The 144,179-nt window shown below is 45.2% G+C and overlaps 1 protein-coding gene and 1 pseudogene across 3 annotated transcripts; one reads left to right on the top strand and one right to left on the bottom strand.

The window, feature by feature from the left end:
- Positions 1-38,487: 38,487 nt before the first annotated feature.
- Positions 38,488-98,565, bottom strand: ERCC4 (ERCC excision repair 4, endonuclease catalytic subunit). Of its 3 annotated transcripts, none has more exons than XM_088474232.1 (13): positions 98,435-98,565; positions 95,556-95,663; positions 80,922-81,100; positions 75,082-75,262; positions 58,575-58,770; positions 54,871-55,078; positions 52,361-52,541; positions 51,724-51,843; positions 50,453-50,563; positions 42,357-42,945; positions 42,080-42,172; positions 40,440-40,552; positions 38,488-39,270 (listed from the first exon to the last, which is right to left on the bottom strand). In XM_088474232.1, exons 3-13 carry the CDS (start codon positions 81,093-81,095, stop codon positions 38,537-38,539), a joined length of 2,700 nt encoding a protein of 899 aa, XP_088330358.1. In that variant the 5' UTR covers positions 81,096-81,100; positions 95,556-95,663; positions 98,435-98,565; the 3' UTR covers positions 38,488-38,536. The 3 variants fall into 3 exon arrangements, with proteins under 3 accessions (XP_088330358.1, XP_088330357.1, XP_088330359.1); XM_088474231.1 differs by lacking the exon at positions 98,435-98,565 and adding an exon at positions 98,246-98,417; XM_088474233.1 differs by lacking the exon at positions 98,435-98,565 and adding an exon at positions 98,023-98,121.
- Positions 98,566-118,382: 19,817 nt separating this feature from the next.
- Positions 118,383-119,652, top strand: LOC148522251 (uncharacterized; annotated as a pseudogene).
- The last annotated feature ends 24,527 nt before the right edge of the window (positions 119,653-144,179 follow it).

The following is a 144,179-nucleotide window of genomic DNA, read 5'->3' as shown; positions in this document are numbered from 1 at the left end:
AGGGTTTGTCGTCAGACTTAGGAACTGGACGTCTGGACGCCCAAGGCTGCTTAGATCTAGACTTGTTGGTCTTGCCTAAAGCAGGCTGCCTTGGAAAGGACTGTCCTTTTGCCTTGGGGACAAAAGGCCCAAAAGGAAGACCTATTAGGCTTAGGAGTAGCTGCTGACAGAAAAAAAAACAGATTCTTGAGGCTGCCAGAGTATCCACTATCTTGTCCAACTCTGCGCCAAACAGTACGTTGCCAGAGAAAGGCAAGGATTCATGGGCTTTTTTAGATTCCGAGCCCGCTATCCAGGATTGTAGCCTAGGACTCTGCGAGTGACTACTGAGGTCGCAGATGCTTTAGAAGCAAGGAGTCCAGTATCCAACACAGCTTCTTCCAAATAAGAGGCTGCCTCCCGAATATGGGAGATGAAGGCCAGTTGCTCCCTGGTAGTGTCTGATAACATGCTGTCTTACAGTGCATTCGTCCATCCTTGGACAGCCTTAGCAACCCAGGCTGCGGCTCTAGCCAGCCTAGTAATAGCGCCCGAAAACGAGTAAACAGACTTAAGGCAAGTGTCTAGTTTTCTATCTGTAGCATCCTTAAGGGAGGATGCAGATGGTATGGGCAACGTAGAACTCTTAACTAAACGTGTCACATGAGAATCCATCATAGGAGGGACTTCCCATTTTGTACACTCATCAGGTGGGAGAGGGTAAAAAGACGCCAGTCTTCTTGGAATCTGGAACCATTTGTTAGGAATATTCCATGCTTCCCCCATAAGCTCAGTGAGCTGTTCTGATTGAGGGAACTCAGCCTTATCCACCTTTTTGTCGTTTAAATGTCGAGGCTTTAGGCTTAGGAGCGGGTTCCTCATCCTCTATATTCAACATTGATTTAACTGCCCTTACTAGAGAAGGAACATCCACTATCGAATGACGGTTCTCCTTACCCGAGGGGGACCCTGGAGGAGAACCCTGTGCATCATCTGCCTCCTCAGATGATGTGTCAGAATTTGAAAGCTGAAATAACACAGGCCGCCTATGTGCTTAGGTGGCTAATGGTCTGTCCGCCTGTAACATATCTTACTGAAAGGCGGCAGGTGCATGCGCCATATCCTGAGCTGTGTAGGTATAAGCATCCATCCAGGAAGGATGCATAGAGGGTACCAATCTAGCAGGCTGTAACTGCTGTGAGTACCCCACAGTGGGAGGAAGCATAGGAGCTGATAAGCGATTTATTAACTTTGTCATAATCTGTGCAAAGGAGGACACCCAAGGTGACTCCTGCACCGGTACTGGTAAATTAAGCTGGAGAGGAGGTACATGACAATTAGCACACTGACCATCCTGAGAGGACAAGCCTGCGTGAACAGGTTATGCATGTAACCCATACTTGCCAACTCTCCCTCATTATCAGGGAGACTCCCTGAAATGGCAGCAATCTCTCTGTCTCCCTGAAGAGTCTAGTAATCTCTCTGATTGCACCTTACCCCATTATGACACTGTTATAGAAAAGAAAAAAAACAGAGATATATACATTCAAATGGGATCATTAGTATAATTTCCGTGCATTGGTTATAAGGCACAATGATTCCTATGGTTACATGTATTTTCTGAGAAGTATCAGTGTGTTTTCATCAACAAGTAGATCTTACTAACTGCTTTGGGGCACATTTACATGTGGTTGTATATCAATTTTTATGACACACCGCTCAGATGTAGCAGTACACGCCCACTTTACCGCCATGCTCATAGGTGCTGCTTTCACAATCTCCCTGAAATGCTTTTTCAAAAGTAGGCAAGTATGATGTAACCAGCACAAGGGCCGCCGCCTCCTGTATACCCTTGCCTTTGTAAGACATAGGGGTCTATTCATTAAACCTAAAAATTCTCTAGAGATAATTAGGTTTAGAACTCGCATGGAGTTCTACCTAATTATAGGTGGAATTCATCATTCCACCTCTCCATAAGTATCTATTCCGAAAAGCGGTGTGACACAGTCAGGTTAGGGGGTCCCTCTCCTGGGTAGAGGACTCCTTCCTTTCACACACAGCAGCTGGGAAACAGTACGCCAGACTGGATTCAAGTACAAGCTGGTCGGCGCCAGTCTTTATTGTACAATGTCAGAAATAATATAAAGAAAACATAAACATAAATCCTAGCCCTGTCGGGGCACTAACTTCACAGGTGGTTCCCTCACTACCAGAACCTGGCAGGGCCTAATGCCCTCACCAGCAACAAAGGCACAGCACAACACTCACAGTTAGGTTTTCAAGTGTCTCTGAGCAAACTCCCTGCCTGCTCTCCCAGGTGAGACCCTCAGCCCTAAACAAACTAGGCTTATATTGGCCACTCTCAGGTGGAAACCCTAACAAGCCTGTTACCAGGCTAGAAGGCCCAAAACATGGAGTGGCCGTGGGTGGAGCCCTCCCTCTCCTCTCACCCACAACCCCCAGGTCCCAAACCGGCTTTTCAAAAAGCCGAGACTCAAGCCTGCTACACTGCAGACTTTCTCCTGGGGGTTTTAAACACATAATATAGGAATCTGGGACAAATGTACCTGCCACAGACCACTTTACCAGTGATCCTATCACAGCGGTCATTTTTGAGATGACAGCTTTTCGGGAAATAGATACTTTTCCCTGCCTACACTACCTTATCGCATCTGGAAACAGTGCTGCGCATGCGCTGTTACATCTGTAAAACCAGCGCATGCGCAGCACTGCCAGTACAGAGGCGTTAAGTTTGTGTAACCCCCCTCACCTCACCCCCCCGACTTACCTGTCCGCGCAGCAGCCTCCGGCTCCGTCCTGCTGGTCTGTCATGTGGTTTCCCAGCAGACCACATGACAGATTAGAAAGAAAAAAAAAATGTTTTTTTTTTTTTTAAAAACTTTCTTGTGCTCTGCTGGGGAGCACACATGTCCGACCAGCCTCCGGAGCCTGAGGACGGAGCAGAGCGCCGGAGGGACTCGTCAGGGGACCTGCACACGCAGATACAGGTAAGTCGATTCTGCTATTTGCCACCTCACAGTGGCGAATAGTAACTGCATCAAATTCCGAAAATTCATAATTTTCGGAATTTGATGAATACCACAATTTCCACATCCCCATACTAATGTATGGGGAGCGTGGAAATTAACGCAGGGGAACTTAGCAAGGAGATATCTGTGATATCTCCTGTGCTAAGTCGGTTCATGAATACCAAAATAACGTTATTTAAGGAAAATGTCCTTAAAAACTTTATTTTAGTGTTGATGAATAGGCCCCATAGCAATATCAGTAAGCAGCACACAATACAGTGTATAGCTAATAATGCAATGTGACAGCCTTCACAAATACAAGTAATACCCCTTTTACACCAGAGCAAAAACCTGGGTTTTTGCTGGGTCTACCCAGGTCGCAGCTCAGTGTAAAAGGGTCCCTGAAAAATAACCTGGGTCAAGTGACCCAGCAATTCAACCCAGGTATCTACCAGGGTTGGACCCAGGATGGACCCAGGTAATGATGCAGTGTAAATGGTGCAACCCGGGTTATCTGACCTGGATCATGCCTAAAATGAGCGGATTGATGGTTGTCGAGCATTCACCTCCCACTTTTTATGACCTCACAGGTTTAGCAGGGCAGACCTGAGTTCAGTGTGAACAGGGCTGACCTGGGAGTAACCCAGATCAAAGGTGCAGTGTAAATGGGTTTGACCTGGGTCTGACCAGGGTTAGAACCATGTCCAAAAACCCAGGTCAGACCTGGGTTTTTAGTGGAAAAGAGGTATTAATGTGAAGTACAAATGATCCCCCACACACCTGGTAGTGATGGGTTAAGAAAGAGCAGCAGGGATAGATATAACTGACAGTCAGAAAGTTAAAGGCAGTATATCACCACAGCAGGGCTAGCACAAGTCAAATACATTGCATATAAATACAAATATACAGTAAATATACTTGCAATGGGCACTGTATCAACTGCTCAAGCAATACTAGGCTGGTAGGATTTGAGTGCTGTATAACCTGGCTCCGGGGAGAGGTATACAGGGAGACAGGACCCGATCTCCTGAGAGCTACAGCTTCACAAAAGCCCTGGTTAAAGGCACCTGAGTGTCTCATTAGAGAGGAGGAGCAGCTCAGATGTGGGAAGACTCGGCTGAGCAATCACACTCTGAGCTTGGGGATGGGATGTCAGGCGAGAGCTTACTTCCCCACTGCTGTATTAACCCCCAGGTCTACTGGCTTAACAAAGGCCCCAGATGCCAGATTGTACTGCCCTTGCGGTGTAGTGGGGGAGCGGATGCACCAGTCACCCCACAACAGCGGCCTCTGGCCAGGGCCGGATTAATATTGGGGCTGATGAAGCTACAGCTCTAGGCCCACTATCAGTCTAGGCCCACAGCCATCTGTTGTGTGTGTGCTGCTGTAGAGAGGATTTCTTTCCTTCTAAAGCAGCCTGAGGGCCCACTTCCCCTCCCAGCCGTGCACCCTCCCACCGGTGCATAAACATGATGGCAGCGCAATGGAGGGCTGGGCTTCACTAGCCCACCCAGTGCCGCTAGCACTCAGATTCGGCAGCGGCGCTGCCTCCGCGTCACGTGATGTCACTGCGTGTGACATCACATATGTGCTATGTACAAAAATAAAAGTGAAACACCTGTGCTACATGTGAATAGCGGCTGGTAAACTTGTAAGTGGGCACACCCAAAGAAACCACAATAATAACTGCAAAAAATAAAGGTAAGTAAACCAGCGCTGAATGGTGAAAAAGGGTGGCCGCTGTATCTCACAGTGGAATCTTGCACACGGATCAGACACCTTAACCCGATCTTTGTTGGTGGAGTGAACAAACTAAAGGCCTCCATACATCAGCAATTGATTACAGCAATCGTGCAATTTGCAATCGATTGAAAAACAGAAAGATTTTTATACACAATCGATTGCAAATTGCACGATTGCTGCAATCAATTGCTGATGTATGGGGGGCCTTTACTTACATGCTCGTTCACACTCGTGTGCACATCTAGGTATCTTTATCCTTTGGTATAGCAATAATAGAGATGACCAGTGTAAAAGGAGAAAAACACTTAGATTAGTATTCTTCCCCGCATTCACATAAAGGTATCTTTGTGTTGAAATTCCGTGAAGCTGTAAGAACTGGAGATCCTCCCATATATGGAAAATCACACATTTAATGAGTGCATGTACAGCACAGCATCACACGAACAAACAAAGAAGGTAAGTAAAATAAAAGATTCTGGAACAATCAGTGTACAGTAAGTCCCTCCGTGCTCCGGCTGCAGTCCTTAGGAGCAGGGGTAAACAGTCTCAAACACCGGTGTTGCTCTGTCTGGATCCACTCTTAAAAATCATCAGTCTGAAGCCATCAGACTGCTGATTTTTAAGAGGAAGCTATCAGACTGCTGATTTGTAAGAGAAGCCATCAGACTGCTGATTTTTAAGAAGAAGCATCAGACTGCTGATTTGTAAGAGAAGCCATCAGACTGCTGATTTTTAAGAAGAAGCATCAGACTGCTGATTTTCAAGAGTGAAGCCATCACACTACTGATTTTTAAGAGTGGATCCAGACAGAGGAACACCGTTGTTTGAGACTGCTTACTCCCGCTCTTATGGACTGCAGCCTGGAGCACGGAGGGACTTACACTGATTATTTGCACACAGAGCCACCGGGGGAGGGACACCAGCGAGTCGCCGGGGAGAGACAGCAGCGAGCCGCCGGGGGAGAGACAGCAGCGGACAGTGGGCACCGGGGACACACCGGCCGCTGCCCGCACTTCGGCGCCGCCGGACCCGGTAAGTGACAGCCGTTGTCCGGTGCGCTGTGACATTACCCTCTCCTCTAGGGGTGGGCACCGAACGCCTCACAAATGGTTTGTTGGGAAAACTTTGGTGAAACTTCTGAAGAAGACGGGGCGCATGGATATCTGAGGCCTTGACCCAGCAGCGCTCCTCAGGTCCATACCCCTTCCAGTCCACCAAGAACTGGACAGCACCTCTAGAAACCATGGAATCCAGGATCTGTTTCACTTCATACGCCTGCTGGTCCACTGCAATCGCAGGAGGAGGACTGCCAGGTACCGAGAAACGATTAAGAACCAGGGGTTTTAGAAGGGACACATGAAATACATTGGGAATCCTAGATGTATTAGGAAGTTTCAGACGGAATGCCACTGGATTAATCACCTGAAGAATCTGGAAGGGACCGATGTATCTGGGAGCAAATTTCATCGTAGGAACTCTCAATCTCAGATGTTTGGTTCCTTCCTCCTTTTCCTATCTGCAAACATTTTATACCTTGAAGAGGCCTTGCACAGATTCTTCTTTACCTCCTTCAAGACTTTAAGTAAGCGGCTTACTGTACCCTGCACAGCTGGACACGATGCTGATAGAAGACCTGGTAGCTCTGATTACGTAGGATGCAAGCCGTATATAACAAAAAATGGAGAGTGCCCCGATGCTTCATGATACAAATTATTGTGGGCAAATTCAGCCCATGGTAACAGAAAAACCCGGTCATCTTGATTGGCTGAAACATACATCTGAATGAACTTCTCCAAATCCTGGTTTATTCGCTCTGTCTGGCCATTACTCTGGGGATGGCAGGCCGAGGAGAAGCTCAACTTATTGCCAATGCATCTGCATAATGCCCTCCAGAATCTAGAAGTAAATTGTACCCCTCGGTAGGAAACAATGTCTTTTGGAAATCCGTGCAATCTAAAAATTTCTCTAATAAACACCTCTGCCAACTTCGGTGCTGAAGGTAGACCCTTTGGAGGAATAAAGTGCGCGGTCTTGGAGAATCTATCCACCACCACCAGGATAGTACCCTTGGCACAAAGGGAGATCTGTCACAAAATCCATAGAGATGTGAGTCCAGGGATACCACCATGTACTTGTATAACAGGTCCCGAAATATATGATTCGTATATTTTTGAAAGACTGCGGCAGCGTTGCTCAAACCAAATGGCATAACTAGGTACTTGTAGTGGCCATCCAGAGTATTAAAGGCCGTCTTCCATTCGTCCCCTGACCGAATCCTGATTAGATTATAAGCCCCACGAATGTCCAGCTTGGTGAAAATCTTTGCTCCTTTTCGATCAAAAAGCTCAGAGATCAGAAGTAAAGGAAACCGGTCTTTGATAGCAATCGCTTTGAGACTCCCCCAGCGGGGGATTTGGATTCCCTGATGAAACCACATTCCAAATTCTCCTTAAAATATTCTGTCACTGCCTGGGACTCGGGAAGCGAGAGAGGAAAAATTCTTCCACGAGGAGGCACTTTCCCAGGTAACAAATCTATGGCGCAATCCCATTCTCTGTGGGTAGGAAGTGTCTCAGCGGCCTTTTTACTAAATACATCACTGAAGGATAGATATGGGGCTGGTAGCTGTTCCCTGGGAGAGACGTCTGAACTCCGCATATCTCGGTGTGGAGGTCTGACAGACGACAGACAGGGCCGGTGGCATTGAGAACCCCATGACAATATTTGAGGTTCCTTCCAGTCCAGTACAGGGGCATGCTTGCGGAGCCAAGGTAGACCCAGTATGACCAGATTCTCAGCTGACGGGAGTATATAGAACGCAATCTGTTCCCGATGGAGCGCCCCTACTTGCATAGAAATCTCTGTCATCCGAGAGTGGATGGTAGCTGTGGGAAGTTTATTCCCATCCAATGATACAAAGGGGTGTTTGTAGAGGCAGACTAGGAATTCCTAGTTCCTTGACCTTTTTTGCCGATTTAAAATTACTGTTGGCACCTGAATCTGAAAAAGCTTTAGTGACTGAGGAACAGTACAGTCTTTTGGGGGGTGTTCAAACGTACCTAATCTGACCGCTCCTTGATCAATTAGGCCTTCTCGTTTCCCAGATGTTTTGAGCAGCCAGAAAGAAGGTGTCCCGGCTCACCACAGTACAGACAGAGTTTGTTTTTGAACCTCCTCTCCCTCTCTGCGGCAGGAAGGCGAGACTTACCAACCTGCATGGGCTCCTCAGGAGAATTCACTGGTGCCGTGAAACGTGGAGCGAGTTTGAAGGTGAAGCGATGGGACTGTTCCTTCTCTCTTGCTCTCTCCCTGTGGTGAAGATCTACATGGATGCATAAGGATATTAAGTCATCCAATGTGGATGGTAATTCCCTGGATGCAAGTACATCTTTGATCTGTTCAGACAGCCCTTGCATAAATGCAGCAATCAATTCTTAATTATTCCACCCTAATTCTGAAGCAAGGGTGCGGAAGTGCACAGCATACTGTCCTGCAGATTGGCTGCCTTGTTTCAGCTGTAAGATAGCTACAGAGGATACTCGTCCAGGCTCATCGAAGACCCTCCGAAAGACTTTCAAAAACTCAGCACTGTTATTGACCAAGGGATCATTTCTTTCCCACAACAGTGAAACCAGGCTAACACCTGACCAGTCAGTAGTGAGATCGCATAAGCCACCTTCGTTCTCTCTGAAGAGAAACTTGCTGCCTGGACCTCAAATTGAATTGAGCATTGGTTCAGAAAACCTTGACAGCCTTTGGGGTCCCCATCATACTTCGTAGGATTCGGTATGCGTAATGGGCCGGTAGCGCCCACAGCTTGTACAGTCACTGTAGGAGGGGTGGTTAACTGCATCGGAGGCGGCTGAGCAGTTCCGACTTGCTGCATTAGGGTCTGCAGGCACTGCATAATCTGATCCTGGTCTTGTTCTTGTTTCTCAACCATAACAAGAAGGTTCTCGAGCATGTCTCGTGATGATGGACTTCCAGCAGCATCCAGGTTTTTGGCCACAGTATTGGATGCAACCCGTATTTAGGGAATTGACGTGACCTATACCTGAGGCGCGGAGTCTAATGTGCCGGTGGTTTTCACCAGGAACCCTTGCAATAAAAAGTATGGACTTGGCTGCGTCTGACACACAGGTCGCGGCCCCCAGGATAGGTTGCCCTGTACAGGTGCTGGGAAACTCTGGATGGAGCGTAGAGTATATTCAGCATAGTCAACAAGCCAAGTCAGGACCAAACAGATAATACGGTACCAGGGAGCAGACGAAAAGCAGGTCACAGGGAATAGCCGAGGTCAAAATCAGATATAAATGCAGTACCAGTCAACCGCAGTGACGAAACCGGTGTCACAGGTAAGCCAAAGGTCGGGAACGTATAGAGCAGGGTGGGGAACCTTTTTTCTGCTGAGGGCCATTTTGATTTAGAAAATATTATTCGCAGGGCCAGTGCAGGCCACGACCCCTCTGTGTGATGTCACACGGGAGCGGGGCCACAATCGCCAGTGATTACAGCAATGCCCGGAGCATCCTGAGGATGCTCCGGGGAGCTGTAAGGGCAGTGGTGTGACTGTCTGAAGCTTCCTAAGGATGCTCCAGGTGAGATTGCTGCATAGATTCTGGCTGCAGGGTGCCATTCTAGGCACCCTGCTAGCGAGATGAGGCTAGCCGAATAAAGCTCTGAGGGCCTGACCAAATGTTTCCTGGGGCCTTATATGGCCCCCAGGCCTGAGGTTCCCCATTCCTGATATAGAAGATATACACTGGAACGCTGGAGTAAGGTAATGGAGCCTTTACTCTGGCACTGGAGTAACCCCAGGAACTTCATTAAATAAGTCAGGATCCAACCAGCCTCAATCAGCACCACCTACTTCCTGCGCCTGTCCCTTTAAATCTACAGCAGAGCAGCGCACGCGTCCCTATGGGAGCCAGGTCTGCCTGCACACAGAGCCACCAGGGGAGGGACAGCAGCGAGCCGCGAGAGGAGAGACAGCAGCGAGCCGCCGGGGGAGAGACAGCAGCGGACAGCGGGAGCCGGGGACACACCGCCCGCTGCCCGCACTCCAGTGCTACCGGATCCTGTAAGTGCAGCCGGTGTCCGACACGCTGTGACACACCTCTTTTGTCCTATGTCAAGGTCTAAGGTGACCTACATTATCTCTCCTGACGGGAAAAGCATTGGATTGGATCTCCCCATTATGGGAATGGGTAGATCCTCTGGTGTCCAACTACGAATATTTTATATCTACTTTCCAGAGAATCTTTGACGAGCCGGGTCGCACTGCCTCGGCCTCCTCTGATCTCCTTTGAGTCCAACAAGGGACCTGTACTGTAGGTCAGTATGTGGTCCAATTCCAAACGATTTCCTCTGAACTAAAATGGAATGAAGAGGCCCTCAAGGCTGCCTTTCCTCATGGTCTTTTGGAAAAAAATGAAAGACGAATTAGCCTCTCGGGATCTTCCTGATTCCTTGTGTATTAAGATTGATTTATGCCATAGAGAATGGTTGGCAAGTAGATGGCAAGAGGACTGTTTCCGGTATTGGGTTTTTCCAGAGGCACGTACGCCTTCCCCTGCTACAAGTAAAGGTGAACCCATGCAAGTCAACAAGTCTTGGTTAACGGTGGCTGAGCGTACCCGTCGGTTTCAGAACAAACTCTGTCTCTACTGTGCAGCCCCGGACCATATTCTCAAAACTTGTCATCTTCTTGCAGTAAAAGCGAGACCCTAACTGGTCCTGGGGGCGTCCAGTTGGGGGTGATAGTCAATCCATCCAATTTGATGGATAGTCCATCAGTCATCATTTCCCACAAGTCAAGGACATTTTATACCTTTTGGTACAGAGTTTGCACAATGGTGATTGCTTCCAGAAGTAGTACAAGAACGACAAGAGGGAAGGTCCACTGAAGAGTAGGATACTCTGCTGGCACTGGGGGAGGGTGGTGGTTGTATTGACTGGGAGGGTGCTGACACCATGGAGTGTGGATACTGGTGCACCGTTGTTACAGAAGGTGATCCAGTGTTTGTACTTGGTAGGTGTGTAGAGAGTACACAACGTGCGAATCCAGATGCACCAGAGGATGGTTCGGTAATTGTACTCAGTTATGTGTACTGACTACACAACGTGCGAATCCAGATGCACCGGTGGATGGTATCGAGATGAAATCTGGAAATAACTTGAGAGTGAGGAACAGGAACCTGGATGGAATGACAACAAGCATACACCAGAAATGATGACGTTGCACAGGCAACTTCCTGTTGTCCAGAGTCCAGTTATATACCCTAAGGTTGCAGTTCATTGGAGATCAGCGTCAGCCGACCAAGACTACGCTACCATTGGTTAAAGGAACAGTCAGGTGAGAAAGACTAACATGGCGGTGCCCATGATGGCAACCTTGGAAACCAAGACACTGAAGCCCAAGAGCACCTAAGGCAAAATCCTCAGCGTATCACTCGCCGCCGCACTTGATGTCTGACCGCGTGAGAAGTCAGGGGAAGCCGGTGCTTGGGCGAGTAACGGCCTATCCTAGGCCGAACCTTGACACTGAGCAGTTATGTGGCTCCCACATCCCACTCAGTGCCCACAATCTTCCCATTGGATCATCACAACAATCTCACTGGGTGCCAACAGCCTTCTCACTCCATACATCCATGTTATTCAAAATTCACATTCAGCTCCCTAATTGCTAAAACTATAATACTCAGTCTATGCATTTAGACTTTCTTTCCCTATATGCCTCTATGCTGCTACATCTTCACAATCCCTACTACTGTGTGGTCTCCCAACTGTGCTAATCTGTGTTCCCTCATCCGCACCAATCTGTCTTTCCCCATCCGCACCGACCTGCATCCGTGCCACTCTGCACCACTGCGTTCCCCCCAGCCATGCCGCTCTGTCTTCCTCCATCTGCACCACTGTCATCCCCAACTGTGCAACTGTCTCCCCCCCTCACCCCTCTGTCGTCCTCCCCTTCCGCACAATCTGTCTTCCCCAATCCCTACTGTTGTGTGTTCTCCCATTTGTACTAGTCTGTATTCCCTCATCCGCACCAATCTGTCTTTACCATCTGCACTGCTCTATCTTCCCATGTTCATGCCATCCACATCGCTCTGTCCCGCCAAACCATGCCAGTTTCCCCTCATCCGCACCACTGTTTTCCACCCATCTGCATCACTTTGTTCCTCCTCCAATCCGCACCACTGTTTTACACCCATCTACATCACTTTGCCCCCCCTCTGTACTGCTTAATCCCCCCTACACACCTTTCTGTCTCACCCATCCACACTGTTCTGTCTTCTCCCCCCAACCACACCACTATTATCTTCTGCTCAGACCTCAATTTCATAGACTGTATGTGTGTATTACAATGAACACACAATTCTGTGAATTAGCAGCTCCACCATTTTGGTAACAGCAATCTCACTCTGTGAGAGTGCTGGATCTGTAGTTAACCACAGGGTGTGATGGCATACCATATCTGTATTGCTACAAACCACAAGTGTGTTAACCAGCGGTATGAATAAGAAACGCCTTATTCATACCGCTGGTTAACACAATTGATACCTGGATGGCTTGATTAAGAATAATCACACAACTCTACGGACTGTAGTAAAATATTCCCTATCTAGGGGAGAATATACTGTATAGATAATCACAATTACGTGCTCACGGAGATGAAAAGATAATTTATTCAACTCCGGAAGGAATAAGACCAGACGGAGCAATTGAATTCACTGATCACAAACCTTCTGTTACTATCTCAGAGAAATAGATGGTAACTGTTACTATTGTAACAAGTTAGACTGTTGCAATAAGATTGATACAAACTACTGAGAAAGCAACAATCTGTGATTAAACCATAACTACAGGGAAACGTATTTAGTGTAGGAGAAATTGTTTTTATTACTAAGTGACACATAAATAGATAAGCCTGCATGTGACAGGCAACTTACAATCTATGAGTGATATATAAAAAATAACTAGCAGTATAGAGACACAGGCCCGTATTCAATTTGAAGCGAAAAGCCGTTTTCGCGTGTTTTTGGCGAAAACTTTTCACCGATGACGTAAGTTTTGCCTGTTTTGATTTTACTCCGTATTCAGTTTGGAAAACTTTCCGCCTAGGCGGAAAGTCAATGCAATGTAATAGGCGAAAAAGATTCGCCTATGAATAGCAGGCGGAAAAAAGTGCAAAATTGGGGTTTTGGGGTGCAACATTGCGGGAACCCCCGTGCAGCCTTTAGACTGTCCCCTACTTAACTTTAGCAACTTTAAAATATGCTGGCCCCCATTTTCAAGTACCCCAAATTTGCTGTGATAACTTCTTTTCTGCAAAAAAACCTCCAGAATACTATTCTGCACCACTTATACAAAAACGCTATATAGCAGCTATTGAGCCCGTTTAAAACTCCAACTACCTTCAGCAAGCCAAATCGGGGGTACAATAGCTAACCCCCATGTCAGAGCATCTTTTGGGGGGTGTCAGGCTGATTTCCCCAAATCTGACAGTACTTTCCGCTTGTTTAAGTTTCGCTGGATCCCGTTTTTGCCTACTTTCAAATTGAATACGGCGATACGCGGGCACACCCGCGATACTCTTCTGCCTGCAAAACAGGCAAAAAGTCCGGGAGGCGAAAAAGTATCGCGGCTCAGCTCAAATTGAATACGGGCCACAGTTTTAAACACTGTTTATATTTTCTTTCTTTACACATTATTTCTTCTTTCATTATGTTGATTTATGTGAATTTTAATATTTTGCCTTCGATATGGAATTCTGGAAAACATGCTTTTTAACAAGAAATTAATAAAGATTATTATAATTTTAACAGCTTATTTGTTCTATATAAATATGAGGGTTGTGTGAATAACATTAAGTGCACCATATTAAACACTCTCCTTCTTTTTGTGGTTTGTACTGATATATTATAGAGCACCTCAGCTAACGGAACTATTAAACATATCATGTTGATTGATTGAGAGCTGAGTTATTTATAAATACACAACCTACTGATTGTGAAGACACAACATCAAACTGGTGCAGGATTAAAACTAATTATCGCATATCTGTATTGCGCAAGGAACACGTCCATTAAGGCGACAGCCTTAATGATCGTAATTTCATTGCTTTTTCAAGTTTGATTGGCAGAATTTCAATAGGTTTTGTGAAAGTTCAGATCATGTCTAAGAAGCCTTAATGGGACATGTGAAACCGTAAGGATTTTTGTATATGGTATATATATATATATATATATATATATATATATATATATATATATACAGTCAGGTGCATAAATATTGGGACATTGACAGAATTTTCATGTTTTGGCCTCTATATACCACCACAATGGCTTTGAAATGAAACAAACAAGATGTGCTTTAACTGCAGACTTTCAGATTTAATTTGAGGGTAATTACATCCAAATCAGGTGAACGGTGTAGGAATTACAATGGTTTCAATATGTACCACCCACTTTTTAAGGGGCCAAAAGTAATGGGACTATCAACTCAAAAGCTATTTCATGGACAGGTGTGGGCTATTCCCTCGTTATTTCATTATCAATTAAGCAGGTAAAAGGTCTGGAGTTGACTCTAGGTGTGACATTTGCATTTGGAATCAGTTGCTGTCGACTCTCAATATGAGATCCAAAGAGCTGTCACTATCAGTGAAGTAAGCCATCATTAGGTTGAAAAATCAAAACAAACCCATCAGAGAGATAGCAAAAACATTAAGTGTGGCCAAATCAACTGTTTGGAACATTTTTAAAAAGAAAGAACGCACCGGAGAGCTCAGTAACACCAAAAGACCCGGAAGACCACGGAAAACAACTGTAGTGGATGACAGAAGAATTATTTCCCTGGTGAAGAAAAACCCCTTCACAACAGTTGGCCAAATCAAGAACACTCTCCAGGAGGTAGGTGTATATGTGTCAAAGTCAACAATCAAGAGAAGACTTAACAAGAGTGAATATAGAGGGTTCACCACAAGATGTAAACCATTAGTGAGCCACAAAAACAGGAAGACCAGTTTAGAGTTTGCCAAACATCTAAAAAAGCCATTACAGTTCTGAAACAACATCCTATGGACATAAGAGACAAAGATCAACTTGTACCAGAGTGATGGGAAGAGAAAACATACCACCTCATCAGTGAAGCATGGTGGTGGTAGTGTCATGGCGTGGGCATGTATGGCTGCCAATGGAACTGGTTCCCTTGTATTTATTGATGATGTGACTGCTGACAAAAGCAGCAGAATGAATTCTGAAGTGTTTCGGGCAATATTATATGCTCATATTCAGTCAAATGCTTCAGAACTCATTGGACGGCACTTCACAGTGCAGATGGACAAAGACCCGAAGCATACTGCAAAAGCAACCAAAGCGTTTTTTAAGGCTAAAAAGTGGAATGATATACAATGGCCAAGTCAATCCCCTGACCTGAATCCGATTGAGCATGCATTTCACTTGATGAAGACAAAACTGAAGGGAAAATGCCCCAAGAACAAGCAGGAACTGAAGACATTTGCAGTAGAGGCCTGGCAGAGCATCACCAGGGATGAAACCCAGCGTCTGGTGATGTCTATGCGTTCCAGACTTCAGGCTGTAATTGCCTGCAAAGGATTTGCAACAAAGTATTAAAAAGTGAAAGTTAGATTTAGGATTGTTTAGTTTGTCCCATTACTTTTGGCCCCTTAAAAAGTGTGAGGCACATATAAACACTGTTGTAATTCCTACACCGTTCACCTGATATGGATGTAATTACCCTCAAATTAAATCTGAAAGTCTGCAGTTAAAGCACATCTTGTTTGTTTCATTTCAAAGCCATTGTGGTGGTGAATAGAGGCCAATGTATGAAAATTCTGTCAATGTCCCAATATTTATGCACCTAACTGTATATATATATATATATATATATATATATACACATACAGATCACCATGCAATGCAACCTACATGATATATTTAAATACATAAGAGTGACAGGCTGGTGAAGCACTGTGCTGAGAGCTGCAGCTTGCCTCTCAGCCCCACAGTGGCATGCAGGGCCCTGGTCTCACACACAAACACACGGGGAGGCCATCATATCACTCTCAGCCCACCCAGGTAGCTTCCATTGCTGCTATCCCCTCCCACTCCAGGAGCTTGTAGAAGATAGACTTGGGAGATGATGTCATCATCTTGCAAGACCACAGCAGCTCCTCCGCACCGGCTGCGTGGTGGAGGAAGGAACATACTACAGTCCAGTCATTGGTACTCGTCCGATGACTGGACCGGAAAAACCCCTACCCCCGCGCGAGAGCCCAACTGTAATGCAACAGCGACCGTAGTGCTGCACAATTGTTCCGGCCCGGTGGGCAGATGGCATTCTCCCCCCTGGCCCAGTCCGCCCCTGTTCACAAAGCTTCTCTGTGGATGGTGGGGATGTTATGCTCGGGTCTGTTCTTTTAGGGAATACCATTTCTATTATAGCTGTACCTATACTCCCACTATTTGGTTTTGGTGGTGTGCGCTGTGTGTGGGGGGTGGGGTGGGGAGGTAAGGTTAATTCTTTAAGGAGTACCTTTAACCGTGCGGTTCTGGACCAGCACGTCTCTCCTGCTGGACATATGGTCGACAGACTTCCCATGGGCACCTGCTTCTGAATGTCCGGTCCATAATTACACAGTGATAAAGATCTATTCAAACGAGAAGCACTAGATGGCAAAATATACTGTATGCATTTGTAATAGTCCTGTACAAAAATAACCTTGTTTATTTTCAAAGTGCCAAATCGAGTAGTATGCCAGAAAAGCTATTTATGTACCAGCAGAAATGAAAAAATAAATGGTGGAATACTGTATAAAACTAACACAAGAAATACTGTGTATATAATCACATAACATTTAAATGCTAGCAATTGGTTTGAGCACATACAGTATGTATCAATGAATATGATCCTGCTAACTGAGCAGTTACTAGCTGAATACACCTGATGCAAGACAGTGGGGGGAGAGAATCACACCATTTAACCTGGGGTCACAGAATCTGACCTCTGTCCCTGGCACCCACCCATTCAGCTCATATGTAACACCTACGATTTGCCTCCATTCAGAACCAGCAATATTATAAATAATAAAATGTAATAAATAACCCCTTAGCTTAGTCAGACTTGGGCACAGACACCTCCCAACATTTAGACCTACTAAATAGGGAAAAAACCCTGCCTGATATGCTCAGAAACGCCCGCTTTCAGATGATCTCCGCCCCTTGTAAGAATTGTGCAAACAACAAAGTACAATAAATAAAAATAACAGCGCACTTACCTTTCTCTCGGAGCTGTAGCAGCTCATCTTGCTGGATATACAGCCCATAGCTGTACCTCATACTCTCTTCTCTACTATGAAACTTTAACCTACAATATACACTAAAATCATGGTGTGTTCGACTAGTGCGGTCGAACAGGGGAGCCACCCCATAAAGGGCGCACCCCTCTAAGCCATTCCCGATTTCAGCGGGATAGTCCAGTTTTTCGGACACTGACCCACTATTCCACCGGCGGGACTAAGTGCCTCGCGGGCGGTCAGGTTGTTGTACACCTCCACTGCCGCAGCTGTGCCGGCCCCTGGGAACAAGAATGGATGCTGCATGCATGCAGTGCAGGGAGAGAGCTGGGGGCAGCCCAGATGCTGATGTAGTGCTCCAACCTGATTTTAAATGGGATGCGTGCCATACGGGCATACCCCCAAATAGCGTCATGTAGGGGGCATGACCTATATAAATTAGGCCATGCCCCTTTTCAGTCTTTGGGGCGTCTGGGTCCCTCGCCGCACAGGGCGGGGCTCATGCTGGAGCTGGCCCTGTCTAAAATACTTATATTAACAAAAAGATAACTAACTCTACCTAGGATTGTTATATACTGATTAAAAATGAACACGAAGTAAAATCCTATATAGTAACTAAAAGCTAACTCTCACTAATAATATTATCTTATAACCACCAAACACCAGTGGGGGCGTGGCTTGGCTGCTAGGTAAAGTGGACGCCTTTTTTTGCAGCTCCTCAGGATTCCCTTCTAAGGTACCCCACTGGGCTGCTATTATTGTGCAAGTGTGCTCCATCGTCCTCCCCTTACCTCCTGCTGCTGTGCTGGGTGCCTCACTGAGCTCTGGGAACATTTCCCGGCTCTGACGGTGCCGCGGCCTACACAAGCTCCAGAAGCCGGGGACTCAATTTCGGAGCCCCGCGGATCGGCGGCCGGATGACATCGCGGCCCCCTGTCCGCCCTCTGGAACCCGCTGATAGCGTGAAGATCTGGGGAGGGGTGCCCCATACCCCTGAGGGCCCGTTAAAACAAATAATCGCAGCTGGAGCCGCGAATCGCGGGAGCCGCCATCTTGGATGCAGGCCTGCGCTCAGGATCAAGCTGGACTCCCTGTAATATAACTGGGCCATCATCTCCCTGCTGTGCAGCCTCCCCTCTGCTGGACCTGCTCCTCTGATTAGCCCTGAATTGATAGTCTGGGGCTGTCTAATTCAGCTCACAAGGCACAGGCTTCTGCTGGGCTATGCTGCTTCCCTTCTGTCTCCTGGGGCTGCAGCCATCATCCTGTCATACTCCTCACTCAGCCTGCTATACAGGCATCAACATCTTGCCTCCCCCCAAACCCGTGGTTCATGCTTCAAAGCTGGAAAGATTTATTTTATTTTGTTGTGACAGGCACCATCAACATCACCTGTCAATTTACTATATTGGTGACACTGCTGGTCAGGTCACTCATTTTGGAATACTCTCCTGTGTGATTGCACTCCTCATATTGAACCACGCGGAATCCTAATTTTGCTGGACTTGGTTAAATATTATAAAGAATATGTTCTTTGATATAATGTGAATTACAAGGCATCTAGTGGTCGTAGTATATATTGCAAGACCAAAGTGATTTGAAGATCCAGGGTTGTGATTTTGGCCTTTGGACAATTTATTCTGAAGAATGGATAAATACGTGGCTTCAACGCCCGGTCCTAAAAATCAGCGGGGTAAAAGTGGAGCCAAACGTGTGGACACCAACTTGCAGCATACTGAAAACGTTCCTACGACTCCTGACTCTAATGCCACCCCTTCAGCTTCGGACTATCTGGTATCCCCGTTCCTTTATCGTATGCGGAGGTGGTCAGAGCCATTCAAGAAACTGTTGGACCGTTATTACAAACACAAGCTGACAAATTTATGGGCGCAGTAGCGGACATAAAATCTCAATTGTCCTCTATGGCCCTCATTCAGAGCCGTACGCTCTGAGCAGAGCGCACGCTCTGAATGAGGGCCGGGCTCCATGAAAATGGAGCGTCCTCCTTGACGCTCGTATAGCTTCGGGTCACCACCCACAGGCTATACGAGCGTGCATTGTGATGGCCGCGATGGTCGTGACCATCGCGACCATCGAAATTGCGAGCCGGAGCCTGCGGTTGAGGTTTTCAACCGCAAGCTCCGGAGTGATTTTGGCTCTATCAGAGCCAAAATCACTCCCACTGACATCACTAGTGATGTCAGTGGGCCGGCTTTTGACGGGAGGCGTTCCCGTGTGAACGCCCCCGTCAGGGAGGCACGCCCCCGGCACGCCCACCAAAGGGGGCGTGCTGTCAATCAACATTGACAGCACGCCCCCTTTGATCGGACACAACGAGCGAAGGACTTTCCTTCGCTTGTCGCGTCTGGCGCATGCGCACGACGGAGCTCCCTCCATCGTGCGCATGCTCAGTCCATAACATCGACCCACTTGCGAGCGGACAGCCGCTCGCGAGTGGGTCTGAATCAGGCCCTATGTCCCATCAAATCTCTAAAAATGAAAATCGTATCGGGGCTAATATTCATGACATTGCGGAGTTAAAACAGCAAGTGTCCTCACTTACTACCACACAGCAACAGTTGCTCTCCAAGGTCGACGATCTTGAAAATAGGTCGCGACGTAATAATCTACGTCTGATAGGCCTGAGCGAATCTATCAGAGGCCCGGATATTGCTAAATTTCTACTATCGGACCTTCCTGAGCTCCTGGGCATTTCAGAAGAATTACAGCATATGGAGATTGAACGAGCACATCGTTTAGGCCCTTTTCGTGACTCTCATAACACCAGGCCACGTGCAGTCATCTTCAAATGTCTAAATTTTCGCCATAAGGAACTCATTTGGTCTACAGCCAAAAAGAAGGGCCCTCTTTCCTGGGATGGCAAGCGTATCTCTATTTTCCAGGACTACTCTGCAGAGGTCTCTAGATCTCGCAGAGAGATGTCTCCGGTTTGTTCTCAACTTATTCAAGCTGGTAAATGATTTGCTCTTCTATATCCGGCTCGGCTACGAGTATTTACTTCACAAGGTGCTAGAGACTTCACCAATGTAGCTGATGCGCAGGCTTATATTCAGGAGGAGGATGGCGTCGCACCGGCCTCAGATATGGATCAAAATACTTGAGTATTTTGTTATGTAATGTATATGCCTTACTTTTATAGCCCAATATTTAAATGGTTGGTCGGCGTTCGATCGCTCATTTATTTGGATGACATTTTTTTTTTTGTATAGTCCACAATTGAGGGTTTTTGGCTCACTGTACCTAGATTGCCTTCACAGATACGTCTGTCCACATATAGGTATATGCTTACATATATACTTCTACTTATCAGCATTATGTCTTTTACATTGTGCGAATCTAACATATTGGTTTTGACTATATTATTGATTGTAACCTTTATCTTCTTTTGCAGTGTATTATCTCATAATTTTGCTATTGATTCTCAATATTTGTCATGTTCTATAACTATGTCCACTAGATGTTGACGATGCTTCTATTTTTCAATTACATGTTTTCTATTTCCTTTTTTCCTTTTTTGTCCGTTTTTAACTTTTTTAGTTTTTTTTTTATTTCCCAATTTTTCTATGTTTTTGTTGGGGGCCCTGGTGCAGTGTATGGTCTAGTTCTGCTCACTATTAGATGTGAAATATGTATACTTTTTCAGATTTATATCCTGTCCAGTTTGAATTATGTCGGAACTTAAATTGTGTTCCTGGAATGTGGGGGGATTAACTCTCCTGTGAAACGGAAGAAAATACTGTTGTATCTTAAAAAAATGCAAATGGTCATAGCATTACTGCAGGAGACGCACCTGACAGATAGCGAGGTTGTTAAATTGTCTTCACTGGGTTTTACATTGGTGGCGCATGCGTCTTACAACTCCAAGGCCAGAGGGGTAGCGATACTGGTCAGGAAAGATTTATCTCCCCAGGTTCAATCTAATATAGTCGACCCTGACGGCCGATATGTTATTAGCAATATATCTATTTTGTCTGAGACTCTGGTGCTTTGTAACATTTATGCTCCCACAGCATATTCTAAAGTCTTCTTCCGGAGATTGTTAGCAAAGTTATACCCATTCACTGATTCGCAGTTATTGGTGGGCGGGGATTTTAATTTAACGGTATTACCTGCTATGGATAAATCTCATAACCCTAAACGGATTCCCACTCCTCCGAAATTAGGTTTACAATTTTTTATTTCTCAATTGGGTTTAGTGGATAGTTGGAGGATGCATCATCCTACTGATAGGGATTTCACGTGCATGTCAGCAGCACATGGTACCTTGTCCCGTATCGACTATATTTTGCCGACCAAATTTTTATTTTCTAAAGTATTAGATACAGGGATTGCACCTATATGTTTATCTGATCATGCACTTATATGGTGCACTATTGCAAAATCGGTAGATGTGGGATCTTGTCGCCAGTGGCGCTTCCCATCATATCTTTCTTCCTCCATAAAATTCCGGAATATGATAGAAGTGAAGTGGCAGGAATATGTTCATGATAACCGGGAACATGTTTCTGACTCTTTATTGTTTTGGCAGACGGCAAAGTCTGTTTTGCGTGGAGAAATTGTTTCTTATGTTTCCAAATTTAGGAAAGATATTTCAGCCTTATATCTGCAATCCCAGGAAAGATTAACTGCCGCTTATGTAAATTTTAAATCCTCCCCATCCCCTACTAATAAAGACGCTTATATACAGGCAAAGATTCAGTTTGAAGAGGTGTTAGCACAACAGTCGACTCGACATACCTTCTCTACTAATTTTCAATTTTATAAGCATGGGAACAAATCGGGTCGACTTTTGTCTAATTTAGTGAGGACCACACGCTCTTCCACTGTAGTCTCTGCTTTGAAAAAGCTGGATGGTACTCTAATTTATAAAGGGAAAGATATAAATGAAGCATTTAGAGACTTCTATGCCTCTCTTTACTCACAAGGTCCCATTGATGAACTCCAAAGAGCTACTTTTTGGACAGATATTTCCACTCCTCGTATTTCTAAAGAACAGGCTGAGTCCTTGCTTGCTCCTATTACTAAGGAAGAGATCCTTAAGACTATTGTGGGATTGAAACCTCTTAAGGTCCCGGGGCCGGACGGTCTTTCCGGGGAATTCTACAAATTATTAGCTAATAGAGTAAGTGACACATTGTGTTTGGTCTTCAATTCCATCTTGAAAGAGCATAGATTACCCTTATATTTTAACTCTGCAGTTGTCAGAGTTCTGCCCAAACCCAATCGAGATCCGGAGAATCCGGGATCATATCGTCCAATATCACTGCTGGATGTCGACTACAAATTGTTAACTAAAATCTTGTCGGATCGTTTGAAATACATTTTACCTACTATTATTTCCAATGACCAGACAGGATTTATCATGGGTCGCCATTCGGTAGTTAATATTCGGAAAGTGCTGGCAGCCGTACAAGCTCTTGGTTTCTCAGGTGGTCCTAGGTCTCAGGCTATAATTTCTATTGATGCCGAAAAGGCTTTTGACCTTGTCACTTGGGACCACCTGATTGAAACATTGAAGAGATATGGATTCCCTGATGAGTTTGTGTCAATATTACAAACTTTGTATAGTGACCCACTTACGCAGGTTTCTACAAATGGTTACTTGTCTACCCCTTTTGAAGTTCAGAAAGGCACTTGACAGGGTTGTCCTCTCTCACCCCCTGTTATTTGCACTGGCCCTGGAGCATCTTGCGATAGCCCTTCGTCAGCATGAGGGATTTAGAGGGATTTCTATTGCTCGTTTGTGTCAGATCTCATAAACTGTTCCTGCTATTTTGGAATTACTGTCTCAATTTGGTTCTTTTGCTGGGTATAAGATTAACCTACATAAATCGGAGGTCCTTTATATGCATGATTCAGGGTCCCCGCCTTTGTCTCCTTCTGTTATATGCTTGGATCATTTTCGATTGGCTCAGCAAGCTATAAAATATCTTGGAATCCATGGGGGTCATTCAGACCCACTTGCAAGTGGCAGTACACTCGCAAGTGGGTCGATGTTCCCCACTGCGCATGCGCACGACGGAGGGAGCCTCGTCAGGGCTTGTGGCAGGAAGACCCTGCCGCAGCTTCTCCGTCGCAAGTCCGATGGTCGCGATGGTCTTGACCATCGCGACCATCTTTTTGGACGCTCATATATGCTGTGGGTGGCCACCCACAGCTATACGAGCGTCCAGGAGGACGCTCCAATTTAATGGAGGAGGGCCCTGATTCAGAGCGAGCGCTCTGGTCAGAGCGTCCGGCTCTGAATCAGGCCCTATATCCCGGCTAATATCTCTAAGTTGTATACGGCTAATTTCACCCCAGTGATAGCTAACATAACTAAACTATTGGACATTTGGCGACACCTTCCATTATCTCTCCTGGGAACAGTTGCATCGTTGAAATCTATCATATTTCCTAAACTGGCCTATCCTATACAAATGTTGCCAATACGATTAACCCGTTTTGATATTACTCAAATTACTCGCCTATTTTTTAAGTTTATATGGAGGGGTGGGAAACCATGTATATCTAGAGCTAAGATGTATTTGGGGAAATCTGATGGTGGATTAGCTGTTCCGCATGTCTCTGCATTCACCAATGCAGTATTTTTTCGATATATACGTGATTGGTTGACGGGTTGTGAAACATACACCCATAAATCCCTGGAGGAAGAAATAGCTTCTCCCTATTCTTTGTTTGCTCTACTTCATACTCCCAAATCACATCTCCCACCATTGATGCAAAATAATATTCTATTTTTTGACACTTACCTAGTCTGGTTACAAAAAAACGAAAGCTTCACAGGCGCCACACTGTATCTCAGTATAACACGTTCTGGGGTAATCCTATGTTTATTCCTGGCCTAGAATACGCTGACTACCTGGTCTGGAAGGTGAGGGGTATCGCTGCCATTCGTGATGTGTTTGATCCAGGGGGCCAAATGTATTCTTTTAAAGATTTGAAATCCAAATTTTTTCTTACTAACAGAGATTTTTTTATGTTTCTGCAACTTCGTCACTTCATACAATCTTTACCCCCTCCTATGTTGAAGGAGGGAGATGATGATATTTTACGGCCCATATTTAATTTATCCAATACTGGGTATTACAATACCCGGTTGTTATACCCCTACTTGCTTCCTGCGACAGCTGAGGCTCTGTGGGAGAGTTGCATCCAACACTGGTCCTCAGAAATACCACAAATAGAATCACCCAATGTTTTATTAAAGCATACTAAGAAGACTTTAAGAATTCTCCATTCAGCTATTTGGCAGGAAGTGCATATTAGGACCATTCATAGGGCATATATGTCCCAGAGTCAGAGGAAACATGTTGTTGAGGAGGAGTCAGGCTGCTGCCCGAAGTGTAAATTTTCACAAGCTACTTTCTTTCATAATATGTGGGAATGCGGGAAAATTAGAAAATTTTGGGATAAGATTATGGTATTTATAAATAAGATATGCGCATTACATCTTATGAATGACCCATTGGCTATGTTATGCGCTAATTTTATAAATTGGGACCTGCAAGGTTGTAAGATGGAATTATTGCCCTTTCTTACGACAGTGGTAACTGTGGCGAAGAAAGCTATCCTCCGTAACTGGACAGTTTCCACAGCACCATCTCTTCAAGCAGTTAAAACCATACTGCTACAAATACTTTATTTTGATAGAAGAGCAACTATACCTGATGTTGAGAAGGGGGTGGTTCACTTTTACGCTAAATGGGGTATATACAGTCAGGTCCATAAATATTGGGACATTGACAGAATTTTCATATTTTGGCCTCTATTCACCACCACAATGGCTTTGAAATGAAACAAACAAGATGTGATTTAACTACAGACTTTCAGATTTAATTTGAGGGTAATTACATCCAAATCAGGTGAACTGTGTAGAAATTACAACGGTTTCTATATGTGCCTTCCACTTTTTAAGGGACCAATTAGTAACACCCCCATTGGAATACATAAAAGGCCTGTGAGGGTTGTACACAAGTCTGAGTGCTTGGCTTAGAGTCTACTTTACAGACAAGTGAAGTGAATATGAAATGACCGTGCATGACTGACATGCTATGCTTTGCTATTGGAGCTCTTTTCCCATTATCAATGACTTTCGGGTGGGCTTTTCTTCATTCCAAGATATTTTACATGGAACCGGCCCTGGGAAACAAATGTCACCCGCCCCTGGTGAAGGACTTTATGTTTTGAGCCTCATTATGATGCAATGGAACAATATAGGGCAGCACAGACGGTGTAATGGTTAGCATTACTGCCTCACAGCACTGAGGTCGTGGGTTCAATACCCACTACGGCCCCAACTGTGTGGAGTTTGTATATTCTCCCTCTGGGTACTCCGGTGTCCACCCACACTCCAAAAATATACTGGTAGGTTAATTGGCCCCCTCAACAAAAATTAACCCTAGTGTGTCTGTGTGTGAGCATGTGGTAGGGAATATAGAGTGTAAGCTCAATTGGGGCAGGGACTGATGTGAATGGTCAGAAATTCTCTGTAAAGCGCTGCAGAATATGTGTACGCTATATAAATAACTGGTAATAAATATAGTAAGATACTTAACTGAAACAAGGCTCATTGTGACCAGCGGTGTAGTATGGAGCCAGAGTACCCTGTGCAAGTGCATGCTACATTTTGCCCCCGATACTATTTGGGGACAGGCCATGGCAAGAACATGGAGGCAAGTTCAAATAGTAAACAAAGAAAAAATATCATGCAATGTTGAAAAGGGCCTATACAGGGGCGGATTGGTCTGTGGGGTCTGGGACAGGAGCGGGGCTGTGATGAGAGGGGCTGTGGTGTGAAGGACTCTGATGAAGAGGCTGTGATGAGGGGGTTGTGCTGAGGGGGGCCTGTGATGAGAGGGGCTGTGGTGCAGAGGACTCTGATGAAGGTGGCTGTGGTGTGACAGTCTGTAATGAGGAGGCCTGTGCTGTGAGGGGTTGATATATGAGGGTGACTGTGCTGCGAGGGGGCTGTGCTATGTAGAGAGGCGATTGTGCTGTGAGGGGCTGTGACGAGACGGTCTGTGATGGGTGGCTGTGTTGTAAGGGGCATCTGTGGTGAGGTGGGCTGAGTTGACTGATGAGGGGGGCTTTTGTGTGAAGGGCTGTGAGGAGTGATGTGGTGAAGGGAGAGGGATGCTGTGATGTGGGGAGAGGGTTGACACTCAAGGAACAGAGGAGATGGACAGTGGGATGTATTGGAGAGACCGAGGCGGATGGTATTGGAGAGTGACAGGGGGATGGTAGTGGCATGTTGATGACAATGGCTTTATTCCTACACTAATGAACGGCTTCCGGACCATGTGATCTCCTCCATGAATAGTAAATGCCGACTCAAGACACTGCCTGTCCAGGGAGGATCACTTTTTTCAGAGGTTCTTTGTTGCAGATAAATCATATAGGTAAGAAAGTACTAATACCCCTTTCACACCAAAATCCCAGGCCCGACCCGGGATTTTGAACATAGGTCATTCCCGTATGAGACCTGGGTCAGACCCCGTTTACACTGCAACTTCAACCCAGGTTATTCCTAGGTAGGCCCCATTCACAATGGTCTGCCCTGCTAAACTTGTGGTCATAAAAACTGGGTGGTGACACCTCCACAGCCGCCAATAAGATCATGACCTGGGTTGGATAACCCGGGTCAGATCGTTCACACTGCACCGTGATCTGGGTTGTTCCCTTGTCCAATCCTGCTCGCTACCCAGTTGGATTACTGGGTCGTTAGACCCGGGTTATTTTTCAGGGACCCTTTCACACCAAGACGCAACCTGGGTCAACCCGGCAAAAATCCGAGTTATTTCGGCAGTGTGACAGGGGTATTATTATTCACATGCTGTGTTTATTTACTGGAGAGAGGGACTGGGGGCATACCCATCAGCTCCCAGAGCGGTGGACATGCCCCCAGCATGATGAAAACAAGGGGAGTAGCTTTCGGGCACAGCATTTGACACGCGGCCACAACCCTTTTTCAGATGAGCGCACATATGGCCGCTTTCAGGATTTTTCCAGGGCCTCTTTAAATTCCCAATCCACCCCTGGGCTTATGAGAAAGCACAGCTGACGGGATGTGGGAGCAAGCACACAGCACATACTGCATAAGCAGCACCCTTCTCAAAGTGGATTCAGGTACCATAAATGGTGAAATTCCCATGTATGGCTCTCCAGCTATTTTGGAACTACAAACTTCCAGCTTGACCTCTGACAGGACATGCTGTGCTTTGTAGCCCCAGAACACTGAAGAACTAGGGGGCTAATTCAGCATGCAATGCTGGAAACAGATTCCCGATTATAACGCAGCCCCTGCTATGCCTCTGCCTGACTGACCGATGGTGATCCCAGCCTGTGTCCTCGGTCTTAGTGCTGGGATTGCAAATACAGCAGGTGGTGTCATACACCTCCTGCTGCATTTGCATATTACCAAGGACGGCTTGCGTGCTGGTTTTCAATTCCGTCTTAAGCTGAATCACCCCCTAGATACATTGAAAAAAACTAAAGTGTCATTGGCTGAAAACCAACCATCTTGCAATGTGTATTCTGGACAATCTTCTTAGCTTCTGGAGTGTCTCTAGAGCAGTGCAGGAGAGCGGAGCTCATCCACGTGGGAAATATGCTATGTAATCTGATATTTTAATTTCTCTTAATACAATAAATACACACTGCTAGAACTACATTTAAATAATATATATTTATTATTGATTTATCATTATATGTCTTTATAGCAAAGTCATTCTCATACCATGGGGTTTATTTACTAACCGTCGCATTCTAAAACCCAGTGCTTCCAATCGGGTTTATGGACGAAATTTAAAAGGTCAATGCTTTTACTAGCCGCGTTTTGCTACTAAAATCATTGCCCTTTTAAATTTCGGCATAATCACAATCTGTAGCGTCGAATTTTATAACCCGATGCTCAGTACATAAACCCCCATATGTGTAAACTGCCATCATCAAGCGATTATTAAATAATTAATATATATATTTTTTTTAAACCTAGGGAGTTTGATGGATTTTATTTCTGATAAAAGTATCAGATCCAATTCAAAGATATTGGGACCTATTTAATGTGAACAGATCCTTTTGGCAATATGTAAAAAAAAATAATAATTATCACCACTTATAATGGCAATTAAAAAAAAAACAAAAAACATATCTCAACAATGTATTAAAAACTTATCTCTAATACTGGCACAAAGTGGTTAGGCATAACATTGCTTTGCCAGACTAGGTTCTGAGATGGCTTGCCAGATTATGGCTGACATTTTCACTCTCCAGGTGGAAAAAAATATTTGCAAAAAGCTTAAAAATAGATCAAATATATATATATAAAAATAATATGTTTAAGCCTTTCATACATAAAATTTGCTTTATGCAAGGAATAAAGTCTTTTTCTAATTATTTTACTGTTAAGGACCAACACAGGGGAAAATGTACCAAAAAGAAGTGCAGCAATATATCTGTCTCGGCATCCTGGATCTTTCTGGCTTCCTAGGTGTTACAGAAAGTGGCCATACTTATTTTGTGCATCAGTGATTTAGTGTATAGCATGAACACTCAGGGCAGCCCATAATTATTATGGAACCTCTGACAAATTTTAATCCTTGAAAAAATAAGTTTAAAAATTGTTATATCTCATCTCACAACCTAATTAATAAAATAAAGTTCAGATTAATTGTATTATGTTTTGGGGGTGGATAAAAGCAAACAAATGCAACCAAACATTTTAATCAGAATTTTGTTTTGTTTGAATAATATATGAGACCATGAAATACAGTGCAGCTGAAGCCTAATTACAGAGCAGATACAGCAGAAGATGCACTGTTTACCATGGGTTGGGTACAGGATGCTGGCTCTCAAAATCCCGACACCGGTATACAATCGGGAAACCGACATCCGGCTTCCCGACTGTCATATCCCGGCGAGGGTGAAATGCCGGGCGTCTATATATAGACGCCTGTCATTTCCCCAACGCCGGGAGACAGGCGCCCTGCATCCTGATCGAGCGGACAGCCACGCGGGGGGTTAGGTTTAGGGCACCCGGGGGGACTTAGGGTTAGGCACCCCCCCGGGAGGGTTAGTCTAGGAGGAGGGAGGGTTACGCACCCCCGGGGGTGACAGGGTTAGGCACCCCCCCGGGGGACTTAGGTTTAGGCAGCGGGGAAGGGGGGGATTAGGGTTAGGCACTTGGGGGGGAGGTTAGGGTTAGGCACCCCTAAGGAGGGTTAGGTTAGGTTAGTTTATACATACCTTAGCGACTATCTGGATTTCCAGCGCTGTCGGCCTTCCGCTGCCAGGAACTCTGCTTTTGTCGGCCAGGCGCTGGCGGGAATCGAACCGCCGGCATGCAATCCTATTAGCGATTAGTAATTAGGGTAATATGACTCTGCGTAAGGTCTCCTTTTACACCATCCCAAAATTTTTTAAAAATTTTTTGTAAACCTCAAAATTTGACCTGCAACAAATTATTTGAGAAACTCCAGTATAGAAATATTTTTTAATCATGAAATTCTAAAATATATTGATCACCACATTCTGTTACAAGTACATAGAACCTGTATTGTTTCTGTGTATTTCAATATCCTTGTCCAAACACAAATCTGACATTAGCCCAGAGGTTCATTGCACCTGCAATTTGCAGAACTCGTGCCACAATTTTGTACACCTGTCATGATACAGCTCTGCTTCACTAATGAGATACATTTGCTGTTCCTAATTGCTACAAGAATAGACCTGGACAGATTTAGCACTTCACTAAAAGTAGCAGAAGTTGATGATTCTCCTCTAATGCACACAGAATATAAATACATCTGTATGTAATGGATACCCAGTAATGAAGAGTAACTAGAGTGTCAGAAATCTGCACACAGCGCCTCCTACCATATATGGTGGGGGCGACTTGCCTCCACCCGTGTATACCTGGCTGCATACTCATCTCCATTCCCCTGGCTGAGAAAGTGGTGTGCAATAATAATGACCAAACCTGCTAGGGATCACTTTGCACACCAGATTAATAAAGGGCTACTTTTTTAAATCTTAATGGTTTTAATTGCCATTTGTTAATACTGTTGATGGTCCTTTGGGTGTGTTTATTTTCATTAAAAAAATATTGTTAAAGCATTATATAGGGACCAGCTACTAGTTACCTATGTAGAAAATAAACCATTTTCCATGAAGGAGAGGTCTACATGGACCCTTTTCAAGCAATAAATGGCCACTGTCCTAAATGTTTTCTCTCTTTTGTTCTACCAGTCACAAAGCCAAATCTAGAAGAGCCCAGTATAGAGGAGACAGCATGATCACTTAGCATTTGAGAAATCCCTCAGTGATAAGAGCACCCAATAGTGACTCTTCCCCTGGAACCAGAGACTTTTCCTCACTAGGGGCCCGATCTGAGTTGGTGGCAGAGCTGCTGAACCAAATTTATTGCCTTATACTAATGCGACTATTCGTCCAATGTCTTCAATATGGTAGCATCGACTTTTTCTGTATGCAGTCATAGCCATCCTGGGTGCAATATCTCCTTTCACATGCCCTAAATGCACAGACATGGGTTTTAATGCCCACGACACTCCCATGACCCACCACAAGATGGATTTGTTCCATGAGTCCGAACTGAAACCAACCAGAAAACTCTGATATTACAGATGCAAAGAGACGGCCGTGCATTAAGTGATTCATACGCTCTTGTTCCCTCCATCAAGGTACACGCCTGTAATTGATTTCTTCAGCACATGCGCAGTCAGAACCAAATTAATAACAAGACAGCCAGTGCAATCCAGGGGCACCCACACATAGCTACATCACCAGCATGGGGGGCACTGTGGCATATGTGAGATAGGGTTTGTGTGTGGCATAATGTGAACAGATGCCCTACAGTGTATGTAACACATTTGTGGTACTGGGAGTATTTACACATTCTACTTTAATAACATCGCCAACATATCATATTGACAAGCTATCACTCTGCTTCCAGCTCATCGCCAGGACGAGCTCTTATCGGAGACCATGCCTCGGTAACAGTTTATTACTACATTTGCAGCCCTTGTAATGAGAAAAATCATGCCGACTGAGCTCTTATGTCATGGTTGCCCCCCCCCCCCCAACATCTGTAGTCCCCCAATGGGCAGTGTTGTGTATTACATCAATTTTACTTTTTAAATACGTGTGTGGATATCATTATTTTCATGATTAATAACATTTCTGCCAATTAGGTTAATGGCCAAATGAAGTTGTGTAACCAGACCAGCCTGCTGTATAGACAGCGTGCTTATAATGAGTTTGTAAAAATCCAAACCAGCCAGATATAGTTTTACAAATAATTAAAAACTGTAGTCTATATACAGACCGAATATCAGATCCTCCACTTGCAATGCAGAAAAGAAAAAGTTTTTTAGTTTTTTTTGTAACCAAAAAATAAAAATTTAAAATGCCGTTTAGATGTGGAGATAACAGGACAACAGAGCTGAATAAGACCCGAATGCTGTGACAATTCAGTCGCTAAAGACTTTTAGTTTACGTGCCAGCGCCACAATGCGCATTTTCAGCTTAGCTTCTGTGGCTCTGGTTGCAGTGTGGGGGTGGTGACGAGGAGGAGCATCTAAAACGCAGGTATGTTGCCGGTGTTATTGGGGCGTGCCGAAGCCATCGACTGCGTCTTTTGAGGCAGATTCATTGATCTCGGCACCATACTTATGTTGGAAATTCTGAGCAACCTATGGGTTGCTTAGATGTCTAATGTTGACCAAGATGTTAATGATGATCCGATGGTGCATCTTCAATTGCAGGCTGTGAATCAGGGAAGCCAGAGGTGGGCGTCTCATTACACAAGACGCCACCTTCAGCATTACCATAACTTCTCTGCTCCTCTGCGGCTAAAGACGCAGCAACGACACCACATGCGTCCACCTCTGAATCGGGCCCAATGCACCTTGTTGTCAGGTATCAGGTTCAATTCTCTAAACTTGCAGCATGCTTAATAATGATTAAATAATACAATTGTATATATGTTCTGTAAAGCTGTACTTACTGTATGTCCTCATGTCATTTTTGTTTAACTATTTGCTCATATTTAATTGGAGATAGTCACAAAAAAATTAAGATTTAATTAATTCAATCTTTGAGTTAGAAAGTAAGCTAACAAATTAGTCCTGTTCATAAGTATTAAGCATCACAGTATAGAGATGTATTTTACCGCATTCATACAGTATCATATATATCAGTGGTCTCCAAAGTGTGAGCTACTTTAGAAAAATGAAACCTCCTGAAGAGCTACTAAAATTGTAGAAAAAAAAATCTGTTTAATAACAGAACAACTGAAGGTAATTTAATGAAAATGAAAGAAAAAAAAAAAATGTTGCATAGAAAATAAAAATGCATTTAATTATCACAGTGATATTGTTGTAGTTTGTAAATAAAATGTAAGCACAGGCACATTTCACTGTTAATTACCGGTTGCAAGGAGGTACGTGCAGTAGAGGAGCAAACGATACTGTATAGGCAGGGCTGCTGCGTGATTTTCCGGCAGGGCTGGATAGGACTCACTTGTTCCGCCGTAGCGTACACGCCGTGCGTGGAACCACGGGGAAGCACGTCAGGTGATTGCCACAGCCTCTACAGCAATCATCTGACATGCTTCCCTGTGGCTCCACCCATGGCATTGATGCCACGGGGGAGCACATGTCAGAGGTTACTTCCTCCTAGTTATCTTGCCAGTACTGCAGCTAGGTGAGCTACCAAAATGAAGCTACAGGTTGGAGACCACTGATATATATAGTAGCAGGGTGGTGGAATGGTGCTAGAAGTGGGGTGTACTAATTTAAGTCTCTTTGTGTCCTTCACACACGGGTTGGGCACCATGTTAGTTGGAAGCCATGACACTTGTACGTATAATTACAAATATACCTGAAAATATATTGCATATTTGACATGTACTGTGTTAAATAAAAATTGTGTGCCGCTCCATGCTTTATACAGAAAACAGAAATCATTAGTTATGTGAATATTTTATACCTAAAAGGAACAAACACGTGTGATTATAAATTCTCCTGTCACCTCAAAGTTTATTCTATTCTAAGAGCATAAAAATAATATGAGATATGGTAAGAACTTACCCTTGTTATCTCTATTTCTACGAAGTCCATAGGGTTCCACAGGATACCTTGGGGTATAGGTGTGACGTCAGTCGCAGGGCACCAAAGAGTTAAGCTTTCAGCCTCCCAGGATGCACTAGGTCCCCCTCCTATACCCCGCCCCCGGGCCAAGGCACCTCAGTTAGTTACCAAGCCATATGCCGGAGGAGGAGAAGGAAGAGAGAGAACAAAGATCTGGACACATACAAGAATCACATTCTCACCAGAGGGAGACGGAAAACCGGTGACCAGAGCAAAGCCCATCTGCAGCACAGGTGCGACAGGGCGGGAGTCCTGTGGAACCCTATGGACTTCGTAGAAATAGAGATAACAAGGGTAAGTTCTTACCATATCTCATATTTTCTACTTCAGGGTCCATAGGGTATCCACAGGATACCTTGGGGATGTCCCAAAGCAGTATCCTTTAAGGGTGGGGACGCTCCTGTGCAGAAAGGAGAATCCGCTGCCCGAAGGAAGCATCCTGAGAGGCGAAGGTGTCAAACCTGTAATACCTCACGAAGGTATGGACAGAAGACCACGTAGCAGCCTTGCAGATCTGAACTGCCGAGGCACCACGTCGAGCTGCCCACGAAGGACCCACAGACCTAGTGGAATGAGCCTTCAGAGAAGGAGGGACCGGTAGGCCTTCATGAAGATAAGCTTCAGAAATAGCCATACGGATCCAGGCTGCCAAAGTTTGCTTTGAAGCAGGCCAACCCTTTTTACGGAAGCCATAGAGGACAAACAAAGCGTCCGACTTCCTAAACGAAGAAGTGCGGTCAACATAAGTCCTTAAGGCCCGCACAACATCCAAAGAGGCCTCACCCACGGAAAGACCCGGTGAGTTAAAGGCCGGAACAACTATTTCCTCGTTAACATGAAACTGGGAAACAACTTTGGGAAGAAACTCGGGCCGAGTGCGGAGCACTGCCCTGTTCCCATAAAAAACCAAGAAAGGGGGTCTACAAGAAAGAGCCCCTAACTCAGAAACACGTCTGGCCGAAGCAATGGCCAGAAGGAAAACAGTCTTAGCTGTTAGCCATTTAAGATCCACTGAGCCCAGTGGTTCAAACGGCGGTCCTTGGAGAGCCCTCAGGACCACAGCCAAATCCCAAGGCGCCACAGGTGGAACAAAGGGCGGCTGAATGCGGAGAACACCCTGCATAAAGGTGCGCACATCCGGGATTGTAGCAATCCTACGGTGAAACCAGACAGATAGGGCCGAAACCTGTACCTTCAAAGAAGCAAGGCGAAGCCCATGATCTAGTCCCGCTTGCAGGAAGGCGAGAATCCGAGACAGACGAAACTCCCGCGGTGCATAACCTCTCGGTCGACACCACTGGAAGAACGTATGCCACACGCGATGGTATATCCTCGCGGAAGACGGTTTCCGAGCTCGTAACATGGTACGCACCACAGAGCTGGAAAACCCCCGGGACCTCAGCATGGCCGTCTCAACAGCCACGCCGTCAAAGACAGCCGAGTCAGGTCCGGGTGAAGGCAAGGACCCTGAGACAGAAGGTCCGGTCGTAGCGGCAACCGCAGAGGACTGTCCACGGACAGACCCTGAAGGTCTGAGAACCAGTGCCGTCTGGGCCACGCGGGAGCTATCAACAGGAGCGTCCCTCCTTCCTGTTTGAATTTCCGGATTACCCGTGGAAGAAGGGAGACCGGAGGGAACAGGTATGCGAACCGGAACGTCCACCGGACGGACAGAGCATCCACCAGAGACGCCCCTTCGTCTCTTGTGCGAGACCCGTACACCGGCAACTTGTTGTTGTGCCGGGACGCCATGAGGTCGATTTCTGGAAGACCTCACCTGTCCACCAGTAGTTGAAAAACGTCCGGGTGCAGGGACCATTCCCCCGGATGAACGTCCTGGCGACTTAGAAAGTCCGCCTCCCAATTTAGCACTCCCGGGATGAAGACCGCTGATATGGCCGGAAGATTGCGCTCCGCCCAAACCAGGATCCGAGAGACCTCTACGAGAGCCGCCCGACTGCGAGTTCCTCCTTGCCTGTTTATGTAGGCCATGGTGGTAGCGTTGTCCGACTGGACCTGCACCGGGCGACCCTGGAGAAACCGCTGTGCCTGCTGGAGAGCATTGAAGACCGCACGGAGTTCCAAGATATTTATTGGAAGCTCCGCTTCTGTCGGCGTCCACCTGCCCTGGAACAAGTGTGGACCCGAAACTGCTCCCCAGCCCCGAAGACTGGCGTCCGTTGTCAACAGGACCAAATTTGGAACCCAGAACGGACGTCCCTTGTTGAGGTGGGTCGTCTGTAACCACCACGCAAGGGACAGGCGAACCTCCTGGGTGAGCACAATCGTCTGGGACTTCAGAGACTGAGTCAGCCCGTTCCACTTGGACAGGATCAGGTGCTGCAGAGGTCTGGAGTGAAACTGGGCGTATTCCACCATGTCGAACACCGACACCATGGAGCCCAGTAACCTCATCGCCGAGTGTAAGGACACCCGGCGGCTGTGCAGGCAACTGCGCACCCTTGACTGTAAAGCAGAGATCTTGTCCTCCGTCACGAAGATCCTTTGCTGTCCCGAGTCCAATAAGGCTCCAAGATGCAGAATCCTCCGAGACGGGATTAGAGTGGACTTCTGCCAGTTGATTAGCCAGCCGTGCCGTTGCAGCAGTGCAATGGTCAGGTCCAAGTGGCGTAACAGGAGCTCTGGAGATCCTGCCACCAATAACAGGTCGTCCAAATACGGCAACATGCGGACTCCCTGCAGCCGCAGAGAAGCCGCCATGACCGCCATCACCTTGGTGAAAACACGTGGTGCTGTTGCCAGGCCAAAAGGTAACGCCCGAAACTGGAAGTGGTCGCTGCGGATTGCAAACCTGAGGAACTGTTGATGGCGCAAAAGAATAGGGACATGCAGGTAAGCGTCCTGTATGTCCAATGACACCAAGTAGTCCCCAGGTTCCAGCGCCAGAATGATGGACCGTAGGGTCTCCATCCGAAACTTCGGGACCCGCAAAGACTTGTTGAGTGCTTTGAGGTTGAGAATCGGACGATATGACCCATTGGGTTTCTGTACCAAAAATAGATTTGAATAGAAACCCTGGCCCCTCTGGGAGAATGGAACAGCCACTATAACTCCAGCCTGGAGCATAGTGTGCAATACCTTCCGCAGCTCCGTAGCCTTGTTCCGGTCTGATGGGAGACCCGTGGTGAAGAAGCGAGCCGGGGGTCTGTGCCGGAAGGAGAGGGCGTATCCGTGGGAAACCACCTCCAGAACCCAAGTGTCTGTCGTAGTGGTCGACCAACACTGGGCGAACTGTAGCAGGCGGCCTCCCACCCTGGGATCCCCCAAAGGGAGGCCCGGACCATCAGGCCGCAGGCTTGTCATCTGGCTTGGGGGCCGGACGTCTGGTACTCCATGCCTGCTTCCGGGGCTTGACCGATTTCTTAGGGCCAGCCTGTCGAGGAAACGACTGTGGTTTGGGCCTGCCCTGGGCCCTAGATGACCGAAAGGACGATGGTCCCGAACCAGAAGGAGCAGCGGCCGACGGGAGACAAGCAGATTTGGCTGCCGCCAGCGTGGCCACAATCTTATCCAGATCCGGACCGAAGAGAACTTCTCCAGTAAACGGCAACGCTTCCAGACCTTTCTTGGAATCTGCGTCCGCCTTCCAGGATCGCAGCCACAAGGTGCGACGAGCAGCCACCGCTGCTGAAGAAATTCTAGACACCAGAGTACTAATGTCTAGAGCCGCCTCGTTGATGTAGGTGGCCGAATCACGGAGATTGCCAATCAACTCCGCCTGTTTGGCCGGACAGTCGGATTCAAAAGAAGCCTCTAATGAATCCGCCCAGCGCTCCATCGCTCTGGCAACCCAGCAAATGGCCATAGCCGGCCGTGCTGCCCCCCCTGCAAGGGAATAAGCGGACTTCAGGCAGATTTCTACCTTGCGGTCCGTAGCATCCTTAAGGGAGGACATGGATGGCATCGGCAATGTGGCACTACGGACAAGACGGGTCACGTGAGAATCCACCTGTTGGAGGGGATTCCCACTTAGCAAAATAATTATCCGCGAACGGATAAGCCACCGCCAGGCGTCTCTGCGGCTGGTATCTTTTGCCAGGTTGTTTCCACGCCTCCTCTAACAGGTGCACCCGACTCCGGCCGGGCACCAAACTAAACTGAGGTGCCTTGGCCCGGGGGCGGGGTATAGGAGGGGGACCTAGTGCATCCTGGGAGGCTGAAAGCTTAACTCTTTGGTGCCCTGCGACTGACGTCACACCTATACCCCAAGGTATCCTGTGGATACCCTATGGACCCTGAAGTAGAAAAGAAGTTTTTATTTGGTTTTAACCCACAGTTAATTAACACACTTCACATGACTTCATTGAAAGTCTCTAATCAGGGGCGCAAAGAGGGGGGGGGGGGGAGCATTGCCCAGGCTCATGCTTGCTGGGTCTACCGCTCCCCCTCCCCTCTTAGTCCTGTTAGCAGCAGCGCCAGCACACAATGTTGTGTGCTGGTCTGCACTGAGTACAGGGAGGCTGCTGCTGCTAAGCGCAGCAGCAGTCTCCCCTGCCTGCACCTAATAGGAGGGGGGATAGTGATTGCAAATACTCCCACGCCTCTTTACAATAGGCCACACCCCTTGCAGGTACCCAAGCCCGGCCAGGCTCTCTATGGCCCTGGCTGTAATAGTAGAGCTACTTAAGGGTGTGGCCTTGCAGCTCAGGTTGGGTCTAATGTCATTTTAGCACTAATGTCACTCAAGAACTGGAGAGTGCCAGGGGAGCACAGAAATAGGTGATAGACCAAATTCCTTCAGTGTGCTCATGACATGCACAGACAGAAGACAGAACTAAGTCTAGTACATACATTCCCTAAACAATGCACAATTAAGCATTTGATGTGTAAGTGCTCTGCTCTCATAAAAAAAGTGACAAACCTGTTGGTCCTCACTTCTTTGGTAAGTGACAACTGGTCTTAAATTATGATTTTTCCAATGGTGTTAAATGATTATTACATTTTGATATGCACAACAAGTGGAAGTACGCAGAAGTTATTATTTATTTAAATTATTATTATTTATTAGACGATCGATTTTTTTTTTGTCCCCTTATGATGGCATGTCCCTAATCCCGCTGGACTGTTCATATAAAAAAATCCCAATAACCTTTCCGTTCTGCCTTAGGTGAGTCAAACGCATGACATAAGCCACCAATGTAATTAATACTCAGAAAACAGACATGTCTAAGTAGCTTGCGGATCATAAAAAAAATGAGAAAATGTCCCATTTAAAATTTTGTACAAAACATTTTGTTTAATAAATAAAATGTAACACATCAACGTTTTGCCTTCCCCTGGGAGATTGCCTCAGTGTAAGACGTGTGAATGAAATCATAAAGTTGTTTTGCAGCATTGACGTTTCCCAGAATCTCAGACAGTTTCTCTACTGATAGCGTTGTCAGCTCTGCAATGTTCTTTACATGATTCATTATGGCTCGACAGTTTTTGGCATTGACCCCTGGCATTTTTAGAAGGAAGTCCTGAGGGCCTGGATTATATTTCTCAGATTCTGGGACGGTTTCTGAGTCGACAGTAATAGCCATAGCAGTTGCAGCATCAGGCTGTGGCCTGTTCTGCTTCAGCTCCTCAAATAGCTCTGCAGTGGCATAAGGTGATGGGCACCAGAGAATGCGCAGTCTTGGAAAGTGAAGAGTGAGGAGAGTGATTTTTGAGGTGATGTCATTCACAGATATTTCCTGGTGGATTAAACTCCGTGCAGTGAGGGAAAATGGCTTATTGGGGTCAAACTCAATTAGAAGAATAGGTCGCTTGTAGTAGCGACACATGGATACACACTGGGTGTAGAGACGGCCATTGTTGAGTGAACCGATCAAGTCACTCACGCTTTTCCTTTCTACACATATATCAGGGGTCAGGATATAATCTCCCACTTCTAGCGTCACAGGTTCAATGTCAATGCCGCGTCTGTGGATCAGAGATGGCAGCTCACTCCGAAATTCACGCATGTCGACGATGATGTTGTTCTGCACGGTTTTCTGCTGCTGGCCTCCTAGACAAAAAATCCATAAAGAGTTCTGAATGCAAAGGTATCAAGGCTGGCGATTGAGGTGATTTCATTTCTACATACTTAATAAATCTGAGGCTTTACGAGGAACCAAGGAACAACAGATTGTCCACTTAGCGCCCTAACAAAGTTCTCTGTAAAGGCAAACAAGTTGCTTGTCTGTGATTTGACGGCTTCCAAATGGGTTAAACAGCTATAGCGTATAGCTTCACTTAGCAGGGCTCATTTGTTCATAATAAACAAGATCCAGAACAATGAAGTCTAGTCAACCTTAGTTACTCACTAGGGGGCAGTTTTACCAAAGAAGAAAACAAATGAGCCACAAAGTCAGGGCAAAAACTGTATTTCAAGCAAAATATCTACATACAGGGAAGAAGTTGCAATTGTAGTTCTTTTTTAGGGGCTGATTCTGAGTTAGGGGCAAAGCAGAAAAGAGTAAGTAACTGTGCACCTTGGTGAAACCATGCTGCACTGCAGGTGTTGGCAGATGTAATATGTGCAGTGAGATTTAGATTTGGGAGGGGTATGTCCAAACTCAAAACTAAATTGCAGTTTAAAAATAGAGCTGTCCAGCATTTGTGGGCCACAGGCAAAAGCAGCCAGTATGTACCCTGCATGCAAACTTGATACATGTATTTGCACCCCTTGCATTGCAGCATGGTTTGTTCCAGATATAAAGTTACTTGCCATTCATGCTTTGCTCCCACCACAGAATCAGCCTCTAAGTTACCTCCTACAGTTTTGTTTTCTTTGCAAGATATTGTAGTTAAATGTCTGGATATAGAATTCCTTACTTAATGGTGGTAGCAACACTAAAATGTTTCGCTTTGGCTATTAATCATATAGTGTTCATTCTAGCACCCTGCACCTGTCACAACCCATGCAGTTCCTTTTTCCTGCCTGGGGTGTTGCGATCTGCTCTGGTGCTTCTAGCACACTCAGCTATCAAAACCAACTGCTGAGATACAGACCAGAGTGTGCTAGAAGCACCAGAGAGCAACATCCCAGACAGGAAAGAGGAACTGCACGGGTTGTGACAGGTGCAGGGTGCTATAATGAACACCATCATAAACATATCAAAGATAGTCCAAAATTAAAATATGTTTTACATTTGTGAGAACAATAGGGCACTAATGGAAACACACGATACCTACCAGCTTTCCGCGTGTCAGTAGAGGCTGAAGCAGGAGTCACATCTCTCTGAAGATCCAGGTTTGTGTCATCTCTCCCTTCTCTTTCCTCAGGGACAACCATACTGGCCTTCTCCCTACAAAAATTACCACAACAGGATTTAATGAGGGAAAGTATTGTATTTGCCAACGGAAATATAACTTATTATTCTCAAAAGTACATTAGCTTTATTAAATATGCATTCTACATTAATCTGCTATGCATAAATGGAAAAAAAAATATTTCACTGTCTGTCACTAATTAAAATAGTCACATGACCATTGGTGTTTCCCCCCAAAAAAGAGATTTATAAAATTAAATGTAGATAATATCTGACAAAGCGCCCCTATTGCCAGAACATGTGCCTATAAATCAGCCTATGATATTGCATCTTAATATGTTTTACCAGTTCTAGTGGATTAAAAATAAATAAGTTGTGCAAAAATGTAATTATTAAAGTTAAATAGCTTTAAAAAAATAAATAAATGAATACTAAGAAAGCCTAAGCGGACTAAAATTTTGTTGTCACTTTTAAATTTTTCTTATATTAGAATATGTGAGAAATATACTGTATATGACAATTCATTACATTGTTGGTTATTTTTTTTAAACCTTGTTTATAGCATATTTGTTGCTTCTATATACTGTACATCGGCACCCAAAACATTTTATCTAATCACAATTCTGTTTATTACATATTTTTTCCTTTCCAAATGATGCGGTACAAATAGGACAAATGGGCTTCCAGTGGGTAACCTGGTGGGAAATGAATGACAAATACTGGTCTAGATGGTCTTCAGTTCATATGAAACCTTTAACTGCCATTCTATTTAACTATTAAAGGGAACATAGCAAAATATTTTTTAATTGTTGCAACAAAACAATGACAATGGAAGCAGATGATGCAACTAATTTCATAATTTAAAAAAAAAAAAAAGTAGTTTGGATGCGATTTAATGTTTTCTTATAATGTCCTTTTCCGTGTTTATCTTGCTGTTGCCTGCAGAGAGCTTATTGTCCGGCAGAGCTTCATCAAGGATATCACTATTATTAATGACACCCACTGGCTGTGCTCGTTTACATGTAATTTATCTAATTTTATGTATATTTGCAAAAACTGATAAACAAAATATGAGCTACTAAGGAGACACATGAGCCAAACCAAGATTCAACACACTGCATGTAAATCTTTTTTGAATAAATGCTGAAGTAATAGGTGGGAACGTGATAGAGAAGATTACTGTAGTTCCTCTTATCAGCTTATTTCGGCTTTCAGCTGCTTTTCTCTTGGTCAAGCGTAAATTATTAGGAAAGTCTATGTGCAATCAACAACATGCAGCTGCACCTGCCTCCTGAGAGGTGCTCAAGCCGTCATAACTAAATGCCCAAAAGGGTGGGAGAGTGGAGAAGCCTTCTATGGAGCACTAGTGGCAGAACAGATGCCATGGCACTGTGGGAGAAGACATAATGTCTCTCCCCACACAATGTGGGAGCTGTGAGCTGGAGCAGGGCGCTTGATGCAGCAAAGGCAAGTACAGCTGGTACCACCCAACAGGATCCCGCCCTGTGCGACGGCCGGACCGCCCTCCTTACGTCCTGCCTCGTAGATACATAGCGGTCTTACCTAATTAGCTGCTCAAACGCTTCTTTTTCCTTCCTAAGAGACGTGAGATATCTCTGTTCTTCTGTGGAGCCCCCATAGATAAGGAAATATACCCTAAAATGTGAAAATGAAGATATGTTTATTATGAGAAATTGAATTAAAACATACAAAACCGTTGTGTGACGGAGGAATGTGATCATATTCGAACAACTCTAATGTGCTGGGGTAGTACTGTGCTGTATGTAATGGGCCAGATAACCATGAATGTAGGTAACAGCATTTTCATTTCTGTAAATACCTTAAAGTGTTCTGCTTGCTGGCCCTGTAAATTTCAAGCTGACGAACAAAGCTAAGCTCTGCGTCATATAAGACTACGTATCTTGGATCGACTTCGTGCAGTACCCTGGTAAGACCGTAAGGGTCGCTGCAGCCTTGCAATGGGTGGATGACAGTCAGGGGCTCTTTCATGATACCATAATAGGAGTCAGAAGGCAAATTCAGTTGGAGGTCTTCATATTTCGGCTCCTCTATGCTACTCTCAGTGCTAATGCTTTCATCCATGTACTTGTTCTCTTCCTGATCTTTCACATCATCGTCTTCCTCTGCTTTTCCCATCATTTGTGTTAAAGTCAGCTCTGTTTTCTTGACGTTCTTCTTCTGTTTGCCTGAGCCTTCTTTACCCTTTTTCACCCAAGAGTTTTTTCCACTCTTGGCTGATTCCTTATTTTTGACAGCTTTTCTGTTTTTCAGCCACGCTTCAGCCGCTTTTTCATCCTTCCCAAAGGTTTTGTTGTACAGCCTCATTAGCAGCGCCTCAGACCCCACCGCAATGTACTCTCTCAGCTGCGCACAGGTCCGATCATCACTGGCACAAATCAACACACGGCCTAACAAGAAAAGCACACAGACCATTTTAGCCACGACAGCAACTAAGATCGAAGACTAATCATAGAAGTATGAAAAACGTTCCACAATTGAAATAGCTGTCTAAATTAGTTCTAAGTATTCAAGGTCTGTAAATTTTCTTCAGATATACAGTATTTGTGTTTTAACTGATCTTAACCACTTATCTGGCAATCTGTTTCCACCTCCCCCCCCTCCAAAAAAAAAAATGCTCAGAAACATCTATTAAAACTTATCCAACTCGATTTTAATAAAAAAAATAATCTTTTTTTGAAACATGTAAAATTAACATTGATTTTCAGTATATGATTTATATCATCGATATATTGGAAACCACTGATGTTCGGAACATCATGACCATCGCGACTTTCATTCCCCCAGATACTGCTCACTGGGGGGGGCTAAAGGGTGGTGAATTTACATTTTCCTGTTGGCTGCTCCTCTCAGCAGCTGCCGGGTGGGGGGTCCTGTTGTGTTGCCCGATCAGCAGCATGGCAAACACTGGGGGATAGTGCAGTGATACAGAGGGGCCAGGAGGTGCCTCTGCTATTGGCGACTGCTGGAAGATTATCTACCAGAAGCCGCCCACTGTGCGTTACTGACAGGTTGCATCATTTGCGACTATGTCCGTTTGCAACCACTCCAGGCAGTGCGTTAACTAGAGTAACCACGCCAGGCAAGTGGTTCAGTGACGATCTTCTATTTTAAGATAAATTTTTTTTAGAAAGAAATTAAGATAAAGTTAATTGTGTATTATTGTATAACTGTGCAATGTCAAACAATCCTACCACTGTCTTACATTGTGTATGTGCAACATACAATCTAGACCAGAGGTTCACAAACACGGTCCTCAAGGCTCCCCAACAGTTCAGGTTTTAGAGATATCCATGGTTGAGCTTGAGCACAGGTGACTTAATTAGTGCCTCAGTCAATTTGATTTAACACCTGTGCTCAACCATGGATATCTTCAAAACCTGAGCTGTTCGGGACCCTTGAGGACAGTGTTTAGGAACCTCAGATCGAGACTAAAAACACAACAAAAACAAAGAAATTAACTCTATCTAAACACAAAACTGATGATTTTACAATCATGTATGATGTATGAACTTTCATAATAACATCAAAATCAAGTATCAGTTTAACAGGAACCTCTCTTTGCTTCTGGGAGACCCTGCTCCTCTGCTACCCGACTGAGGCTGTGGCTTCGTGTTACCTCCATTCTCCTCCTTCCATGATGATACAGCAGTCTCTATAACATGCAACCCTGCCCTTACTAACATAATCACTGCCTCCCATAGTAGCAGGAATCTGATCTGTAGATTTCTCTATTGCCAATCACTTAAAAGCATGTGATACATGGACTGGAATTAGATAAATAATAACAAAAGGATGTCTGGACCTTAGCTAAAATGCACATAGGGTCACGGTGTACCAACTTACATTGGCTTGGTATATCATACAGTCTGCACATGCTACCAGAAGCAATCACAGATTATGTTTAGGTGCAGTGGGTTCTCTAGGTTAAAATATATGGGCGCCCACTTGTGATCAGATTGCAATAAATTTAATTTGAATGTGTGTTCCTCAATTGTGTATGGAGATGATTGTATAGAAAAGCAATATCCAAACGTTTGTTAGGAGGTCTACAGTTCCAGTACCAAAGCTCCTTGGACATTGCTTAGCAGGGTAAGCACAACAGCTAAGGAATACATAATACAATCAATAGGGGGAACGTTTATTTTGACAGCTCTGCCTGAAGTTTGGAGAATTGGGGGAAAAAAATAATGGCAATGATAAAAATGGTTATACCTAGAGGTAAACCCGCATATATTATATGTTATTCTTCTGCCATTTGAAGTGATTATTCATTGACAAGAAATATGTGACTGTCATATACAGGGTGGACTTTTAAGTACAATGGACTTTGAATATAGAAATGTCATACATGTAAACCTAAATCCACTATGCATTGCTTGGAGCATAAAAAACGTAAACGGTTATTTCAACTTAAATTACATAAATCTGTTTCCATCTCAATTCTGCCTAATGAGATTAAGCTTGATTACGGTCATTTAAACAAACAATGCAATTCTCCTCGTGAAAACATGCCAGATGAAGCCGGATAAGTGATCCTGCATTTCATAACACGCTGTCAGGTTAATGCTAAAAATACATCTTCTCATTTAACAGTCCTTAGTGCCAGATGTCGGGATAGAGGACGTTTACTTAACACAAAAACTTTCCTTCTTTCAAACTGCAGTTACAGTAGGAAACAAAGATACATTTTAAGGGGAACTGCTTGTAATTTTCATTTTGTTGATAGTTTATTATCTGTGGATTAAATTTAGGTGTTTAGGAGGACAAAGCCCAGCATATTGTTTTGTATCTTGATACAAGCGCTTACGTTCTCTCTTAAGGTCCAGGGGTGTACCATTCACAATAATGACCTGAAGGACAGGAGGCTATCGGGGTGCATCTAGTATACTATGTCTGAGCAGCTGCTGGAAGCAAAAAGGATTTGAATCTCCCAAGCCAGGAGACAGTCACTTACTGTATGCAGATACGTGCATATGGGCTCACTTGTAAGCAGTTTGCAGGAATCTATGATCTGCAAACTTTCTTTTTCTAGAGAATAGGATCCCAGCGATAGCTGGTGAGTGGATGAGCAAGCCTCCCGACTATGGATAGATCAAGATAAAAGTGAAAAAATGTCACTTAGCTTGTTCCTACAGAGCAGGGCGAGGCCGAGTATCTGCTCTGTGAGTTAATGGTCATGTGATCACTCGAGCCAGCCCTCAGGTAGATTTTTCGCTGGCCTATTTATGGCAATCCCATGCCTAGACTTGGATAATGAAGGAAAGTACATCACTTCAAATAATAAAATGAAAACACTCCAGAGACGGACCTCCAGGAGGCAGTGGAGTCACTGGCCTCCAGGTGCCTGCTGTCAGGGGGGCACCAGGGGCAAACAGATAAATCTATAACCGATGCCAGCGGCGGTTATAGATGGATCTAATTGTGGGGTCTGGGGAACCGCTGCTTCATCTTCATCAGCACCATAAAGTTTTTAGTTTATTGCGAGTTGCCATAAACTAAAAAAAAAAAAAGACCTCTTTGCGCCAACTGTCGGCGGTGCCTGAAGATATGCGCAGCCAAAAGACCCAGAAGAAGGTAAAAGGTGCTGGAGGGATGCGGGAGCAGGAGCTGGAGAGCCACTGGGCTTGCAGGTTGGAGAGAGAAGGGAGCTGCCTGAAGCTAGAGAGACACTGGGGGGCTAGAGCAAGCCAGAGCCACCAGGGGGAGGGGAGGGGAATCGCTTCTGCGCGCCTGGCATAAACTTCCTTCCATGGGACACTGACATGATTCTTTCCAAGTTAAACTGTTCACTTTGCCATTAACAAAATTATAGTTTCATTAATAAATTAATGAAGTAATGATAAAAACATAACAGCCTGAAGAGCATTCATAGACTAGGTACAACTAAAACTCTGGACAGAGCAACCAACAGATCTGTAGGGTCGGTAGGGTGTGTACTGTTGCTAGGTGGCAGTGCTATGCCATAGAACAAAATAAAGTTTGCAGGTCATACATTCCTGCAAACTACGGTTTGTTTGTCAGGTTGCTTGCCATCTAACAACAGCTGGTGGGAAGACTACCACATACCTGGTGGTTGCATGGACAATTGGTTGGTATCCAATAAAAGCTTTGCAAACTTATGCTCAGAGAACAAACGAACGATGCGCGTTATGAATTTTAGGAACATAGCTTATGTTCAAAGATATTCTATATTCTAAATACTAGAATACTGTGGATTAATACTCTTCTGAGTAAGAAATGGTAAAATATGTATTCAGTTAACCTTGGTGATAACAAGGCAGATGGTGGCTGATGCTAAGCCTGCTTCATGTTTTGCAGCTAGAAAGTCCAGGAAGGAGAGAAGCTATATTAGTAGTAATAGGTCATGCATTCAATTCTCTAATCATGGCAGAATATCTGGTCCTTGCAAGGCCTCAATGATACAATGATAAGGACTACTGTAGAAGATAATCTTGAGTCTATTAGTAGCCCATCAATTTCATTATCCACATGCATGGTGGCAACTAGTCCTGGAGATCTGGAGTTCCGTGGAAGCAGTCTTTGCAGAGTCACAGAGGAGTTTTGGGCCATTTGCACAATTAGCTGATTAGAGGGAACCATACCCTGGATTGCCAGAGTATAAACTGCTCAGTGTCCATATATCTGCGGATGTGTTTTGGCCCATGAATATTTCCTCCTTGGTAAAAAGTAAATAAATAAAATGCTGCAGCAATTCCTTTATCTCCTTAGAAAAGTGCGGCCGCAAATTTATTAAAGAGGAACTTAGTCAAATGTTATCACTGTGTTATAGGAAGAGTCCTCACTTACTGCATTATGGTTTGGTATGGAAAGAGCTCAATGGCCGATCATTAGCTCTTATAGTGAGTGGTACATGTAATTGGTATGCGGCTATCCTCTATTGAAGACATTTATGTCTAACATAGTAGCTTCATTTTGGACTGTGACCACCCCAACCATAATGGGGTTGATTCCGAGGCTCATATTCATCAATGAGTGATATTCTTGTGATCACTCGTTACTAATCTTAAATGGTGCTCCAACCAATCAGCAACCAATCGTCATGTGTTTGAAAAATGACAGTTGGAGCTGATTGGTTGGAGCACCATATAAGATTAGTAACGTGATTACAAGAATATCACTCATTGATAAATCTGAGTCTGATTCATCTGCATTATTTGCAGCTGTTGAGTCTGAGACTTTAAGCTAATGGCACTACAAAGCCCTTCCCTGGTGTACAGCTGTGCGCCTGAATATGCAAGGGCAGAGACGCACCACCAAAACTTGCATCAGCCCTATACCAGGTGCAGATTCGCCGTCTGAGTATGGACTCCATTGTGAGCGAGGAAGCATCTTTGCACACGGCCACTTTCAGCGACACTCCCATAACAATCCAATAAGACGCAGCATCTGATTAGCCACCTCCTTGTCACCACCAGGTAACGCCCAATACATTTCTAATTTAGTCCAGAGACAGTGTGTGAATGCGTACTGCGAACCTGCCCGCTTATAAATCGGCGCACATGCGCAGTGCGACTTAGAAGTATACACAGTAGAAAAACATGGCTCCACTGCGTCTGAAATTGGCAGTGCGTGAGGCTCGGAATCAGGCCAAATGTGTTTTCTTTAACTGTAAAACGGCGCTTTGGATGTATTAATTCATTGACATCTAGGCTTAAAAAAAGTTATTTTCCACCCAGTTACTGCTAGGATGAATTTAGGGGAGTGTGCTTAGTTTGTATTGTTATGTTAGATCTTGTATTAGGATGAGGGGAGTATCAGGAAATGTATGTCATTGTCAATTCATTTGTTTGTTTGTTTTGTACGATCACAATAATGTTTTCAATCATTTATTTATTCATTCAGTTTGAAAGTCCTGGTGCAAATAACCTTCTGTGTTGAGACGTTTTAAACTAGAACCCTGAAACCAGTGGCTAGAGAGTCCTGACAATATAGGAAGAGTGGATCCTATCTTCACAGTACAAGGAAGGACATGCCTAGAGGTGGAAATATCCTATAAGTATTACAGGTATGCTGTAGAAACGGTTAAAAATAAAACTCTATATTATTACCAAACAGACATAACAGATTTCTGAGAAACACTAGTGTAATTGTATAGGAATTTTTGATTACACCATGTACAAAAGATAAGCGAACACTGGGGGTCATTCAGACCCGTTCGTGAGCGGCAGTACGCTCGCAAGCGGGTCGATGTTCCCCCACTGCGCATGCGCACGACGGAGGGAGCTCCGTTGCGCGCATGCACGAGACCCGGCGAGCGACGGGCTCTCCCATCGCTCCGGGTTTCGCACCAAAGGGGGTGTGCTGTCGATGTTGATTGACAGCACGCCCCCTTTGGTCGGCGTGCCGGAGGCATGCCTGCCAGACGGAGGCGTTCCCATGGGAACGCCTACCGTCTCAAGCCGGCCCCACTGACATCACTAGTGATGTCAGTGGGAGTGATTTTGGCTCTGATAGAGCCAAAATCACTCCAGGGCTTGCGGCAGCAAGACCCTACCGCAGGGTCTCCATCGCAAGCCCGATGGTCGCGATGGTCAAGACCATCGCGACCATCATGGACGCTCGCTATAGCTGTGGGTGGTAACCCACAGCTATGCGAGCGTCCATGAGGACGCTCCAAAAAAAGGTAGGAGGGCCCTGATTCAGAGCGAGCACTCTGGTCAGAGCGTTCAGCTCTGAATCAGGCCCACTGTGTGTACAGGACACATCTCTAATAACAATGCTAGTTAATGTCTTATGAGATTGACAATGAAATCAATAACGATGATAAAGAGTTAACAGCCATATTTTAAAAAGACAATATTTAAGATAACAAGGCCAAAGAAATACAATTATCAACTAAGTCACAAAGTGGTCAGATATGGGCCCTTCCTGATGTTAAATTACACTGATCTAGACACCCACATAGGAGCCCGTTAGTGTCATCAGAAGATGACCATACATACACACACTACAAGTGGTCATAGGACAACTGCAATTAAGGGTATGTCTATAAATGAGTACATTCATTTATTTTCATTCATTATCATGTTTGTGCTAATTTTGGGTGCAGCTAGGTCACTTCACATGTGCATGGCCATATAGTCTAAATCAGTGGTTCCCAAACTATTATGAATCACAGCACCCTAGAGTATCAGCTTTTTTTTTCATGGCATTCCTAGGCAAAAAGTTTCTTATTGAGAAATTCTGCAAACATTATTAAATCAAATAAATTGTGCTTACCTGTCATCCTTAGGTTCAGTTAAGTGGTGGCGGACAGGGATTTTATTCTGTTTGTCCACATATATTATGATTGGCAGCCACCAAGCTCTGGTTTTGCCTATCACATGGACCATAAGATATAGTTCTGGACAACCAAACCGTGGCACCCCTGCAAGTGCCCCATGGCACCCATTTTTGGAAACACTGGTCTAAAGTAAGTATAAATAATGCACTGTACTTGTTTTCTTTCAAACCATCTTTCCTTTAACAACCTGATTGCATTTCAAATTCATACTTGGTCCAATTGTTGCTAGGCAACAGCAAAGAATGAAAAATTAAATTCTGATAGAATTCCAGGACTTACAGCATAACTGTATCTATACAATTAAATACCACTCTATTTACCAAAGATAATGATGCAATATTATAGATTACGAGTTACTTAAAAATCTAAACACTAAATGGTTAGGGTTATCCAGTATGATAAGACATGATAATGTTGGGGTCTGTGATACCCTGACTGGAGAACCCTAGGCAGTTTGTGCACTCCTAAAGCTTGCATGCCTTGTCATATCATGATTATGTAGTTAGTGTTGTCCAGTATGACTCGAGTTTAACAGAATACTCCATAATCATAGCACTTGAATCATTCAATATCAATATAAGCAATCTGACCTGGGCCTCCCAGATCCTCGCTGTTCTTGTTCTCAGTTTCAATTTCTTTCAGAACGACACTCAATGCTTCCCATTTTGGGTTGCTCTCTAGAACCAGCTCTTTCTTTCCATCTGTTGATACAGAGATACAGCACGGGGAAAATAAATGTGAATATTAAATACTTATTTATGTAACAAATGACCTACATCATGGAATGTGATGCTAAGGGGGGAATTCAACTGCCAGCGAAGGGTGTGAATTGCTGTTGCTGCGGCGTTTAAACGCCGGCTACGGTAGCCTATCTCGCACTCTTTGCCTGGCCGGCGGAATGCCGATTCGCACAAAAGTGCTTGCTGCCCTATGGGGTAGTGAACACTTTTGTGCGAGATCCCGCTGCCATAAAGCACAGAGGCTGCCTAGTAGATTTGGCCGGGTGAACGGATTTGCCCTTAATTTAATTATTTCTGGGATTTCAGACTGCATGATTGCATTATACCTTATCGTCATTAACGTCCCTGATTGGTAGCATATTAGATCATGTCCCAAGGAGCCAAATAAAAAAAAGAATACAATCCAATCACTACACAAACACCACCAAATCCCAGACCAGGTAACTGATTAGACTATGTGAAGACAGATGCTTAACAATTTGTATGCGGATCCATTTTTCCATGGATCACAACTCACAAATGGATACCGTAGATTTTCCTTAAAATGTGATGACGTGCTTGAACTATGTGTATGGTATGGGTGTGTGGAACTACACATCCCAGCATATCTTGCCACAGTTTTAGCCAAAACTGTGGCAGGGCATGCTGGGATGTGTAGTTTCATAGTAGCTGCATTATGAATACTGATGGTGTAGGTGCTTGTTTTTGCTAAAGGCAGAAGGTTCAATTTAAAATCATAGAAGGGAAGTGTTACATAGTTGTAAAAATATCCTGTCCCTGATAGTACCAGAGGATGAGAAATGTGATGCTTAGACACTGGATAAAACAGATGATTCTTTTTTCTTTAAAGTGGTCTCAGTATGTACTGACACTTTTATAAACTCTTGAAACAGTGAAAATAACACAAACAATGTGCATGGTGTGTCATCAATGTCACTGCATATCTCATTGGCTCATTCATCTCTATTTTCATGGGAGTCAGTTTTTACTTTTGATGCGTTTTTATTTATCCGAACCACATAAAAAAAAGCCAGAAACACAGCAAAGATATGAAGGAGTCCTTTGAGATGGTTCATTTTTCACTATGAAATTCAATTCTCTCAAATTGCTACCTCCCTTACCTTGCTTATCTTTTGATTCTGTAGTCTTAGATTTTTTGATTGCTTTTGAGTCGGGAATGTTATAGACCCTCGCTCGAGCATGAACAAACATGGACGTGCTTGAGTCAAGAAACAGCCAGCCTTCAAAAGGAAATAAGAACAAACATTACTGAGTGTATGTAACCTCTACAAACACATTTATGGACATTTGTGCTAAACTTTACGGCTGTGTAAAATAAATGTAGCCAACTACCAAAAAAAAAAAAAAAAAAGAAAAAGGACATTTTTTTCAACTTGTAGCTGTTACAATATGAAGGGAGTTCCATAATAATATAATGTGTTTGCTTACATCGCTAGAAATCAATATTAAAAGATTTGTTTTAAGCACGTGGGCCGTGGAGAAAGTACTTAAACTGGACTGTAAAAAGGTTGATTCATATATATATTTTTACTAAACAAATATTTTAAAACTATAAAACTCCAAACAGAAGCTTCAAAAACACAGAATTTATTTTTTAAATTGAAATAAACAGAGGACAACAACAAACAATCAAAAACTGATTTTGGCCAAATTTACCAGACACCCATATAAAACAATGTAATAAAGAGGAAATACGGAAACAGAGAAATCGGATACACTTTTTAGATAGAAATGTACCCGAGTTTTGTCCAAATGCCTTTTCACTTGCTCTCATTGACTCCAGCAAGTTCAGGAAGGTCACACAGTCATATTGGGACAGGTATTGCAACAGAGTGCGGAGGATTTTTAAATCTTGAACCAGCGATTTGGTCTTGGCTCCAAGTTGGTGCCAGAGTGGATCCAAGTAATGTCGGATTGTCTAGAAAAAGAATACTTACTTACATTAGGAGTATAATTATATTTATGAAATGGAAGAACACAGAAAGAGAAAGAGAGAGAGAAAGAGAGAGAAAGAGAGAGAAAGAGAGAGAGAGAGAGAGCGCAACAGATGCCGCACAGAAGAAAAAACCCAACAAAAACATATCAACGGCATTAAACATAATAATTAGTGGGACAACAGTCAGCTTTCAGCTTTGCCAGAATGATCCAATACTACTGGACAAGGATGTGAATGGCTATGAGACTACTACTTTTTCTGCATAATTACTTGGGGTAATTTTTTCAGAAATGCCCTCCTTTAGCATTAAATGCTTAAGATTGGTATGTAGACATTCCATTATGAAAAGTGCAAGGCTAAAGACCTAAACTAAATGAAACATGTTGTAGGCAACCTGCTGTTTTCCAACAAGTCAATTCCAGCATGCTGACACCGCTATGGTCTAAATCAGTAAATAATTAGCAAGCACATTAAATAAAGGGAGCACAATATGAATTATAGTTATTTTAAGACAGTGGTGTGATTATGGAGACAACTCACTGTCACAGAGTGTATAAACGGGAACGGTAGAGCTGTCTGGGTTGTTAAAAACCAACCGCTGGATGTGCCATATGCAACAAGAGAAGGGCATTACAGATGGGAGTTTGGTCCTAGGTCAGGTAGCACAAGATCCATCCAGACACTTTTGTTGCAACAGGAAAAATACTCCTCCCTTTTTTTTATTGGTTATACGCCCCATCCTGGACTATATTCCTATAATGTATGCATGAGGGGGAGGAGGGAGTACACCACCCTTGTACTCTCGAGCCCCCCAGACCAGGGATAGCCATCAGAAGAACAACACCATTTTTCTGCCATCATTACAATGGCATGCAAAACATCGTTTGCTCACCAGTCAATGGTGGACCATCAAAAGTGTGCTTGTGCACCTGCGCAATGGACAAAAATAGTGTTTATATGCACAAAGGAGTTCTGCAACAGACCTAGTGGTATCACAAAACACATGGAACCCACCATTGCAATGAAACTGGTGATAACTGTCCACTTTGCCGCACAGAATTGAAAAACCATCGCCATCGGACTGGAAACATTAATGAATGCCAACCATTGGTTCCTGATGGCCATATAGAGGCCCGGGCAATTTGTACCAGCTCCTTCCCCTCTTTCGACACCACTGAATGATCCTACTTAAGTGCATGGTGCATTGGGGAAAGTGAGGCTGATGAATGATGACTGTTGGCCTGTGTGTAGTCACCTTCTAACCACACTAAAATGCTGTGCCGAAGTGGTAAGCGTTCTGGCTGCTGTGCTCTACCTCCAATCCATTTTAATAAAGGAAGGGATAAGAAAAGAAGAACATGCTGGGATTACCCTAGAAAACAGGAATGGGAGCATGGTGGTGTTTGAATAGCACGATATTTACAAATGGCCTCTGCAATTTTATTTTTTGATTATACAAAATAACTGAATTTATTTAAAATGTGATAATTTTCTTACTTTTTTAATATCCTTTCAAAGGACACACACATGTACTGGACAGCAGGTGACAGCATATTATACATATATACTTATCCTTACATAGCAAGTGACTGTTATTCTTTGATGCAGCAATCTGCAGCATTCTATTAACCAGGAAAACGCCATCATCGTACCCAGCAAACTGCCAACGTTATCATACATCGCAAACAGTCAGTACAGGGCTGATTCCCAATGAGAACTATATCTATTTGCATAGCGTAAACTCTGTAAATTGGCTCTGCGCACACCCAAATAAGTTTCTGCACACCGCATGGCCATGACAGATTAGTAACATTCTGGCACAATGATGTAGAAGTGTGCAGACAGGGGCTTGCTCACCGTTGCCCATGCATCTACAGTATAATGGTTTAGTGTTCCTGTTATAGCATTTTTTTTTTACAAGCAATAATAGCTAAACACGGCCCCCGATGCCGCTCTGACTACCTTTGTGTGCAATGGGGATTTCAATCTATGGGTTATGAACCCAAAGCTGGGACAGTACAGCATTTGTAGTGAGCGACCTTAAACCTCATTACAGAACTTTACTGATAATTGCCTTACCCCCCCCCCAAAAAAAAAACCACACCAAATAATCTGACCCTGTCTACAATTAGGATAGTCTAAAGCAAAAATAACCTCAATGTCACATTGTTTTTGTATCCAGTGGGCCCAGATTGCTACCATTGTGTACTGAATGCTGGGATAATAATTTCCATCTAGACAATGACATGTTTTGCTGAACATTTCTAAAAAAAAAGTACAACCGTATTGATCAGAATATCACAATGAGTACCTTATCAAAGGCCCTGCCAATGGCATTCTCTAAAGATAGATCTTCAACCTCTAGGGCAGGATTGTAGCGTTTGAGCTCCCGCAAGCAAGCGTTCATTATGTCCAATATAGATGCCTGAATTGCAAGCATGGCGGGAGTCATGGTGAGATGCAGCTCCACCACTTCAGGCTTGTGTTTCTCCAAGAATGAATTCACAGACACATGAAACCTACAGAGACAAACGTACGGACATTATTCCCATTTGTACGCTGCCTAACCATACTAAAAGCACAATACTGAACAAATAATACCCTAATTATTATTGTGCAAAATGCATACTATTAATATATTTAATATTCTCAGAATCTTGAATATTAAATAAAATATACACATTAAACCAGATTTTCCCAACCTTTGCCATGTCAGTCCAGGTTTTAAAAGAGATGCATGCTTGAGCACAATTGACTTAATTAGTACATCAGTCAATCTGACTTAACCATCTGGGCTCAAGCATGCGTATCCTTAAAACTTGGACTATAATGGTGGAGTTTGAGAAACTCTGCATTTAACAATATCCCAATGATAAGTAATTCATCATAGTATGCATTCTTTATTTTAAAATTGCAAAATGGCATTTGGTGCGTCTAAAAACACTTAAAAAAATAGTAATAACTTTTTGGGAAGCCTATCAATCAAGTAGATCTAAAGCTGCATACACACACAACGATTGAGTTAATGAGCGATTTTAGTAAACAATTTTCTACCTTGAAAAAATGAACTAAAATCGTTTACTAAAGTTGTTCATTTACTATGTTCATTTAAATGTAATGAATTATTTTTATGAACTACAAACGATTTTTGTATATTAACTTAATGAAAATCGTTGAGTTGACAAGTCTGACTGAACTACAAACGTGAACGCGCATGAACAATAATCGTTCATCGTTTGAAAGTGAACGATTTTTTCAAACGATTATCGTTAACCGATATCGTTAAACGATAATCATTCAAAAAATCGATGTGTGTGTATGCACCTTTAGTGGTGGCCAATAACCTAGGAATACAGAAAAAACTGGCGTGTGCCCTGTAGTATCATGAAAGGGACAGGAAAATAGAGGAGTATCTGCACACTCAATTGTTTATAAATGAAACCCCAAATAAAGTCAAATAAATCATATATCTGGATATGGGGGTGCAGCCCTAGTCAACCAAAATTGATCATGGAATTTAGAAAGAAAGAAAAGGGTTTGTATTATAAGGCGCACAGAAAAAATGAGTTCAAATAAAATGTAACTTAATATATATTGTATAAAATTATCCCAAAACAAGAGGGATAAAACAGTGAAATATATCTAGGTGAGATTTAATTGACAATATACGTGTTAGTGCAAACATAGAAAAAAGAAGAAAAAATTATAATAATGTGAACTACACATAATTAAAAAGCATGGTCCACTGATGCTGATCAATCTTATTGAGATAATCTATTGTAGTAGGATATAATGAGAGTAAAATTGTGTTGCTTCAACTGGACCAGGATGTTAATTGATTATTAAATAATATGATACAGGTCTATAATTGACTGGAGCCAATTATAATATACTATAATCCGAAGATTGGATAAATGGTGAGAGCTATATATTTTATGTATGTCAGTATATATTTTGCATAATAATTTCGAGATCTCGTTTTGTTTACCTATTCATACAATTTTTTGCATACACATTATGTACATTATAGTAATAAAGGTTTCCTCCACAGGATCTTGTATTTGTGTGTTCATAGAACAGCGGACCATTATCTGGGTCTCTGCAGCAGAACACAAATTATTTATTTCTGACAGATTATTGCTATCTTCACTACATCAAAGAAGAACATTAATCTCCTTGTCAATAGCTGCCAGATATGTATTAGTCTGCAAACTTTTATTCTTGGTCATTAAAGCTCTCCGAACTTGAGAGGAGAAAAATTCACCATCTGGAAGAAGCAGCAAACAGCAGCCAAACTGCCCAAAATAAGCCAGATAAATACCTGGCATACAGTTAGCCATTTCCTGTTCAACGTGCTCTGCAAGTACATATGATGGTACATTGTGAACACAAGATCAAGTGATCAAAAGACCTTCCTCATTAGGCCCGACATAGCTGTACAGCTAATGAAGGCTCATTGTGCATTTGGAAAATGATGTAACTGAATCCACGCTTATCGGTTTTCTGATCCAGTTGGATCCCCGACATCGAGCATGTAATTCACAGAAAAACTGGCACAATTGAAAAGCCTCACATTCTTAGCTAACAAAACATTATATACATATTTTTCACCACAATGGTTTCCCTATGCTGGGAGAGAGTGATATTGTGGTCACAATGTGCAACCGTTATCTCAATGTTCCCACACCACATTGATCAGAATTGAATCTGCCCTGTTAAGTCTCAAGACCTTAACTGACAAGGATCATTGCACTCCCCTTATCTGTTTATCACAAGTAGTAGTCACCCTGCAATTTGCTCTCCTAACGAGAGCATCAGTCAAATTACAAATTGTAATAAGGTAATGCTAAAAGGGGTTAAATAAAAAAGTCAAAATCACTGGCTGTGTAATTTCACACCATTGCTGCAACTCCAAATATTACCGTGTTTCCCCGATAATAAGACATTGTCTTATTTTTTTTTTTTGGTCAAAAAAACTCCATAGGGCTTATTTTCGGGGTAGGGCTTATTATCGGGGAAACACGGTATTTCAAAATGCTATCTGCGTCACATACAAATATGCATACCAGGACCCAGTGAAATAAAAAAAAAATGACACATTAAGGGGGAGTTTCAATTTGGCACAGGATTTACACTGCAGCTAATTGAAGGCGCTGTCTGATTCAAATAGCTGTGGGAACCCTGTGCTGAGCGCCAGAGGGTGGAGTTTTCCTCGCCGCCTCAGGAGCTGTGGGGAAAAAAATCTTCCCTAAAATTGTGACTCTGCACTATAACGAGCAGGGAAACCCATAGATTCCAGCACTTGCGCAGAAATGATGGGTTAGTGCGTGTTAACCTATGGGTTACCGCAAGGGGAAATTGCTGTTTGATTAAAAAGCAGAGCTTTCCCTCACGTGGCAAATCCCACTTGTCAGCGGGAGCGTGGACTCCGAGCGAGTCACTACCAGGTGATCTATCTCCGTTCTTGGTTCGACGGTCACCCATCGATCTGACTGGCCAAGCTGTGAACCAGATGGTGATGTCACTGCGGGCTCCCTGTCGGGGAGATGTGTATGTACTAGACAGTCCCGTAAAGTGAACTTGGTAAATGCAGTAATATCAGCAGTGGTAATCCAATGCACAAACAGTCTGGCAGAGCTTTACAGACCAAAAATCCTTGCACATTAGTGCATAGGAAGATAACACCTTCTTTACATAAAGAGCTGAACAATTCTTTTTAAAGCACTGTCATTGATAATATATTGTAATCATTTAATGATTGGTATTAAATATATTTTATATTATTACTTGGGTTTTTCTTCACAAACAAGCGCTCCTACTTTATATATCCATTGGCATAAATGCAAAATGCATTACAGTTGGCAGGAGGACAGATACAAAGCATTCTTGGTGCACAGGTACTTGAAAAAACACAATTTTCAAGAAGAAAAGGTGGCCGACAGCATTGACTGAAATCTTCCTCATACAGTACAAATAATATAAAATACAAAAAAAACAAAATGAATGTATACCCACCTGGGCCATAAATAGAGTTTCCTGACAAATAGATTTCTCATTACTCGTTCTACCTGGCAGAAGCCTGTGTGAAAAGCGACGGCATTGTCCGTGAAGGCTTTAATGAAGCCCTGTTTGTTCTTCTGTCTGTACAGGCGCAGTATGAAGGCTTCCTGGCATGACTCTATGATCTTGTGTGCCTTGTACACCAGGATACCTGGTAGAAAATATACATTGTTAATATCCTTTTTGTAAACAGCAGAATATGTAAAGGAAACAGATTACAGAGGGGAAAACATCAATAGTTTTACAGTAACCTTCATTTTTAATGTCTACACAGGAATTGAGATAATAAAGTTTGCATTCATCAATAACCACAACTAAATGGCAGCCCGTGGTCCCGATTCTGAGTGGCACGTGAAGCAATCACAGTTCAGTTCAAGGTGTCTCCATGTGAACACCATGTATTCTGACTCGGACACATCTATGCTAAAGCACAAGCCCCATATTCTCTATATATTACATATTGTAAGTTCATATTTAAACAGCCCTTAACTGTCTACACACCCACGGGACACTTCTATGTGGAAATGCTCCGTTGACACCCAGTAATGCCCATTTAGCTATAAATGAGAAGCAACTAAGTCCCTAGTAAATGCTCTAAGTCACGTATGCCGACAGCAACGAATGTGCAGATTACTAAAGATCCCAGCATCTGGCTGCATACAGAAAAGCCTGGAACTCTGAATCACGTCCATTCTGAGACCATATTCAAATGAGATGCAAATTAATTCAAAAGTCCCATTACAACAGTGCTATGTTGCACAATAAAAACAAAATAGGCATACATTACTATTAAGAGTATTTACAAAGCAATAATAATTTGAAAAATATATCAATATGAACAGCAAAAATACAAACATGTTACCAGTACAGTGGAAAAAGCCTTTGCTGACATCTAGTGGCGATTACAGGGCAGTGTCTAGAAGAATTTGAATCATGACAAAAAGTTGAAGCACAAACACATTTCCACACTGTATTGCAGAGGTTCCCAAAGTCCGCCATTACAGTCCACGTTTTAGGGAAATCCATTCTTGAGCACAGGTGACCTAATTAGTTCCTCAGTCAATTTGATTTAACCATCTGGATGCAAGCATGGATATCCTTAAATCCTGGACTGTAATGGTGGAGTTTGGGAACTTCTTCTGCAGTCTACTGTATTTTATTAGAAGGTATATAAGAGCCTTAGGGGGAAATGTATCAAACATTCCAAGGTGTGGAGAAATTGCCCATAGCAACCAATCAGCTTCTACGCATTATTTTATAGAATGTACTTGAGAAATGCTAGCTAGAAGCTGATTAGTTGCAATGACTAACCTCCACTTTTAAGGTGGTGCCATAAAATTCCCCCTTAATCTAACAGGTTGCCTAAGTGATGCTAATATATGTATAAATTGCACTAAATTATATCACTACAAACAGCACGTTTTGATGTCATCACTTATAATTGTTGAGTCCATTATAATAACATGTGCTTTATAAGGAATAGCGTAGCACAGTAAATTATTAAGGATATTACCTCAGATTTCTGTGACCTGTATATAAGCACTCTGCTTAGAGCCTTGTACTAGTATATAGTCACAAAACTCCTTGGTTGCTATATCACTATAATTTGCAGTAGGGAGTGCATAACCCACATATTATTACTTCTTCATTAACATTCACTTATATAGTGCCAGCATATTCTGTTGCGCTTTGTGGTTTCCAATTTAAAGTAAGGGTCTCCTTAACAAACCCCTCCCAACTGAGCTCCTAGTTCAGATTTGGGAATAGAGTAAAGGCCTCCATACATCTGATCGAGAATCTCGCGATCCTACGATCAGATGGGAAACACCGACCGGCGACCAACGTTGTTCAGCAATCCGTCGCAGGATTGCAGAAATTTTACATGTTAACACCGATTTGACAATCACAATAATTTCTGGATCGTGATTGTCATATCTGTGAAATCCAATTTTGGATTTCTGCGATCCTGCGATTCCGGGTTGCAGCATCGCAGCAATCCATCGGTGATGAGTGGGGGCCTTAAGACAGAGCAGTGGTTCTCAAGCTCGGTCCTCAGGACCCCACACAGTTCACTTTTTCCAGCTCACCTAGTTGGTGCACAGGTGAATTCATTACTCACTGAGACATTTTAAAAGATAAACAGGTGGAGTAATTATTTCACTTGTGATTCTGTGAGGAAGACATTCACTGTTTGGGGTCCTGAGGACAGAGGGCCTGATTCAGAAGCAGTCGATAAGCTCATAGTACACAGACTGGACACTACTTTGAGTGACAGATTGCGCCGTTTATGGGTGGTGACGGGAAGGTGCTTCTGAACGGGGGGAGTGGATGTGCGAACGCAGGCGTGTCTGAGCTTCAAAACTGAGTTTTATGGGTGTGCATATTTAGCAAAGTAGCGTCATTGTACACGTCACTTGGTTGTATTTTAGCCTGAACCGATCGCAGTGCTTGCGGTGGGGTAGGGGCTACCTCAAGTGCTGCGTGCAGCTCCGATGGGTCTTGATGTTACGATTAATCAGACACTTCCTGGAGATGACGTGTGCTAAGAGAGAAAGGTGGACGGCTTTATACTCCTGCGTACACTCACTGCCGCCGCCCTCTAAGACATAGAGGGCATCCTAAAGCCAGACAGTGCGATCTCGGGATTTGCATACCTGGCCCCTTTTGGCAGCGAGCGAGCGCAGCTTAGTGACCGGGTCTGAATCAGGCCCAGAGTTTGAGAACCTGTGAGATAGGGCAAATAACTGTGTAGCTTGGTAAAACCATGCAGGTGTGGCAGATGTAACTCGTGCAGAGAGATTTCGATTTTGGAGGGGTCCAAACTGACATCTAAATTGCAGTTTTAAGATAAAACTGTCCAGCATTTCTGGGCTACATGCAGAAGCAGCCAGTATTTACCCCGCATGCAAAACAAATGTATGTATTTGCACGCCTTGCATTGCAGCATGGTTTGTCCAGGTGCACAGTTACTTATACCCCTTTCAGATAGAAAACCAAAATTACCGGGTCATACATTTCTACCCGGTAATTTGCTGATCAACACAGCTATTTTTTTCTGTCTGAAATGGTCAACCCGGATCGAAATTCCCGGGACTTCGACCCAGAAATTTACCAGGGTCAAAGACCCGGGAATTTCGACCTGGTTTGACCCTTTCAGACAGAAATACCCATGTTGATCAGCAAATTACCGGATAGAAATGTATGACCCGGTAATTTGCTCTTCTGTCTGAAGGTGGGTACAGGCAGGTACCGGCAAAATAACCCACCACGCAAATGCCGGGTAAAAGTCGGGTCTTTTGCCTTTTTCTTTGTCTGAAAGTGGTACTACTGTGCCTTACTCGATTCCCAAATCTGAATCAGGACCTGTTCCAGGATAATCATAGGTCCAAAGGCCCTGGTAGGGGGCAACAGTTTTCCACCGCAGTGGTCACAAGCATTTCTATCACAAACAGCAAAGGGAACAATAGTGCATAAAATTTCAATGGAGTTTCAGGTCATAGCAAATTATTGTTCACTCTAGGTTATAGTTAGGGCAGGGCGCCGATTTAGAGCCCAGCTGCGTGCACAGTTGACGCGTGTGCTATAAAAAGAGGTGTGGCTTTTCAGAGGGGGCAAGGTCTTGTAGCATGCCCCCTTTTCCATCACTCTAGGGGGTGTGCACAGCACTCACGAGATGGTGGGCTGAACCCAAGCTCTCCCTGCACTGTGAACAGATGCTGTGCGCATGGCATCTATTCACATGGCAGTGAGTGTTAATTCACAACTTTTCCCCCTGCGGGACACTGAGTCCCACTGGGGGGGGAGGATTTGGGGTGGCGAGGCAGGGAAAGCACACAGCGGGAGGTGGGACATCGCAGGCCCACCGTCGTCAGTGTGTGATCAGCGAGCCACCTCCATAAATTCAGGGCACATTTTAGCACTTTACAATCAGGCAGGGCGCAGCGACCGCTGAAACAGTCTAGCAGGAACACGAGGAAACAATGGTTGCTTCAGAGGTATTAAATCAATATTTAGCCACACCAGGTAAAATCAACAATGTCTGTTTGTTTCTTTACAGAAAGATGTAATTTCAAACAGCTTTCATTCTTCTAGGGAATAGGAATGTATATGCATATAATGCAGATTAGACCTGCCCAAATATGAATCCACAAGAAATGTCACAGAAAGTTAGATAATATGGCAGACACAGACACATTTCACTGAAAGCTAGGGAGAAAACTTGACTTTCACTGGGACAAATGTGCAGTGTGCAAACATCATAACAGGATAGAAGGCAAAATATATTACCTGCAATTCCATTGCCCCAATATTATACCAGTGCAGCCACAGTAAACCAGAATGCCAAAATATAAAAGTGCCCCTGAATTAGCCCTTAGCAGTACATCAGAACCACTGTCCCACATATAAGCTTGTGCCACAACAGTATACCAGCACCAGCGTCCCTATATATTATATGAAGGTATACAATCTTTACAGTAATAAACAAGACAGTAAGGTGCCCTAACCCCATGTAATATTGAAAGCAACACAGTAAGAGCATAATACTGAAAATAAAATAAATGATAGTCTTAGGTTTAGATCGCTACCAAGCACATTTATTGGGTGTGACTATTCTAAATATGACAGTGGTTTAATTGAATATGCTAATATGATTGTAAATACATACAAATGTTCTTATTACTTAGAAAACATTAATCTAATATCTGAAATCATGAATGCAATGTTTTCACATATCACATCATATAGAACAAGAGAAGGTGCCCTCTGCACCATCTTGAACACACATATTTCAAAATAACCATTGACGCAATACACATAAGAGAACCAGCAGACTATACAGTATATCAACCAAGGTACATATATCCATATTATATGCTCTGCAGTAAAGCATCTCTTTAATAACCGGTTATGCCCAAGGCATGCTATGCTAGCCAGTGTCCTAAAAGTACCAATAAGGAGAGTTATGGTAAAACTTACCTTCGTTAACTCTATTTCTTTGAAGTCCATAGGGAGACATTGGGTGTAGGTGGGACCTGGAGGACCGGCATCAACAGAAAAGCTTTTCAATCCCAAGATGCTCCGGTCATTCCCCCTATACCCCACCCACAGCCTGAGGGCACATCAGTTTTGTTAACAAGCCCAAAGACAGGAGCAGGACAGGAGAGAAGGAAGACTGATACACTGAAGAATTACACTCTCACACAGAGAAGGAAACAAGTGACCAGGAGAAGAAACCCATAGAAGCTAGGAACGTCAGGGCGGGTGCCCTGTGGACCCTATGGACTTCGAAGCAAGAGTTAACGAGGATATGTTTTACCATAACTCACCTTTTCTTCTTCAAGGTCCATAGGGCTCCACAAGGAGACATTTGGGGATGTCCCAAAGCAGTTGTTCAAGGGCGGGAATGCTGCTAAGCTGAGAGGAGAACCCTACGCCCAAAGGAAGCACCCTGAGAGACAAATGTATCAAAGGCATAAAACCTGAGAAAGGTGTGGACAGAAGACCAGGTGGCTGCCTTGCATAGCTGTTCAGCTGTGACACCACGCTGAGCTGCCCATGAAGGACCCACAGAGCGAGTAGAATGAGCAGATACTGAAGTAGGCATAGGAAGGCCAGTCTGCGTGTAAGCTTATGAGATAGTCATGCGAATCCATCTGGCCAGTGTCTGTTTGTTAGCTGGCCATCCCTTCTTGTGGAATCCATATACAATGTATCCGGAAAGTATTCACAACGCTTCACTTTTTCCACATTTTGTTATGTTACAACCTTATTCCAAAATGAAATAAATTGCAGCAGAGATGGTTGTCCTTCTGGAAGGTTCTCCTCTCTCCACAGAGGAATGCTGTAGCTCTGACAGAGTGACCATCGGGTTCTTGGTCACCTCCCTGACTAGGACCCTTCTCCCACGATCGCTCAGTTTAGACGGCCAGTCAACTCTAGGAAGAGTCCCAGTAGTTCCGAACTTCTTCCATTTACGGATGATGGAGGCCACTGTGCTCATTGGGACCTTCAAAACCAGCAGATATTTTTCTGTACCATTCCCCAGATTTGTGCCTCGAGACAATCCTGTCTCGGAGGTCTACAGACAATTCTTTGGACTTCATACTTGGTTTGTGCTCCAACATGAACTGTCAAGTGTGGGACCTTATATAGACAGGTGTATGCCTTTCAAAATCATGTCCAATCAACTGAATTTACCACAGGTGGACTCCAATTAAACTGTAGGACCATCTCAAGGATGATCAGTGGAAACAGGATGCACCTGAGCTTCATGGCAAAGGCCGTGAATACTTATGTACATGTGATTTCTTTTTTCTATTAAATTTGCAAAAATCTCAAAAAAACTTTTTACATGTTGTCATCATGGGGCGTGTGTAGAATTTTGAGGACAAAAATGAATTTATTCTATTTTGGAATAAGGTTGTAACATAACAAAATGCGGAAAAAGTGAAGTGTTGTGAATACTTTCCGGATGCACTGTAGGACAAAGAGGGAGTCCGATTTCCTGATGGAAGTACTGCAGTCCACGTAGATCTTCAGAGCACAGACCACGTCCAACGAGGTTTCATCTGCCGAGAGGTCTGGTGACAAATGCCGGAACCACAATTACCTCATTCAGGTGGAAGCGAGAAACCACCTCGAGAAGGAAACCTGGGCGTGTACGAAGAACAGCCCCGTCCTCATGAAAAATTAAACAGGGGGAGCGACATGAAAGTGCCCCTAAATCCGATACCCGACAGGCAGATGGAATAGCCAGAAGAAACACTCTTTGCAGTGAGCCACTGATTTCAGGGGTTCGAATAGAGATTCCTGAAGTGCTTGGAGCACCACTGACAAATCTCATGGAGCCACAGGAGGGACAAAGGGAGGTTGTATATGTAGAACACCTTGCATGAAGCTGTGAACATCCGGTATAGTAGCAATTCTGCGCTGAATCCAGATAGAAAAGCAGAGACCTGCTCTTTCAGAGATGCTAGGCGGAGGCCTAGATCCAGTTCAGCCTGAAGAAAGGCAAGAATTTGAGACAGTAAAAACTTGCGGGTCATTGTTTCTTGGAGCACACCATTGGAAATACGTATGCCATATTCTGTGGTAAAGCCTGGCTGAGGCCGGTTTACATGCTCTAAGCATGGTCTGGACCACAGAGCTGGAGAAACCCTTAGCTGTTAGGAGGGATGTCTCAAGAGCCAAGCCCTTAAAGACAGACGGGCTAGGTCCAGATATAGATATGGACCCTGAGACAACAGGTCTACTTGTAGAAGTAGTTGAAAAGGAACGGCTATGGAGAGCCTTTGAAGATTGGAGTATCAATGATGCCTGGGCCAAGCTGGAGCTATGAACAGGACTGTGCCCCCCTCCTGTCTGAACTTTTGAAGTACTCGAGGAAGTAGGGATATTGGAGGGAAGATATATGCCAAATGGAAGTTCCATTTCACCGACAATGCGTCTATGAAGGCCGCGTCGGGGTCCTGTGTTCTGGTTCCATAAACTGGAAGTTTGTTGTTGTGTCTTGAGGCTATGAGATCTACTTCCGAAAGACTCCATTTGTCCACTAGAAAGCTGAAAGACTTCTGGATGTCGAGACCATTCTCCTGCATGCACATTATGACGGCTGAGAAAATCTGCTTCCCAATTGAGAATCCCTGGGATGAACACTGCAGAGATGGCTGGGAGATTGCTTTCGGCCCATATGAGAATGCGGAACACTTCTGTTATTGCTGACGGACTTTGAGTGCCCCTTTGGTGATTGAGGTAGGCCACCGCCGTGGCATTGTTGGACTGAATTTGTACTGGCCTGTTTTTCTGAATATTCTGAGCCAGAGTGAGCTCTGTAGATGGCTCAAAGTTCCAGGATATTGATTGGAAACACTGCCTTGACTAGGGACCATTGGCCCTGGAAGGAGTGCTGGCCAGTTACTGCGCCCCACCCTTGGGAGGCTTGCGTCCGTAGTGAGGAGAGCCCAGTCCGGGATCCAAAAGGGACGACCCTTGTTCAAATGGGAAGTCTGTAGCCACCAGGTTAGGGACAGGCGAACCTCTGGGGGGAGGCTCATCGTCTGGGATTTGAGCAGATGGGGTAGCCCGTTCTACCTGGCATCAGGTGTTGTAGGGGCCTGGAGTGAAACTGGGCGAACTGCACCATGTCAAAGGTGGACACCACTGATCCCAAGGCCTGCATTGCAGAGCGAATTGACACTCGCCGCTTATGGAGCAGTCTGCGTAGTCTGTGCTGGATTGCTGAAATCTTATCCATTGTTAGGAAGATTCTCTGAACTTGAGAATCCAGGAGGGCTCCCAAATGTACCATCCTTTGAAATGGTGTTAGAGAAGATTTTTTCCAGTTGATCAGCCCACCGTGCTTTTGAAGATAGGCAATGGTTACCTGTAGATGGCGGTGAAGTCTCTGGGGAGCTGGCCAACAGTATGGGAGCAGTCTCATGCCTTGATGGCGAAGAGAGGCTGCCATAACTGCCATGATCTTGGTAAAGACCCGGGGGGCCGTTGACAGGCAGAACGGCAGAGCCTGAAATTGGTAATATTGCTGTAGTATAGCAAACAGGAGATATTGTTAATGAGAGGGCGCTATAGGTACATGTAGGTAAGGGTCCTGAATGTCTAGAGATACCATAAAATCCCCAGGCTACATAGATAGGATAATGGAACGGAGGGTTTCCATATGAAACCTGGGCACCCTGATAAACTTGTTCAGAGATTTGAGGTTGAGGATAGGATGAGACCCATTGGGCTTCTGAACTAAGAAAAGGGTAGAATAATAGCCCTTGCCCCATTGTGAGGAGGGGACACAAATTATTACTCAGGAGGTCCTGTGCAAAAGAACTGCTGGGGGGGTCACTTCAGGAACGAGAAGGCGTATCCTTAGGAGACCACTTCCCTTACCCAGGCATCTGACGTGGTTTAATGTCAAACCTGGGTGAATTGAAGTCGGCCTCCCACCCTGGGAGACCCAGGGAGAAATCCGAGCAGTCAGGCTGTAGGCTTGTCCTCAGACTTGGTAGGTGGACATCTATAGCCCAGGCCTGTTTGGCTCTAGGGTTGGAGGCCTTGGTTGATGTCTGCTGTCGTGGAAAAGACTGACAGTTGGATTTTGCTTGAGGGCGAATGTACCGAAAGGATGACGTCTGAGGCTCTATATTATATGCAGAGGGCAGGAACGCCGTCTTGTTAGCCGCCAAAGTAGTCACAATTTTATCCAATTCTGGACCAAGTAGGGTGCTGCATAAGGCAGAGACTCTAGAGCCCCGTTTTGATTCTGAATCTGCTTTCCAGGAATGTAGCCAAAGAATACAGTGGGCTACTACCGAAGTGGCAGATATCCTGGAGGCCAGGAGAGCCATATCCATAGCTGCTTCACCTAAGTAGGGGGCTGCATCTGTAATGTGAGATATGTAGGACAGCTGTTCCCTTAAAGCATCAGGAGGAAAAGTCTCTTCGGATAATAGCTATTGTATAGATTTATGACAAGTTTCTATATCTGTGGTCTCCTTCAAGGAGGTTGCAGTATGAATGCATTTTTAACCAGACGTGTTACATGAGAATCCACTGCGGGGGGAACTTCCCATTTAGTACAATCAGTAGCTGGAAGAGAGTAAAAGTAACTGAACAGTTTTGGAATTTGAAACCTTTTACCGGGCTTATTCCAAGCTTCACTCATGTGATCAGATAGCTGGTCAGAGTGAGGAAACTCTGGTAAAACAACCTTTTGGCGCTTAAAAAGTGCGTGCTTTTTCTTAGGAGCGGCTTCATCCTCTTCTATTTGTAGAATAGTTTTAACGGCTCTCACAAGAGCAGGTATATTTAGTTTAGAGGGTGGCTCCTCCTGAGACAGAGTCAGAATGAGAGAGATCTGCGGCTTCTGCCTCACCAGGTGATATCTCAGAATCAGATAACTGTGTGGAGTGGAAAAATATCATGGTAAAATATCATGGTACCTTTAGTAGGCTTAGTAGGTAAAAGCTTTTCTTTTTGCAGCATTTTCCTAAAAAACGGAGAGGTATTAGCCAAACTCTTTACTGAGGTAGACAGTACGTCTGCTCATGGGGGAGGCAAAGGATTTGCAGGGATTACCTGCTGTGGCCATCCCAAAGGGGGAGCTACCATGGGGACTGCTACTTGGTCTGCAAGTTTTGCCAGCATTTGTGAAAGGCAGCCCAGGGTGGGTCCTGAGGGAGGGACACCGGGGCTGATGGGCCTGGGGCTGTGTAGCAATTAGACCATCCTGAATGAGGTCCTCTGTAGCTAAGCCCGCAGAACAGGACTTACAAGACACCAGAGTAGGATGAACAGTATCAGGCTGCTTTTTATTCTTTCCTCTGCCAGCCATAGCCACAAGAACAACAAAATACACAGTATGATACAGTGCAGTTAACAGCCTGGATAAGGTGGCACAGTGTAGCATGCAACCGCTTTATGAAGTATGTGATAGCACTCACAAGTATCTGGGAAATGTGAGGTACAATGAACCCCCTATACCTTAGTATGTCAGGATATAGTAGAACAAAGGGTAAGGTATAAGCTGTAGAGTATAGAAAGTAGAGATTAGCGCTATCACAAGTCACATGCAAACGCAGAAAAACATTACATGTTTACAATGGGGCACTAAAATAAACTACACAGACCACAGTGGCTGGTAGGATATAGCGCTGTAGGACCTGGCCCGTGGGAGAGGTATGCAGGGAGATTGGACCCAGCGTTCCTGAAGACCTGCTTGCAGAAAACGGCTGCCGCACGTCTCTGGGTGGGCGGAGGGTGAAGGAGGAGCAGCCCAGGGAACACCAAGACCAAAGTGGAATGGCACCCTGGACTGGGGGAGGGGCTGCAGGGACAGCACCTTCTCCCCTTGCTGACATTAACCACCTGGCCTCCTTACATATGCTCTGCACCAGTATGTTATATGTCCCGGTGGTCTAGTGGAGTCGTGGGTGCACCAGTGTCCACATCAGCGACTCAGGTCTGTCTCCTGAGACCAGAGGCAAGACTGCACAACAATGCAGGGCCCCGCCAATGGGGTTCCGCTTTACCTGTCCCCTGAATTCCAGGCTGCAGTCTGGGGTCCGAGGAGCTTGCTAGCTAGTCCCCCTCGGAGCCCCGCTGGGAGTACCTAGCACAGGCTTGGAGTCACGGCACCTCGGAGGGATGATGGGGCGGCAGAATAAACGTCCGGAGGATAGTAAAAAAATATAAATAGATGAAATCATAAAATAAAAGCTTGGGCTGCTTAATGCAGCCCCCTGTTATAATGATGGTCCAGCTCCTGCCAGACACCAACGAAAGTGGAGTGCCCTTAGGCTGTGGGCTGGGGTATAGGGGGGGGGGAAGGACCAGAGCATCCTGGGATTGAAAAGCTTTGCTGTTGGTGTCCGGCCCTCCAGGTCCCACCTACACCTCAATGTTTCCCTGTGGAGCCCTATGGACCCTGAAGAAGAAATATGAAATACCTAACAAGGTTCAATCAGTGAACAGGAACCAACAGTGAAACAATTACATAAATGAAGGGTCTGCAGTACACAGCCACCAGAAATATGGGGTCTATGTTGTATAATTGTCCGCGGTCTGCAGAATGCTCTCTGAATATTACTTCTGTAACTGTAATGTATACTAGTCACTACAAATCTCTCTGTGATACATAGAGGTATACATGTGTCGTTTAGCATCTTTGCCACTCATGCTGCACATGTGCACACGCTTCACGCCATGTGATTAGCCGCGGCTGCCATGGTACGCCATGCTGTGCACTGTGTTCGAGCCACACAATGCTATGGAGTCGCGGGTGCGTACGCAGCGCACCTACCCATTAGCGGGTGCGCGACTCGCGCATTGTGTGGCGCAATTTGCCGCACAAGCGGAAAAGGTGCAAGAGGACATATATGTATTTTACTAAAGGTCGATTTTAAGTGATTTAAAATTGATGAAGAACGATCAAAATCGATGTTGTGTTTCTGGGACTAAATCTCACATTTACTAATTCTTAAAAAAAAACAAATAAAAAATAGTCTGTTAGTAAAAGTGTGGTATAGCCCCAGAAACACAATATTGAAGTTGATCGACTGTAAATCGATTAAGATCGACTTTTAGTAAATAAACCCCATAGGGCAGAGGTTCCCAAACGAAGTCCTCAAGGCTCCCCACACAGTTCAGGTTTTACAGATATCCATGGTTGAGCACAGGTGGTTAAATCAAATTGACTGTGGTACTAATTAAGTCAGCTGTGTTCGACCATGGATATCTCTAAAACCTGAACTGTTGGGGAGCCTTGAGGACCACGTTTGGGAACCTCTGCCATAGGGTCTTAGATGGGGCTGCATTGTATTTTACAATAGCTCTGTAACTTCGCTGCTAAGGGTAAGTAGGACTCACCCAGCACATATATATTCTAGGGCAAGTATTACTTGTCTTCAGCAGCACACCTGGTTCAGGAAGCATGTGACCCCACTACACACACCTATACGGACTGTAACCAGCTCCACGGGATCTCCCTGGCTTTATTCAAGAAACAGCAGCGGGATATCTCAGCTATGCAATCCCCATTACATTACAGGCACCAAAGAGTAACAGAATTGCAGTTTGAAAGCGGTTTTAGTGATGTTGCTGCCTGGGCGATATCATATGTTATTCACTACATGAAGTCAGGTGCCATGTAGCGCCGAGTTAGAAAACTAAAAGCTAAACTCCATGGCGCAGGTTAGTTACAGCAACATGCAATGAGAATCCAGAGATTCAAAGCAGTTTTCAATCTCCCACTGCCTGGCTCGGTGCAATAAATAAATTATGTTGTCGGCTAAGCAGCAGGAGATTTTGAAAACAGCTTTGAATGAGCTGCAGGGCTATTTAGTTAGTAGAAGTGCATGTATGTAAGCGAGTGGCCCCTGTATAGGCGCTTGTAATGTGAATCATAATGTGTATAACAAAGCTAAAATCTCCTGCTGCTATTCCCTGAAATGAGCCAGCAGACAGACAGCAGGATATATGAAAGCAGCTCGTGTGGTGCTGATGGAATTGTGGAGCTAGCTGTTCGGGAAGAGCTGACATAGTGTTGACTGTATAGTTGTTATTATATCTATTAGTTTTAAAGTTTCAATATATTACACAGTTTGATACATTAAGGGTATCATGATAGATTGTAAGCTTGTTTTGGCATGCATGGTACGTCATTTCTTTCTAATAAGTGTTGTGCACAATTGATAAATAAGGTATCTAGATAGTAAGCTGTCATAAGGCAATGTCCTCACTGACTTACTGTATGTCTCGTGTCTAGCCCACTTGGGGCTTTTCTAAGTTGGGAGCAAATCAAAATAAAAGCTTGTAACTTTGCTCCTAGTGCAGAGAGATGTAGATGTGAGAGGGATGTGTTCAAACATTGCACTGGAAAAATAAAGCTGTCCAGCATTAGTGGGCGGCTGCATGCAAAAGCAGCTAGTATTTACTCCTTGCATTGCATTTTTTATATGTTGACTATCCGGATGCCGCAGAATTTGTAGCACCATACAAATATACAATTACTGTATGATGAAATAGCAATTGTAGCTTTTGGTGGGGATACATGTTCGGGGACACAGGCAGAAATCACAGGTATATCACCAGTTTCTGACTCCAGGGTCCTAGCTCTCTCTGTGCAACTGGTAATAACATATACAGCACTACTTAGTTTTTGGTTCTGTAATAGTCAGTCAGCTGATAATTATAGGTTTGGCACCAATTCCTGGCCAAGAACAAGGCCACAGCCAATTCCTGGTTCTGGGCAACCTGGTGACCACAAGTAGGTTCCTGGCTCTAGGCAGTTGGCAATTACTGGCACTGTGCCACTTCCTGGCTCCAGTTAGTTGATAATTACAGACACAACTATAGTTACTGGTTAGTTCCTAAGCACTCATTGTTCTTATGTTTCACTGGCATGTGTTCATAACCACATGTTGGACACAATGTATATATCATTATTATATTAGATTGGGTACTGCTGGATACAGTATGTATGTGGGCAGTGTGTGTATCTTAGCTTTCTACTAGGACCCCACCTGAACGGTCTAACATTATTAATAAAAAAGCTGTGCAGAGTCTTAAGTTTACCCTCAGATGTAAAGTTGAATACAAATCCATTGGCAGAGAGTACTCACACTGCGCATGCTATGAAACCAAGCGTACACTAGTGGCGAAGCAATCATTCACATCTAAGGCACATCTCCACTTGTGGCTGAGTATGCGGAACTTGGCTGTAACCGTTGTTCTCACACAGGCTAGAGGGCATATTGATGTCACTGCGCACTATGCACATGTATTGTTTGCTGGCTTTCGTTTACATCAGGGGTAGGGCTGGGGTAGGTGTGCACTAATAATAATGAAGGCTATGAAAATGAGCGTATGGACAGCGGTGGCCCAGTGGCAGAGATACATACAACTACACACGGACATCTCTGTCTGATTGCCAGGCAGAGGCGTTTGCAGGGCAGTGTGGGGGCAGTGAAGGCCAACGGGGGTGTTTCGCCCCCATTTTCCGGGAGTGGCAAGGCCGGGATCTGCGTCCATGGAAGCAAACTTACTGGTCTCGTAGGCTAACAGGACCCGATGGTCACGATGGTGATCTCAGGCTGCGACTTTGGTAGCAACGCTGGAATCACAAATGCAGACACCTCCTGCTGCATTTGCATTTTTGGAGGACGGAATTGCACAGCCGGCTTTGCAACATCGTTCTCTGCTGAATCAGGCCCTTAGCTCTGTGCAGGCAATATGAGACCATTTATGACCAACAATGTGTTCGAATCTGCATCAAACCTAGTATGTGTAAGGAACCCGAAATAATTAAAAATAAAGGATCTGGTCTGGGATGTCATGAGTATATTAATATTATGTATGTTCAGATCCTACCAGTTGTTTCACAGGAACATCCCTCAAAAACAATAGAAAATAGAAAACACAGAACATAATTTAGTGCCTGAGTCAGAGATGTATGCTAATGCCATCGCAGCTGCAATTTCACACGGAACGCAGCTGCAAAAATATGCCAATGACTCACTCGCCGTCTAGTGCCCAGAGACGCACACGCATAGCATCTCACAGCCATCGCTCACGCACAAAACCGGAAACATGGAACGCAGATCAGCCTTTGAGTGAGTCTAAGATGCTGCAGACAAAGCGGGCCTCCAGACATGCAGAGGAATCTCCTGCTGCGAGCAAGGACGCATTGGCTAATTTATGGATGCCCTGAAACGATCAGACACTCCTGCGTTTTTCTAACCACCCCGTTCCCTCCCCCAAACGCTGACTGTCATTCACTTTGCAATTGATTCCTCTGTGTGAGCGTAATCACTAATCAATTGTTGCGCTGCGTAATCGCTCAATCTGCGTAAATATTGGCATTGCGTACTTCTCTGAATCAGGCCCATAGGTGTAATATCTCATGGAAACACAATAGAACAACAAAAGAAAACCTACAAAATATAATGGTACAAGTTGATACAAATGCATAAATATCACAAACCTATAGGTTTATAAATGTCAGTATATAAACTGGTAGTATAAATGTCAAAAATGAGAAAGGCACAATAAAGTGTTTATAGTTAGACTCATCATATGAACAGATGCTGCAGGAACGCTGCTGATCTTGGTTACTATAGTTGTCCATAGTAATTAGTACAATGGATATGGCCATCTGGAGTGGCTATTGGAGGAGAGATCGGTATTATGTCGGGTGTCACTGATGGGAAAGCATGGCCTGATGGTTGAGGTTTTACAGTTCTGTTTAGTCTAATCCCCTTAAGGATGGGGAGATACACACCATCAATTAAAAAAACAATACTTAAGATTCTACTGACCTGCCTTCCTAGCTGGACAAATCAATACATTTTCTGCAGCAATGTTACTGCAAGGTTGGTGATGGTCTCTGAGCTGTTCTTCATAAGTATTATTACTAGAAGACATGTCATTTCACACGGCTTGATGTCACAATACCAAATGTGTTTGATACTTTGAAATTGATGCTTTGTTCACACTTGGAATGATCATTTTCTTACATTTGGAAGGAGAGAGAGTATTTGCGAATCAGGACCATCCAAATGTTTCTCAAAGGTTCAAATTATTTGTCCAGTAAGGACTGATGATGGGCTATTACAAACAAAGTATCTCGCCCATTCTGTAGAACATAAGTGATTTGATAGACTATCTGTACCAACCAATCAGCTTCTAACTGTCATTTTTCAAGCACAGCCTGTAAAATGACAGTTAGTAGCGGATTGGTTGGCAAGTTATCTTTCACCACTTATCTCTCTCCATGTTTTGATAAATCTCCCCCTATGTTATGTAGAATGAACATGGTATATGTAGATTAGGGAAAGATGAGGTAGGTAACACAAGTTCAGTTACATTCCTACAGTATTTTGTGAATTTTGAATCACATGCTTTATATTTTTATTATTTAGGTTCACTTCACATCCTTGTACTAAAGAACACTTACCAGTTATTAGGCTGGCAGGAATCCTATCAGTGAGGAAATCAACCACAAGGATGCGACTGGTGACAAACAATACACCACCCTGGGTGTACACATCATAGCGCTCACCACTGCCAATTTCATTGGTGATAATGCGCGGCAAATGGGTAACTCCTTCAGATCTCAACTGTTCAATAAGATACTCCTTTAAAAGAAAAATAATCGTAAAATAGCTCCATAAATAATGACAAAATATAGAACATTACTCACTTGTATGTGTAAAAACTGCATTCCCAGTTATACAGTAATGGATGAGATCAATCATGAACAAAGGGATGTAGTAGGTTGATTGACAGTTACCACGTTGAAGGGGGACAGCGACATATTGAACCAGACATGCTAGTCCTGCGCGGTACTGCATTGTCACCATCTCTGGTTTACAAATTTAAAACACGATGTTACTATCATTTAAAGTTGTAAAGGCGAGATGGTGACGATGCTCTATAGCGCAGTACTAGGATGCCCGGCATGTCAGGTTCCACATGCCGCTGTCACACTTCTGCTGGTCAACATTGTAATTTCCATCAGCCATACCAAACCCTAAACACATTATTTGCATTACCAGTTATATTGCCTGAGGCAGGGATGTATGTAAGATTTAGGCCCTTACTTATAATATCTGATGCATTGTTGTATATTTATCAGTTAGGCCCTCAGTTATAAGATGTGATGCAGTGATGTATGTATGTAATGTATGTATTTATGATTTAGGCCCTCCGTTACATACATACATCACTGCATCACATATTGTAACAGAGGGCCTAAATCATAAATACATACATACATTACATATTATAACTGAGGGCCTAAATCATACATACATACATCACTGCATCACATCTTATAACTGAGGGCCTAAATCATACATACATACATACATCACATCTTATAACTGAGGGCCTAAATCATACATACATACATCACTGCATCACATCTTATAACTGAGGGCCTAAATCATACATACATACATCACATCTTATAACTGGGGGCCTAAATCATACATACATCACATCTTATAACTGAGGGCCTAAATCATACATACATGCATCACTGCATCACATATTGTATGTATGATTTAGGTCCTCAGTTATAAGATGTGATGCAGTGATGTATGTATGTATGTATGATTTAGGCCCTCAATTATAATATGTAATGTATGTATGTATGTATGTATGTATGATTTAGGCCCTCCGTTACAATATGTGATGCAGTGATGTATGTATATATGTATGTATGTATGTATGTATGATTTAGGCCCTCAGTTATAATATGTAATGTATGTATGTATGATTTAGGCCCTCCGTTATAATATGTGATGCAGTGATGTATGTATGTAGGTATGATTTAGGCCCTCAGTTATAATGTCTGATGCAGTGATGTATGTATGTATGTATGTATGTATGATTTAGGCCCTCAGTTATAATAGCTGATGCAGTGATGTATGTATGATTTAGGCCCTCTGTTATTATATCTGATGCAGTGATGTATGTATGTATGCATGTATGATTTAGGCTCTCCATTATAATAAGTGATGCAGTGATGCATGTATGTATGATTTAGGCCCTCAGTTATATGTGATGCAGTGATGTATGTATGTATGAATGATTTAGGCCCTCAGTTATAATATGTGATGCAGTGATGTATGTATGATTTAGGCCATCCGTTATAATATGTGATGCAATGATGTATGTATGTAGGATTTAGGCCCTCTGTTATAATATTTGATGCAGTGATGTATGTATGTATGATTTAGGCCCTCTGTTATAATATTTGATGCAGTGATGTATGTATGCATGCATGTATGTATGATTTAGGCCCACCATTATAATATGTGATGCAGTGATGTATGTATGTATGATTTAGGCCCTCAGTTATTATATCTGATGCATTGTTGTATATTTATAATTTAGCCCCTCAGTTATAATATGTGATGCAGTGATGTATGTATGTATGTTTTAGAGCCTCATTTATAAAATCTGATGCAGTGATGTATGTATGATTTAGACACTCTGTTATAATATCTGATGCAGTGATCATTTATTTATTAACAGTTTCATATATAGCGCAGCAAATTCCGTTGCGCTTTACAATTTGAATCAACATTAACATTATACTGGCTTGTAAAAGACATACATACATACATAAAAGACATACATAAGGGTAAGAGGGCCCTGCTTGCAAGCTTACAATCTATAGGGAAATAGGTGTTGATACACATGGATAGGTGCTATATATTGCAAATTGGTCCAGCCCGATTGCAGATGTTCTTGGTGGGCTGTATAATCCAATCACACTGAAAAGTTGGCCTAGGGTTAGGAGGATGTTAAATTGAAGAAAGAGAAGATGTGATAGGTGTTTACTATAAGAAGAGAGTATTAGATAGGGAGCTACTGTATAAAAGTTAGGTGGGCGGTCCTGGAATCTGATAAGCTTGTCTGAAGAGGTGAGTTTTCAGAGTACGCTTGAAAGTTTAGAAACTAGTAGAAAGTCTGATTGTGCATGGGAGGGCATGCCACAGGGTGGGCGCAGCCTGAAAAAAGTTCTGTAACCGTGCATGGGAACAAGTAATGTGCGGGGATGAGAGACGCAGATCTTGTTCAGAGCGGAGATGTAGGTTTGGAAGATATTTTGAGATAAGTGAAGAGATGTATGTTGGTGTGGTTTGGTTAATAGCTTTATGTGTGAGTGTAAGTATTTTAAACTGAATACGGTAGAAGACCGGCAGCCAATGAGGGGACTGACCGAGTGGATCACACTGAACGTTTGGTGAGAAAGATCAACCACGCAGTGGGGAGAGCCTGTTGGATTGCAGTGGGGAGAGCCTGTTTTTGGGAACACCAATAAGAAGACTATTGCAATAGACACTGCGTGAAATAATGAGTGCGTGTATTAGAGTTTTTGCAGTGTCTTGCGTAAGATATGGTCGAATTTTGGCTATGTTTTTTAGATGTGTGTAACAGGATTTAGAGACAGATTGAATGTGGGGAACAAAAGACAGTTCAGAGTCAAGGAAGACACCTAGGCAGCGAGCTGGTGGGGTGGGGTGGATTGTTGAATTGTCAACAGTAATAGAGATATCACGTTGGTAACTACTATTGGCCGGTGGAAATATAATTAATTCTGTTTGGATATATTAAGTTTGAGCTGGCGAGATGACATCCAAGATGAAATGGCAGAGAGATATTCAGTGACACGGGCCAGCACAGATGGTGACAAATCTTGGGGAGGATAGGTAAATTTGAGTATCGGCCACGTACAGATGATACTGAAAACCAAAAGAGCCGATTAGTTTGCCAAGAGAGGTGGTACAGATTGAGAAAAGTAGAGGACGTAAGACTGAGCCTTGTGGTACTCCAACTGATAGAGGAAGCGAAGTGGAGGTAGAATCAAAAAAGTGACCAGTGAAATAGCGATTAGATAGGTAGGATGAGAACCAAGAAAGGGCTGTGTCTTGAAGAACTAAGGATTGTAGTGTTTGTATGAGAAGAGAGTGGTCAACAGTGTCAAAAGCAGCAGAGAGATCTAGAAGAATTAGAAGTTAATAATGGCCTTTAGCCTTGGCAGTGACCAGATCAAATGTATCAATGTGATGAATGTATGTATGTATGATTTAGAGCTTCAATTATAATATCTGATGCAGTGATGTATGTATGTATGATTTAGGCCCTCCATTATAATATTTGATGCAGTGATGTATGTATGTATGATTTAGGCCCTCCGTTATAATATCTGATGCAGTGATGTATGTATGTATGATTTAGGCCCTCCATTATAATATCTGATGCAGTGATGTATGTATGATTTAGGCCCTCCGTTATAATATCTGATGCAGTGATGTATGTATGTATGATTTAGGCCCTCTGTTATAATATCTGATGCAGTAATTAGCGTTCCCGCTAGGCTGTTTTAGCGGGGCGCTGCGCCCTGCCCTCCTTCTGGAGGGCAAAAAGCGCCCTGCCCTCACCACGCAGCGCACCGCTAAGACAGCCTGCGGGTGCCGTCTTCACCCACGGGTCACAGTGTCCCGCGGGTAGGGAAATGTGCGGTGTCCCGGTCACCACCGGTGAATAGACGCTGGGCGCATGCGCCTGGCATCTATTCTACATGTCAGCAGCGCTTGGGGGCTGCCCGGCGTGTCAGTAAGTGCCGGGCACACCCCCAAGAGTGACGAAAAGGGGACATGTCTTATAGACACAACCCCTTTTCAATGGCCACGCCCCATTTTCGGGTGCGCGCGGAAGTGCCCTCTCTAGCTCCAGCACCCTGCCTGCCGCCGGAGCTAGAGTGAACACTATGTCGAAATTTTTACCATGTGGACATTTGTTATGCCTATATTTTGACTACAGGTTAAACAGTGTGCAGTTACCTATATTTAGAATGTTGATATTTTGACATGGTCAAGACATCTAGCACCTTCTAACTTCAACACTAGCTTGTGTGTACAGAATAGGTCCTCAGTTACAGCGGCAGGTATCAGTGATGTGTGTACACAATAGGTCCTCAGTTACTGTGGTACGTGTCAGTGATGTGTGTACAGCATAGGTCCTCAGTTACTGTGGTACGAATCAGTGATGTGTATAGAATAGGTCCTCAGTTACTGTGGTACGTGTCAGTGATGTGTGTACAGCATAGGTCCTCAGTTACTGAGGTACGTATCAGTGATGTGTATAGAATAGGTCCTCAGTTACTGTGGTACGTGTCAGTGATGTGTGTACAGCATAGGTCCTCAGTTACTGTGGTACGTGTCAGTGATGTGTGTACAGCATAGGTCCTCAGTTACTGTGGTACGTGTCAGTGATGCGTGTACAGCATAGGTCCTCAGTTACTGTGGTACGTGACAGTGATGTGTGTACAGCATAGGTCCTCAGTTACTGAGGTACGTATCAGTGATGTGTATAGAATAGGTCCTCAGTTACTGTGGTACGTGTCAGTGATGTGTGTACAGCATAGGTCCTCAGTTACTGTGGTACGTGTCAGTGATGTGTGTACAGCATAGGTCCTCAGTTACTGTGGTACGTGTCAGTGATGCGTGTACAGCATAGGTCCTCAGTTACTGTGGTACGTGACAGTGATGTGTGTACAGCATAGGTCCTCAGTTACTGTGGTATGTGTCAGTGGTGTGTATAGAATAGGTCCTCAGTTACTGTAGTACATGTCAGTGATGTGTATAGAATAGGTCCTCAGTTACTGTGGTACAGTACGTGTCAATGATGTGTACAGAATAGGTCCTCAGTTACTGTAGTATGTGTCAGTGATGTGTGTACAGAATAGTTCCTCAGTTACTGTGGTACGTGTCAGTGATGTGTATAGAATAGGTCCTCAGTTACTGTGGTATATGTCAGTGATGTATGTACAAAATAGGTCCTCAGTTACAACGGTAGGTATCAGTGATGTGTGTACACAATAGGTCCTCAGTTACTGTGGTACGTGTCATTGATGTATAGAACAGGTTTTCTGTTACAGTGATAGTTATCAGTGATGTGTGTACATTATACACATCTATCTATATATTATACATTATTATGTTCAGTTCTAATGGCTGGTGTCAATCATGTTTGTGTTCCAGATAGGGTTGCATAAAAGTGGGGAAAAAAAAATGGATTTATTTGATTTAAATAGGATTTTTTTTTTTTTTAAATAAACATTTAAAAATGTAAAACGTTTACTTGAAAATAAAAATGTTATTAAAAAAAATCTTATTTAAATCCAAAAAATCTGATTTAAAATGAAATAAATCAGTTTTTTTTTTTTTTTAAATTCAATTTTATGCAACCGTGGTTACAGATAAGGGTTGCTAGTAATACCTCCTCTGCTGTATTGGTATTTAGCACCAGAACAAGGTTCCCAGGATCACAATATATTTTCAGGAAGTTCTGCAGGATCCGATCAATGCCAAGTCCCCGTGCAGTGATGACAAGCCCATCCTCATGAAACAGATCAAGGAAGATTTGGTTTTCATGTTCCAGGAGGGGAGCCATAAACACTACAATGAAAACAAAAAAAAAGGTGTAACCACAGTTCAGCCACAGATTGTTAAACTATAGAAAATATTGTAGCTGCTGATAAGCTGTGGACATTGCTTGATCCCCAATACCTGGCAGTGACACATAAGTAGCACATAACATATATTAATAGCTAACAGAATAATTAAACTACAATATTTGCATTCACATATAATATACTAGTGATGCATACACACATCATATATAACATTTCTTAGATAAATATAGCAAGTGTACCTAGAAGAATTGATGCTGTTTTGAAGGCAAAGGGTGGTCACACCAAATATTGATTTTATTTCGATTCCTCTTCTGTTCATTCACTTTGCATTATGTTATTTGATAAAAATAAACTATTAACACTTTGCAGCATTTTTTCCACACCTACCTAGAACTTTTGCACAAAAAAAATAATATATATATTTATTTATTTTATGCCCCCGGTCCCTGCAATCAGCCGTGCGCTGTTCACCTGAGCCTTACTTTTATGCTTGTTTATTTGGAGACAATGTGAGTGTTCTCAATGAGATTGAAATAAATCAATATGTTATTTGATTCACGATGGTGTGCTCCCTAGTTTTTGATAGATATATTTATCTATCTATCTATCTATCTATCTATCTATCTATCTATCTATCAGTGGCAAACGCAGGATTTCTAGAGGGGGGTTTCCAAATGCTTGATTTTAGAGTGAGTGTGGCCAGTCTATGAAGAGGGCATAATTACCACTTATCCAGCTTTGTCATTCAAAGTGTATTGTGTGTCATTATTCCAGCATATACAGGACCAGCGATCACAGTAAGCCATTAAATGCGGCAGTAGGGCCAACCTGCCTGAGCTAAATGTTTTTATTTTAGATGTGGCCACCATTCCAGGGGATGGGAGCAGCAGAAGAACCTAGTACTGTCCTGGACATATATGTACACATTGGGCTCTATAGCAGTGCATCCCTAACAGTGCATGTTTTCCAAATCCCCTAATTGGTGCACAGGTGTATTTATTACTGGCTGATAAAATTCCATTATATTACTATTTAAATTGTGGTCATGGTGTGGGCTGGGGAGGGGTGTTTCCAGGCAGACGGAAACCCCCCCTGCGTTTGCATTATATATATATATATATATATATATATATATATACATACACACACACACATATATACACACACAGATTTGTACAGTCCTACACTCCTCCTTAGAGACACGGCTGGCTCCGATGCCTTCAGCAACAAATGGATGAGAAGCAAAGCAATAAGGCTGCAGCACTCAGAGGCTGGTTGTTGAAGTAAGTATATTGAAAAGGTGTCACATAATCGATACCAACGTTTCGGAGCACTGAACCCCTTTCTCTCCTTGAATTTGCGCGAGGTCTTACCTATGTAGGGGTTAATAGGTACGACCTCGCGCAAATTCAAGGAGAGAATGGGGGTTCATAGATCCACTATTAGAAAAGCTTTGACCAGCGGTACCAGTGACCAACCAGTGGCCCGCCACTTCGTCGACACTGGACATAATTTGTCAAGCCTCCGCTACAGAATGATCGACCACATACGCCCTCTTAAAAGAGGTGGTGATAGAAACAGGGTCCTGTTAAAATGAGAATCCTTTTGGATTCATTTTCTGGATGTGATTACTCCAAAAGGTCTAAATGAGGCCCTCCCTCTATCATTTCTTGCAGATATTTGAGTTCCAACAGTCGCATGTTTTCAGGATTGTACAGTTTTATATGATCACCCATATGGTTTTATATAAGTACGATTTTTCATATTTATGTTTCAGAGCAGTAATTTTCTTTTGCACCTATCTATTGCAATTGTATAATATTTATGCTGAACTTTGGCCCTCATTCAGAGCCGCTCGCTAGCGGCAGTACGCTCGTTCCGAGCGATGTTCGCACATCTGCGCATGCGTACGGTTTTTAGTACGCATGCGCGAACCAGTCAGTGCGGCCGAAAATCGTTTGTACGCTATATAGCGAGTGCCTGCTATTTTGAGTGACAGAATGAGGCGTATGTGGGTGGTAACAGGGGAAGGTGCTTGAAAACGGGGGAGTGGAATTCGAACGCAGGCGTGCTTAAAGGTCAAAACGGGCGTTTTAAGGGAGTGCATAATTAATACAGCAGCGTCATTGACCACGTCAGTAGTTTTTTTTAACTCAGAACTGCTCGTAAAATAGCGGTTGAAAAAACCAACCACAAGAATAGCGAGCAGTTCATACGCTGTACGATGTACTCGATTAATCTAATAAATAGCGGACATGACGTATGGTGCGAGCGGCCAGGGGGCGTTTTTATCAAATAAACGAGCGTATGTTTTGCTCGCTCGTTCAGACTTAGAGGTGTGAACAGACTGCAATTTGCGAATGGATCATTTGAATAGCCACCCCTTGTTTTTGAACGAACGACCGCAAATAGCGAACGGCTCTGAATCAGGCCCTTTATTTCATTCTATTTATCATTGGAATGCTTGATTCTATTACTGGATACTGTACGCATCGGTCTGTACATTTTTTACAGTGTATCATTGTTGTAATATATTTCCATGGTGGTGGGATGTTTCACTGACATGCGCGGCATTGATGCGCCGACGACGTCATCACCATGTGCCCCCTGCTCGGCTCGGGATTTCACTGGGATTCACTGGTTCACATGCTGGGAGAGTGTCTATAAGGTAAGACGCTGTTTTCTTTTCTGTATCTCCTGATGACAATCTGATATGGATTGAAACATTGAAATTATCTTCACGTATCTGAGTCATTTGTTCAACAAGCCCTGAGTGCCGCACCATCGGACTTGGTATTGTTTCATATTGTGTTGGCACCGGGTCGAGTTATTTCTTATTATATGAGTGCCGGACCTGTTGTTGATATATATATATATTTAATATATATATATATATATATATATAGTCACAAAAAGGGGCAGCGGCACTCGTCGGCAAAAGGACAATTAAAGCAGGGTTGAAAAAACCTCTAATATCACTTGAAAAAACCTCTAATATGCTTGTACTTAATGCAGAAGGCGCCGACGTTATATTTGGATTCTGAGTGCCAGGCCTTTGCTTTATATATATATATATATATATATATATATCTCAAAATGGCCGCCAGAGACCTCAGAAGGGGTGTCCTGTGGGAGGAATGCTGCTGCAGCTCAGCCAGAACGCAGTGGAAAGGCGTGCTGTGCAGAGGGGAGGAGCCGGCTGTGAACAGGGAAGGCTGCCTCCCCTGGCCGATGTTTAACCCCTGGGGCGCTGGAAGCGCAATGTCCTCATATACTGCGCTGCAGATATTGTCTAAGTGGAAGCGCAGGCTCCATGCCTGGCTCCACCACAGTCATCCTCCAGTCCGTCCCCAGAGACCCGGGGGGGAATGGACTGCAATTCAAGCGGATCACCGCAAGCGGTGATTCGCGACTTACCTGCCTCCCCGTAAATCTGGCTGCAGTCCTGGGAGTCCCCTGGGGTTTGGCTAGTACAGACCGCGTGCTCCCGCTGCGATCCCCTGATCAGTACCGGCTTCTCGTGCCAGCGGGGTGATGAAGTGTCAACGTGGATGTCCTGCTGCGCTGTCAGCTAGTAAAAAACACTTCTAGAAATCTTCAGGGGCCGTTTGAAACCCCACTGCGTTACAGTGACTCAACTCCGGCCGAGCAACAAACTAAACTGAGGTGCCTCTGGCCCGAGGGCGGGGTATAGGGAGACGCCCAGTGGATCCTGGGATTAAAAAAAATTACTGCGTGGTGCCCGGATGTCCTTGCCATCGCCTAAACCCCAAGGTCTCCCTGTGGAGCCTATGGACCCTGACGAAGAAATATAGTATACAGTGCAAGGATGGCACTCAGGGTCTCAACAGCACTTCTAATAAATAACAGGCACAGCCAGGATATATAGACACACACACAACCAGGGGCTAGGTGAATTGAGGAGCAGTGGCGGAACTCCCGGAGACAATGGAGTCATTTGCCGTCGGGCGCCAGCCCTGAAGGGGGCACCTAGCTCCATTGTCCACCAGCCGTTGCAGGCACTGCATGGAGAAGGAGCGCCGCCGACCTCAGTGGGCGCCCAGCTCCTTCTCTTCTCCCCTCCCCCGGCGCCAGAAGGAGCTCACTCCTGACCTCTGGCTGCCAGGTCCCGCAATGCACTATGGAAGGGACGTCGTGACGTCACTCCCATAGTTTCGAGGAGCGGGCGCCGGGGACGGACGGCAGCAGCAGTGGAGCGGGGTTCAAGGTAAGTATTGGGTTTTTTTTTTGTGCGTGCGCGAGGGGGTGCTCACTACAGGGGGCACTACTGGGGCTCACTACAGGGGGCACTACTGGGGGGCACTACAGGGGCTCACTACAGGGGCTCACTACAGGGGCTCACTACAGGGGGCACTACTGGGGCTCACTACAGGGGGCACTACTGGGGCTCACTACAGGGGGCACTACTGGGGCTCACTACAGGGGGCACTACTGGGGCTCACTACAGGGGGCACTACTGGGGCTCACTACAGGGGGCACTACTGGGGCTCACTACAGGGGGCACTACTGGGGCTCACTACAGGGGGCACTACTGGGGCTCACTACAGGGGGCACTACTGGGGCTCACTACAGGGGGCACTACTGGGGCTCACTACAGGGGGCACTACTGGGGCTCACTACAGGGGGCACTACTGGGGCTCACTACAGGGGGCACTACTGGGGCTCACTACAGGGGGCACTACTGGGGCTCACTACAGGGGGCACTACTGGGGCTCACTACAGGGGGCACTACTGGGGCTCACTACAGGGGGCACTACTGGGGCTCACTACAGGGGGCACTGCTGGGGCTCACTACAGGGGGCACTGCTGGGGCTCACTACAGGGGGCACTGCTGGGGCTCACTACAGGGGGCACTGCTGGGGCTCACTACAGGGGGCACTGCTGGGGCTCACTACAGGGGGCACTGCTGGGGCTCACTACAGGGGGCACTGCTGGGGCTCACTACAGGGGGCACTGCTGGGGCTCACTAGAGGGGGCATTGCTGGGGCTCACTAGAGGGGGGCACTACTGGGGCATTATAGGGGGCTTATTACAGGGGGCTTACTACTGGGGGCTTACTACTGGGGGCTTACTACTGGGGGCACTACAGGGGGCTTACTCCTGGGGGCTTACTCCTGGGGGCTTACTCCTGGGGGCACTACAGGGGGCTTACTCCTGGGGGCATACTACAGGGGGCTTACTACTGGGGGCTTACTACTGGGGGCTTACTACTGGGGGCTTACTACTGGGGGCTTACTACTGGGGGCTTGCTACTGGGGGCTTGCTACTGGGGGCTTGCTACTGGGGGCTTGCTACTGGGGGCACTACAGGGGGCTTGCTACTGGGGGCACTACAGGGGGCTTGCTACTGGGGGCACTACAGGGGGCTTGCTACTGGGGGCACTACAGGGGGCTTGCTACTGGGGGCACTACAGGGGGCTTGCTACTGGGGGCACTACAGGGGGCTTGCTACTGGGGGCACTACAGGGGGCTTGCTACTGGGGGCACTACAGGGGGCTTGCTACTGGGGGCACTACAGGGGGCTTGCTACTGGGGGCACTACAGGGGGCTTGCTACTGGGGGCACTACAGGGGGCTTGCTACTGGGGGCACTACAGGGGGCTTGCTACTGGGGGCACTACAGGGGGCTTGCTACTGGGGGCACTACAGGGGGCTTGCTACTGGGGGCACTACAGGGGGCTTGCTACTGGGGGCTTACTACTGGGGGCACTACTACTGGGGGCACTACTACTGGGGGCACTACTACTGGGGGCACACTATTGGGGGCACTACTACTGGGGGCACTACTACTGGGGGCACTACTACTGGGGGCACTACTACTGGGGCACTGCAGGGAGCATTACTACTGGGGCACTAAAAGGGCATTACAACTGGGGGCACTACAGGGGCCCTTACTACCAGGGGCACAACTACTGGAGGTACTGCATAGGGGGACCATTACTGGGGGGCTCTACATAGGTGGGCACTGCACATGGGAACCACTACTGGGGGAACTGCATAGGGGGGAGATGGCAACTGGGGCTGGCATAGGTGCTGGGGGGGGATGGTTAATTTTAAATCTCCGTATTCAATTCCAACCGCTTTTCGCCTACGTGGAAAGTCAATGCACTGTAATAGGCGAAAAAGATTTGCCTCTGAATAGCAGGAGAAAAGACGTGCATTTTTTTATTTTGGGGTGCAAAGGAGGGGGAACCACTCAGAACCCTTAGGACAGCCCCCCAAAGGACAACTGTGTCACAAAATTCCTAAAAAAAGTGAGGAACACCCCAAAAAAGTACTTTGAATTTGGGGGTGAAGAAGCACAAAGTGGGGGGACAAGTTCGCAAACTAGTGAAATAAGGTTCTGGGGGTGCTCTAAGAAGGGGTCAAGTGTTTTTGGGATTGCAGGTGCGTTTATGAGGGAGGAATTTTACTTATTTTAAAACTACACTTTAGAGATATTAAAAGATGCTTGCACCCATTTTCAGGTACCCCAAATTTGACAGGACTATTTATTTTCTCCCAAAAATACTGCCTGATGCCATTCTTCACCACTTGTGCAAAAGACGCGAATTAGAGGCAATGGTGCGAACTTATGTACCCCAAACAGTTTTATTAGGACTAATCGGGCACTACTACATTGATACCCAAAGTTTCTGCATGTTTTTGGGGGGTTCAGACTGATTTCTCCGATTCTGACACCACTTTTTGCCTGTTCTGACTTCGCGTGTCGCTGTTTTTCGCGACTTTTGGAATTGAATAGGGCGAATACCGGGTACGCGCACGATAACTTTCCACGGCTAAAATATGCGATATAGGCGAAAAGTTCGGCATGCAAAACGAATTGAATACGGGCCTTAATGGATATAAAAGGTTGATGTAATAGCAGCCCAGTATGGGAGATCACCTGGATCATAGACTGTCCTCTGGTCTGCTTGGGTATCCTTAAATTGTCTTAGTCCTTAGTGCCCAGTAGGGCTAACCCATCAATGTTAGTAGTATGTAAATAATATTCACAATATAGCAGCGTCCCGCATGCAGCTTAACCTTACCAGTAAGTGTGAGTCTGTGCCCAGGTACAATGGTCTAACCATAGAGGTAAAGCTCTTTTCTACTTAATGGGTAATGATGCTATTCCCATCTTTGTAGTCCAACTTCTGCTGTGAAGGAAATTGCTCCTTCAAAATGACAGTGGTGTGGCCTGTCACCGAACGCAGTGTATGCTAATACCGTTCTGAGATGGGCCTCTGTTGAAGTGCTTCTGACAAAGGAAAAGGATACTCTTCCGTCAGGAGGGAGGTGTGGTCAGTTACAGTAGAAGGCTGAACACAGTCCTGGCAAGGGGGTGTGGATTTTGGATTCTCCTACCCCAAAGTCTCAGCTGTAGCTATTCCCATCCGGGACACGGCTCTAGTTCAAAATTGTAGTTAGTATTGTAAATCTATCCTTCAACAGTGTTTGTAGGTATAACCTACCAAGTAGGGGCTAGTGTCTGCCATTTTTTTCAACGTGTTTTAGCACATGGAGTGCCTTTTGGTCTTTTATTATCAATTTTTCAGACTATTGACATAATTCACACCCAGTATATTTTACTTAAGGTGTAGCACTAGAACTTCACAACCCTTTTATTGATATTCTATAAGAGGTAAGACACCTCTGGTTCAAGCAGCTTCCAAGCAACCAAAATAAAGTTCATCATAGAACGCAGAGCTTGTACCCCAGTTACCATTCTTTGTGATTTATTTTATTTACTTCTTCTTTGTTCCAGACTACCTAGTCCAAATATGTTTAAGAGAAAGTATGTGTTATTGTTATATATGGACAACTATGTCTATTCACGGTAAACAATTTTGACGTATAGTAAAGTAAACTTTATTTTGAACAGCAGAAGATAAATGTAATGAGAAATATGGTAAGAACTTACCTTTGTTATCTCTCTTTTTTCGAAGTCCATAGGGTCCACAGGGTTGACTTTGGGGTATAGCTGGATCTGGATCCACGGGCACCACGCAGTTAAAGCTTTAGCTGCTCCCAGGATGCACTGGGTCCATCCTCCTCTATACCCCGCACCCGAGCCACAGGCACCTCAGTTGGTAAGTAGCCAAGGCCGAAAGAAAAACAGAGAGAAGGAAGACTGGAACACGCAAGAACCATACTCACAGAAAGGGAGACGGAAAACCGGTGACCAGCCACATAGCCCATATGAAGCCAGGTGCGTCAGGGTGGGTGCCCTGTGGACCCTATGGACTTCGAATAAAGAGAGATAACAAAGGTAAGTTCTTACCATATCTCTCATTTTCTTTTTCAGGGTTCACAGGGTTGACCTTGGGGATGTCCCAAAGCAGTCCAACTAAGGGCGGGGACGCGCCTGTGCCCGAAAGGAGAATCCAGCACCCGAAGGAAGCATCCTGAGAGGCGATGGTGTCAAAAGCATAGAACCTCAGAAAGGTCTGGATGGAAGACCAAGTGGCCGCCTTACACAGCTGAACAGCCGAGACGCCATGGCTAGCAGCCCATGAGGGGCCTACAGACCGAGTAGAATGAGCCTTAATAGAGGCTGGAACAGGCAAACCCTCCCATGTATAAGCCTCACAAATAACCAATTGAAGCCAACAGGCTATAGTTTGTTTGTTGGCAGGCCAACCCCTCTTGTGAAAACCAAAGAAGACGAACAAGGAATCCAACTTCCGAATGGAACTAGTCCAGTCCACGTAAACTCAGAGCACGGACCACATCCAAGGAAGCCTCACTAGCCGAGAGATCATGCGATTGAAAGGTCGGCACAACAATTTCCTGATTAAAGTGGAACTTAGAAACCACCTTAACGAGTGCGAAGCACCGCTCTGTCCTGGTGAAATTTCATAAAAGAAGGACGACAGGAAAGCGCCCCCAATTCTGAAACCCTCCTGGCCGAAGCAATTGCCAGGAAAAAAAAAAGTCTAAACAGCTAACCACTTGAGTTCCACCGACTCTAGCGGTTCGAATGGAGGACCCTGTAGGGCCCGAAGCACCACCGTCAAATCCCAAGGAGCCACTGGCGGAACAAAGGGAGGCTGAATCCTGAGAACACCCCGGAAAAAGGTTTAGTCATCTGGCAGTGTAGTTATCCTACGCTGAAACCACACATATAGTGCAGACACATGAACTTTCAAAGAAGCGAGGCGTTAGACTAAGTCCAAACCAGACTAAAGGAACGACAAAATTCTAGAACAACACGAATCACCTGAGGATCGAAGTTTCTGGACTCACCCCACTGAATGTAAGCATGCCACACTCTGTGGTAAATTCTGGTGGAAGCAGGTTTGAGCGTCTGCAGCAGCGTGCTGATGACTGAGCTGGAAAAACTCCGGGACCTTAAGACGGATGTCTCAAGAGCCACGCCGTCAAAGACAGACAACCCAGATCGGGTAAAGGCAGGGACCCTGAGACAACAGGTTCCGATGTTGTGGCAGAGGAAACGGAGCATTGATGGAGAGGCTCTGAAGATCGGAGTACCAAGGACGTCTGGGCCAAGCCGGAGCCACCAGCAGAAGTGTGCCGCCGTTCTGTTTGAATTTCCGAAGGACCCGAGGGAGCAGGGATATCGGAGGGAATAGATACGCCAGCTGAAAGGTTAATTTCACAGATAGCGCGTCCACTAGGCTTGCGCCGGCATCTCTTGTCCTGGACCCGTACACAGGTAACTTGTAATTGTGACGGGAGGCCATGAGGTCCACCTCCGGCAGTCCCCACCTGTCCACGAGTAGCTGAAATACCTCTGGGTGAAGCGACGATTCCCCTGGATGCACGTCGTGACAACTGAGGAAGTCCGCCTCCCAATTGAGGACTCCTGGAATGAAGACTGCCGAGATGGCCGGAAGATGGCACACCGCCGAAGACAGGATGATTGATACCTCTGACATGGCTGCCTGACTGCGAGTCCCCCCTTGACGGTTGATGTACGCCACCGTGGTGGCGTTGTCGGACTGGACTTGCACGGCACTTCCTTGAAGAGCGTGACCGGACAACTGGAAGGCCCTGCACACGGCCCGAAGTTCCAGAATGTTGATGGGAAGAACAGCTTCCTCCGCAGTCCAACGACCCTCAAGTGAAAGTGGACCCGTCACTGCATCCCAACCCCGGAGACTAGCATCTGTCGTGAGCAGAACACAGTCCGGGATCCAAAAGGGGCGACCATTGGTGAGATGAGAAGTCTGAAGCCACCAAGCCAGCGACAGGCGCACCTCCAGATTTGGTGTGGTAACCCGTTCCATTTGGATAGAATCAGTCCCTGCAGGGGCCTGGAATGGAACTGGGCATATTCCACCATGTTGAACGCCGAAACCATAGCACCCAGAAACCTCATTGCCTAGTGAACCGACACTTGGCAAGTCCTCAGGCAACTGCACACTCGTAGTTGTAGGGAGGAAATAATTTCTGAATTCAGAAAGATCCTTTCCTGACGAGAGTCCAGAAGGGCTCCCAAATGAACCATCCTTTGTGACGGAATCAGGTGGACTTTTTCCAGTTTATCAGCCACCCGTGCGCTTGCAGACAAGCGATCATCAGGTGCAGATGTTGTAGAAGTACCTCTGGAGAGCCTGCCAGCAATAGGAGGTCGTTCAGATACAGCAGAAGCCGTATACCTTGGCTTCGCAAATGGGCAGCCATGACAGCCATAATTTTCGTGAACACCCTTGGAGCCGTGGAAAGGCCAAAGGACAGAGCCTGAAATTGGAAGTGATGCTGGTGTATAGAAAACCTCAGATACCGTTGGTGTGAAGGTGCTATAGGTACATGGAGGTAGGCGTCCTCGATGTCCAGGGAGACCATATAATCCCCCGGTTCCATAGCCAGAATGATGGAACGCAAAGTTTCCATCCTGAATTTGGGCACTCTGAGAAAACTTGTTCAGCGACTTCAGGTTGAGGGTAGGCCGATGAGACCCATTGGGTTTCTGAACCAGAAACAGAGTAGTAACCCGTCCTGCGTTGAGAAAGCAGAATGGGAACAATGACCCCTGCTTTCAGCAAGGACTATATGGCTCCCTGAATCTGCAAGGCCTTGGTCTTGTCCTGAGAAAGACTTGTGCAGAAGAACTGTTGGGGGTGTCTGTGACGAAAGGAAAGGGCGTACCCCTGAGAAACCACTTCTCGTACCCAAGCATCCGTGGTGGTATTGCACCAGTCCTGGGCAAATTGAAGAAGTTGGCCTCCCACTCTGGGATCCCCCACAGGGAGGCTCGTCCCATCAGCCTGAAGACTTATCCTCTGGCTTGGAAGCAGAGCGTCTAGTGCTCCAGGCCTGCTTCTTTGGTTTAGGGGCGGCCTTGGTTGACGACTGTCTCGGGAAGGACTGACCCTTGGACTTCCCTTGAGAACGAAAGGACCGAAAGGCAGAGGTTCTAGCCTTAGAAGGTGCAGCCGCCGATGGCAGAAAAGCAGATTTAGACTTTGCCAAGGTATCAACAATTTTGTCCAGGTCTGGGCCAACCAAAATCTCCCCATTAAAGGGTAAGGCCACCAGGCCATTCTTGGATCCGCTCTCCAAGAACGGAGCCACAAAGACCGGCGAGCAGACACCGCTGCCGTCGATACTCTGGAAGTGAGAAGAATGGCATCCAAAGACGCTTCTCCAATATAGGAAGTGGCATCCCTCATCTGTCCCACTAAAGCTATCTGAACCTCCGGAGCTTCCTCAAGAAAAGTATCTTCCAATACATTGGCCCAGCTCTCAATGGCTTTAGCCACCCAAGAGATGGCCATGGACGGACGGGCCACTGCCCCTGAGAGAGAATAAATTGATTTTAAACAAGTCTCCACTTTCCTGTCTGTGGGATCCTTTAGGGATGAAATGGAAGGCATAGGCAAGGTGGCATTCTTGATTAAGCAAGCAACATGAGAATCCACCACAGGAGGGGTTTCCTACTTTTTGCAATGACTTGCAGGAAACGGATAACTAGACGCCAAACACTTTTGCGGCTGGAACCTTTTACTAGGCGACTGCCAGGCCTCCGCCATATGATCAGTCAGCTGGTGAGATAGAGGAAAAACAGCCGAAGTCACTTTTGCCTGCTTAAAATTTTGATACTTGGATTTAGGGGACTGTGCGTCATCCTCTATATCAAGAATGGACTACACCGCCCTTACCAATGCCAGCACATTAATGGAAGATTTTGTTTCAACTTCCCGGACAGGGGAATCCGAGTCAGAGTCGATTCCCCATCATCCGAGGACGCATCTGAGTATGATAGTTGCGCAGACTGGGATGACATAACAGGGCGTTTAGACGCCTTCTGAGGCTTGTCACTCTCTAGCATAGTTTGAAAGGCTGAAGATGAGGCCGCCAAACTCTGGACTGAACTGGAGAACACATCCACCCATGGTGGTTGACCCGCCTGCGGGAGAACCTGAAAGGGAATGACAGACTGCTGTGTTACTGGAGGAGACTGAATATACTGTACATAGGTAACCCTGTATATGGATTTACAGTCCGAGGCCCAGGGGGAGACTGCAATAAATGCGGTATACCCTGAGAAGGGGGGATGGCTGGTTGGGGTAACCCCCTATGGTGGAGAGCAGTCGGGACCGCCAGACAGTCCGCGATTTAAGCCAGCACCTGACAAAACACCGCCCAAGGAGAGTCCTGTCCCGAATTTGGGGGTTTAGAGGGAACAAGTAACTGATGGCACCTGACACACAGCCCATCCTGTGATAAAACCTCCATATTTACCCCTGTAGCGCAGCGTTTCAGGAGAGCAGAGTGGGAGCAGCGGAGCGCTCAACTGCCTCATCAGACATGATAAAATCTATAATGGCACGCTCCTGGCGCACACACAAGCATGCGGCACACAGGTCCACAGATATGGCACCGTGTAGCACACAACTGTATGTGACCGACCTCACAAATACATGTATTTATATAAGTGAGATCCGAGAAAAGCCCTTCACCCACACACCTGCCAGGGGTGTAGGAGAAGGAAAGGGATAGGTATAGACTGACAGTAAGTAGAAATAAAGTACAGACAGTAAGCACTAGCAAAAGTCACATACAATGCAGAAAGTTAATACTCACTGCACCTTTTCATTACATTCAACCTGCCCAGATTCAGTGTCTGGGAGGGCTATAGTGCTGTGTACGCTGTCATAGCAGGGGAGAGGTACACAGGGGGACCAGTCTGCACGCTGCCTGACAGATCTGCGATGTGCCAGGCAAGATGGCCGACGGAGACCTCAGAGGAAGAGTGGCCGAAGGAAGAAGCAGCTCAGTGTCGCCTGACCCGAGCAGAAAGGCGCACTGAGCTGAGGGAAGGAGCCGCTAGACAGGGAAGGCTGCCTCCCCTGGCTAACAATTAATCCCCAGGATGCCGGCTTCTGCTGCCGCTGAAATCCCTGGTGGTCTAGTGGACCTGCGGGATATGCCTCCATGGAGGGGGAGCCTGCCGCCCCACAGTTAGCGCCTCCAGTCTGTCCCCAGAGACCGGAGGCTGAAGACTGCATTTACACTCGCGGGTCAGCCTTACCTGTTCCCTGGCAATCCGACAGGAGCCTAGGGATTCCTCCAGAGTCCGGCTAGTACAGACTCTGGAGTCCCGCTGCGTTCCCCAGATCTGAACTGACGTTGCAGCGCCGGCGGCGTGTAGGAGCGGCAGCTTGGACGTCCAATGGACAGTCCGACGCTGCCGCTCTGAAGAGTCAGTTAAAAATAAAATTAAAAAAAACCTCTCAAAATAAGCTTAGGGGTAAGCAGCCCCCCTGCGCTAAGAGTGACCCGACTCTGGCCGGGCACCAACTAAAACTGAGGTGCCTGTGGCTCGGGGGCGGGGTACAGAGGAAGATGGACTCAGTGCATCCTGGGAGGACCTAAAGCTTTAACTGCGTGGTGCCCATGGATCCAGACCCAGCTATACCCCAAGGTCAACCCTGTGGACCCCCTATGGACCCTGAAGAAGAAAAATTATTAACATAATTATTTTTTTGTTGTATTTTAACATTGGTAGTTTAGCCATTAAAAAAAATAGTAAATTACTGTATTATCCCACCTGGATCTGAAATCATTCAGACAGAAAACATCACAATGAGAAAGTCATCAACTAAGAATGCCAGCACAGAATGGTCACCTAAATTTAGCTAAGGTCTCTGGTTAGGATTGCTAAATGTACCTTTAGGGGTTTGTTTTGTCATATTTTTTCTTGTTAGTAAAGTTTTGGCTTTAACTATTCAAACACCTGACATACTGTTAGGTGTTTGAATAACAGTTTGGAGTCAATGGCAGTGAAACAAATCATCTACTTATTTTATAGCATATATTAATAAATGCATGCTCAAAGCTGATTGGCATGCAGTTCTTGGGATTTAACCAAGAGTGCAGCTTTAATGTAACTCCCTCTCCTTCCAATTGCTTACTCAGCCTCAGCTTATAATACAATCAGGCAGACAGAACAACATCCTGGAAAACTTGCCTTTGGATGTGAGATCTACTGTATGCAGCCAGAGTTCGTGCTGGGTTCTTGGTCACGGTGCATGAAAACGAAGATGCGGGTACATGTAGACTAGGAGAGTGTAACAAGCTGTAGGGGAGAGAGAGAAAGAGGAGTCCAATCAGAAATGACAGAGAAACAAAAGCCATGACAATGCAAGGGTCACACTGATATACACTGCATGCATGCAGAACGAAAAGAGCTTATTTCACTTTCTTAATGTTTTTATGTAAACTGATGAACTGCTCAGTAATATCGCAGGTTCTTGAAGAAAACCTTATATTACAAAGAAAGTTCCAGTTTTTGAAGTGGTAACTCCAATAGGTGGATTTCAATTGTTAGAGCTGGGCGTCTAACTATTGGGCGTTTATCGGAGAAATTCAATTGTTGCTCCGATCAGACGCCCATTAGCCGCGGCAGTCACACGTGTGGAAAGTCCTTACTCTAGGAGCCCCAAACGGTAGATTTTAGAGGATTTTAGACAGGGTTAGCTGCTTTACACGGCTAAACCACAAACCTTTTTGGAGTATAAAATACTTAGGGGGCGTCTGATCAGAGCAACAACTAAATAGCCCCAATAGACGCCCATTAGTTAGACGCCCAGCGCTAACAATTTAATTCCCCTAAAGACTTAGAGACAGAATGCAGTAAACATTCTCATTGTATGACATATATTCTGAAACAGACACACATTACTTCATTGTGCCACAGTTGCTTAAGTATCCAATATAAAAATCCAAAAGCTTCATACACATTACTGATTATTTAAAATGAAATTTCCACTGAACACAAATGGAAATACGGCCTATAAATATATATATTTTTTTTATTTAGGCTATATAAAATCTTTTAAGTTTATTTACGTATAATAAACCAACACCAAGCGCTACCTTAGGGCCTGATTCAGCAGTGCATGCCAGTGAACTGCTGCTCGCAGATTCCCTACATTTGGGAATCTGCACGTGCGCCGAACCCCTACTGTGCATGTGCAGTATGGTAGCGTTCAGGCTAGGCTGCTTCGGCGGGGCGCCGCACCCTGCCCTATTTCTAAAGGGCAGAAAGCACCCTGCCCTACGGTGCAGCGCCCCGCTCAAAAAGCCTGTGGGTTCGGTCTCCTCCTGCGGGTTGCAGTATCCCGCAGGTGTGGAAAATGGCGGTGCAGCGGTCACCACCGGTGAATGGATGCCAGACGCATGCCCATTCACAGTGACCGCAGTGCTTGGGGGTTGCTAAGCATGTCCGTAAGTGCCGGGCAGATCCCAGAGAGTGATGAAAAGGGGGAGTGTCATTAAGACATGCCCCCTGTCCATTGGCCATACCTCCTTTCTCTAGGTCCGGCACCCTGCCCTGCCCCAGACCTAGAGTGAACACTAGTATGGGTCTGTGAACACGCACGCAGTCCGGCAGCAGACTGTTAGTGATTGACAGCAGACCATTTCAGGGCAGGGAGGGGGCAGCGATGGCCTCCATGTTGCCGCTGTTGGGGGGAGAGTGACGAAGCCGGGATCTCCGTCGTCTGATGGAGATTTCCTGGCCTCTTTTGAGCATCTGCAATGACTGTCTTGCATGGGTCACTTAGCCGGCCAAAGGTACTGCAGATAATACGATGCTGCATTCTAGGATACAGCGTGGATCAGTAATGCATGCAGGAGGCATGACACCTCCTGCTGCATTACCATATTACAGCTATCACAGCTGCTAACATATTAGCAGCTGCGATAGCTAATGCATCCTCTGCTGAATCAGGCCCTTAGTGTGGTTACTAAATATGTATATATGCCATTCCTATTCACTGGTAATCTATATAGTAATTCAGGGTTCCGTGCGGAGTTGGACGGAATGTGCGCTAAAGAATATGTCCTGAAATAAGGAGCATGTTGCTTAGCTTGCAGGACTATACCAGTAGATGCATCAATCATGGCAAACATAGGTTATACAGCTTTACTCCAGGGGTGAACAATAGTATATGCTACAGGTGTAGTAGTAAATGTTAAAATTACAGTACATGACTGGAGGGTGTTATTAATAACTAATAAAGTCACATCTACCATGTAGGAAACGAGAACACGGCACAATGCCAAACTGAAGGGTACAGCACTGCCTAGGTTAAAATCAATACACACAATAGGCATGAGGCGAATTTTGCACAAATGCACCCTTACTATACTGGCATGCCCCCCCTCCAAACTCCATTCAGCCACTGTAAGTGCGAAATCATGTGTGTTCTAGTTGCCATTGGGATTGATCCCTAATAATTTTTATTAGGTAGTGGAAAAATGCAATATGCAGTTAAGACAAAAATGAAAATGGTCTTTGTGGCCAAATCTACAAGAGCCCCTCAGTGCAGGTAGTATAATAAATGATAACAATAATTTATTATAAATCCCACCCTTAATATTTTAATCAGTTTAAGTTTTTATTTATAAATATTAGAAAAACAGTTTCCTACCTCCCTTCACTTGTTCTAATGATGATGGATAATCTGCACAGTATTGCTGTATTTATCTAGTATGATTCCATCACCAGCACACTCTGCACCACAGGGACATTGCTGCTACAAGGGGGCACATCTGTGATCTGGATGGGATGCCATTACTTGCTGTATGGTAGTGTTGGCTGTCACATACATTATAGTCCGTGGTGCATTAAGCACTAGTGCTGTTAGTGATTACCTTAGTGTCAGGGCTCTGGCTCTCTTCCTCTATTCTCCCCAGCAGTAGCCTGGTGATCACAGCCTGCCATGCGCAGTGACAGCAGCACCGCCTCCCTCTCCTCCCTCCACACACACAGGGAAGGTGGGGGAAGCTGGAGCTGAACAAACACAACTAACCCTGAGTTACAGCGACAGGAGCTGCTCTAACCTTAATCCTCTGTTCGTGCAGCTACTACAGGCTGGAGGGAGGTTCTGATCTGCAGTGTGCACTGAATACAAATATCACAGTAGCCGTTCCCCCAAACAGTAGTGTCTAGATGCCCTTCACGGAGAGGACCCTGACGTCATCAGCTACTGTCCAACGCCATTTCTAAAAGGTAGAGCTTGTATCCCCTTCATGCTAAGGACCTAGAAGTGACGTAAAGTGAGGGCGGAAGTGCGATTCCATGCCCAAAAAAGTTAGAGAAGTCCACTGCCATTCCCAAACATACAGCTGAGTCTCTGTTATCAGTGTCTTCATCAACTTTGTAACCACTAATCAGTGAATTAGTAGTAGAATATCTGTCACCGGAAAACAAACAACCACAGTATGTAGTATTTCCAAGTTCTGCATGCATGTAGTTAATGTGTGATAAAAAAAGTAAACTAATACCTTTAATGGCTTAAAAATTATACAGTTGTTTTAAGTTTAAAAAGTTAAATAGAAATAAAGTCAAAACCGCACTGAAACACATTAAAATGGACGAGGCTGAAGTTGGCTTCTTATTCGGCCAGCTTCTTATTCATTTCTTATTCACTTCTTATTCAAGCTCCAGCTTCTTATTCATTTTCCAGCTTCTTATTCAGAAAATGTTACATTTAAATATTTAAATAAAGTTAGATCACTAAACTAATGCTATGTAAACAAAGAATTATGTCCCTTACACAGTCTACAATTATTATTTTCCTGGCACAATAAGGATTTGGGCATGAAAAGGGCAGTAAAGCGGGCACAGGCACCACATTTTGTCATTTTGAATAAGAAGCTGTAGTTGTGCAAGGGTTAACTAGCTTCGGTCATCAAATGTTACACTTGAAACCCACAGAGGGTGGTCTGGTACATATGACCCACTTGTCATTTGTCTTGACCAACAAGGATTTTGGCATGAATACGGCAGTAAACGGGCACAGGCTCCAGAATTTCTAATTTTGAATAAGAAGCTGTAGTTGTGCAGGGGTTAACTAGCTTCGGTCATCAAATGTTACACTTGAAACCCACAGAGGGTGGTCTGGTACATATGACCCACTTGTCATTTGCCTTGACCAACAAGGATTTTGGCATGAATAGGGCAGTAAACGGGCACAGGCTCCAGAATTTGTATTTTTGAATAATAAGCTGTAGTTGTGCAGGGGTTAACTAGCTTCGGTCATCAAATGTTACACTTGAAACCCACAGAGGGTGGTCTGGTACATATAACCCACTTGCCATTTGCTTTGACAAATAAGGTTTTGGGTATGAATAGGGCAGTAAAGCGGGCACAGGCTCCATAATTTGTCATTTTGAATAAGTATGTGTAGTTGTGCAGGGGTAGCTATCCTTGGTCAATAAATTTGACTCTTGGAACCCACAGAGGGGGGTCAGGTACACATGACCCACTTGCCATTTCCCTTCACCAACAAGGATTTTGGCATAATTAATTTGGGCAGTGGACAAATGATCCGGATCTCGGTACCTGCAGATAAACACAAAACAACAGCCACCTACACGGCTTCACTATACTGACTTCTTTCTTTAGTGTTTACCACACACACTGGCATCACAAGGGGGGTGCGGGCAGGGCCGGTTCTAGACATTGTGGAGCTTAGGGCCAACTTTTAGTTGCCAACTTTTTTTTAGAAGACGTTCCTCAGCTTGCACTGAAAGCGCATGCGCTTCCGGAAAGGGTGTGTGTCCTTGCGGATGACCCCCAATTCATCAAACTGTAGGGCGTGCCCAGCACTTACGAAGGTGCTGGGCTTCCCCTCAAGCTCTCCCCTCGTGGCGATTAATTGCCATGTGCAGTAATGCCCTTTATAACACATAATTCCACACACAGTAATGCCCTTTATAAACACATTATGCCACATGCAGTAATGCCCTGTATAACACATTATGCCACATGCAGTAATGGCTTTTATAACACATTATGCCACATGCAGTAATGCCCTGTTTAACACATTATGCCACACGCAGTAAGAATTTGTATAATACATTATGCCACACGCAGTAATGCCCTGTATAATACATTATGTCACACGCAGTAATTCCCTGTATAATACATTATGTCACACGCAGTAATGCCCTGTATAATACATTGTGCCACACACAGTTATGCCCTCTATAATACAGTATCCCCAATTCAAATTATGCCACACATTAGTCCCTTATTCATGTTATGACACACAGTGGTGCCCCTTTTACACAATGCTCAAATTAGTGCCCCTTATACACAAGGTCCACAGTACTGAGTAGTAGTGCCCCTAATACAATGCCCACAGTAGTGGTGCCCCTTATAGAATGCTCACAGCAGTGGTGTCTCTTACACAATGGCCCCAGTATTGGTGCTCCCCATGCAGTGCCCTCAGTAGTACCCACAGTGTTAATGCCTCCATTGGTAAAGTACCCTATAGTAGTGCCTCCATTGGTAATGCCCCCTATAGTAGTGCCCACATTAGTAGTGCCCCCAGTAATAATGCCCCCTGTATTAGTGCCCACAGTAGGAATGCCCCCTTATAGACATGCCCCCAGTAGTAATGTCCCCAGTAGTAATGCCCCTTTATAGACATGCCCCCAGTAGTAATGCCCCCTTATAGACATGCCCCCAGTAGTAATGCCTCCTTATAGACATGCCCCCAGTAGTAATGCCCCATGTCTCCCTCCTGAAAAATAAAACATACAAACATAATACTTACCTTAGGCCCCACTCCTGCGTCCGCTGCCATCTGGTCCGACCGCGGCTCCACCACAGATCTATGGGAGAGATGTCATGACGTCCCTCCCATAGTGCTCTCTGCTGGAGCCGGAGCTCAGGAGTGAGCTCCGGTTCTATGGGAGAGACTTCATGACGTCAGGACGTCCCTCCCATAGTGCTCTATGTGGGAGCCGGAGCTCTGGAGTGAGCTTCGACTGCTGCAGCAGAGAGGGAGCCGGGTGCCCGCTGATAACAAATATCAACGCGGGGGTGACTGGCGCTGGGTTTTTTTTTATTTTTCTTATGGGATTTTTATTTTTGCCCTCCTGGGGAATCAGTGGTGCCCTCTAGGGGCCGGCGCTCTGGGCGACTGCCCTGTTAGCCCGTCCCTAGAACCACCACTGGGGGCGGGCCGCACTGGGTGTCACCATCCGAAGGGTTTGACACCAAAATAGCAGAGCTGCCCTGCTATTTTGGTGTCACCCCGTCGGATGGTGTCACCGTGATGCCAGGACGCGGAGAGAGGCAGGGAGAGAATGTGGGCTGCCCCAACAGCTGCAGGAGCACTGGGGAAGCCCACTGTGTGACGAGAACGGGAGGCGGTAACGCACCCAAGATCGGCTCACATAAGGGGTATCGCTTCACGGGTGAGGTCACGCCCCTTCCTGCGAAGCCACGCCCCTTCCGGGAGCACACGCCTATGGCGTGCAGGAGGACTCAGAGCATCCGCACCAGGTGACACCAAGGTAGGTGACGCCTCTGACCACACACACCAACTTGACTACTCATACATACATCAGCACCCTGCCAACAGCAATACAGGGTGGATGTAGTGCACTCCATATCACCATGCTACACCTATGCTCCCCAACAATGCATCTACACCAATAATGCAATAATTGTTACAGGACAAGGGAATAATGCAGTTACAAAACATTACCATAATCACAAACAGGTACCTTACTACAGCCTACCTTTTAATGGAGGCCTGATTGTAGTAGCTGAGATGACGAGGTAACAAGGTTACAAACCTCAATACATTCTTATCAAATCAGAACAACAGTACTACAGGGCTTAATCATCTTCTGCTGCCTCAGGCCTAGTGCCTGCCTTCTAGGGGATCAATGACACCTAACAATGGGTTAATTATGTGGATCCCAAATTAACCCTATAGGGCCTAATGCCCCTTATACCTTGTGGGACTAGTGCCCTCTCTGGCTCAGGCTTATTGTCCGCCTAACAAAGGCCGTCCCTGCTGGTTAGGGCTTAACGCCCACAGTGGCCATGGGCCTAATGCCTGACAATTAAAATAGCATGCAATTGAATGAAAATACAATGCAATTAGATTTACCAGTCCAGTAGTCTTTGGCTGAACTAAGCCTAGTTCATCCACAATTACTATGTGTTCTTCACCCGAGGTGGGTCGACTCCCACGATCTCAGTGCTTCCTGTAGTCTTCACCTTGAGCTGTCAAACTCCCACTGCCACAGCAGTCTTCACCCAGGTAGCAGTGACCAAGGTCCAGGGGAATAACTATAGTGTTTGGCACCCAGGCAAGATGAAAAGTTGGCACCTCACTTATTTATGTGACCTGGGCCTATTGCCCAGGGTCAATTATAGCCTTAGGAGCACGGGCCTAATGCCCGCCTATTTGTGCCACAGGCTTAAGGCCTCATGACCCTTACGTGCCTACTGCCTAACAATCTGATGGTCTAGGGAGGGGTTAATGATGGTAAGGCCTCAAAGAGGGTCTACCTGTCGGGTGGGAGAGGATGCAGTGAGGATCTTCATTCGCTCTTTTACTTCCCAACCACTGCAGTACTCTCCGGTCCTCAGCCGCATTTTTCTGTCGCTGGCCCATTCTGGCCAGTAGCGGCGCTGTCAGAGCTCTTCTCTATTGAGCCCAGTGTCTCCTAGCGTCTTCTGCAGCCGCTGGAGCTCTTCTCTTTTGAGCCCGGTGTCTTGTGGACTCTTCCACGGCCGCTGGAGCTCTTCACCCATTTCTGCCAAATTGACTCTTCCTCCCAGAGACATCTGACGCTAGACGCCACGGGCGTAGCCAGCCATGATGCGGCTTACAACGAATGGCTCACTGTGGCCGATTTCTATTGGCTGCCGGTGCACGCCGTGATTGGCTCAGATTGTCAAAATTGTCACCACTGTGATTGGCTCAAATTCAAATTGTCACCCCTCTTCAATGGCCGGCGGTCAATGAGCTGCACTCAGCTATTAGCTGGCGCCACATGTCAGCCGCTGCTGGGCCTTGACCGGCACTGAAAACAGACATACTGGGCCTGATTCAGAGCCAGACATTCTGACCAGAGCGCTCGCTCTGAATCAGGGCCCTCCTACCTAGCATTGGAGCGGCCTCCTGGACGCTCGCATAGCTGTGGGTTACCACCCACAGCTAATGCGAGCGTCCATGATGATGGTCGCGGTGGTCAAGACCATCGCGACCATCAGGCTTGCGACGAGACCCTGTGGAAGGGTCTCGCTGCCGCAAGCCCAGGAGTGATTTTGGCTCTATCAGAGCCAAAATCACTCCCTTTGACATCACTAGTGATGTCAGTGGGGCCGGACCCAGACGGTAGGCGTTCCCATGGGAACGCCTCCGTCTGGCAGCCACGCCCCCGGCACGCCCACTCACCATCGACAGCACGCCCCCTTTGGTGCGAGACCCCGAGCGACGGATTCTCCGTCGCTCGCCGGGTCTCACGCATGCGCACGACGGAGCTCCCTCCGTCGTGCGCATGCGCCCTTAGGCACCATCGGACACTTATGTGACCTGCTGGGGATACATCTCACCGGACTGCAGGACTAAGGCGCTGGGATCAAGCATTTGGTCACAGCACTGGCAGTGGCTTAACTTGGGTATATGGAGCCCAGGACAAGTTTAAAAATGGACCCCCACCTATGTGCGTGTGACAAAAAATGGGCGTGGACACTTAAAAATGGGGAGTGTCAACATGACACACATCCCTATCTCGTCACTCTGAACATTTCTTTCCATTCCATATGCACCTTAATGCAGTGCCCCTTATACAGTCCCCCCTCTGCAGTGCCCCCAGTAGTGGTCCCTCTTATGCAGGTGCCAAGTAGTACCTCTTATACAGTACCCCAAGTATACAATGTCCCCAGTAGTGATCCCTCTTATGCAGGCCCTTAGTAGTGCCCCTTATACATTACCCCTAGTAGTGGTCCCCCTTATGCAGTCACCCATTAGTTCCCATTATACGGTGCTCCCAGTAGTGATCCCCCATATGCAGTGCCCCTTACACAGTTCCCCCTGTCGTAGTCCTTATGCAGCCCGCCATTAGTTCCCCTTATACGGTGCCCCCAGTAGTGGTCCCCCTTATGCAGATCACAGTAATGGTCCCACTTATGCAGGCCCTCAGTAGTGATCCCCCTATCCAGTAATAGTCCCCAGTACAGCCCCCCCAATGCAGTGCCCCCAATAGTAGTTAACTCCATACGTTAGTAGTAGTCCCTAGTAGAGGTCACCTCCCCCCCTGAAGCAGTACCCCCATTAGACAAACACACAAGTAAAAAAAATAAAAAAACTAACTTGAATCCCCGCTCTTGCTCACGCCGCCGTCCGCACCACCGCAGTCCTCCCGGGCTGGCGCACTCTGCATTATGGGAGAGACGTCATGACATCTCTCCCATAACCCACTACAGGAGCTGGAAGGCGGAGCTCATGAGTGAGCTCCAGCCCAGCTCTTGCATGGGAGCAGCAGCAGACAATGAGAGTCTGTCTGACTCTCATAGGCTGCTGTAAATGCACTGGCGGCTCTATGGGCTATCCTGAGCCCGCCTCCCACCCTTCGCCTGGCGCTATTAGGTAAGCGCTCAGGGGGAGAGAAGGGGCGCGGCTGTGCAGCACAGGACAGTGCTGGGCGCAGGGAAGCCTAGCGCCAGTCCTGAGTAAATGCTGACCGCACTCAGGAGCTCACTCAGAGCCACTCGCGAGCGCACAGCGATCGCAAGCAGCTCGATGTTTGCGTATGCACTGTGTCCAGCAGGTGCATGTGCGAGACCAGCTGAGCGACTGAAGGTCAGTTGCTACGTGGCTCACAACAAGACGGGACGGCTGTCGATGTTGATTGACAGCTCGCCCTGTTTTGTGGGCAGACAAACGCATGCGTTCCCTTAGGAACGTCTGGCATTTTTAGGAGGGGTTACTGACATCACTAGTTATGTCAGTAGTGGACTTCCTGCTCTATTAGAGCAGGAAGTACACTCGGGCTTGCGGCAGCTAGACCCTACCCCAGGGTCTCGTCGCAAGCCCGACGGTCATGATAATTATGACTGTCTCCAGCCCGCTCGCACAAGCTGTGGATGGTCACCCACAGCTTTGCGAGCGGCAGGAGATAAAAAAAAAAAAACACCTGTCCACATGCAGAGCGAGTGGCCGCCAGCAGCGACCAACTCTGAATGAGCTCCTCACTGCGGTCGACACTACACTGTTTAACTAGGATGGGCCAGTACCGTGGCCGGTGGTGCGGGGGCGTCACCGGCCCTGCCCTAGTTACGCTACTGAGCACTGGACATCGCCCTGGACATCAGCTCCCCCCTCTGCCGGGCCTGTCAGATGGTGCCCAGGGCAAGGTGCCCCACACGCACCCCCTTATTACGCCACTGCCGGTGTACCAGCTTTCTGAGAGATTCCAGAAACATGCTGAATAGTCTGGGGCTGGTTAATGTGATGGCAGGAGGACACCACGCTAAGTGTATCTCCCTGCTATAGTGTTACCCCCTCTTCCCTATAACCAGCCTTGTGCTGGATAATGTGATGGCAGGAGGACACCACGCTAAGTGTGTCTCCCTGCTATAGTGTTACCCCCTTCCTCCATATATCCAGCCTAGTGCTGGATAATGTGATGGCAGGAGGACACCATGCTAAGTGTGTCTCCCTGCTACAGTGTTACCCCCTCCTCCCTATAACCAGCCTAGTACAGGATAATGTGATGGCAGGAGGACACCACGCTAAGTGTGTCTCCCTGCTATAGCGTTACCCCTTTCTCCCTATAACCAGCCTAGTGCTGGTTATCGGAAGAAAAGGTGAACCCCACACAGATTTTTTTTCCTGTATTCGAATACCAGACCATGCTCAGAGGTTTAGGGAAAGACCCCAATTGTCAAATTTGTTGACCAACGCTATTTAACCCTTGAAAAACTACAGGTAATTATTCAAAATTAAGAAACCTGGTGCATGTGCCCACATTACTGCCCTATTTATGCCCAAATCCTTGTTGGTCAAGACAAATGACAAGTGGGTTATATGTACCAGACCACCCTCTGTGGGTTTCAAGTGTAACATTTGATGACCGAAGCTAGTTAACCCCTGCACAACTACAGCTTCTTATTCAAAATGAGATAATCTGGTGCCTGTGCCCGCTTTACTGCCCTATTCATGCCAAAATCCTTGTTGGTCAAGGCAAATGACAAGTGGGTCATATGTACCAGACCACCCTCTGTGGGTTTCAAGTGTAAAATTTGATGACCGAAGCTAGTTAACCCCTGCACAACTACAGCTTCTTATTCAAAATTACAAATTCTGGAGCCTGTGCCCGTTTACTGCCCTATTCATGCCAAAATCCTTGTTGGTCAAGGCAAATGACAAGTGGGTGATATGTATCAGACCACCCTCTGTGGATTTCAAGTGTAACATTTGATGACCAAAGCTAGTTAACCCCTGCACAACTACAGCTTCTTATTCAAAATGAGATAATCTGGTGCCTGTGCCCACTTTACTGCCCTATTCATGTCAAAATCCTTGTTGGTCAAGGCAAATGACAAGTGGGTCATATGTACCAGACCACCCTCTGTGGGTTTCAAGTGTAACATTTGATGACCAAAGCTAGTTAACCCCTGCACAACTACAGCTTCTTATTCAAAATTACAAATTCTGGAGCCTGTGCCCGTTTACTGCCCTATTCATGCCAAAATCCTTGTTGGTCAAGACAAATGACAAGTGGGTCATATGTACCAGACCACCCTCTGTGGGTTTCAAGTGTAACATTTGATGACCGAAGCTAGTTAACCCCTGCACAACTACAGCTTCTTATTCAAAATTACAAATTCTGGAGCCTGTGCCCGTTTACTGCCCTATTCATGCCAAAATCCTTGTTGGTCAAGGCAAATGACAAGTGGGTGATATGTATCAGACCACCCTCTGTGGATTTCAAGTGTAACATTTGATGACCAAAGCTAGTTAACCCCTGCACAACTACAGCTTCTTATTCAAAATGAGATAATCTGGTGCCTGTGCCCACTTTACTGCCCTATTCATGCCAAAATCCTTGTTGGTCAAGACAAATGACAAGTGGGTGATATGTACCAGACCACCCTCTGTGGGTTTCAAGTGTAACATTTGATGACCGAAGCTAGTTAACCCCTGCACAACTACAGCTTCTTATTCAAAATGAGATAATCTGGTGCCTGTGCCCGCTTTACTGCCCTATTCATGCCAAAATCCTTGTTGGTCAAGGCAAATGACAAGTGGATCATATGTACCAGACCACCCTCTGTGGGTTTCAAGTGTAACATTTGATGACCGAAGCTAGTTAACCCCTGCACAACTACAGCTTCTTATTCAAAATTACAAATTCTGGAGCCTGTGCTCATTTACTGCCCTATTCATGCCAAAATCCTTGTTGGTCAAGGCAAATGACAAGTGGGTCATATGTACCAGACCACCCTCTGTGGGTTTCAAATGTAACAATTGATGACCGAAGCTAGTTAACCCCTGCACAACTACAGCTTCTTATTCAAAATGAGATAATCTGGTGCCTGTGCCCGCTTTACTGCCCTATTCATGCCAAAATCCTTGTTGGTCAAGACAAATGACAAGTGGGTCATATGTACCAGACCACCCTCTGTGGGTTTCAAGTGTAACATTTGATGACCGAAGCTAGTTAACCCCTGCACAACTACAGCTTCTTATTCAAAATGAGATAATCTGGTGCCTGTGCCCACTTTACTGCCCTATTCATGCCAAAATCCTTGTTGGTCAAGGCAAATGACAAGTGGGCCATATGTACCAGACCACCCTCTGTGGATTTCAAGTGTAACATTTGATGACCGAAGCTAGTTAACCCCTGCACAACTACAGCTTCTTATTCAAAATGACAAAATATAGTGCCTGTGCCCGCTTTACTGCCCTTTTCATGCCCAAATCCTTATTGTGCCAGGAAAATAATAATTGTAGACTGTGTAAGGGACATAATTCTTTGTTTACATAGTGTTAGTTTAGTGATCTAACTTTATTTAAATATTTTAATGTAAGATTTTCTGAATAAGAAGCTGGAGCTTGAATAAGAAGTGAATAAGAAATGAATAAGAAGTGAATAAGAAATGAATAAGAAGCTGGCCGAATAAGAAGCCAACTTCAGCCTCGTTTAAAATGGCATGAAAATGATAAGGGGAATATGTCAGTGTGAATATAAGCCATACAATATTCAGTTCATTAAAGGTAATGGCTAAAGAGCTGTATGCATGCTAGTTATGTCGTTTATGGTTCTAAAGTCAACATAGGCTGCCCTGTAATAAATTCATTGTTATATATACTACTATGTTTAGGGATAAGTCCACTTTTTATTTCATTTATACAAATAGACGCACCAATTTGGCTATATAATTCTACTTTGGTTTAATGGGGTTGTTGCATTTAAAAAAATAAAAATAAATGATTGCAATGTAATGGGTGCAATGATAGATTTTTATACACAATGCTGTAATTTGATGTCATAAGCCGGGCAACCATTAGATGCCGGGCTTCCGATGTCCATTCCTAGGCCCGGACTGGTAGGAAGGGCCCAGGTCAGCTGTTGAGAGGAACATTGTCCCTCTATGCAGCGCTGCCGAAGCAGGGGCAGATCTAGGGATCTTTTCTGCCCACTACTGCTGGCCGTTGTAAAGCAGCGCAGCGGCACAAAGGGAAGGAAGAGACTGCTGCTGCTCAGCAGCAGCCTTCTCTCTCTCCTCGCCTGATGTGCTGCTGCGCTGCTATACAGTGTCCAGTAATAGTAGGTACAGCGCACCCCTGTGCTGAATTAGTTGCACCGCGTATAGTATTTGTTTTACAATTTTTTTAGGAGGGGTCATGGCCACGCCTCCCAGATTTGGCAACGCCGGAGCTCTCTACAGCCCTGTTTCTAATGGGAAATACAGTACTTTCCCTCTTTAAAGTCTCTCGTCATAATTTTTGTAGGGAGAAGGCCAGTATGGTTGTCCATGAGGACAGGGCCGGTGCTAGGTGTCTCGGCACCCAGAGCCGTCCCATGCTGCCAAATTCCCTCACTACAGGAGCAGGAGGAGACCCAATGCGACAGCTGCATGTCCTGGACCATGAAGAGGAGAGGGGGCACTACCAAAAAAAGCACAGGCCTTGAGGAAGAGACCAATGCGTCTCGAAACGCGTTGAAAGTCTGCACCTGTGTCACCTGGATTATTGATCTATCACCTGGGAACCCCCCCCTCTCTGGGTAACAAGCATAGGAGCCACTGCAGGGTATATAGTGTTCACTCTAGCTCCGGTGGCAGGCAGGGTGCCGGAGCTAGAGAGGGCAACTTTGTGCGCATGGGCAAAAAGGGGGCGTGGCCATAAAAGGGGGCATGTCTATAAGACTCGTCCCCTTTTTCATCATACTTGGGGGCATGCCCGGCACTTACGGACATGCCGGGCAGCCTCCAAGCGCTGCAGACAGGGAGAACAGATGCCGGGCGCATGCGCCCGGCGTCTATTCTCCGGCGGTGACCGGGTCACCGCACATTTCTCCACCCGCGGGACACTGCATCCCGCGGGTGAAGACTGCACCTGCAGCCTGTGAGGGCAGGGTGCTTTTTGCCCTCCTTCTGGAGGGCAGGGTGCTTTTTGTCCTCCAGAAGGAGGGCAGGGTGCCGCACCCTGCTAAAACAGCCTAGCGGGACCGCTAGTATAACCCGGGTACTCTGCAGTTATTACAACACCTGCGGCTCCACCTTACCAGCTGGGTAGGATCCATTTGAACTTTTTTACTTGAAGAAAATTATGTTTTAAGACTATTTTTTTTTTAAATAATTTTTATTGAAATGCTGCACATATTCACAACCAAAAATTTCACAAAACAATAGTACATAATGTATAATAACATTCAGTACATAATACATTTCTGTGAAATTTTTCAATATAATCATATAAAATCAATATAAAAAAATATATAAATACTGTATATAATAGATAAATGTGAAAACTCTTTCTCACCCCTCCCCCCCATGCCCCGAAGAAGAAACAAGGCTCCTCTCACTTTCAATTAGTTCAGGGACCAATAGAAGTGATATCCATTGGAGGGTTATTTTCAATGTTCCGAAGTGTATACCATGTGGTATCCTTCACACTATAATAAATTTGGCGTCGCATATCTAGAGATAATGTAGATATAAATGACTCCCATATATTGAAAAATTTTTCTGTTTTGATTTCTTTTTCTAATACTACCTCTACCCAGTCCAATCGAAAAATGTAAAATAATTTTGCTTTGAATAATGCAAAAGATGGGGAAGTAGTCGAGATCCATTCCTGCAGTATTGTCTTACGTGCTGCCGCGCTGATTGCTAAAAGCAGTCTTTTACTTCCTTAACTAGCCCTCGTGTCCGTAGGGATGATGCCGAAAATTGCCCATTCTGCCATGAAAGGGACATAGTTAAGTAAAGATGATTCTGCATATCTCTTTACTTGTAGCCAAAATCCTCTTAACTATCGGACACAACCAGAAACAATGGTATAAATCGTTTTAAGACTATTTATATTTAAGAGTGCCATCTCTTCTATGTCTTCGTATATGTTACATCATTGATTGCTGGTAATGTTTAAGAGTGCTATCTCTTTTATATCTTTTACACATTTGAATATTATGGATTGCTACTAATGACCTAAAGTTTATTTATGAGAACCTTTTCCTTTACCACTGTCGTCAATTTTATTGGAGTATTCATATTTCTTAATTGTTCTTATTTGGGGACCTAATAAATATTTTTTACCTACCTGTCTACATCAGTGTTCAGTATATATATATATATATATATATATATATATATATATATAAAACTCTCACCCACATGATTGCATTCATTGGTTTACACTGAGTAGCGCCATTTCTTTGTCCACACCTCTTTTTCGTTTACTATTGTTGGCTTCACTGGGGAAACCTTGGTCATAGACGGCTTGCTTACACTCAGTAGGAGCGCCCAGTTGAACCTCAACCACAATTGTCCTATAGTCAATCCCTCACTGCGCCCATTCCCTGAGCTTACAATAATAACTACAGCGGGTGGGTGGAGGGGGGATCTTCTACAACTGAACCCTGGTGCCCTTGTGCGGCAGCACAAGGGAGCGTGCCTGGAGCCAGCCCTTCAAAGGGAAGGGAGAGATGGCACAACTATGTATCTTCAGAAAGATGTAACTCCTGCTTCAGCCTCTACTGACATACAGAAAGCCGGTAGGTATTGTGTGTTTCCATTAGTGGAGACCCTATTGTTCTCAAAAGTGTTAAACATTTTTTCATTGTGGACTACTATTGGCATGTCTATGATTACTAGCCAATATGTAATGGAGGGTACACACGGTCAGACTTTGAGACGATCAGATAACGATCGTTATCTGATCGTCGTACATGTGCTGGATGTAAGATATTTAACATCAAACACATCTATCAACCCCGATCGTCTATAACGACCCGCGATTCCCTATAGTAAACATGCTAACCTGGTCGATATTGACCAGGTTGGCCTGCATGCACGGGCGATGGTCGAAATCGACCATCTGTGCCCGCGCATCGACCGTCGTTTGAAGTGGCCAGAAACTGGTCGATTTGAACGATAACGATATATCGATATCATTATTGTTCAAATCGACTTTTAATATTGTTACCACCATTAAGTAATCAATTTTTCTTGCAAAGACAACACAACTCTAGGAGGTAACTTAGGGCTATTTCTGAGGAGGGAGCAAAACATAAATAGCAAGTAACTATGGGGGTCATTCAGACCCACTCGCAAGCGGCAGTACGCTCGCAAGTGGGTCGATGTTCCCCACTGCGCATGCGCACGACGGAGGGAGCTCCTTCGTGCGCATGCGCGAGACCCGGACTGCGACAGCCAAGCTGTCGCTCCGGGTCTCGCACCAAAGGGGGCGTGCTGTCGATGGTGACTGACAGCACACCCCCTTTGGAGGGCGTGCCGGGGGCGTGCCTGCCAGACGGAGGCGTTCCCATGGGAACGCCTACCGTCTGAAGCCGGCCCCACTGACATCACTAGTGATGTCAGTGGGAGTGATTTTGGCTCTGATAGAGCCAAAATCACTCCAGGGCTTGTGGCAGGGAGACCCTACCGCAGGGTCTTCGTCGCAAGTCCGATGGTCGCGATGGTCAAGACCATCGCGACCATCTTTTTGGACGCTCGTATATGCTGTGGGTGGTCACCCACAGCTATACGAGCGTCCAGGAGGACGCTCCATTTTAATGGAGGAGGGCCCTGATTCAGAGCGAGCGCTCTGGTCAGAGCGTCCGGCTCTGAATCAGGCCCTATATCTGGAACAAACCATACTGCAATGCAAGGGGTGCAAATACATGTATCACTTTTGTATGTAGGGTAAATACTGGCATGCATGTAGCCCACAAATATTGGACAGCTTTATTCTTGCACTGCAATGTAGATTTTCATTTGGACATCCCCTCCCAAATCTATATCTTTGCACATTTTACTTCTGTCCCACTCTCAGTGCAACATGGTTTTACCAAGGTGCAAAGTTAACTTCTTTGTTTTTGGCTTTGCTCCCAACTCAGAATCATACTTACCAACTCTCCCTGATTGTCAGGGAGACTCCCTGAAATAGCCGCAATCTCCCTGACTCCCCGAAGAGTCTAGTAATCTCCTTGATTGCACCCTACTCCCATTATGATGCTGTTTTATTTATTTATTTATATATATATATATAAAAATAATACAAACTTGGCACTCACTTTTCAAACTGTAATTCCTTATAATACAGGGAATGTTAGTTCCAAAATATTGAAATAATTCACGATCTTCCCATCTGGCCAGTCCCTACACTGTCGCTCAGATGTATGATCTTTGCTCTGCCACATTTGGCTCAAGCTAGCACACAAATTTTAAACATGATGGATCCTGGCTTAAAAAGATAAGGTGCGTACACACTGGGCAACAAAGTGGACGACTGAACGATAACGATATCGTTCAGTCGTCCACTTTATCGTCCATTTTTAAGCCCAAAAAGATGAACGATGACGACGCGCGTTCCTGCGGGTCGGTCGTCATCGTTCATCGGGCTGACATGCAGGCCAACCTGACGATCTCGTCAGGTTGCTGCATGTTGGGGAATGGGGGAGAGAGCCCGGCGCTGAACGATATCGTTAATGATATCGATCAGCGGCTGTGCTCAATGTCATGAACGACATTGAGCACAGCCTGCCGGGACACACTACATGATATCGCTCAGGGAGCATATCGTGTAGTGTGTACGCACCAATAGGACCACACCCAGGGATATATGAGTTTGTATGATATTTTTATGTAGATGGTGTGGTCATATACCAAGGGCACCCCAGATGGTTGAGAGCTGTGGATTAAGCCTTTCATTTATTTAAATTTTGTGGTCACACTTGCTAGGGGACCCTGCTTTTCAAATGTAAGGCAAACGTTCTCAGTTTATCCCCAGGTGCTTATTAAGTGATATCCATGGGTGTGGTCCTGTCTCTTTAAGCACACATACACACAGCTGTAACCAGGTTGACGCGGCGGAGCACTCACACACTCGCACATGACCTGTGGGCAGAACCGGCCGCCTCCACCCGTGTATGCGCCGCCGCCACTGACTGCCCGCTGGTCCCTGCAATGTATAATAGTAGCGGTGTGCCCTGCCCCTTCTATGCTGGTTGCACCTCTGCTAATATACATTACAGCAGGCAGCACTGCAGCTACCTGCCCCATGCGCTCCGCCCCCTCCTTCCGATCTGCAGAGACTGGATTTCTGCCGGGCACAGTCAGGATCCTTTCCGTGGCTGTTACTGGGCACAGCCGCTCAACAACAAAAGTAAGCAGCATAGCTGCTCCTGGGAGGAGGAATGATGAGAAGGAGGAATGAGGAGGAGGGGCTCTACCATGGTACAGGTTGAGTCTCCCATATCCAAAATGCTTGGGAACGGGTATTTTGGATATTGGAATATTCCGTATTTTGGTAAATATGCATGTTACAATGAGATATCTTGGCAATGGGACACAAATCTAAACACATAATGCATTTATGCGTCATATACACCTTATACACACAGCCTGCAGGTAATTTTATACAATATTTTCAATAATTTTGTGGCTCAAACAAAGTTTGTGTACATACATGAAATTCATTTATGTTTCATATACACCTTATACACAAAGCCTGAAGGTAATTTTATACAGTATTTGTAATAATTTTGTGCCTTAAATATAGTTTGTGTATATTGAACCATCAAAAAGCAAGGTTTCACCATTTCAGTCATGTAAGTCAGTCATGTATAAGGGGCTCTACTGTGGCGTAACATGTATAAGCGGTTCTACTGTGGTGTAAAGTGTATAAGCGGTTCTACTGTGGTGTAACGTGTATAAGGGGCTCTACTGTGGTGTACCATGTATAAGGGGCTCTACTGTGGCATAACTTGTGTAAGTGGCTCTACTGTGGTGTAAAGTGTATAAGGGGCTCCACTGTGTGGCATAACGTGTATAAGGGACCAGGGGCATAACTATAATTTTAGTTCCCGTCTGCCAAAACAGTTTCTGGTGCCCCCCCCACCCCATCTCGCATTGCATTTTGGTAAAACTAATACAGGGCAGGTTCTGGGAAATTTTGCTCCCGTTGCGAGCAGTTAAAAATGCACCCCAACCCCCATAGACAGTTTTCATTAATTGTCATTTTCCTCCTTATATTAACGCCCCTTACACATTATGCCAGACACCGTAATTCCCCTTACACATTATGCCACACATCGTAATACCCCTTACACGATATGCCACACACCATAATGCCCATTACACATTATTCCACAGACTGTAATGCTCATTACACATTATGCCACATACAGTTATGCCTCTGACACCATTTTATGCCCCACAGTAAGGCTTCTAATTACTTTTAAATTACCTGCTCGTTGTCAGGGGTCTCATGCTCATTGTCAGGGGTTTTATGCTCTGGGTTCCATGCTCGTTGCTAGACATTTCATGCTATGGGCTTCCATGCTCGCTGTCAGAGGTTTCATGGCAGAAGATGCAGCTTTCTGCATCTTCTGCCAGCGGCACCAGCATACCCGGCACTTACAGGTAACGCTATGTGCACTGTGTTTCCCTGACAGATGTTAGGGGGTATATTTACTAAAGTGAGAGTTTTTAGAAGTGGAGATGCTGCCCATAGCAATCAATCAGATATTCTAGAAGGTGCCAGTTAAATGTTAAGTAGAATCTGATCTGCTATGGGCAACATCTCCACGTCCAAAAACTTTTACTTTAGTAAATTTACCCCTAGAGATCAAGTAGGACCTCTAGCTTTTGCCTCCTCCTAGGCGGAGGCCATGTTTGGAGAGACATTTTCAGCAGATTCCATGCAGATTACTAGACTGCATGGAATCTGCATAAACACTGCCCTCCTGCCACTGGGCCCCCCCATGCCACCGCACCCCCAAAACACTGCGGGGTCTGCGGGAGCTAGTGTTATGCCCCTGTAAGGGGCACTACTGTGGCATAATTTGCATAAGGGGTACTACTGTGTGGCATAAGGGGTACTACTGTGTAGCGTACCGTGAATAAAGGTTACTACTGTGCTGTGTAATGTAAATTGGTACTATTCTGTGCCCATGCCCCTATATTTTTGGCACACATTGGGGGTCATTCAGACACGGTCGTTAGCGCCGATGCGCTCGGACCGGGTCGATGACCCCCCACAGAGCATGCGCATGACGGCGCCGGCGCTGTCGTGCGCATGCATGAGACCCGCTACGACCGACAGCGCCGGTCGTAGCGGGTCTCGATCCAAAGGAGGTGAGCTGTCGATGTTGATTGGCAGCTCGCCCCGTTTGGAAGGCGGGCCGGGGGGGTGGCAGCCCAAACGGGGGCGTTCCCATGGGAACGCCTACCGTTTGGGGGCGGCCCCACTGACATCACTAGTGATGTCAGTGGAGAGCTTCCGGCTCAGACAGAGCCGAAAGCTCTCCAAGGCTTACGACAAGGGAGACCCTACCCTAGGGTCCCATCGTAAGCCCCGATGGTTGCGATGGTCTTGACCATCGCGACCATCACCTTAGGCGGTCGTAAGGCTGTGGGTGTTAACCCTCAGCCTTACCACCGCAAAGGAGGACGTCTTGAAAATTCAAGAGGTCCTCCCCTCATTCAGACCGACCGCACGCTCTGTGCGACCGGCTCTGAATGAGGTCCATTGTCCCTATTTGACGGGGCACCAATTATTTTTGTGGTAGAGGGCAACAAAATGTCTAGTTACAGCTCTGCACATACATACAGTTACACACCTACAGTATACACACCTGATAAAAACCAGCCCTTCAAAGGGGTATATTTACTAAAGTGAGAGTTTTTAAAAGTGGAGGTGTTGCCCATAGCAACCAATAAGATTCTAGCTATTATCTTCTAGAAGGTGCTATATAAATGTTAAGTAGAATCCGATTGGTTGCTATGGGCAACATCTCCTCTTCTAAAAACTCTCACTTTAGTAAATATAGCCCAAATTCTTCATAGCATATACACTTGTGTGCACTTTGACAATTGAGGCTTATTACTATGGGGTAGATATACTAAGCCTTGGGGGACTATTTACTAATGTGCAGGTTTTTAGAAGTGGAGATGTTGCCCATAGCAACCAATCAGATTCTACTTATCATTTATCTAGCGCCTTATAGAAGATAATATTTATAATCTAATTGGTTCCTATGGGCAACATCTCCACCTCTAACATCCCGCACTTTAGTAAATATACCCCTTAACGAGAGATAAAGTACCAATCAATCAGCTTCTAACTGTCATTTTTCAAGCACAGCCTGACAACTGGACTGTTAGGAGCTGCCTGACAACTGACACAGCCTGACAACTGACAGGAGCTGATTGGTTGGTACTTTATTTCTCTCCAGGGCTTAGAATATCGGCCCCAATGTGACTAGAAGCTTGTGATGTGTTCATTAGCCACTGAGGAAGACAACATGGAGGTGGTTGAACAGCACTTCGGGCGCAGTAAATAATGTTGCTGTCTGTTTGATTTAGCATAAACCCTGCTCTCTTTCAAATGGTGTGTGCATACTCTCCTTATTTGAAGTCATGGGAAAGGTAAGTGTATATATATATATATATATATATATATATATTATATATATATATATATATGTACACCATTATGAGGGTGAGGTAGTTGATCACCTGGGCTAGATATAATTTCCCTTACATCATTATTACTGACAGTGAGTAGGTAATCCCTGCATCGTAATGGCTGCTCACATTCTCCCTGTGTATAATCACTATATTGCTGTCCCAGCCGTAACACACTCAACATCGCCCTAATTGACAGTTAGGAATATCATTGATAACCCTCTGGTAACCTTCCTGTACATGTTGGACAGATACAGAAATACAGGGTAATTATATAGCTGCTCGACGAGATCACATCCCCACTAGTAGCACTGTGTTACCAATGCATCCTGCAGCTGCTTATGTCATAGAGTCACCCACATATCAGCAATAGTATAGCACATGGCACCAGTGTAACGCAATGGTTGGTAGTTTATGTAGGACAGATAGCAGAAACACCCACGGACACATACAGCAGCCATAGCCCATGTATCAATAGTCCATTGTGACTCGCATGGTGTCTATAACATGTCACTGGCTACACAATCACCAAGTTACACTGAGAGTCACTCTGTTACTGCGATCCCTGGAAAGCAGACAGGGTTTCTGACAAGTCTCGTGACTACAGATTGCTATGATAACGTCACCTTGGCCTGCGGTGCATGCCCACACTCACATACCGCCTGGTATAGGCTGAGCTGCCAGTCACTTTCGCTGATGCTCATTTTTGATTGGGTGGAGGCTACTCCTGATCTACCCTGAGTATGGTGGAGCCATCGTCACAGACCATTTATAGGGATGGCAGCACCCCCTGGCCCTGCACCAACCTCCGCCCACCCCTCATAGGCTAGAATGGTGCTATCTTTATCACCTGCCTCTGGAACCTTGGATGACAAATATGCCAAGGAAATTTCCCCAAACTCTGGAGCCAGCAATGGACCAGAAGAGAACAAGCAGGGGGCAGTACAGAGTCGGCCCAGCATTCGCTCCCCCTGTGCACCACATCCGAACCCAGTTATAGTGCAGGCATTCACCAGTGGGGTCCTGCAGTTCCTGGGACAGTATGTCTGCCGACGGTGCCCCAACCTGAGAGACCTGAGCCCAGAGAAAATCGCTCAGTGGTTCAGTGATGCTGATTCCTGGCTTCTCCAACACTGGCAAGAACACAGCTTCATTACTCCAACCACCGTGGTGTTTGTGTATATGATCTGCAGAGAGGGGCAATTGGTGACCACCTGAACAGTGAGGATCAGTTACAAGCCACCTTCCTCACTTGCCTCTACTTGGCCTACTCATACATGAGCGCTGAGACATCCTACCCACAAAAGCCCTTTCTTGTAAAGACCAACAGAGAGGCCATCTGGCAGCACTGCCTGATCATCATAGACTGCACCAGTGCCAAAATGATGCAGATCAACACTGACCCCCATTACTATACACCAGTGCTCCAGGACCTGCGTAATGGGGGTATTAGGCCTGGAAAGAGCCATAGGTGCTATGCTTGTCTCCTGCCTCTGGAATCTTGGATGAGAAGAATGCCAAGGAACTTTCCCCAAAGCTTGGAGCCAGCTGTTGACCAGAGCAGCACCACCAGGGGTCAGTACAAAGACAGTCCAGCATCCACTCTCTCTGTGCATCACATCCAGACTCTGTTATAGTGCAGGTATCCATCGGTGAGCTCATGCAGTCCCTGGGCGAGTATGTATGCCGGTGGTGCCCCAATCTGAGAGACCTGAGACCAGAGAAAGTCACCCAGTGGTTCTGTGATGCTGATTTCTGGCTTCTGCAACACTGCCAAGACCACAGTTTCATCACTCCAACCAACATGGTATTTGTTTATATGTTCTGCAGAGAGGCCATTGGTGACCATCTGGGCAGTGAGGATCAGCTACAAGCCACCTTCCTCACCTGTCTCTACTTGGCCTACTCATACATGAGCACTGAGACATCCTATCCACAAAGGCCCTTCCTCATAGAGACTGACAGAGAGGCCTTCTGGCAGCACTGCCTGACCATGGTAGACTGCACCATTGCCAAAATGATGCAGATCAACACTGACCCCCATTACTTTACACAAGTACTCCAGGACCTGTGTAATGAAGGCGTTAGGTCAGGAAAGTAGCAAAAGATAAATCTGTGCTGACATCTGCTCTCACATGGATGAGGCGAGTGGCATCCTCTGCAAAAAGAAAGATTCTGAGGAGAAAAGAAAAACGAAACGCTGGATACATAACTGGTGATTGGCTCAGATGAACATTTCCAGATTGTGGTTTCCATTCAGCCATTTCTATGACAACCAATGAAAGCAGACTATTGTTTGCATTACAACTAAAACCTGTTTCAAGTTTTCTGTACTGTGACACAGTTAGGTTAGGGGGTCCCTCTCCTGGGTAGAGGACTCCTTCCTTACACACACACACAGCAGCAGGGAAGCAGCACACCAGTCTGGATGCAAGTACAAGCTGGTCGGCGCCAGTCTTTATTGTACAATGTCAGAAACATAAAGAAAACATAAATATAAATCCTAGCCCTGTCGGGGCACTAACTTCACAGGTAGTTCCCTCACTACCAGAACCTGGCAGGGCCTAATGCCCTCACCAGCAACAAAGCACAGCACAGTACTCACAGATAGGTTTTCCAAGTGTCTCTGAGCAAACTCCCTGTCTGCTCTCCCAGGTGAGACAATCAGCCCTAAACACACTAGGCTTATATTGGCCACTCTCAGGTGAAAAACTAACAAGCCTGTTACCAGGCTGCGAGAACCAAAACCTGGAGTGGCCGTGGGTGGAGCCCTCCCTCTCCTCTCACCCACAACCCCCAGGTCCCAAACCGGCTTTTCAAAAAGCCGAAACTCAAGCCTGCTACACTGCAGACTTTCTCCTGGGGGTTTAAAACACAAAAGACAGGAATCTGGGACAAATGTACCTGCCACAGACCACTTTACCAGTGATCCTATCACATATCCCCCCCCTTTGTTTCGACCTGTGGGGCGGAACAACTGAAGCCCCCAAACAATGAACGCGTGACAACGCGTCAGCATTGGCCAGCTGGCTTCCTGGCCTGTGTTCCACTGAAAATTTAAAAGTTTGTAACGCCAAGAACCATCTTGTAATTCTCGCATTACTGTCCTTATTTTCAGACATCCACTTCAGAGGGGCATGGTCAGTGATCAATTTGAACTGTCTTCCGACCAAGTAGTACCTGAGAGCCTCTAACGCCCACTTTATGGCCAACGCCTACTTCTCCACTGTGGCATAGTTTCTCTCATGTACATTCAACTTTCTGCTAAGATAGAAAATAGGGTGTTCCTCACCCTCCTTGTTCTGGGACAGGACCGCTCCTATACCTACTTCTGATGCATCGGTTTGTACTATGAATTCCCTTTCAAAATTAGGAGTCATCAGGACTGGTTGGGAACACAACGCTACTTTCAACTCCTGAAAAGCTTTCTCTGCCTCAGGACTCCATTCTATCATGACTTTTTGTTTGCCTTTGGTCAGGTCAGTCAGTGGGACTGCCATGGTGGCAAAGTTGGGTATAAACCTCCTGTAGTACCCCGTAATTCCCAAGAAGGCTCTCACCTGCTTCTTATTCAGAGGCCGTGGCCAGTTTTGTATGGCATCAACTTTATTGAGCTGAGGCTTTATCAGGCCTCTGCCAATGGTGTATCCCAGATATTTTACTTCCTCCATGCCTAGACAACATTTTTTTGTGTTGGCTGTCAAACCTGCCTTATAGATGGAGTCCAACACTGCTTGTACCCTGGGTAAGTGAGACTGCCAATCAGGACTATGAACGACCACGTCATCCAGATAAGCAGCAGCATACCGTCTATGTGGCCTTAGAATCCTGTCCATCATTCTTTGGAAGGTCGCAGGTGCCCCATGTAGACCGAAGGGCAACATCTTGTACTGAACCAAGCTCTCTGGCGCTGAAAAAGCTGTCTTTTGTTTGGCGCTCTCGGTTAACGGTACTTGCCAATACCCTTTGGTTAGGTCAAGAGTGGTTAAATACCTTGCCGTCCCTAGTCTCTCAATCAGTTCATCCACTCTTGGCATCGGGTAGGCATCGAATTTTGAAACACTGTTCAACTTTCGGAAGTCATTGCAGAAACGCACACTCCCGTCGGGCTTTGGAATCAACACAATGGGACTTGACCATTCACTATGTGATTCTTCAATAACCCCTAACTCTAGCATATTTTTAATTTCTTTCAACACCGATTCTCTTTGTGCTTCTGGTAACCTATAGGGCTTTAGATTAACTTTAACCCCTGGGTCAGTGATGATGTCATGTTTAATGACCGAGGTTTTCCCAGGTACGTCAGAGAACAGCACCCTATTTCTAATCAGAAACTCCTTGACCTCTTGTTGTTGAATTGCCGACAGGGTTTTTGCCACTGTCACTTCGGGAACTAAGGGCCCTGGACTTACTGGAGGGTCTCGGACGGCCGACAGTACCATTCTATCTTTCCAGGGCTTTAACAGATTTATATGGTATATCTGTTCCGGCTTTCTTTTCCCCGGCTGGTAAACTTTGTAATTGACCTGCCCCACTTTTTCTAAGATTTCAAAGGGCCCTTGCCATTTAGCCAAAAGTTTATTTTCCACAGTGGGAACCAATACTAACACTCTGTCCCCAGGAGCAAAGCTGCATAACCGAGCATTGCGGTTGTATACCCTCTGCTGTGCCTGTTGAGCCTGTTCCAGGTGCTCTCTCACTATCGGCACTACCGCAGCAATTCTCTCCTGCATTTGAGAAACATACTCAATCACCGTTTTGTAAGGACTAGACTGCCCCTCCCATGTATGCAGGTCACACCAACAGTTTTCCCCTTATGCCTCAAGGGGTTCACCAGCTCAGCTTTTATAAGTGTCACCAAGCTACCAGAGTCTAACAGTGCCTCTACTCGGTTGCCATCTACAGTGAGTATACACATGTGCTTATCAGTCTCAGCCTGCCGGTCAGCCGTACAGGCTGTCTGTGCAAAGAAAGACCCCCTGCGGTAGACATGAGCAGTATCACATTGCATAGGTTCAGTTGTAAGTGAACAATTAGCGGAAATATGGCCGAAGTCACCACACCGGAAACACTGAATCATATTAACGTCTAGTCGTTTACGGGGCAAGAACCTTCCTGGCCTGGCAGGCCTGTCTCCAGGTTCTACACCCTCAGTCTTAGGTACATCCCACCGCCCAGCACCCTTCTCCCCTGGAACAGTCTTACCAGTGTCTGTGGGAGTTCGCCGGTGCGCCATCGGGGCTTGGTGGGGCATACTCCTCAGCTCCTCAGCCGCCACGTACCTCTCCACTAGCTCGACCAACTGGTCCGCGGACTTAGGGTCTGCATGGCTCACCCACTTGCGCAGAGTCGCGGGTAATGATCGCAGGTACCGTTCCATCACAACCCTTTCCACGATCTGTGGTCCCGTCAGCGTCTCGGGCTGTAGCCATTTTGAGGATAGATGGACGAGGTCATGCATCTGTGAACGTGGAGGCTTGTCCATATGGAACTCCCAGCGGTGGACCAGTTGGGCACGAACAAAGGTGGTGACTCCCAAGTGAGTTAGGATCTCCTGTTTTAGTTTTTTATAGTCCTTGGCATCAGCCAGGCATAAGTCGAAATATGCTTTTTGTGGCTCCCCAGACAAAAAAGGTGCCACCAGACTTGCCCACTGCTCCTGGGGCCAACTCTCCCTTTCGGCCGTTCTTTCAAATGCGGCGAGATAGGCCTCCAGATCATCGCCCGAAGTCATCTTTTGGAGGAAGTGACTGGCTCGTACGGAGTGAGTGGTGGTGGGAGGACCAGTATTAACATCTCTGGGCCGGGCGACCAGGTGCTGTACCACCTCTCTTATGGCCTGGCTGTTTTCCGCTAAGGCCTGGCGGGTTTCCTCAATGGCGACCTGTTGAAGTCTGTTAGTCTCCTGCTGAAGTTTGTTTGTCTCCTGCTGAGCTGCTGTAGCTTGAAGCAAGGCCTTAATAATGTCCTCCATTTTGTCCTGGGGTGTAGGTTGGAAGCTGAACCTTGCCTCTCTGAGCATGGGCTGACGCCTCCTCTATGGGACTCCAAGGACACAGCGTTATTTCCACACTCACAAATTGGGTGTCTGTCCCTTTAATTTTTAAACGGAAAGTTTTTCCTCTTGCTGCAATTTCAGTGTGTGTGGGTGCCCGCATTCTCCACCATATTGTGACACAGTTAGGTTAGGGGGTCCCTCTCCTGGGTAGAGGACTCCTTCCTTACACACACACACACACACAGCAGCAGGGAAGCAGCACACCAGTCTGGATGCAAGTACAAGCTGGTCGGTGCCAGTCTTTATTGTACAATGTCAGAAACATAAAGAAAACATAAATATAAATCTTAGCCCTGTCGGGGCACTAACTTCACAGGTAGTTCCCTCACTACCAGAACCTGGCAGGGTCTAATGCCCTCGCCAGCAACAAAGCACAGCACAGTACTCACAGATAGGTTTTCCAAGTGTCTCTGAGCAAACTCCCTGTCTGCTCTCTGACACACTAGGCTTATATTGGCCACTCTCAGGTGAAAAACTAACAAGCCTGTTACCAGGCTGCGAGAACCAAAACCTGGAGTGGCCGTGGGTGGAGCCCTCCCTCTCCTCTCACCCACAACCCCCAGGTCCCAAACCGGCTTTTTAAAAAGCCGAAACTCACGCCTGCTACACTGCAGACTTTCTCCTGGGGGTTTAAAACACAAAAGACAGGAATCTGGGACAAATGTACCTGCCACAGACCACTTTACCAGTGATCCTATCACAGTACATAATATGTGTGATGTATGCATTTATTTATATGTAATGACTGTGACTGGTTATTGTAATTTAACCATGGTGACGGGGTCGCTTTGTTTTGGAACCACTTCCTAAAGTTCTCCCTTATTGGCCGGGGGTCGTTAAATATTATAAGATCAGCACTCCACTACAATGCCGGCATAGAGATGGACTGAACTTGAGGTTTCCTTGATGTCCTTCCAGTTTTATGGTGGCCATCCAACATTGACGTTTCAATAATGGATGCAGTGTGTGCGGTGCACACAGGTCCCTTGGTCAAGGGGGGCCTACACTGCACACCCAGAGTCTACTGTGGTGCTGGTGAGGAGGAGGCCCCAACGGAGGATGCACATGAGCCCCCTGCGGTCTTAAACTGCCTCTGCCTTCCAATCATTCCTAAAGAAACACAAATGCAAGTTCATCAAAAGCAATCCATACCCAAATCATCCAAAATGAGTAGGGAAAAGAAGTTCACCTGGATACTGATACCCAGTTCCTCTTTATGCTGTATGGATGGGATGCTTCTTTTCAGCGTCAATATGGATGTTGTTCAACACTGTATTGGCAGTCAGCTCGGATACTGAGCCTCCACTTTACATGATATCCACCACTCCTCCTTCCACTAGGAAAAACAGGAACGCAATAAATGATGGGAATAATGATGCCTTTCAGTGGACAGAAAAACCCTTCTAAACGTTTTCCTTATGCAGAGGTGCAGAAACTTTCTGGCCAGATGTCTACTAAACTGATCAAATAGTTTCTATTAATGCAGGTATAAAATATTTATTGCTTTCCAAAAAGTATTCTCCCTGCAGTCACTCTCTATAGCAGTGCTTATACATAAATACATACAGTTACACACACATAGTCACACATGTACACATACATACATATAGACAGTGCCCCCTTGCTGAGTCCCTCTTACCTTATAGGCTGTCAGCTTGTTAGTGTTATGATCAACAACAGTGGATCATCTTGGTGGCAGGTCCCATCCGTATTGGGCAACTGGGATGCTGCATCATGCTTTGATGACAGTCCTGGCTGTTGCAGGTAGCTGGAACTGTGGGCCTGTTTCAGGGCGTTTTTTTTTTTTTTTTGGAGCGTCCTCCTGGACGCTCGCATAGCTGTGGGTTACCACCCACAGCTTATGCGAGCGTCCATGATGATGGTCGCGATGGTCAAGACCATCGCGACCATCAGGCTTGCGACGAGACCCTGCGGTAGGGTCTCGGTCACCGCAACCCTGGAGTGATTTTGGCTCTATCAGAGCCAAAATCACTCACACTGACATCACTAGTGATGTCAGTGGGGCCGGACCCAGACGGTAGGCGTTCCCATGGGAACGCCTCCGTCTGGTAGCCACGACCCTGGCACATCCACCAAAGGGGGCGTGCTGTCACTCAACATCGACAGCACGCCCCCTTTGGTGCGAGACCCGGAGCGACAACTTGGCTGTCGCTATCTGGGTCTTGCGCATGCGCACGACGGAGCTCCCTCCGTTATGCGCATGTGCACTAGGGCACCATCGACCGGCTTGCGAGCGCGTCTGAATCAGGCCCTCTGTGTATTTGCAGATCATTACTGCATTCCTGCCTGGCAGTTTGTGTGCAGTGCTCAGCTGCATACTATCCTGTAATTAGGAAAGCTTTCTGCAAGGATTGTGCTGATTGGTCCCTTCTTCTGATAAATTACAGCCAGCCCTACACTTCCTGCCGGTGATATTGTCTGACTTCAGTAGTATGCGTTTGTCCCTGTGCTCAGAAGCCTGAGTATTAGCCGGTCTTATCTAGTTCTGTAGTTCCTGTGTGCTGTGATTATTTGTCCTGTGACCTGTTGCAGTCTGCCTGATTAGAAGTTACCTGTGAGTCATCTGCTGTGATTCCATCCACTCACGTCCTTGCTGTTGGGACTTCCCGGAGCAGTGACTTCTGCAGCCGCAGCCTACCTCACCACTGCTTGCGGCATTTCCATACCGCAGCCCAGGCTGTGTCCAGCCGATTCAAGCCAGCAGTCTCCAGCATTTGTTCCAGTCGTGTCTGTGTTCACCTGTCTGCTCAGTCAGTAACTTGTCGTACCTCGGCCCTCTAGGCCACACCATGTTGTTCCTGTCGCAGCATGGCCCACTAGGCTGCACCGCGTTGTTCCTGTCTCACCTCTGTCCACTAAGGCCACACCTCGGCCCCCAAGGCTGCACTGTGGTGTACTTGTTGTACCTCGGCTCTCAAGGTCACACCATGTTATTTCTGTCGCACCTCAGCCCTCAAGGACGCACCTCTGCCCTCAAGGCTGCACCATGTTGTTCTTGTCGCACCTCGGCCCGCAAGGCCGCACATTGAACCTAGTCTATTACTTCAGCCAGTGGCCCAGCCTCATCATAGTGCAGTTTCCTGGCTGCCCTGTCATAGCCTGTAACGTGGCCTTGCTGCAACGGTTGTGTTCTCTGTCTAATCCTTGTCTGTAAATCCTGCGGTACCACAGTCCAGGTCACTCATGCTCCGCAGCTTGTATTCATTATCTAGCTGCTTCTTGCCTGATGACCTAGCTGCACTATAGTCCCAAGACATACGAGAGACCTTCATCATCTGCCTCTGCTAGTGAACTTTGTCCTTTGCATCTGTACTAGTTATCTGCACCCTCACTCCAGCTAGTTCCAGTACTGGAAGGACTGCCACCCCTCAGCTCTGCCTTGTTTCTAGTCAACAGTCCTGCGGTTTCTCGTCGGCTGTGTAAGCCCCTACTGCTGGAGGTTTAAATCCTGACGGCCACTTAAGTTCCGGTGTGAGTACAAATCACTAAGGGAACAATGGGTGGCTGTTATTGGTGGTAGATCCTCTGCCTTATATACTTATACTTTGATCTTCATGTGGTACTACACCCAGGGGCGTAGAGATCCTGGCCAGGCCCTGGTGAAGGGGGGCATGTCCTAATCGCGGGAGACGTGGCCATGCCCCCTTGAGCTAGAAAAAAAAACTTTTGCAGCGCAGGACCCAGGCCCCCACCAGGCCCCTCTAGAAAGCCCGGGCCTGGGTAAATAGTACCCACTCCCCCTCCTCTTGGTGCCCCTGACCACACCTCTATTTTCAAACAGTTTGGGGAGTAATTTGAGACAATTTAATTTTTAGATTCAGACAGCTGAGGGTGGAATGACCTTGTAAAATTTTTTTGCATTAATTCGGTGGCTTGTACCTCCAACCCCTTAACCTCCTTCTCTCCCTCCTCTTAGAGCTGCTTGAAGACCAGCAAGAACTGTCCCATGTTCCTGCCCAAAGTCCAATCTGTGAGCCTGATTCAGAGATGTAAACAAACCTGATGGTTTGTGTAGATCTCCGATTGTTGGGACACAAGGTCTATTCTCCAAAATGGAGGTGTGCTGAGCCCAGGGTCAGTGTTGTCAGATGCAGACTTTCTGGACCCGGCTGTCCAGTTCCGACAGCCAGGAGTAAGTTTCAGCTTACGCAGTCAGGCCAAAGTCGATGGTCGCAATGGTGATCCCAGGCAGCATTTACGGACGCTGCACTGGGATCGCAGATGCATGCAGGAGGTGTCTATTTTCTACAGACACATCCTGCTGCTTTAGCATATTAGGGTGATTCTCTGTGTGACGCATGAGACATTTACATCATTTAAAGTGGGCCTGTTTTTGTTCCTACAGTATTATTAACCTCAGTAACATTTATTTTCAGTAATTTACAGTCAATTTTGACCACCTCACAGCTCACAATATTGATTTGATCCAGTTTAGGCCAAAAGGTTGCATCGAGCTAACTGGTTGACTAAGCTAAGTGACAGCATTGGGCGGCACATACGTGTGGCAGTTCAGCTTCCAACATAACACAGAGTGGCACTGCAGTGGTAGACAGGATGGCAGTTTAATAAACTATATGACCCCATAGGAAGTTTAAAAACCAAGAATATTTTCATTAATCAAGAACTAGGTTAGAGGCCTGAGGGAGTTGGACTATGTTTATGAACTGAAGACAGGGAAAGGACGGAAGGATTGATTAGTTTGTAAATGTATTTATTTTAATGTTTTGATTTTGAAGAAAATTTATGAGGGAGGAACAAAGTAGTATCAAGTTCTTCAGTTCCTGAAGACATTTTGATCTGGAGGAGGTTTTTTATACATCTAAATAGAAATACGGTGGTCTTGCTTGTGGAGGTCCTGCTAAATAGTGGACACTGTAAACAGACATTTTACTTTGTGCTCAGGGAGGTTGTTAGGGATAACGGGACAAAGACTTGCTGTTTACATCAAAAGAAAGCAGCCTGTAGCTCTCCTACTGAACTGCAACTCCCAGTATCTGTGCTGTTTGCCAGGCCTGCTGGAAGTTGTTTGTCAACAACGAGTGGAGTGCCTCAGGTTACCTCAGCCTGCTTTACGCATTGTATGTAACTAGAGATGTGCGCCGTAACATTTTTTGGGGACTTTGATTTGGCTCTGATTTGTTGTCCGGCTTTGTATTTGGATTTGCCAAACCGCCGTGACTGGTTTTGGATGTGGATTTAGATTTTTTACAAAAATTTACAAAAAAAGCTAAAATCACATAATATGGGCTTTTTTTTGTTCCTAGAGTATTATTAACCTCAATAACATTAATTTCCAGTCATATACAGTCAATTTAGACCACTTCACAGCTCCCAAAATAGTTTTCACTATTATTGGCCAAAGGCTGCAGTGAGCTCACTGGTTACTAAGCGACAGAGCAGCGGCACAGACACTGCAGTTTAAAGCACATCTAGGTCACATTGCCACACAGCAGTGGCAGAAATGAAAGGTAGTGCAAGATGGAATTGTCCTTGGGCCCTAAACTGGGTACGACCAGCAGATTCACAGTACTTGTATACACAGTGGGCTAAGGCCCAAGGAGTCACAGTGCTTATATACACAGTGGGGTGCGGCCCAAGGAGTCACAGTGCTTGTATACACAGTGGGGTATGGCCCAAGGAGTCACAGCGCTTGTATACACAGTGGGGTATGGCCCAAGGAGTCACGGTGCTTGTATACACAGTGGATTACAGCACCAAAAAGAACAGGTTTTTTCTTACTTTTTAACATTTGTTTTTACTTTTTTAAACTTTTATTTAAAATATTATTTAACTTTTTTCTTTACACTGGAGCAGATGGGCATGAGTACAGCGCAGCAAACATCAGCATGCCTTGTACACACAGCCACTTGTGAGTCTACTTTAATTAGCAGACTACAGCACAGCATACATCCGCGTGCAGTGTGCCCCCTATACACAGTCACTTAAACAGCACATCCAGCCACTTGTAACTGGAAACAGCACAGCCAGCCAATATAGCACAGCATACAGCAGTGTGCCCCATACACAGTCACTTAACAGCACAGCCAGCCACCTGTTGTGAGTCTGGACACAGCAGCTGCACAACCAATACAGCAGAGCAGTGCACAGCATGCAGCAGTACGCAAGTGAAATGGCGCCGAGTCCCGGTCGCAACGCCTTATATAGAAACCAACTCACGAGAATCCGACATCGGGAAGATGACTTTCGGCCTCGAAGTGAGACCTGAGTCAGACGGCTCAGGTGGATCGGATCCCCTGTAAATACAGTATGTATGTAATGTGACCAATATATACAACTAATTTTTGTATTTGCACTTTATTGCACACATCTTGGCAGGAAGAAGCTCTGTGCTGCTGCTCATTTTTCTGGTCTATTACATGACAACCACCATCTACATTATCCACTTATTCCTCTTACAGTCACATACATACAAAGGAGGCAGGCGTTTATTGAGCTGAACCGTTATTTATAACAGCCTATAACTTCACCTGGGGCAACCGGTTGGGGAGGAGCAATGAAAGAAACTGGGTACATTTGAAAATCTACCATGTTTTTCCCACCCAATCAACTTGGTGGTTCCGAACTTTTTGTAAAAATGAAAGGGGCATACATGCTGTCTGTGGCCATAAAAAATTCTGGACGTTGTTGGCATTCAGCAACCGCATGTCGAAAACTTCAGCGGCTGTGGCAGTTCAATTTCCAAAATGGCACACCAGGAAACAATTTTTTTTATCAAGACTGAGGCCTGAGGGAGTATGTATGTAGTTGAAGGCAGGGAAATGAAGGGTTGATAAGTAGTAAATTTAATTTAAGTTTTGGAATCTGAAGCAAATTTATGAGAGAGGTGGGGAGGCATTTACAAAAAATATTTTAATAATTTATATCAGTCCTTGCCCCAGTTGAGCTCTTTGGCGGTTCCGTTATTTTATTTTTTTTTAAATGAAAGGGGCATGCAGGAGATGCTGTCTATGGCCATAAACATTTCTGAACGTTTTCGGCATTCAGCAACAGCATGTCAAACATTTTAGCGGCTGTGGCAGTTCAACTTCCAACAAACTGTAGCACATCAGGAAACAAATGTTTTTATTAATCAAGAGGCCTGATAGAGTTGAAGTATGTATGTAGTTGAAGGCAGGGAACGGAAGGGTTGATTTGTAGTAAATTCAATTTAAGTTTTGGATTCCGAAGCAAATTTATGAGGGAGGAGGGGAGGCATTTACAAAAAATATTTTAATCATTCACATCAGTCCTTGTCCCAGTTGAGCTCTTTGGTGGTTCCACATTTTTTTTAAAAAAATGAAAGGGGCATGCAGGAGATGCTGTCTGTGGCCATAAACATTTCTGGCCATTTTTGGCATTCAGCAACCACATATCGAAGACTTCAGCGGCTGTGGCAGTTCAATTACCAACATGGCACATCTAGGAAAGAGAATGGCAATGCAGTGGCAGAGAGGATGGCAGTTTAATAAACTATAACAATAATGTTTGTCATCTATACAAAAAGACAGTCTGCAATGCCCCAAACAGCGCATAATGCAAAGAAAAGAGGAGCAAGTTGGAATTGCCTCCAGATCTTGTTTGGCCAAGTAAGTTGGACCTGATTTAGAGTTGTACGCGACTGCCATCACAACTGTTATCATGTACACAGCTGTTGTGTGAAGATATACACACGTCTCGGATGCTGAGGAATGTGTTGAGACGCACAAAGATGCAGCATCGGTCGCAGATCATTTGATCATGGTCACGCAGAATGTCCGCTTGTACTGAGACAACTGAACCACTTTCACTGCAGACAGGATGACACCCCAAAAATGGTCACAACATGCCTGTGTTCTTTGCTGCCAAATGCAGTAAGAATATCTAGGAATTACCATTGCATGGCAGACCATCTATGAAATTACAATCGAATGGCAGACCATCACATGGCAGACCATCGATGGTAATGCCAGATATGGAGCAAAAATTGGTGGCACCAGTCCGATGGCAGTAGCCTTAAATGGGTTTCTTTTGATGTTTTAAAACTATTGATGGTACAGCCTTCAATGGCCATCAGTAGTTCTAAGGACACTCTGGTCAGTGCTAAACTTCCTAGTGCTGGCAGCCCTGCCACTTAGGCAGTTTGTCATGATGTCACAGGTTTGTGTGGTTGGGCGGCACAGAGCCCTACTCTGGTCCTGCCTGTGGGCATAATTGAGACACTGTTCTTGACTTTAGTGGGCCCAAGTCTATGGGCAAATTTAAAAACAACTTGGGAAAGTTAATTTAACATTTTCAGTAAAGTACGCAGAGTAGTGGACAGTGGGCCTGATTCAGAGCCGCTCATAAGCGGCCGCTCGTTCGCTCCGAGCGATGTTCGCACAACTGCGCATGCGTATGGGTTGTAATACGCATGCGCGAACCAGTCATTGCGGTCGTAAATTGTGTGCTCGCAAAATAGCGAATGCCTGCTAATTTGAGTGACAGAATGAGGCGTTTGTGGGTGGTAACAGGGGAAGGTGCTTGAAAACGGGGAGTTGAGATCCGAACGCAGGCGTGCCAAACGGTCAAAACGGGCATTTTAAGGGTGTGCATAATTAACAAAGCAACGTCATCGGCCACGTCACTTGGTTGTTTCTCAGCCTGAACTGTTTGCATGATTGCGGTAGGAAAATCCAACCACAAGCACGGCGAGCAGTTCAGACGCCTTTCGATGTACTCGATTATTCTAATAAATAGCGGAGATGACGTAGGATGCGAGCGGCCAGGGGGCGTCTTTACAAAATAGCGAGCGCATATTTTGTTCGCTAGCTCAGACATAGAGGCGTCAACTGACCGCAAAGAGCGAGCGCTCAATTTAAATAGCCGGCCCCTTTTTCTGAACGAGTGAGCGCAAATAGCGTCCGGCTCTGAATCAGGCCCTATGTTCTCCCCAGAATTTTTTTCCAGCCGGGTGGCATCAAGAAGTAGTCGGGTGGGAGCCTTCGCAATTATGCGCGCGCCGGGAAAAGAGGTATCTCCCTTACCATTCAAGCCCGACAGGTCTCAGGCTGCTATCCCACTGGCTCTCAGTCCAAAGTGCCCATTATGCAGTGCCCCCTGTAGTTATCCCCATATGCAGTGCCCCCTGTAGTTATCCCCATATGCAGTGCCCCCTGTATTTGTCCCCTTTATACAGTGTCCCCTGAAGTTTCCCCCTTTATACAGTGTCCCCTGTAGCTTTCCTCTTTATGCATTGCCCCCTGTAGTTTGCTTTGCCCTTATGCAGTGCCCACAGGCTGAAGTAGTGCCCCTATGCAGTGCCCCAGGCTGAAGTAGTGCCCCTATGCAATGCCTCCAGGCTGGTCCCTTATGCAGTGCCCCCAGGCTGAAGTAGTGCCCCTATGCAAGGCCTCCAGGCTGGTCCCTTATGCAGTGCCCCCAGGCTGGCCCCTTATGCAGTGCCTTCAGGCTTAAATAGTGCCCCATATGCAGTGCCCCCGGACTGGTCCCAGCCCCAGCCCAGAACTTACCTTAACATGCTCCTGTGCAGGGCAGGCTCCTCACGTCGCGGGTTGACATCATGACGTCACCCGCGCAGTGCATCACTGGGAATGCTTGCCTCTGAAGCGATCGGAGGCTTCTTATGCGGCGGGGGAAAGTGCCGGACGATGCGCCCGCAGAAAACAGCCTGAGGAGAACACTGGTGGACAAAAATAATAAAGAAGGACCTCTGACTGACTCTGAGAGACCTATGATACTAAAAGATTTATCAATGGGCTTTAAACATTTTCTCTGTGAGCATTTTTTGTATCAAGAGCTTGTACATATTTTTACTGATCCAATTATTTGAACTTGCTTTACAATTTGAGAGAGAGCCAATCTTTAAACTTTTGGATTGCAGCAGTAATTTTATAGCTTGTGATTGCAGTTTGCTCCATTGTTTCACATACAGATGTGTCCTGCTACGTCTTTTCCGATCGTGCTACAAACGTGCGCATGCATCGCGACACGTGATTACCCGCAGCAACATACACTAGAGTACGCTATGGCACGCACTGCAATCTCACCATGCATTCCATGCATGGAGGCGCGGGTGCAAAGGCAGTGTGCGTATTCGCTGGCTGGCGTACGCCTCACACGATTCGCTGCGTACGCAGCAAAGATGTAGCAGGACACATCTGTATAACACTTTGTCATATGCAGCTGAGGTAGAGGCCCCGAGTGATTCCTTAGACTGAGATGGGACAGATTGAGGAAAAGTTTCCATTGGAGGAGTATTAATGGAATCAGAATCTTGAGCTGTTGTGAAAATAGGAGTACATGCATCTGCTTGTTGTTCTGTCACCTTTGGAAAATTGTCGTTTTACATGGGCAGAATTATTAACACATCTGTGTTTGCTGCCAAAGTAAATTATGCAAGCCATACATTAGAAAAAACTATTAGCTCTGATTATGTCAATACATGAGAAATGGATATAATTGTTGAGATATATTATTAAAGGTCATATTAGGACGATAGGTCATCCCCTTGTAGATTCATATAGATTTGATCCATGAGTCTCTCCGAAGCAGCTGTGAAGAATCTAATAAATAAATGCAAAATAATTAAGTATGCTGTGCTGCATAATGGCTGGTTAGATACTTTAAAATTATATTAAAATTGGCCACAAGATGGAGCACGAAGCCCAGAGATTGCTAAAATGACTATAAATTTCAGCAAAGTAGTTTTGTCGCAATTGAATGAAGCTGGAAATGCAGGAATATTGAATCAATGGTACTTGGTGTATGTAGTGTGCTGTGTTACATATATACTGTGCAGCATATGTGCTCCAAATGTGGGAACAATATGGGATCAGGATGGAGCCACAGAAAAGTATATTTCTGTCTGTGGGCCATATTCAATTACAAGCGAAAAGCTTTTTGCGGGCAAAACTTTTTCGCTGATGACATCATTTTTGCCGATTTCATTTATCCCTGTATTCAATTTCAGCGTCTTTTTCGCCGGCGCGATAACGCAATGCAATGTGATAGGCGAAAAAGTTTCGCCTATGAACAGCCGGCGTAAAAAAGTGCACAATTGGAGTTTTGGGGTGCATTGTTTCGGAAACCACCCTGCACCGTTTGGACACCCCCCCTGATGTTAACTGCATCAAAAAACACAAAAACCCCACAGAGGACACCCCAAAAAAGCAATTTGAAAAAGTGGGTGAAAAAAATTATAGTGGGGGTACAAATTCAAAAACTAGCGAAAGAGACTCTGGGGGTTCCCCAAGTATTCCCCATGGTTTTTTTTGTATTAGCTGATTGCTGAAGGTGCGTTTTTAGAATTTTTTTACCACTTCATTTTAGCCAAATAAAAACATGCTTGCACCCATTTGTACCTCAAATTTGATGGAACTACTGTACTTATTTTCACCAAAAACCCCCCTCAAAATTCTATTCTTCACCACTTATGCAAAGATGCTATTTAGCATCTATTGAGCCTGTTTAAAAACCCCAAATATCTTCAGCAGGGCAATTCGGGGGTACCCATTGTGATCCTCCATGCCAGAGCTTTTGGGGTGTCAGGCTGATTTCCCCCAAACTGACAACACTTTTCGCCTGTTTGAGTTTCGCCGGGTCCCAGTTTCACCGATTTGGAATTGAATATGGGGATACGCGGGGACGAGCGCGATACTTTTACGCGCAGAAAAGCGATGAAGATGGCGAAAAGTCCGTCAACGGACTTTTCGCTTCAATTTGAATACGGGTCTGTGTTTGAAATGTATTGTATTGTATATTTTATTTGCAGCAGTTCTGAACTCCAGTGAAATAGCTAAACTGGAGACAGGATGGGAAACCAGTATGCAGAGGTAGTTGTCCATAAAAGAATGGCAAAAGCAAAAAAAAACAAAAAGTGAAGAACAGAAATAAAAAGTCAAAAGAAAAGTAAGAACAAGAGGGAGCAAATTTTGCTCCTGACTTCCACCAAGGCGGAAATTAAATGTTATGACAATTAGCAGGTGGGGCACACAACCCACTTATGGGTGTTTGCAGACCAGGGAGCCACTGTCCTCACTATGTTATATTGGCAGACTGCTAGCAGATGGTGCAATTGTGATGCCAGCAAGTTAGCAATGTAGCCTATGCCCCAGAGCACTCCAGCAGCAAGACGAATGGCTTTGCTACACAATGTTGGGGCACCATAACAGGTTTGGACCACTTGTTAACATGAGCTTCCAGGCAAAGAACAGATGTTGGATATCAGTCCTCCAGCTGGGGGACAGTAAAAGGGGATGGAGCTCGTTGGGTTAAATCTCGGGTCACAGCCTCTGAGTATTCAGGGGGTGATAAGAAATGAGGTTCAGCATAAATGTACCAATGCCAAAATAGTTTAAAACTTATTTCCAGGGTTTTATCTGATGTCTGATGTCAGCGTAGCTACTGTAAGAGACCAAATCTGGGTAGGAAAGGATGAGGTTGAGTTTTCTGTTAGAAGCTGGGAAGAGGATAACTATATGTTTTAAGATACTGGGGGGTATATTTACTAAAGTGAGATTTTTTTTTAGAAGTGGAGATGTTGCCCATAGCAACCAATCACATTTTAGTTATTTTCTAGAAGGTGCTAGTTAAATGTTAAGTAGAATCTCATTGGTTGCTATGGGCAACATCTCCTCTTCTAAAAACTCTAACTTTAGTGAATTTACCCCTGGAACTGGATTTTTTTTTTTTTTAAATTGAGTAAATTTTTATTGGTTTATAGAAATACATTAACAAATAACCAAACAAAATAAATAATAAAAAATATATAATAAAAAAATAAAAATAATAATAACATATATATATATATATATATATATATACACATACATACACACACACACACACACACACACACATACATACACACATATACACATAAATACATAATCAAATAACAGTATCTGGAATATAAAACCTAGATCTACAAACTGCATCCCAGATCCATTGCTTATAAAAAATATAAAATTAATGTCTATACCAAAACAATAAACATAGAGAATATATATATATATATATACATACATACACATATACATATATATATATACACATACACATAAAACATATAAAAAAAATAAATAAAAATAAAAAAAAATACCACACTATACAAATATTGGAATATTGTCAAAAATAACACCTGAAAAATTGGCAAAATCAACTAGATCCCAATAAATTCTCAACTTATCACACAGCACATTACCTCCAACAAAGTAATAATCTACCTCATTATCCTAACAATAATATACCGGTCAATCATTAGGCAGTGCACGTGCATAACAGGATTTAAGCCAACTGCTCCAGATACGTTCATACTTCTTCTCAGCTTTGCGACAAATAAACACATGTTTTTCATGTTCAACAGTGGTACGGACCAAGGACAGCCAAGCATTATAATCTAGTCCTGTAGGAGCCATCCACGACCGAGCCACACATACCTTAGCTAGTGTACACATATTGACAATGTATTGTTTAAGATATCTGTCCACTACCTCATCGTCCATAGAGCCTAAACCACACGTCAATGGCGTAGCTAAAGTGGGAGCAATACCTGTATTGGACAAAACTCTCAGAGCCTTATTCCAAAAAGTGCTAACCACCGGACAATCCCATAGAAGGTGCCAGAAAGTACCGCTACTAATTTTACACTTAGGGCATATGTCAGATGCTCTCCCCCCAAATTTTAGCAAACGAACAGGAGTTAAATAGGTACGGTGTAGAATAAACAGTTGAATCTGTTGAAATCTTATAGAAGTCGTGGAAATACGAGGAGCTTCTAGAGCATTGTCCCATTCCGTATCACTTATAAGGCCAATATCTCTCTCCCACTTTGATCTAAGATGTGGTAAACTATCCTTATGATAAGAAGACAATATATAGGAGTATAGGTAAGAAAGCGTCTTCCGGGGACCTAAAGATAAAAGAAATGACTTCAATGGGGATATTTGAATTAGAGGAGGGCTATCTGAAAATTGAGCCGAGAGAGCATGCCGTAATTGTAAATATCTATAGAAATATGATTGAGGGAGATGATGAGCTACTTGGAGTTGTGCAAAAGATTTAAGAATTGAAGTGTCATATAAATGACCCAATGTAGTTACACCGTTAGAACCCCATGTCACCTCAAGCTGTAAAGAGGCCAGTTCAGGTAATATACGATAACTACATAGAGAAGTGTCTGGATCTAATCCCGTAAACTGTAGAATACTAGATACCAATTTCCATATCTTAATAGCTTGCATCAACAGGGGAGGGCCTTTCTGTATAATTCTACCCGCAAGCAAGGCCTGCAATGGTGTAAAGTTAGGGAAAATCTGAGAAACCAACAAAACGTGCAGGGCATTAGGGGAGTCATCTTGAAGCCATAACCGTATATGTGCCATCTGTGCCGCATAATAATAAATTTGGAAGAGCCCAAACCTCCCCCAGACCTAGATCGGGTCAGAGCTGCCAATTGAATACATGGTCGACGATTCACCCAGACCAATGAAGAAAGAAGACTATTCGAACGCCTAAACAATATATCTGTAATAAAAACAGGAGAATGCTGCAAAACGTACACAAATTTTGGCTGCACCACCATCTTTATTAAGTTAATTCTACCAGTAACGGTAAGAGGGAGCCGGCGCCAGGACTGAAGTTTGCCCTTTAAGTAGACAAACAGGGGCTCAACATTCAGTACTATATAGTCCTTTGGGGAATTAGTTATCCAGATACCTAAATATTTAAATTTATTTACCCAACGGAGAGGGAGAGTGACAATGGGAACAGTCGGATACAACCCCCTAAGAGGAAGGATAGATGATTTGTCCCAGTTTATCTTAAGACCAGAAAAAATTCCAAATTGTTCTATGACTTGAAGAACCACAGGCATAGCTGTTACATAGTCAGACAAAAAAAGTAATAAATCATCTGCATATAAGGAAACTTTGGCCCTCATTCAGACCCGGACGCAAGTGGCCGTTCGTACGTTCGGCGTACGTACCGAAATATGTAAATTTAAGCGCTCGCTCGTAATTTCGTACGCAGCTAAACTTCCTCCCCAAAGTCTACCGACCCCTCCTCTAGCTAACGAGCATGCCAAATAGCGAGCGTACATCCCCAATGTGGCTTGCAGGGAACGCACGCACAAGTACAAACCGGAAGTGGGCCTGTCAGATTCCGATTACCTGCTCGTTTATTCTGCCTACCTCCCTCAATCGTATCATGCCAATCAATATATCAATGAGCTTAATTGCTCGTTGCAAGTTTTTTTTTTTTTTATTCGATTGTGTGCCAAAAATATCATTTCTTTCGAAAAAATGTGTCCAATATTAGTGGGTAACAAGGACCCCAAAAATGTACATGACAATGCACATGATTTGTGTACAAATGTGTTTGGCAAATAAAACATACAAATTGTTCACAACTGTATTGTGACATTAATTGACAATTGTTTTATAGTTAATTCTGGCACACAAGGTAAAAAAGAATTTGGAGTTTGGGACTTGCAAAAAATCAAGGGTTTAAAAAAACTGTTACTTTAAAAAACACTTTGGAATAAATGTATTGCAAAAAAACAAAAAAAGCCAACAGGTTACAATACACACAAAGATGAATACAATCTTGTTACAAAATGCAAAAATACTTACCAAATTGTAAAATACATTACTACCAAAAAACGCTAATTGATTGTGTAATCCAGAAATTAGCAGCCGAGATTTTCAGCTGCGTACGGTTTTGTGCTATTACAAAGTGAAACAACAAAAAAAAAACAAGCTGGTTTTCAATCCAAAGTTGATTGTTTATCTGACAAGCCGCGATAAATCGATGAAACATCTTGGAGGCCCGGGCAAAAGGACAAGGCCATCGCCATTGTGGTCGAGTAATCCAGACCCTTAGCTGTGCGAGCAGTTTGAACGGAAAGAGGGTCAGCCAGTGACGTATGAGTTGGTACGAACACATTGGACGTTCGCATGAGCTAATTTATGTATGTCCCAAAAAACGCCTCGCCACGCCTGCGTTTTTCCATCTCCACCCCCGTCACCGCCCAAAAACGGCCTGTTCTGTCAATCACATTTGACATGTCACTTCCTGTTCGCAATTTGCCGAATGAGTGAAAAAAAACTCGCAATCTGCCGTACGCACATGCGCAGTGTTACACCGACGCATGCGCGGTTTCTCAACATCGGAACGCAACGAGCGTACTGCTGTTAACGAGCGGCTCTGAATGAGGGCCTTTGTCCATTCTATTACCCAATTGTAGACCTATAATATCAGGGTGAGAACGTATAATTCAGGCTAACGGCTCAATAGCCAATGCAAACAGGGTTGGGGACAAGGGGCAACCCTGTCTTGTGCCCCGAGACAGGGGGAAGGAAGGGGAGATAAACCCATTCACTGACACCCTGGCAGTAGGGTTTGCATACATAAGCTTTACCCATTTCAAGAACATCGGCCCAAACCCAAAACATAACATGACCTCCCACAGAAAGGGCCACTCCACAGAGTCAAATGCTTTTGCAGCATCTAATGACACAATAACAGAGGACGATTCCTCGCCATGGGAGGCCTGTAAGTGAGTGTGCAGCCTTCTAATGTTCTCCGACGTCGACTTGCCTGGCATAAATCCTGATTGGTCTGGGTGAACAATCGAAGTAATAACAGTGTTTAGCCAAATAGAAAGGATCTTAGCCAAAATGTTGGCATCTGTGGGAATTAGAGAAATTGGCCTATAGGAATCAGGTTATCTAGGGTTCTTCCCGGGTTTAGGGAGCACAACAATTATGGCTTCAGACATAGATGGAGAGAACAAATTCTCTTCATAGAGCCCATTAAACAGATCTAAAAGTCTTGGAACAAAGATACAAGCATGTTTTTTTATATATCTCTATGGGAATCCCATCAGATCCGGGTGCCTTGTTACCGGGAAAGGAACTAATCGCAGCATCTACCTCCTCCAGGGTCAACGGGGCATCTAAATACGCCCGAGCCTCGGATGACAATTTTGGAAGCCTAGCAGAAGCAACATATAATGACAAAGCATTCACGTCCTCAGTCAACTGTGTTTGATATAAGTTTTTATAAAATAAACTAAAAACCTCTGCAATATCTTGTGTAGATGTGACCATAGAACCCTCAGGCCCAATTAGTTCCGAGACAACAGCAGAAGGACGATCAACTTGAACCAAGTGTGCCAAAAAACGACCAGTTCTGTCAGCCTGCATATAATATAAATGAGAACGGAATAACAGTCTACGGTTCATTCTATCTGTCAAATGATCAGTCCATTCTGTCTGTGCAGTCAACCATTTTAAACGTGAAGATTCCAACCTGTCCCCCAAGTAATCAAACTCAAGATTTCTACAGGCCATCTCCAAAACACGTTCTTTTTCCCTATAAAATGTTTTTAATTCTGCTACCCTTTTGAACAGAGACCCACGTAAATAGGCCTTGAAGGCGTCCCAAACATTAGCTACAGAGGCAGATCCCACATTGTCAGTGAAATAGCCATCCCACATAACTTCCAGCTCTGAACCTGCACCCATTTGAAGAAGCCAAGAGGGGTGTAGTTTCCATAAACGGAGACCTCTAGGACTACACATATTCAATTCTACTAGAAGTGGGGAGTGATCTGAGATTCCTCTGGCTTTATATTCAATGTTAGTTATATTAGGTACAATAGATGGGGACACCAGTGCCAAATCCAATCTAGAGAAAGAGTGATGCGCGGAGGAAAAACAGGAGAATTGTTGTACTCCAGGGTGTTTAATTCGCCATGCATCAACCCATCCCAAGTCAGTTACAAACTTAACAAAGTCCTCACCACCTTTAGAAAGAGAACTTGAAGACTCACGCCACTTTTCCATAGACTTGTCCATTATATTATTGAAGTCTCCCAAACAGAGCACTGGCTTATCTGGAGAACGGGCCACAAATTCAGCAGCTTTTTTTAAAACGTCATATGAAAAAGGAGGGGGGATGTACACTGCTAACAATAAAATGGGCTTAGAATACAGTACACAATCCAGAAACACATATCTGCCATAAGGGTCAGTTTGGACCGCAGTAAAAGAAAAAGGGACATTTATTAATAAGAATGGAGACACCCCTGGACGATGAAGTATGCGAGGAGTGATAAGCCCATCCCACCCATGGTCTTTTGAGAGCTAGTACCTTACTCCCAACCAAATGCGTCTCCATTAGACAAGAAATATCAGGGCCATATTGCTTAATCATTTTAAAGACCAAAGAGCGCTTTAAACGATCATTAACCCCCCGGACATTCCATGTTAAAAGTTTCACCATTGTAATACATTGAACTATAAAGCATAATTGAAGTTACCTTAAAAATAGTGTGGTAAAGAAAAAATAAAAAAAAACATTTTTAAGAAAAAGACTGGACAACCCATCCAAAACCACCCCCCACCCTGTATACCCACCCGAACTTAGGCATACTTAAACCCAAAACTAAACTAAACTACACTAAAACCCAAAGGATACAACTACTCAATCCTTATAGGTGTAAAAGGCACTGGAATAAAAATAACCACCAATGCAACGGAACTCTCTGGCCATATTTTGACCGAAATATCAACATAAACAACAAAAGAAAAAGAAAAACCCTACCAGAGAAAAAAAAAAAGAAATATACCAAGTAAGGGGAGCGGGACATAGAACAATGGCCCTGATTCAGAGCCGGACGCTCTGACCAGAGCGCTCGCTCTGAATCAGGGCCCACCTCCATAATTATGGAGCGTCCTCCTGGACGCTCGTATAGCTGTGGGTCACCACCCACAGCCTATACGAGCGTGCAGGTTGATGGTCGCGATGGTCTTGACCATCGCGACCATCGCCACTGCGAGCCGGAGCCTGCGGTTGAGTTTCTCAACCACAAGGCCCGGAGTGATTTTGGCTCTATCAGAGCCAAAATCACTCCCACTGGCATCACTCGTGATGTCAGTGGGCCGGCTTCTGACGGTAGGCGTTCCCTTGGGAACGCCCCCGTCTGGGAGGCACGCCCCCGGCACGCCCACCAAAGGGGGCGTGCTGTCAATCAACATCGACAGCACGCCCCCTTTGATCAGACACAACGAGCGAAGGAAAGTTCTTCGCTCGTCGCGTCTCGCGCATGCGCACAACGGAGCTCCCTCCGTCGTGTGCATGCTCAGTGCACACCATTGACCCACTTGCGAGCGGACAGCCGCTCGCGAGTGGGTCTGAATCAGGCCCAATATCCAACCAATATCACAACATAAATACTATTATAGAAATATAAATATTGGAATATCAGAAAAAGGCCTATTTAATGTCGTTATGACACTAGCAATTTCTGGCCATAAACAAATATAATCAGCAAATGCAATCAGTACAGTCATTCCGGTGCCATTTGCCTGTTCCAAGGAGATCTCTGGTCCAGCCACGCCGCAGCCTCCCGTGGTGTAGAGAAAAATTTTGACTCTCCATCCGCTACCACTCGCAACTTAGATGGAAAAATCATAGCGTACTGAAGATTTAAATCCCGGAGACGACGCTTTATTGGAAGGAATTTAGCTCTGTCTTTTTGGACATCCATTGCGAAATCAGGAAACATAGAAATTTTCACACCGTTGTGTTCCAGTGGCCCTTTAACACGAGCCAATCGAAGCACAGTATCACGGTCCTGGTAATGAAGACATTTGGCTATAAAGGTGCGTGGTGGAGCGCCAGGCGGCAGGGGACGGGTAGGGATCCGATGCGCTCTCTCCACAGCATATTGGTTAGTAAATGAGTCTCTACCATATGTATCCTCCAACCACTTCTCAAGGAATGTTTCAGGTGAAGACCCCTCCTCTCTTTCCGGGAGACCAACGAACCGCACGTTGTTGCGGCGCAGTCTGCCCTCCATATTGAAAATTTTATGCTGCATTGCGGACATTTGGGATGTCAGGGAGGCCACTTGAGCCTGTAGTGGGGTCAGGGAATCTTCCAGATTAGATAGACGTGTTTCTGCCTCCCCGACTCTTTCGCGGACCTGCTGGAGACCTTGATGAAGAGAAGATATATCGGATTGAACTTTCTCAATCTTATCTGCCAATTTAGTCTCGCAGGAGGTAACTGCTTCCAGCACTTGTTGCAGCGTAACTTCTGGTGATGAATCTGACCCAGATGCAGCAGGGGGAGGTGGGGTCACAGACTTGGATGTACCCTGGGGATCACAACACACTGGGGGCACAGGAGTGGAGGAACGGGCAAAGCGTTCCAGTTTTGCAGCAGCAGCAGCAGCATGACCTGTTTTCTCCATAGTATTAATATAATGTAGGAGAATAATGTAGGAGACAAGTTATAATATATAAATGCACAGGTAGTGACACAGCAGCAGCAACAGGCAGAGATCCCTCCAAACTTAGAAATCACTCACAGGGAAAGAAGTGTAGCTGAGTCCCACAGTTGCAGAGCTGACAGTTCTCCACACAGAGCAGGGAGAAATAGTGATATCTGGCAGGACTCCGGCAGTATCAGACTCAGAGATAACCTCCCTGACCCTGACTCTAAACACAAGCCAGGCAGTAGAAGCAGACCAGAAGCTCCCAGCAAAGCCCCCTTGTCAGGCA

Source organism: Taudactylus pleione, unplaced genomic scaffold, assembly GCF_031769625.1.
Source record: "Taudactylus pleione unplaced genomic scaffold, aTauple2 ptg000149l, whole genome shotgun sequence".
NCBI classification, from domain to species: Eukaryota; Metazoa; Chordata; class Amphibia; order Anura; family Myobatrachidae; genus Taudactylus; species Taudactylus pleione.
This window is presented reverse-complemented; position numbering and strand designations above follow the sequence as displayed.

Excerpts from the sequence above, each read along its gene's own strand:
- ERCC4 (XM_088474232.1), bottom strand. The coding sequence starts at position 81,095 with ATGGCTCCCCTCCTGGAACATGAAAACCAAATCTTCCTTGATCTGTTT. Across the intron at positions 55,079-58,574 it reads AAACTCTATTTATGGCCCAG|GTTTCATGTGTCTGTGAATT; the intron begins GTGGGTATACAT and ends TTGTCTCTGTAG. Across the intron at positions 42,946-50,452 it reads CGAGGATCTGGGAGGCCCAG|GCCGTGTGTTGATTTGTGCC; the intron begins GTCAGATTGCTT and ends TTTTCTTGTTAG.